Source organism: Lygodium microphyllum, chromosome 14, assembly GCF_053477565.2.
Source record: "Lygodium microphyllum isolate KBCC chromosome 14, Lygodium_microphyllum_v1.1.10, whole genome shotgun sequence".
Classification (NCBI taxonomy): Eukaryota; Viridiplantae; Streptophyta; class Polypodiopsida; order Schizaeales; family Lygodiaceae; genus Lygodium; species Lygodium microphyllum.
The window spans coordinates 129610350-129754528 of record NC_141148.1 but is presented as its reverse complement, the minus strand read 5'-3'; the positions used below and the strand labels follow the sequence as shown (position 1 = coordinate 129754528).

The window sequence follows — 144179 nt, the reverse complement described above, 5'->3', positions numbered from 1 at the left end:
ATACTCATTGACAGACATTTTCCCTTTCTTCAATGTATTCAACTCTTGCTTGAGTTGAATCTTTCGTGCCTTTGTATTTACTGAAAACATGTTCGCAAAAATTGTCCAAGCTGCATGTGAAGTTTCTACATTCCTGATATGTCCCGGCATAGTATTATCAATGACTACAGATAGCATCACCTTTTTGTCTTTTGCATTCCACTCCTTCCATGCCTTTAATTCATCTGTAGTCAGAGGGATACCTAGCTCTAGCTCCTTTTCTTCACCTGAAACAAACTCATAAAGGCCCTTTCCAATGAGGAAGTTTGTCACACGGAACTTCCATGAAGAGTAGTTGTTCTTGTTGAGCTTCTCAATAATGGGATTTCCACTATTCTCTGCCATTATCACAAAAAAGGATACAACACAGCAAGCTAGTCTTCTGCAGCCTTTCACAACAAGTGCACAACAATACACTAAGTAACCTTTTTCACTGATTGCTCAATAGTACATGTAATCTGCAACCTGTTTGCAGATAAACCTTATGTTTTTTTCCTGGCAAACACCTCAAAAATTATAGATTCAAAATCTATAATGTGTACAGTCAAAATCACAGTGTACCCTGAAACTGCTATCCACAACCTTGCGGCTCTAAAATGGGGCCTGAAACGGCCTCAGATGCCCAAAAAAACTGCGAAAAAATCCCTAAAGGGCATATCTATAGCATATATAGTGCTCTACTCGCATACCAAATCTCACAGGAATCTGAGATTTTCACTCTACCCTACTTCCGGTGCCTCCACATGCACTATCTAAGAAAAAGAGTGGAAGAATGGGAGAGCTTCTTACCCATTGCTTGCTTTCTCTGCTCAAACCTTGCTTCTTTTCCTTCACTTCAACCTTCAAAATCACCCTCTCTCAGTGGCGTGGCTCTCATACCATGTCAAGAATCATGTGGTGTGGAGGGACTTGCTTGAGTTACTATACCAAACACCCACTATATACACAAGAGGAAGCTCACTCAAGAACAAAAGAAGAGAGATGGAGGCCAAAACGTTTTCTTGATTATTTTTTTCTTCTTTTTCCACACACTGTACAATGTGCACAAATTATAGATAAGATATAACATAAAGGAAAGTGGCCTACTAAGTCAAACAACAATGCATAACAGACTACAATAATTGATTGGCGCTATATCTTTGCCAGCTCTAGGTAGGTGTAACAAGCCAAATATAATAAGTGATAAGTCAGTGGCTATGTGAGTATCATAATGACCAGCAACGTGCTAATGTAGACATGTGGACCCATCTAGCTAGGGGGTCCATCATCAATGTCCACATGTGTTGAGCTTGCCATCTCAACATTTAGTTTTAAGATTTTGCCCCTCCATGATCATGAGTTATGTGGCATGCAACATAGCTATGAATGACAAAGTAGTTATATGATGTGTGCACACATTGTCAAATCTATTTGGTTTAATCTTTTTGGCCTTGATGAAATGGAGTCACTTTGAGTTTTATAGCTACTTTACTGATTCACAAATGTTTTCATTTATTAAAGATAGTAGGTCATGATAGGATTTAGTGATTCAAAAACAAAAATGACAAGTTCCCATGGTAGATGGGACCATCTTTGATAAATGTCTATCTAGACTAACATCTATAACAAGTGAGAACACAATCCTTTACAAGTGAACCTATATCTCTATGCTTCTATAGGTCTATGATACAAAAAACTAAATCTTAGTGAAGGTTGCTAAATTTGTTGATTACAAATTGCTACAATTGTGGTTGATGATACAATCAAGCTACATTTAGAAATAGCACTCCAATACTCTATACACATTGCTCTCTTAAGACCTTTCCATTCCAAACGCATTGGTAAGGCATGAAACTTTTAGAGGAGTGATAGAAGCATGCCTAGGGGTGTGGTAGAGATTAATTTTTGTGGATGAGGGTTTGTAAACACTAAATTAGAACATCATGGACAAGCTTTACAAAAATATAAGGAATCATTAGGAGGGAATGTCCTATGAGGAAGAAGAGATGGATTTATTATACCTAACAATGTAAAACTATCTTGGCTTTTCACATTTTATCTAAACCTTAATCTTATTAGCATGGTCAAGAAACCTCTTCTTGGACTCCTAAATTTTTTCTCTTGAACTTACCCAAAGTTCCTTTGGGAGCATCCTACCTTGAAAACATCTATTGTATATAGAAATACAATGTTCAATCTTCTCAATCTCACTTTCCTCTCCATAGATGGATTTTTAGGGCATTTAGGGGCATAATATTCAAATTCCCTACACAAATGGCACGAATTAAAGGAGAATAGAAAAAAAGTATCTTTTCTCATGATCTCTAGCCCATTACTATTAATATACCTCAACCACATCCAAGGGATCAATTCTTCTACACTAGAGAATGCAACTCCTCTCCTCTACTCTAATACTACAAGGGATTATGCTCATTGATGGCCACATAAACACATTTCTTAAACTTTCAACAAAAACTTACAAGCTCAAGCACACACCAAGAAACTACACATAAAGTCACATGTATTTTGCAAAGAACAAACATGGTTTTAAACACACTTATAAACACATTCTATTCTAACACCCAAAGAAAAAAACTAAGGAGCACCTCCCTAGTTTTTTTTTTCCCATTTAGTTATTATTATCAACCACATCAAACTAGGTGTAACAAAAAAACTTAATATGAATCAAATGGTATGAAGTAAAGTTATTAAGCTATATACTCATAAAATCACATAGTGTTTGAAATCAAATTAGAATTCGCTTATGGAAGAGTTTGTATAAATTATACAAAGATAGAGTTACAATATGCATGGCAAGTTATATTTACCTTGCCTTGCAAAAAAGAGATATGATACCATAAAAATAATTAGGATGCATTCTTAATGTGCATGGCTTGCTAATGCACATGGGGTCCACTCCTCCCTAGGAAAAGTGCATGTACTGAAGGAGGATTAGGGTCTCCTCATCATGATAATATATGTATTGTATTAGGAGTGAGTGAAATGTTTTGCTCCATGTCCCTAGGCTCTATCCTTGTGACATATGCCTTTGTCTATCTAAATCCTTTCTCAAGATGATGTAATGCCCAAGATACTTAAAAATCCTTGCACTTAGTTTCACTACTCTAGGTTGTTCTGCTTTAAGTTGTGGAAAAGTGCCAACATGGGCCTTCATCATCATGAGCACATACTTAGGCCTCACTTTTCACCTATCACAAGCACCACAATGCCTCATTTCAGAATGTTACCTTTTCAAGAAATGCACCAAAATGCCTCATTTCATAATGTTACTTAGGCCCAATGTCAATCTACATTGTTCTTTATGCTTCCTGCTTTTAAGAAGAAGTGAGCATATCTTTTAAACGAGTCCAACCAACCATTTATATGACCCCTAATGAAATAAAAGTCTACAAGAAACTATAAATGTCTAAATAGACGACACTTGGAAACCAAATGATAAAGCTTTGTATAGATGCCTAAGGTAAGTGACATCCTCCCTTTCTTAGATGGCTCTCTAATAAGAGTGAAGGTACATGTGTTTCAAACCTAATGCACCCCATAATATGAACAACATGGAAATCTACAATGCCTCTCCTATAAAATGCAACCAATTTGTTCATGCATTGGGGGGTAGAGAAATGAACCACTTTTCCATTGGAAGGGACTAGGCCCTGGGCATGTGTCTTCATGGAAGGTGAACCATTCATGTGTATACACAAATCTTTGACATGTAACCTTTTAACTGCAAAGTACACTTTAAAATTTTTGCAAAGTTTTTGGGAGCCTTAATTTGTATTTAACCCTTTAGGAACCACATTTCCATTGTAAGGGACAATATGGAGTGGCCATGTATCTTCATTGAAGGCAGACCATTCATGTGTATGCACAAAAATTTGACCTTGATCCTTTGAATTGCAAAGTTGACTTTAAGGTTTTTGCGAAGCTTTTGGGAGGTTTGATTTGTATTTAACCATGTAGGCCCTAATTCTTCATGGCATCGTGCCATGTACAACAGTTATGAAATCTATCATGTTGTGCATACAAATTCATGCACTGCATTTCTCAATATATATTCTTAATGAATAACTAGCTCTATATGTCTCAGCATTTTGTATTATTAGATTTCATTTTCTATTATTGGATACTGGATTATACAATATTAGAAATTAATCATAACAATTTCATTTGAAATGTAAATTGAAAGATAGCTCTCCTCTCTCTCTCTCTCTCTCTCTCTCTCTCTCTCTCTCTCTCTCTCTCTCTCTCTCTCTCTCTCTCTCTCTCTCTCTCTCTCTCTCTCTCTCTCTCTCTCTCTCTCTCTCTCTCTCTCTCTCTCTCTCTCTCTCTCTCTCTCTCTCTCTCTCTCTCTCTCTCTCTCTCTCTCTCTCTCTCATATGAATGCTATGTGCATGTATTGCATGCATGTGTGTCCCATGAATGGCACCAACTTTGCATCCTTTCTCATTTCAACTTTGCATATTTTTTTGTTCTCAAAAATCAATAGTATTCTTCTTAGATGATGGCACTAGCTTTGCATTCTTTATCAAGGGGATGAATTCTACTATCGCATAGACTATACTTAAAATCAACAAGAGTTACTCGAAGACACAATGCTAGGGTTCATAATCAATACAAGCCTTTCATTTGGGTCTTCCTTCTTTATATTTTGTAATATGTATTTCTTGCTATGTGATCTCTTGAAAGAATGCAAATCGTAGAAGTTTCGATTGGTAAACATTGTAGTCAAGACTAGTGTATCTATCTTCCACAATGTAGGATTCTCCTTGGATGCTCGATGAACATCCATTTTCTTTCAAAATTGGTGCTTTCACTACACTTCCTTCAAACACATGAGTTGTCTTCCTATATTCGAATGCTTTTGTGTACTGCATAATCAATTTATAGATTTTTTTGAGAAATCCAATTGTTTACCTTCTTGATAGATATGAAGGTTCGAAACCCTAATGCCACCATAGAGATATCTAATAGTGATGCTCAAGAGGTTGTGATGTCCACTCTGCAAAGATATATCAATGTGAGGCAAGCCTATGGGAAGGGCCATTAAGAGAGCTTTGACTGCTATTCAAAAAAGGCATTGCTCACATGGTGAGTTGGATGGCATCCTCATGCATGAGCTTTAGTGTTTGCAACAACCAGTTGAGTAGTATTGTGCAAGCAATAGCAATATTGTAGCACATCTCTAATATATAGTGGAACAAGAAGTTTCTTGGAAGACTAGAATTGATGTTGCACTATAGGGCTTGCTACATAGCCTCAAACATATAGAAGGACACCAGTGAGATGTATGGTGAGATGTGGGGTGTGTTGTGGGGCAGACCTAAAGGGCCAATTGTGTGCCCCTTGGGTTACAAGTTGCTACTCGAATCATGGAAGCTTCAACTTGATAATTTTTTGGCTAAGGTTACCAAACCTCTGATCTTATCTGGGGCATTTGAATGCTATCATTGTAAGGATTGACAATGATGTGGTTACTGGGTGGCCACAAATATTGTGCCTAATGCCATTAATAATGCATGTCATGTTGTTGGGAGTACTAACATGGTTGTGTAATAAAGCATAAATGCCTTAGTCTAGGGTAGGCTAGGGTTAAGTATAAAAAGTGGAGATGTAACATGTGAAGGATATCTTTTTTGCCACTTTCAAGCAATACATGCTTTGAGGATCCTTCCTCCCACCAATTAAGAGGTGCATGCTCTTAGCCACCAAGATATGGGGTGCATACCATGTCCCACCTTGACATGAGGTGAGTATTCATGTTGCAACATCCATCCATGATTCTCAAACTTCTATGGCAATATTATTTCATGCCTACCTACCTTGGCTATGGCTTCCTTGCAAACATGGTGTATTTCTTGTATTTCTTTGCAAGCATGGTGTATTTCATGAATTTCTAGTTATTTGGTTTGCTGTGAGAACTAGCTATTTTACATTGGTATTAGAGCCTTGGTTTGATCCAAGGCAGGCTTTAATTCCATCATTTTTATGATTCTGATCTACTGGCTATGGGAAGGTCATTTTCATGGAAGATGTGGTTACTGGCATCATTTCTGTGTAACTAGAGTTGAAGCCACAGTTACATGGTTTGGTTTCTTCTTAACAGTGACTAATCAAGTTGTACTACTTCAAATTATGGTTTTTTTAGTGCTTCTTGACAGAGACATGGGGGCAAGATGGTGGTTCATAGCTATTTTTAGCAGATCATCATCAGATTTTTGGCTTATTTTAAAGGTCATTTGTTAAAATAAGTGCTATGGGAGACCAGAAGTAACTAAAGTTACCTCTACTTTTTGAAAGTAGGGTTCATCTTCTTCTTCATCATCTTTCTCAATCTTTTCTATGAGCTTCAATGGTAGATTTCCTTACATATCTCTTCTTTCTTTTACATCAATGACATGAATTCTTGTCAAAGCCTCACTCTACATGACACAAGGAGTATGTTCATAACCATTGTTGGAGGGCTAAATGCAAAATGTGATCAGCAAGATCAAATCAAAATGCACTGATTGTGAAGCTCTATGATATAAACATAGAAGGCTTTGGAGAAGGAAGGCCATCAGTTTTCTCCAAGATCTTGACGTCATTCTTACAAAGGGGCCAGATAGCGCAGATTCATCTAAAGCAGTCAATGAGATTTCATGTTTGAGGGCCTGGCTCGCATACTATGTTTAAATGAGAGAAGTTGAGATTGCTGCTTTTGCTATTGAACTGGTAGCTGTGAGGCAAGAGAAGGACACACACGAAGGGAAGAAGCTTCATGAGAAGGACACGCACGAAGGTTGTTTGTTTTGAGCACGCACTGGCAAGACAGCATTAAATATCTCCAAAGCAAGACCAGAGTGGTGTGCCTGCACTTGGGGTTTGATATTGTAGGACTGGAAAGACAGCATTAACTGTTTATTGCAGGATTGGCAAGGTAGCATTAACTATCTCCGAGGCAAGTCTAGAGTGGTGTGCTTGCACTTGGGGCTTGGAGAAGGAGGAACGGGGGTGCCATTGCATGCCCCTTCTTGGGAGGATGCTCCGCAAAGCTATCATGTACCAAAATAGGCTTCAAGATTCTCAGCCATGGTCATAAACTGAGGGTTTTTCATTACTTGTTACATTACATCGAAGTATTGTTGTGTGTCTAGCTAAGGGATACCACTTGAACTAGCATTTTGAACGCCTTCTTGCAACTATTTGGTCATATATTGTCTGTTCATCAGGTTCTTGGTGATGTACATGCTTTGTGGTTTCGACCTTTGCTCGATATTGTGGTCCTAAAATGTAGAAGTGTTGTAGCTAATGGGTGAGCTCATGCCACAACAACATACGAGTCTCGGGGGGTTCACTATATATATATTCTCTATTTAACGTGCGTTCATGGCCTATTTATAAATATCCTAACCAATGAATTTTTCTTGAATAAAACACAACCCTTTTCTATTCAATATGTAAGTAACCCCTTTATATGACACCCTTCTGTATGTAAAAAATGTATAAAAATGGTGTTTTAAAAACCCCTTATTTTGAACTCACGTTATATATACATATATTCATGAGCGACCCCCCCCCCCCCCCCCCCCCCCGAGATACGAGTGCACTACTAGATTGTATGAAAATAATCTGGCCTCTTAGACTATATAGTCAAGAAACTTCATTTGAATTTGTAATAAAATCACATGAGCCTTTTCTTGAAGCAGCTCGTCCTCAGTTGTGTTAGTGTAATGACTAGAAAACTGTAGTGGGTGAATAGAGACTCGAAAAATGGTTGGATCAGGTTGATATTCCCAAATTTCCTAGCAAAGGCTCAATTGAGTGGAAGCAATCTTAATTCATGAAACATCCTCAGTTTTGTGCAATGAATGTATACTACAATCTATTTCAGCCCTACACTTAGAAGGGTTTGTACTTTGGAATATGCACTGGTATTGATAGAACATACATGTTCATTCACATTATTATGGTCACCTACAAGCAGGATGTGCTTCAGTTTTGGATTTGCAAAGGTTATTTTCACTTACCATAGTAACCTACAACTCTTCCCTATTTTCTTGAGTGCTTTGGTATTAGGTATTGGCTCAAATTTGGATGAGAAGTACCAAAAACACTCAAAGAGGGAAAAACAGGGTATTGTCTATTGTAGACAGACCTAGAGAATCATTTCTATAATGGGGTGTAGTACAAAATAATGCAAACCAAGATTCCTAATTGAAAGTAGACATTGTGGGCTTCAAGTAAAGCTATCAAATACCTCATTCCGATCAGAATTTCTCAAGTTATGGTCAAAACAATGCAACTAGGTACTTGGGATAGGGTGCTATCTACTGTGGGTAGACATTACATATCCTTTTACAGAGAGGGGTATTTTTGCTTCTAAATTGAAACCAGTACTCTCATTTGAAGCTAGACATCATAGGCTTCAATTAGAGCTATCATTTTCTCCATTTGGACTTGTATTCATCAAGTTATGGCCAAAACGGTGTCTATGGATAGTGGGACAGCATGCATGCAGAGAACAATTTGGCAAGTGTGGCAAGTGATATTAGGGAAATGAAGATGGAAATTGACGAATTCATTACTCTCTTTGATGTATGGCTACCACCTACAGTAGTTCCCAATGTCTCAAGTCCTTCCACTTGTGATAACTATGGTCATCAACGTCATGATACTTCAATGAATGAGTATGTATCTAATGGAAACTCAGCATATGAACCATATGGCACTTCTCCCTCATAAGAGCAACATTTTGGCAGATGTCTTGAACAAAGTGGATGTTATACTTCATGTCATGATGAGAAAAATGGGTATCATTCAAACCATTTTGGTCAGCAACAACAAGATGATGCTTCTTACACAGATTTGATTGAGAATATCATGCATGTATTCCTTACCAAAGCAATGACTATCATGACTACTTTGAGCAAGGATATAATGCTTGTAAAGATTCTTTTGCTTATGATCAACATATACATACATTTGGATGGCAACATGATATATTTGATCAGTCTTCTCATCTTGATTATCATGTTTCTCCTTCAAGGTTTCATCCACATGACTTTGGACAGTATGCCTATAAAGATGCCTATGGTAATGTCTATGAGAATGTCAGCCATCATGATCAGCATGACATGGATGAATGTAGTAGTTATGATCATTTTTATGGATAGCATTATGCTAGTGAACATGGGCAGCATGTTGATTAGTACTTCTTTGATGATCAGTCATCTCATTGTCAAAATTATGATGACGATCATCTGTTTCCTAGACAACACCATTATGCTAGTAGAAATGAATGTGGTCATGACTATGGAAAGCCATTTTATCATTAGAAGTATGATAGTCATAGTGGCCAATGTGATGTTATTCGAGGAAAACTCTTAACCAATGATGATATTAGAGGACTACATGTACAAGGCTTATGATATAGGTGTGTTGAACCAATATCTTCTCATCATAAAGATATATGCAAGAAAAGAAATGCTAAAGCGTTGATGGTTATAGAGTTTCTGGATAACGGAGAGGAAGCTAAAGAGGCTGAAGAGGAAGTGAATTGTAAATACCAAGATGGAGAGTCTTACAAATCATTTGAAGTTGATCATGAGACCTATCAGCTTTCTAACCTACATCATGATAAAGACCAAGTGAATGCAATAATTGAAGAGGGACATGTAAAGGAGTTTCATGAATCCATACACTAATCTATGGACTCAAATGATATCTTCTCAATTGATGATCTTATATTTCCATTTGATCCCGAGGATTATGAGGATGCTTCCTTATTTCCATTTGACCCGGGAGGCAATGATGGGATCTATTTTTCTACAAAAGGAACTTATGGTTGTGATGACTATTTTGATGGATATCCATTTGACCCTGGAGGCATATGGGACTTCAGTGAATTCCATTGTTGGTGGGTTGTAAATAACACTTGCAATACTGATTCTCAACATATTCAATCATCCTTTCTAAGCCTTCATGATTCCTTCAAAATAGTGGGATTATTGCAATTACAAGAAAATGGTGGACAGCTTGCTGTGTGAATTTTCTGTCATGAATTACATGGTCCTTTTTGGCAACATGATTGAATTCTATGCGTTGGCCATGTTCCTTATGGTCTTTTCTATTCAACAAGACTTTATTTGTGCCATTTGGACTCTTCTACCATGAGTTATGGGCAACTCTTATTGGCTGCCATGTTTTATAGATTATAGCAATCCATAGTCCTCTCTTGGTTATTTTCATATTTTGAAGGACTTTTCTTTGTGGCATGAATACTTTTATTCCAGCATGGAGTCTTAGTTCAACATGATTCCATCTATTTCAATCTATTCTTGTACTCATCCTTGTAAATTGTCCCAATTCCAGCTTTGAGGACAAAGCTCTTTTAGGCCGAGATGGCTTGTAATAAAGCATAAATGCCTTAGTCTAGGGTAGGCTAGGGTTAAGTATAAAAGGTGGGGATGTAACATGTGAAGGATATCTATTTTTCCACTTTCAAGCAATACATGCTTTGAGGATCCTTCCTCTCCGACCAACTAAGAGGGTGCATGCTCTTAGCCACCAAGATATGGGGTGCATACCATGTCCCACCTTGACATGAGGTGAGTATTCATGTTGCAGCATCCATCCATGATTCTCAAACTTCTATGGCAATATTATTTCGTGGCTAGCTACCTTGGCTATGGATTCCTTGCAAACATGGTGTATTTCTTGTATTTCTTTGCAACCATGGTGTATTTCATGAATTTCTAGTTATTTGGTTTGCTGTGAGAACTAGCTATTTTACAGGTTGATAGACCTCCTAGATTTTGGTGATAGGTTTCGGTTTGCAATGTTTTCTTCAATCATGCTTTTGCTTCATGATTGTTTTCAGGAACAATTTTGCTCTTTCAATAGCCTATGCATGCAAGTCTAGATCCTCATGAGGCTCATGATCTTCCATCCTTCATTGCACCTATGTATGCAAGTCCAAATCCTCATGAAGCTCATAACCCACCCGATTTCCTTTGATGACGGAATCATCTTTAGTTTTTTAATTACCTACAACACATTTATTGGAACATATACAACCAGTTTGCTTAATTAGTCCGTTAAATCACATGTTCCTTCATGTAATTTATCTCACACACATGCATAAAATTCAAATAACCCTTGAGTAAAATAATTTTCTTTATTATATTGGATGCTTATTACAATTTCCATATTTTCAACCACCATCCGGAAGATATACAGAATTCCACGAGGGTATTCTACCCACTAAGATTATGCCCTTGTAACTAGTATTTAGGGTTCCAATATTCCATTCTGGGTCATGAAGGGGCTTGTCAGATTCTAGGAGTTATGCAGAATTTACGACCAGAGCCCCCCTGTCACCCATATCTCCTACCTCCCGAGACTATCGCTACAGATAAACCTTTTGCTACAAAGCCAGTCTAAGCCTCTTGAAGTGATAATTATGACCCCCTTGGAGTAGGGTCTCACAGCTAGCTTGGGGGTAGCCTAGCATCCCCTTTCCTTTTATCCTCTTTGTCAATGTTATTAATCAGAGATCTAGGTTCTAGCAAACACAAACAGTCCTTTTGAATGTATATCAAATGGTGCAATGACAATCACACCATCGTGCAGCTCACAGCTTCCATAGCCAAGGTAGACCTTATCCTAAGGTAACCTTACATTATAATGAGGATTCTCCTCCCCATAAAGAAGTGTTGAGTACATCTCTTACAACATGTTAAGAAAGACATGAATTTTTCATTTGCGGCTCACTTACCCAACATAAGCGAATTTCCTTTAGAAAAAATATTATGATAATAATTTAATGAGATGATTTACAAGACCCTTAAATAGACAATCACTTTTCATAACAAGGGTTGATCAACCTTAACCTTGTCGTGTTGACAATATATTGAGTTATTTTATTAATCTCAAGTGCGCATATAGTCTTTTACTCATTTGTGCAATATCCTCCTACAACTATTTGCATCATGATCTTATGAATTATAATCTTAATTAATCTAACTACAAATCATAGGTAGTAGCTAACTATTTATGTGTGTGTTAATACGCTCTCTAGATAAAATTGTGAATTCATGTAAGTGAAAAATATAGGAGCTAATATATTATGTAAAATTTTGATCAAAATCTTATTATTTTATGTGGCAAAATAATAACCTAGTAGTGAATATTCTAGTTTGGCAGCACGAAAACATTGGGAATTTTGTCTTTGCTCGCGCTTGCCATACCCAATGTTCCGTTTTGCCAGTGACAACTCTAGCAACCTCGGGCACTCCCGTACCTCTGGCAATACCCTTTCCTTGACCAGTTGCGGTGGTTCCCATGGTCTTTCCACCTCGTTGCTTTGGAGCCATCGTCTGCAAGTGGATTCAAGAGATGAAGAAGGAGGAATGAATTTGGGATGGGTGAGCGTAAGAGACAATGGCTTAGTCGAAGAACGAGACAAGGGGGATTAAGCTCTCTCTCTCTCTCTCTCTCTCTCTCTCTCTCTCTCTCTCTCTCTCTCTCTCTCTCTCTCTCTCTCTCTCTCTCTCTCTCTCTCTCTCTCTCTCTCTCTCTCTCTCTCTCTCTCTCTCTCTCTCTCTCTCTCTCTCTCTCCATCTTGCAGCCTCTTAGAGGGGTATCCTTCTACCTCCCTCTTATAGTCTCTTAGGGTCTCCTTATGCCTCTCAAAACTGCTCCCTGTGCCTCTTATTTATAGCTAAATTAGAGAAAAAGGGTTGTGGCTGAGAAGAAGAGCTCTTTATGGAGGGAATCTTGGCAAAATTAGTAATCTGAAACTTCTAAGATGCAATTTGATGCTCAAAACACAAATCTGATGTTTCCGTTGTCTCCGAGAGGGGGGAAAAACCCCAAGACACTTGCTCAAGAATCTTCTAAATCACTCCTCCTCCCTGTTCAGAGTGTTGTTTGCTGCCAATAAAACTGTGATCACGATGTGCACAATTTTTCCAATTATTCTTTTTTGCATTAAATCTCCAAAACTAGTTGAAAAAGCCACTTGCTTTTTTTACTATTCTAGAAGTTTCCATATCTTTTTAGGATATTTACAATAATATCCAAAATATCAAAAAATATGCTAGTCTTGTCTAAAAATCTAGTATTTTTGAACCATCCATACTATACATAGTGGCATTAATGACTAAAATGGCTCATAAATCTAGTTCACGTGGTAACTTCTGTGATGGAAGGCTAAGTCCTTGTCAATTCGAAAAAAATATCGAGTTATGATCCTTAGTTTTTTTTAATTTGTTATTTAGTTAGTTATTAACGTTAGTTCGTTTTTACTTTAGTTAGTCTTTAGTTAATAACCTTACTAACTTACTAATTAACTAACTAACTTTCAAACTAACCAACTAACTTTTAATTGCATGGAAGTATTGCAGGTTTGCCTTGAGGCATTAAAGGTGGGATATGTGGGAACTCTAGGGGTGCTAAATGGCATATTTGCACCACCATAACTGGCCCCAAACCGACCCTACTTTATTGTAGCTCTTTGATGTCCAAAATTGGAAAGTGTAGACCCTCTAGGCTACCCAAAAGATGGCTGAGGCAAGCCTCTTTGCTATCCATATTGTGACTGAGCTAAAGTATCCCTATGATACTTATAGGAGTATCTTTCAACCAATTCAATAGCCTTAAACAAATCGGAAGGTGAATACGTTGAAACATCAACTAATAACTGAGGATCCAAGCCATATACTTATGCAATTTTGCATCACCACTTATGGACTCAACATACATCGTGAGATTAAGAAACTGATTTGTGTAGTCCCGAACTGTCAAGCCACGCTACTCTAAGCTATACCACTACCAAGCAAGCTTCTCTTTCTCTATAGGAGACACAAAAACTTGAACCATAAGTGCTTTAAATGCATCCCAAGTATCAACTTGCTGATTTTCCCTTTTAATGTACTGCCACCACATATGTGCAAATCCTTCTAAGTGAATCGTAGCAAAGTGGATCTTTTGGTCATCATTTCTTGGCAAAATATCAAAGTAATCTTCAAGCTTTGAAATCCATTCTTCCAATTCAACTGGGGAAGAAGATTGGCGATTAAATTTGGAGAAGATAATATTATCTCTCAACTCTCATTCATGAGGAGTGGCTTGTCCAAACTGTCCCAATTGAAATTGATCATTTTGAGTGCTAAAAACGTTACTATTATGAGAGTGATTCCACCCAAAGACTGCTGAAACCTTACTGAAGGCATGGGGGTTGATGGAAGTTGAGAATTTCCTCGCGTGATGCATTCTCCAATGGATCCTCTTGCCTCTCAGAAGGTTCTCCAAGCTCAAAGTTACTATTGGGAATTCCCATTTTTCCTAAAATTCCCTAAGTATTTGCATTAACTGATGGTAAGATGGTTCTTTCAGCTTGTACATGTGACCGATCTTCTTGCCCTTTTCCCTTCAATTGAATCTCCAGCTTTAATGGGTCGGCATCTCTAATCAATTTGAGCCATGAAATTTTCTATTACTAGATATTTGCGAACACTTCTCTGTTGTTTTCACATTTTATTGCCCTTTTGAATTTCTTTCTTGCAATCAATGTGTTGCTATTGCAAATGTGGATTGATATTCAATTATGAGAGTAAAGAATGAAAATGACTCCACTCTTTCAAGGAGGGATTGCAAGATGTGTGTTTCAATGTTTGAGGAATAAGTATGTCATTTTTTCAAATGAATGTGTTACCATCTTCATTCCACTTGCCTTTGTAATTTTTAAAATATCCTAAAATCACATAGTCAATATAATATTTTCAGTTCACAAAGATGTGTGTTTCAATGTTTGAGGAATAAGTATGTCATTTTTTCAAATGAATGTGTTACCATCTTCATTCCACTTGCCTTTGTAATTTTTAAAATATCCTAAAATCACACAGTCAATATAATATCTTCAGTTCACAAAAAACTCATCCTTAAAATTTTATAAGTAATGTTTTCTCTATGTATATGTTTTATTATTTAATGCATGTGTTAACTTTAAAAAGTACTCTTTAGCATTCATGTATCTTCAATGAGATTTTTCTTGTAACTTTGCTCACTATGAGTTCAATGTTTTCATACATCTTTGTATGTTGAATATACTTTCTAAAATTTGACTTCTCTTGCTTTTTTATTCACTCCTTGTTGATGTGCTCAATATCTCACCTTTTTTTAATGGCTTCTTCCTCTCATATGTCTACCCCCATCTACACATATTATCTTGCATTGAAAACTCAACTATGTCTCCAAGCACAACACATTTTTCTATTGTCTCATCCCATTATATGCAAGAGCCTTACTCCTGTTATTCAGAGCCTATCAACTCTCCCATACTTGGATTTTGCTAGTCCATCCTTTATGGAGATACAATAACTGGACTTATGTTTGATGTTTTAATGTTTTCGCCCCATTGGAAGTATTCTTGATTAGAAAAGACATTCTTTGCACATATGCACTATGTTGGGAGCATCATGAATTCATAAATCTTTCATGCTTGGTTAGGGTGCATCGATCGCACCTTAGCATTATTCTTGTGTTGCATGCAGATTATGTACACGCTCCTTTTTCTAATTCAGGTAATTGGAACTACATTTACTTTTTTTTTTCTAATCTTTTTTATACTATATAAGTGAATAACGTGTTCATTTCAACACAATGTCACAAATGCTCCAATGCTCACAAACAATATCCCTATACGAAGGAGAAAACTATTTTGTATGGTTTTTTAGTTTTTAATATGATATTTCTTTCCTTCATTACTTTTTACACAGTGAGTTGTTGGGTGCAATGTGTACTTTGCAATGTAGTTGGAGTGGGTGCCATTAGCTTTTTACACATAGAAATCCCAAATAATGGAGCCCTCTCTCTCTCTCTCTCTCTCTCTCTCTCTCTCTCTCTCTCTCTCTCTCTCTCTCTCTCTCTCTCTCTCTCTCTCTCTCTCTCTCTCTCTCTCTCTCTCTCTCTCTCTCTCTCTCTCTCTCTCTCTCTCTCTCTCTCTCTCTCTCTCTCTCTCTCTCTCTCTCTCTCTCTCTCTCTCTCTCTCTCTCTCATTAAGTTATGTCTTAGTTCTCTCATTGAAGATGGCATCATGTGTAATTTTCTCCTTATACATGGACATAGCCCATGTCACACATCATGTGGATTTCTAAGCCTTGAGAGTAACTCTAATAAGAGCCTAATATTGTTGTGTAAAGGTAGAAATATTGTTGTTGCATGTGTAAAGAAGTCCTTACACTTAATGAGCACTCAAAGTATATGTGCTACTATTAGATTCACCTCAATCTACTTCATGATTTGTGGCTAATGACTCTTTGAAACATTCTAACTATCAAAAGTTATTGATTCATTGAAAAACATATCTTAAACAGAGGTGAAAAATATGAGAACTCATAAAATCTATATATAGCATTGTATATGGGATAACCCTATACTAAAACTTGTGTTTTATTAGAGCTTAGAGGATTCTACTTTCATTGTGATGTGCAATAATATGAAATAGAAATATACCTAATTAAAACTTCAATTAACTCATAAAATCCACATAAAGAACATCATATGTTATCATTCTCATGCTTTAATATGTAGGATGCTCTCATAGAGACATTTAAATGCTACACACACAAATATGTTATCATCTCTATTGCCCGATTCCTAATTCAACATTCTTCTATTATATTGTTGCTTTTGTCCCTTTAAGGATGAAGTACAATAGAAAAAATGGTGCTCCATGTTGGCTTGTTGATTTATGGATACCAACTTTTTGGGGTACTTACCCCCTCTATTCTTTCATGGAGCAATAGCATACACGACGAAAGTAGCACATCCACCCCTCTTCTAGCAAATATAACGGCTCTCTCTCATGGTGAAGCTACAAGCACGGCCTTGATGGTGGTGAGTCCAAACGAGATCTGCGCATTGTTGCCACCACCATTTTGATGGGACTAAGCCGGTATTGATGTGCGACGATTGAGCATGGCCCATCATTATGGCCAAGCCTAATACCACCATCACCACCAAAGTTTGGACATAGCATACTTATGCCAACATGCACTTTAACGCTATATTAGGGAATTTGGGAATTCTCATATAGTTTGGAAATTTTCAATATAGTTAATATTGGCCACATGATCAAATCTTGAAAGTGGAGTCTACCCTAATTACTATATAGGTTATCTTTCTAATTCTCACTTTGAAGCATGGGTTAAGATTTAGCCATATAGCCAAATCTTTACCCCTTATTTGAAAGTGGGACTTGGGAGATTTCCAAATTCTCTAATGTGGTGTTACTTTCTTCGAGGCCGCCTGTCCAAACCATCATTGGCCAACTAAGCCCCTTTTCCTACCTCGCATGAGCCATAGATGTTATTATTGCTATATGTAGAGGGTGACTGATTGTTAGGCATGTTTGACTACACTTTACCTAGGTTAGGTTGCTGCTCATGTTGGCAACTAGATACACCCTTTGTGCATGAAGCTACCTACCCTAATGCTCACGAATACTCCCCTATCCCCACCAACAAGGCCAATATCACACTCATGCTCGCCATTGATGTCATCATCATTAACATCGTTGTTGCCGATGTAGTATTTGCATTGCTCTACTGATAGCTCCTATTGGCCTACCACATCAATATCCTCTCTGTTGCCTTGTCCCTCCTTTGTGCATCCTTCACAGCCTCTTCTTCCACGTGGTAGCATACAAGATGAGATCTTGCAACTCCATGATGGACCAAAGGCTTGCAAAGACAATACGTCTACTCCTAGATCAACTTAAGCTTACGTGCGTGTGCGTGTGCGTGTGCGTGTGCATGTGCGTGTGCGCGTGCATGTGCGTGTGTGTGTGCATGCGTGTGTGTGTGTGTGTGTGGGGAGAGAGAGAGAGAGAGAGAGAGAGAGAGAGAGAGAGAGAGAGAGAGAGAAGTGGTGAAAAAGTGTATTTTTTCTTCTCACTTGGGTCTAGGAGCATTCTATGGCAGCCACATAGGATCAATGGTCAAGTTTGGGAGATTTCCCAATTATAAATTTAATGTATTAAAACAAAATCATAGACACATGCACATATATCAAGGGCTTATTCAGGTTAACATTGAATCAAGGTGCACAAAGAAGTTCAATGATTAGGTGAATCAACCCCATTAGCATATGATGTAAACATATATCCTTGTATTCCAATCAATCTTTCAAGAAGTTTATGATGGGTGTAAACAACCTTGTTTCAATTGGGATGGGATGTAAGGGCTTCATGATCCTTCTTCCTGCATCGACATCCCTTTGGCCTTCAATAAGAAAACAACAGCATTGGACATTTGGAAGGATATTAAAAGTTAAGATAGCTTTAGCTTTTTCTAAGTTAAGGTCATGGTATAGTGGTTTAGGTGTCGATTGAGTTTGGGGGGGTGCGTGAATTGGAACCCAAACCCTATGTCTTGCTTTATGAGGAGGCATATTATCAAATCTATTGAGGTCCAAGATAGCTTAGCTTTGTGAGAGGAAGTGGCATTCCCTTGGATATTTCCATTTGCTTGAATGTCACTAGCAGCAGCTCTAGGGGTACTTACGATATGTACAAAATATGGTCCATCCATTCTTGTGGACCCCAGCATTTCCTGCGCAATGTAGACCATTGTAGCATGCCACAACCCCCACTGCAAATGCTATGTCAAGATGAGCAACTATCATGGCATACATCAAACTACCCACCATGGATGCATAAGGGATCTTCGTCATCTCGGCCTTCTCCTCATCAGACTACGAACAATTGGCTTGACTAACCTTCATATGCAAAGGTAGAGGACATCCAATAAGCTTAACATCTTGTAGATGAAATTGCTCAAGGACTTTCTAAATGTACTCCTTTTGTGACAAGTAGAGGAGCCCCTAAAAGCGATCACATGTAATGTGTATCCCTAGAATATGTGAGGCCTATCCCATGTCCTTCATCCTCTTTTAAATGCCTCTTTCAAGATCCTAGTAAAGGCATTGATGGTTAAACTCAAGAATATATTGAATGAAGGGGTTCATAGAATGCAATTTGGCTGTCTTCTAATGCAATATTCATGGGGCCATTATCAACTTAGTTTTATCTTTAGATTATGCACTTTCCTTGAATAAGGAAATTGTAATGATTAGTTTAGATCTTGGTAAAGAATACGATATAGTGAGATGGGATTTCATCCTTCTGGTGTACTAAAAATGATGGGCTTTAGAGATACTTTTTGCAACATGATTCAAACACTCTTTGGGAATGCCACATCTCAAATTTGTACCAATGGTTATTTGAAAGGTTCATTTACCCTTTGTAGACCTATTCACCAAGACTATCTATTATCCCCACTACTATTTATAGTAATATCAAATCCTTTGCTTAGTAATTTGGATATACATGTGGCTAGTAAGAACATAATTGTAGAAGACAAATATATCTTGCAAGCTTGCTTTGAGGTTTGTGATCAATTTGCAAAGGTGTTGAGATCAAAGGTGAGCAAAGAAAAAATTGAGGTACTTAGATTGTCCAACTTTGATGATCTTGGTATATTGAAAAGTTTAGAGGTATTGGACTTGGCAAAATGATAAGATACGTAAGATGCCCTATTGGTTTGGGGTTAACCATGAGAAGGATAAATTCCAATCATACTCAATTTTTGTCTCTATGGCCCCTTTTGCCAAATCTGCTTGGCAAGAAATTGAAAAGAAGTTTAAAATCTTTCTATGACATAATTATATTAAACACTCTTGACACTTTGTTTCTTCGACCTGAGATTAGTCTTGAAAAGCATTAGGCGGCTTGGGGATTAGCCCTCTCTATGATAGGGCGATGAAGTTCAATTTCAAGTTCGAAAAAAGCTCAAATCCTCTTATCATCCACCCATGGGTGACTCTCCTTTATATTTGGATTCCAAGATCCCCCATTAAAAAGAAAGTTTTCATAGCTTGGATTGGTTCCAAAGATTTCTATTCTTGGATGAAAATATTAAAGTCAAGGACAATCCATTATTAATGCTTGGTATAGGGGACTCCCCATGTTAAATGGGACCCAATAGCTAGAGGAGATGTCTCCCTCAAGCTTTTGGTATGGTTTACTCCCTCTGCATCCTCTAATGAAATCCTTTATTTTTAGGCATAGCCCTAAAAAGACTCTCTCTCTTTAATCAAAGCATCATCAAATGGAGAGATCTATGGGATAATCGTTGGATGAAATGGCTTCCATTTAATGAAGTATAGGGCAACACTATCTTCCAAGGAACTTAATTGGTTCACTGATTACTCTTCAAAGATTAAGGAGGAGTGGCCCTCTTTTCCCACTATTAGAGTGAAGTTAGGATGGAACCAATTCTCTTTGCACGGTATTTGGCTTTCCTACCTTAAACTTTTGTCAATAGAGTAGATAGATGATTGGATCATAAAAGCACACTCATTAGCATAGACTAAGGTTCATCACACCCTTGAACTCGACAAGCTAAGGAGATTTATGATTAGTACTTGGACGGCAACACCCTTTGTGCACTTTAATCAGGTTCTTTGGGGAATTGTTATGGGGAAGTTTTCCATTAAGGATGTGATAAGCAAATAGAAACCAGTCTCAATACTTTGTGTCCATTGTGTAGAAGGTTTGGTGTTCCCTCATTTCAAGAGAATTTAGAAAAAAAAAATTAGGAATGGTTCACTAGAACTCAGCTTCATGATCATATTTCATGGAAAATTGCACATTGTACTTCTTGAATGTGGCATATCATCATAGCTTTGGTCATCACGAAGAATTGGGGATGGTATAAGAAGTTTGATTCATATGGGAAATCCGTGATTAATGCCATATCCTATTGATCCTTTTCTTAAGTTTTTTGCCTTGAAGTTCTAAGTCTAAGTATAAGAACCTAAGCTACAAGCTTGTTTGCTCTAAGTTGAGTAGTTCTATTAGAGCTTGATTTCCTTTTTGTAAGGTTTTATATATTTTCTAATACATTGAAGTTATGCATTTTTTTAAAAAATCATTCAAGGAATATATCATTCTTTATTTTTGTTTGTTCTATAATTTGATTGTGCAAATGCTACTATTATTCATGTCCCTCAACAGCCTCATGCTGCATAGCTTCAAAATCAGCTTGAAAGACATTCACTAATGTCTAAATATCAACCTCAACATAACTAGGGATGCCACTTATCAATCACCTTTAAACTCCATTATACATCACCCTTGTGGAACACATCAAAACCTTCCTTTTGATGCAGATTCGGTCCAAAGGTTGAGCCAGTTATATCTATCACCATTTGACTTGAACAAGGTACATGGTTGGATATGGTGAAAGGGATGGCAAACAAGTTGTGCCTCTTAATACGTGAAACACTTTTTTATTTGCATTAGTCCTTACTAATTTGTTACTTTGCCACCTTGTAAGTAACAAGTGCAACCTCCTCATATCTTCTTATGTACCATATTCATTCAAAGGATTTGTTTGTTAAGCTTGATATCTAAATGTTCTGACTTCAAGGGCCATCTTCTATATTCATTCTACTTCTACATTTCATAAGGGATTCTCAAAGCATGTATCTCCTCTCAGCTAGTTATATCTTGCATCCTACCCGTAAACTTCTCATTGCTTTTGCTTTGTCATATAACACGCACGCATGCATGCACATGCAACACACACACACACACACCCCTCTCAACTAGTTATATCTTGCATCCTACAGGTAAACTTCACATTGCTTTTGCTTTGTTATATAACATGCACGCATGCATGCACATGCAGCACACACACACCCCTCTTGACTTTGGTTTCTTTCTTGTACTCTATCTATCTTGATGTTAGCATTGAACCAATGCATATTTGACATATTGGGAATGTAATGGTGTCCTATTTGAACTTGTGATTCTAAATGTTTTGTATCTTTGGAAATGTATGCTGAGATACACTTTATCTTAACACACATGCGCGTGCTCACGTACACACATGTTCACCCTTTTTTGCTATATGGCCCATCTTGTTAGACTGTGTGAAGCTTCATCATTCATTTGAGGTTTCTTGCTCTTTATAAAAAGCACTTTGATGTATCTTTGGGTACAATTATGTTGCAGTATCTCTATAAGAAGTGTATAATGTATAGCCAATGTGGCTTGTTGGAATATATCTATAAGAAGTGTATAATGTATAGCCAATGTGGCTTGTTGGAATGAGCAATTTAATTTGGCAAAGGTTACATTTTGTTTCACTTCTTGGAAAAAATACATGCACACATACACATACACACAACACATTTACATGCATCTAGAAAAGGCTAAGGTTTCTTATGAGACCCAAACAAATAGTACAAGTGAGGTGTGGTTGTAGTATAGAGTAACAAAGTATCAAAAAAGCTCAAATGTATAGATATTATGAGATTCTAGAGATTGATATCTCAAATGACTATGAAAAACTAGATAAAGTTGTATAATTGTAAACATAAAACCTTCCCATGTCTCTAAGAAGATAACAAGTGATGATAAACATTCTAATACTTGGAAGAGATTGGAATAATGGCATCACAAGATGGGTCTAGTCTCTAGTATCCATCTAATGGGTCATGACAACGTCTACTCTTGTCTTGAGGGTGATGTATCTCAATCGACCCCTCCTATGGTGGGTGATATTGGCCTTTGTCTAGTAGAAGGGTGGTGGGGTTGCATCCTGGGAGGACTAGGACATCTCCCTTGGCATATAGTGCAATGGGTCACTCCTAGGTGACCTCCTAATGGTAGTGTATACAAACCTACAGGAGCAATCTCATGTGAGGCACATGGGAGGGTGCTACTATTGGTGCAAGCTCTAGAAAAAAAATTGGTACGACCTCTCCACAAGTGGTGCTTCCTTCTTGTTTCACAATAGGGTCTCCATATATCATTAGAGCTCTTATTGAAGTGGTCCCAAACATCTCTGATCTTCCATATCCATGATCGGGTGTAGAATTTGTAAGTCCTACTTGAAGAGGCATAGTTTCTCCCCTTGATCCCATAGTTTGTTTTGCATAGATACATGTGATTCTCCTTGAACTCATCTCCACTCCACAAAGTTGGCACATTCTATCTTTTAGGAATATGTCCTCAAATCTCCTTATCTCTATCCTCAGATTTTGTGATATTTACAAATATAAGGGGATGTCCTTATAGGTTTGTCAAATCCTATGAGTGTCTAACTATAGAATATCCATTCCCATGACCCTCTTGTTGAGCTTTGGAAGGCCAAGTGAGAGATGATGAAACCTAGAGTGTAATCAAAAGGTTTTGTAGCATCAACCCTCATCTCACATATGCTCATCTAGGCACACATTTAATATTTGCAATGATAATCTCATGGGGCATTGATGGCTTGCTATAGGTGATGCATGTTATCATAATGACCAATAGTCCCTCCATCGGCAACCATCCACTATAATGATAATCTCATGGGGCATTGATGGCTTGCTATAGGTGATGCATGTTATCATAATGACCAATAGTCCCTCCATCGGCAACCATCCTACCCCACTAATGGCTCTTTCCTATTTTGACAGAGGATTTTCCCCTAGATCTTTGCTTCATATAAAAGGGTTGGTGCAAGTAGGGTCTCAAATAAACATAACTTAGTGCATGGCTCCAATAACTACATGTTTGCACATTATTGTTCTAAGACATGTAGGTGCTACAAATCCATGTGTCAATAAGAGTAAATTGTGTCTCTCTAAAAGTAATGCCTAGATATATGGCATAAGACTAGATGATGAGCTCTCTACCAAGAGTAAATTGAGGTTATGATCTAGTCACACATGTCAGAATCCTACATTGCATTTGGACTCTATGAGTGCCATTCAGTTGGCACATAATCTAGTTTTTCATGTGAAGACCAAGCACATTGAGGTCTCTTATCACTCCATCAAAGAGGTGGTTTTTAGGACAAGTAGATAGATCTTGACTAACAAGAATCTTGAAAATTTACTTACTAAAAGTATCCTAGTGGAATGTTATGCATTCCTTAAGAAGGTGATGGGCATAGAATGAGATGGCATCTATTCCTCATATTGTTGTACTTCTATGTACACTTTATACTTTGTCATTTTTTTCTTGTTTTTTTCACACTTAGACAGATTCACCTTTAAGTGGGAGGTTATTGGGGATTAAAGGCTGCATGTGCCTAGCTCCTTATATTTGCTTGTACTTACTGCCTATCCACACCTGTACACTACATGTGATAGCTACCTATCACTCACTGTCACTTCATTCTTTATTCTTCACATGACAATAGAATAAAGGAAGGTAGATCACACATTGTGACAGTTGGAGTTCCCACATATCATATTGCTCTCTCTTGCTTGAACCTTCATAACTCTTCCTTGTCTCTTGCTTCTGCTTGTGCTGCCACTCTTGCTTCACCTTTCAAGCTACTCCAAATCATAAGAAGTGGGTTTCAATATGATGGTCAAGAAAGGTGCAAAAAGTTTCCTCAAACTCAATTTTCAAGAAAGAGTCAGGCCAAGCCACACTTTCTAAAATGCTTTGATGATATTGAATGGTTGTACTTTAGTTCTACAATGACACTCTTTGTGGATGATAGCATCAAAAATATGCACATCAACCTACCTAACTCCTTTATATATGCATCTACATTTAAGGAAAATCCCATGGATACTATTCTCTTGGAACATATGCTTCCCTATATCTGATAGAGTTACTAAGCTTTCAAGGGTGAGTCTAGGACTTTGTTAGAGAATACCCATTTGATCCTTTATAGCGATGGAGCTAGATTGAAATTTTATGTTTACAATAGATATGTTCATTTGCTTTATGTATTGCATTTCTTAAACTTACAAAACACTATGGATTCTATATATTATTGTATAGTATATTCATATAGTGTAATTTGAAATACATGTGTGTATCAAAATAAACACAAAATATTTTATTACTAAAGATAAGAGTGTAAATTGGTACATTCTTGTGAGGAATATTTGATGCATGTAATGAAGCAATACGTAGCTATAATTTTACAAATTCTGAAGCAATTGCGAGGGTCTATGGTAAAAAAAAAAGGCCAAAATGACCTATGAGACCATGAGTTACAATCATGTGTATGATGGTACAACTGTCTGGGAAAAATATCTATGTAGCACAAAGCAAAATAAGAAAGGAAACTGACTATAGCTATGTGTAAAACATAGAGCTCTATCTAGAAGCAATGAGCTCCAAATCTAGCTCTAGCCCGAGCAATAATCCCATGTATCCACCTATGAAGGTGTCGTCGGTGTCTGTGCTGAGGCCTAGGATATCTAGATCGGCTAAGCTGAATAGCTCGATCAATCAATACTCCTTGTCTGTGTGTGGACTGTGGCGGTGAGAGAGGATCTCGTGTGGGCTGTGGCTGTAACTGTATTGAAGTCTTATGAGTCTCCTTTGCAAAGAAGTCTATGAACTGCCTCTGTGAAGGGCCTCAATGTCCTGGGGCAACTGTACTCCTGAGGCGCATGTCACAAAGCCGTCCTATCTCAAGAAGAAGGAGGCCAAGGCATTGCTAATCGGTAAAATCCATGACTCTAGATAGTGGTCCAAATCCGTCTCTAAAGAGACAGTGGAAACGACCACGGACCTCATAATACGTTGGGCAGCAGCAAATATAATGCTCCTCTGTCTGTGGCTCTAATTGACATATCTGGCCTATGCGCTCCTCTAGTGGGATGGATATATATCTGGCAGTCTCAATCTCTGGTTGATGTGAGGAGGTGCGCAACTAGCCAATAGTACATCTGATCCCATGGGAAAGGTGGGTGTCCATGTATCTCGGGTGAACAATAAATCCATCATCTGTAGTATGAAGGAAATGCACATGGTAGAAAGCCATCTTTGTCCCTAGTTCCTGCCCTAGCATCAACCATGCCCGCCTGATATCCAACTGGGTAAGATCCATCCTGATGATCTTGCGGATATCTAACCTGCTCAAATCAAGAGATGGTGCATCAAGGGAGTACTGGAAGGGGGGTAACTTGTCCATGCTAAAGCCATGCAGCTCCAACGAGGCTGACATTTGTGCATACCAACATGAAGTATCACCCTCTCTAGCAAGCTGCCTAGAGGACTCAAGGCCAACCATGCATATCTGTGTCTGGGCAAGTTCCATAGGCTATGTATGTATGCAACCGATCGGGTTAGGGCCTCTACCACAATCGGTGTAGCTGCTAGCTTAGCTCTAATGATCTCATGTGGCATTGAGACCTTACATCTGATCATCCCGGATATTATGGACACTAGGGGTTTCTCGATCGACCTCCATTCATCATAAGTGTGCCCTGATTTGCTACAGTGGTCAAGACTAGGCCCCCATATCTGTACTCCATAAAGTAGTGTGGATGTGACCAGTGTATCAAAGAGCCATAGCTTGGTACGAAGTTCTTGGAATTGCACTTGTGAGCACATCCTCTCCAAACCACCTAGTGCTATGTATCCGCGAGTCAGTCTAGTGTCTACTGCCTCTCGCATAGAAAAGGTGGGCCCTGTGAATAAGACTCCTAGGTATGTATAAGAATCCACATACTCTAGCTCCTCAGATCCATATGTGAATTTAGGTGTTGATCTCTTGACCCACTGTGGTGTAGTATTAAATACCATCACCTTGATTTTACCAAGGTTCACTGAAAGCCCATTGTCCAAAGTATAGGAGTGTAGTGCATCCAAGTGTCTCTGTAGACCCTCTGGAGAGTCAACTATCAATACAATGTCATCTACATACAGTAGGAGAGGTATCCAAGTGCCAGCTAGTGGAGCTCCTATATCTCCTTCCTATGAAATGTAGTCAGCAATCCTATCAATGTATAGGCCAAATAATGTCGGAGAGAGATGACATCCCTGCTTCACCCCAATAGTGGACGAAATAGGTGTCGAAAGGCCCTTAGGTGTCTGAACTCTGGCCACAACTCTCTCATACAGTGCCAAAATACCCCAACTGAGCTCTTTCGGTACTCCCATTGTATGCAATCTATTTATCGGCCTGTCTCTCGGTACTGTGTCAACAAAGGCTTTGCGGAAGTCCACAAAGCAGTAGTAGGTCCATCGGCCATGGGCCCTTCCCTCCTCAATGATCACTCTGAGTGTCAGGATGTGATCCAATGTGGAGAAGCCTCTCCTAAAGCCAGCATGTCCTTGGGCTCTAAGACCTCACATCTCTCCCCACCTGCTTAACTCATGCTCAAGGATGGAAGCATATAACTTAGCCAATGTATGCCCAACCATGATAGTCTGATAGTTACTGGGTAGAGTAGGGTCCCCTGACTTGAGGATAGGCACAATAGTGTTCGTGCTCCAGCTTTCTGGTAGGCCTTCACACATGGCTCTGTTAAACATGTAAGTTAGGAATCCTACCACCAAATCTCTAGCATGGATCAAGTGCTCGGCTACTAATCCATCGTCACCTTGTGCCTTTCCTCTGCTAAGTCTGTTAATGGCCTCTCGGACCCTACTTTCTGTAAAGAAAGTGGTGGTCTGTGGACAAGGATCAAGTGGGTCAGGAAGAGGTGCCTAACCCTCCACAGTATAAAGACTAGCTTCATACTCCTCCCAGACAGTAGTGGACGTAATAGGTGTGGTCGGGCAATGCTCTCGAAAAAGCCTCCAAGCCTCTCTAGAGTCCTGGCTCAAGAATAACTGATATAGGTCTCGCTCCAGCTGGGCCAAGAATATTCTCTTCTTCCACCGTGTGAGCCATCTAAAGAGTATTTGTGCCTATTTGTGGGTAGTGGACCCCATTGCTATCTCTCTCTATAGCCGTGCTCTGGTCTCACGGCACGCATCATCATACCAGTTGTTCAGAGGTGTCACCCCAATGGAGGCTCTCTGTGTGGGTTGTGAGTGTGGGAAGGCTACACCTGCAATGATGTGTAGAGCCTCACTGAACTACTGAGTCAACTCCTGTAATGGAATGTCGGGGTCTGCATCATGTAACAATCTAAGGATCTCTGCCTCATCGGTATCCTCTGTCTCTCTGGAAAAGAGGTATCTCGGGTGCCGATGAGTTGCATGATGGGTCTGCGTGTCAGTGAATTGGAGGTCGATGGTGAATGATAGGTAGGCATGATCCATTGCAACTCCGAGAAGGCGTGGGGATATTGAGAAATCCTGGATGTGAGATATCAGCATCGGTGGGGCAAGAACATAGTCTATTATGCTGGCACCATGTCGGTGAGGATAACATGTGAAGGCGCTGGATAGAGGTATCTAGCTAGGCCATTAAGAATGGCCAACCTGTGTGTTGTGCCCATCTCCACAAGGTATCTCCCATATTCAGTGACATCCCCCATATCCTGAGATGTCCTCTCCAGTTGTAGCTCTGACACGTCCTGCTCCTGTAGCATCTCCTCAGATGCATCAAAGAAAGACACCTAATAGGAGGCTTTCCTAGCATTAAAGTCTCCTAGTAAGATAACCTCTCCCTCCTTCGAGAACTCCCAAATATCCTCATCCAAAGCCACATATGGGGATTGCTCCTTGGGTGGGGCGTATCGAGAGGTCGTAGGGGGAAAATAGCATATGGCAACATACAAAGTGCGTTCCTCACCACGCACTCTCATCCACATGTATCTGGCCTGCTCATCTCTACGGACTGCCAGGATCATCTGCTATAGCTCCTCCCTGAATAACAATGCTACTCCTCCCAACCCATGAATACTTTGGTTTGTCCGTGTCTCCTTCCTGCAAGCTGACTCCCGCCTATAGCCTGTCACCCATGGAAGTGTAGTATGTGGTCCCTGATGTGTCTCTAAGTAGAACACTATATCTTTCCCTCTGAATGTCTGCTCAAAAGCTCCCACATCCAATCGGAGGGCTCCGTTACAGTTCTAGACTGCCATTGCAAGGCTGGTCCCATAGGCCCCATAGGTCTCACACCGTCATTTATGGCATCTCTCCATGACTACCACTCTCCCTCCTCTATAGAAGGCGATTTTTCCCTCCTCCCTGGCTGCCTTAATTTTTGGCATGCACTCCCTCATGTGGGCTAGTTGGGTTAGTGTGAAATCATCACCCAAAAACACACTGGTCCCCTTCAATGTATGGCATTGAGCTAGGAAGTCTCTCCTAGCCTCCATGGTGGGGAAACGGAGAATGAGTGCATGCTCTTTTGAGCTCTCCCTTTTTATGCTTTTCTTGCCTACTCTCCAAGCGGAGACATGCATCTCTTTCTTAATATTCATTAACGTGTATAGCACCTTGGTGTCCTCATCCACTTTTTCATGCATCTTCAGCCCCATCACCCAAACATGGAGTGCTCCCATTTTCCTTTTTTATTCCTCCTCCAATGTGTCATTGATTATGGTTGTTGTAGGTGTGTGTGCTACTGTCGTCCTCTGTAACTTTGAGAGGAAAACCTCCTTGGACCAAAATTAGGACCAAACTCCCTAGGCTTTGGTCCAATGTCCTGTGTTGTCATTTTGGATTCTAGTAAGTTGAATCTTGCATTTTCAACTATCTGTCTTCGTTCGTGCATCTCTTTCAGAGAGCAAATATCCTCTGTATGGTTCTTCTGCAAACAATAGGAATAGAAGGCTCCAGGAATGGTTGGTTTTTGGGTACATTCAGTGGCTAAATGTCCCGCGCTTGATGGCACATTCCGCACCATGTATTAGAGCACATCACATCTCTCCCACCTCCCTCAATCAGGTCCGTTTCTGTTTCCCTATGTACACACGGGACGGAGGTGTTTCCCCTTCTTTGCAATTTGAATCCATTGCTCCGCCTCCTCTACTTGCTGTTGGGTTTTCTTGAGCATCTCTGCCCAAGAAATAGCCTCCTCTACTTGATGTTGGGTTTTCTTGAGCATCTCTGCCCAAGAAACAACCTCCTTCATCATCTCCTCCTCCTTTTTTTGGAGTTGTTGTACTTCCTCTTTGATGGGGTGAGCTCCTCAGTCATGCTAGGTTGAATTTCTCCTTCCTCTAGCTTGGGGCTGATCTGAATGTCAGTCAGTAGATGCCTAAGTGATTGAATCTCCCCATCTTGGGCTCTGTGTGTGTGTGTGTGTGTGTGTGTGTGTGTGTGTGTGTGTGTGTGTGTGTGTGTGTGTGTGTGTGTGTGTGTGTGTGTGTGTGTGTGTGTGTGTGTGTGTGTGTGTGTGTGTGTGTGTGTGTGTGTGTGTGTGTGTGTGTGTGTGTGTGTGTGTGTGTGTGTGTGTGTGTGTGTGTGTGTGTGTGTGTGTGTGTGTGTGTGTGTGTGTGTGTGTGTGTGTTGGTTGGAACCCTCATTATGAAAGAGTGAGATGGGAGGGGAGGGAATGTGAATGTATATCTGTATGTGATATCGCTTGTACTAGGGATGCATTGTCATTCCTTGCAATTAGGTTAATGCACATAGCTCATTCATGCACAACCATGCACCTCACAATAAGCACACAATTCATGAGACCACACATCACCACAACACGTACACACATAGACGTATTCTACCAAAGAAATTAGACAATCAAACAATTAAATAACACAAACCAAGGAGAATGAAATGAAACACATATAATTTGGAAGGGCAAGACAAACAAACAAAGGGAACTCATTTGGAAAATCAACTAAAAACTCCAAAATTGAAACTGAAGGATAACCAAAATTATGAAAAGATCGCTTTAAGCTAAAAGACCCACCACAAATTATATAGCTTGTTTGTGTACACTATGCAATAAGAATTTATAAAACTTTAAATAAAAAATTTGTTGATTTTTGGATATTCAAAACATTGTTCAAACAAGCTGCCAGAAATGGATAGGATAGAAAAACAACACAAACATAGAAAATTGAGCCAATAGGAGGAAGCCTAGAACTTGCAATTGTAGAGCAAGTGCATGTGCCTACGAAGTGGATGTAATATTCTGACTCCCACTATCAGTTGAGACCCAAATCCTAGACAATCGCTCAATATAGAAAATACACCTATCCATGACTTGATCAACCACAAAATTCAACTAGTCAACTGAGAGACTTCGACTATACTAAGCATAATGGAGAGAGTTGAAACTTCAGGTGAAGTCTGAAATGACTTCTAGGCCACCATCAATACCTTCAAGCAGGATATTGACTTTGACATCTCAACCATGACCCCTAAACCTATGGGACAAAAAGTTATGGACTTGTAGGGGCATGGGATAGACACTCTTAATCAATTATTGGACATCAAGAATGACACAAAACAACAACTTGCAATCATGCAAGTGAAAATCTGATCATGTGCAATTATGCATATTTGTCTGCATGATATGATACAAGAAGGCATGCATATAGCATAGACCCTCTTGATGGGAATGGGGAATATCCTAGGAAGCAAGGATCAAACTAAAGTCATGTTAGTGGATAAACAACTAGATAAGTACTATACTTGAGACAACCCTTAAAGATGTGTGGAATAGTTTAAACAAATTTGTGAGGTGAACAATTTTACAAGTGACACCAAGCAAGCATGAAGAAAGCCTCATTCACACTACTTAAGGATTTATTTATGAAATGTTTTGTAGAGTCCGGATAGAAGGATAATCTCATCATTCGATTAATGAATATTGAGCAGCAGGAGGATGAGAGCATGTGAGACTATATCTTGAAAGTAACGAGCCTATTCAAGTGTGCTGAGAGACCCATTACCAAGGTTGTAACCAAGGCTTTCATTATCTAAAATGAAAGAATATTTGAAACCAAAGCAGGTAACTCTGATCTCAACTACTCTAACATCAACAACTTGCTTGACAAAGCAATCCACATTGATGACCTTCATCCAGAGAAAACTTGAGATAAGAGAGCTATATGCACCTAGCTTGACCCCTCTTTGGCTAGCTTATGTGCACATGTTTTTTTAGCATTAGCATGATGTCAATACCTCACAACCACAAGTGAAACACATTAGTCACATGCACATGTGTTGGTGTGCACACATGTGTACCAATTATAATCTTATGTAGTTTGAATTTAAGCATTGTTGTGTTGCACCATTGCCACTAAATAAGAAAAGGATTCTGACTTTCACATGCAAGAATTCCTTGCAACCAACAACACATGCATGTGAATACTTTGGACAGAGACGGAGAAGAAGGGATAAGAAAAAAAAATATGTGAGAGGTAGAAGGAAAGTTTACTTTGAGACACTAAGGGAGCTTAGGAGAACACACATGTAACATATCCAAGCACACTCACATGAACACACATTATCACATTTTGGGAGGGTGGATAATGTGGAGTTTGAGCACATATACATATACATATGCATATGCATATGCATATACATATACATATACATATAAATATGCATATACATATGCATATACATATAAATATGCATATACATATACATACATACATACATACATACATACATACACACACACACACATATATATATATATATATATATATATATATATAGTGTGTGTGTGTGTGTGTGTGTATGTATGTATGTATGTATGTATGTATGTATGTATGTATGTATGTATGTATGTATACATCTTTGTGGTTATTTCTCCCAGATAGTACAGATTTTTCTCCACATGTGTTGCATCCTCAGGCTCACCTAAGTCCACCTCAACCCACTCATGTGCCCCCTACAAGGGCTTATCTCACCTCCATAGCTTCACCATCATTTATGGTCACATAGATTCTCACCAAGTGAAGAAGAAGAATTAAAAGAATATTCATCTATTTTGACCTTTAATGGAAATGCAATTCATTTGTTTGGTTCATATACAAGAAGCTCTTTGTGATCAAAGAAGCTTTGTTGAGAATCCTTGTGGGAAAGAAATGTCATTTCTTTGGTACAACTATATATGTTGGAAGCTCCTTATTGTCACTTAAGATTTGCGTATAATTCCCATTCTCAAAATGAATATATTTTGTCTATGTGTAGCACTATCATTAGAGCATGTGACTTGATCTTCACATAACTTCATTGTTTACATACATTCACAATGTTAGAACTTTTAGAAAATGCACATGGATAGAGAAGGACTTGTAAGCTATAAATTATTGAGTGTCAAGTTGTTCTAGAGAAGCATTATCCATCTTGATTCGTCTCCCCTTAATGTTAATGTTCTCTCCTTTCAAGAGTTGAGTCAATGTATTATATGCCCCCCTTCTTTGTAGTGTGGAAGTACCATTAGAATGATGCATTGTAGCGACAAGCTATATACATATCTCCATCTCTCAACATCTCTCAAATCTGGCAACATAGTTAAGATCATTCAAGTGGGTGCCGAGTTGTAATAGCAAACCATACATGCCTCTCTCTCTCTCTCTCTCTCTCTCTCTCTCATATTTATTTGCTCAAATGGATCAGTTATTTACTTCTTACCACATATTTTCTCAATAAAGGTTGTAGTTTACGTATTGGTCCTTTGCAAGGCCATCTCCCATCTTTTCAGTAGTGCGCATATACTACTTTGTTTGAACCTATTGGCACTCCAATGGCTATTAAGATACAACTTCTTGAGCTTCACAATCATACATTTGTATTCAAAGCTTATTGACAATGCATGCAATAGAGTGACACTAAAGGACACATCGTTTGAAGGTTTTACAAAAATGAAGATATAAAATTAATAATCTTGGCTCACAGTACAAGCTACATTCAATTTCTAAGAGTTTGTATCATAGCTTCAAGTAGCTAAATCCATACATTGTTTGTTATACATGGGTATTTTGGTTTTTTGCATCATAGCTTCAAGTAGCTAAATTCATACATTGTTTGTTATACATGGGTATTTTGGTTTTTTGTGAGCAAAGAGAAGCAACCCCACGCCAAGAGATGTATATTGTTCAATGGTGCAGCAAGCTTGAAAAGCGCCCATGAACCACCTCGAGAAATCTTCTTCAGGTCCCTACCTCTACCTCGAAATATCTTCTTCACAAGGGATCTTGCCCATGAAGTACATGAAAACACCACAAATTGCGAAGTCAAAGTAACGGTTGCGCACGCCCTTCATTGAGAGCGAAATTTGAGCTTTATTCGCACGCTTACCATCACCAAGGGCTTGCATGTTTGCTCCAGTGACACTCTGAATATCAGCAGCCATGGCTTTGAAGACGGCATTAGCATCGTATGGAGGCAGGCTCCATCAGAACATCATGATTAGCTTTGGGCAGCTTACCCCCATTAGGATTCTTGGCGACAGGATCAGGAGGCCTCTTCCCTTGCATGCAGCCGGGGAAGAAGGTACTCATCATCAGGTGATTGATAGCATTGGGGCCAAGGTCGGGCGAAATATAAAAAGCATATGTGCCAATGGGGTCATGGTGTAGCGATTTGGGTGTGAGTTGAGTCACAAACCTTGCACACCGCATCCTTAAAGGCATAGTAAAATATCTATTCGCCTCCTAATATAAAAGCAAATGTAGCCAATGCCACATCCCCAAAGGCCTAATAAAATATCTATTCACTTCCAATATAAAAGTAGATTCCCATGCATGTGTGCACACCGTGTGCCTGCACGTGTAGTAGACTTGGCATGCCAGATTGTAAGTAATAATCCAAGTAAATAATATGCTAGATTTCCGTGCATAGATTAATAGTCAATGCTCAAAGCTCATACCTACCCTTTAAGCATATCCTCACAATTTCCAAATTATACATAGCAACATGCAACTCACTATAATGTATGGTTCTCTATATTGTACATGTGTATATGGAGACATCACACACACAATACACATTGAGTATAACTATTGATGTATTATGCATATGTGCATGTGCACATAGTAAATATCCCTATATGTATTGTACATCTATATAATTCTACATGAATTTAGAGACATGTATCTTCTATGTGTGTGTGTGTGTGTGTCATATTTCTCATAGTGTAATCATTCTTGTATGTATTGTTTATTTATACATAAATACCTCCATATGTTCTCATAGTATTTATACAATTATTTTTAGTTATCATATAAATTTAAGTGTACAATAAAGATTGATCCTATGTAACTATGACTAAGTATACACATTTAAGGATGAACGATTAATTATATTATAGACATTCATAACTGCATATCATTATGATATAAATCTACATAATGATAATGATGATATATTATCATTGCAAACATTAATTGCACAATGATGTGGTGCATTAAATGTGCAAGTATTTAGGCTTAAGAGGTCATGTGACAAGGTTGCCTCCTACTTCTTGTTTTCTCTCTTAGTTATGCGCAGCGCATGGCTTATCACATGGTCAGAGTATGGCAATGCAAGTAGACTTGAGATATATGTGTGTCTCTCATACGAGCTTTTAATGTGAGAGAAGAAAAATGTCATGCTGGTAGGGGTAGTGTAGATCATCCCAAAAATGGCTCTTGAGAGTTCAACGGTACGAGCAAAGTAATGGCTCCTTCCTTTACACCCTCTCGACAATTGGATCAAGCTTTCATAGGTAGTTGATTTACAATGTTTCCATACTACTAAAAAAATATTGCTAGACAACCTGACACTTGCATAACCCTCATATTTAGTGGGAAACCCAAAATAAATGTCCAATGAGGTCGACTCATCTTTGTGGGCAAGAGAAGCTTAAGTCTTCCCTTGCGCTTTATTCACCATGTAGAAGTATATTTAATCTATTTGGGGCAAGGAATATAAAGGTGAGATTAGCATGGCACAAGGACCTAGCCATGGATCTTGATCAATTGTGAGGAAGTTGAATCAAATCACCCTCCAAAAGAAAGCCCTCAAGGCTACAGTTCTCTTTGATCCATAAAAGCAATGACTTTAGTTGGCCTAGCTCTTGAAATGGATGAGTGGGGGTGTTCGACGTGATTAATTTCTTAGACACTACAAGTTTTCAAATAATTGTGGGAAGTAGACTAACATTGTATCAATGCCAAGAGGAGTCGAAGTCTACCAAGGCTATAAACATTAGGCAAAGAAATGCATCACTTGCATAGTGCTCGAGCCACATGACCCTAGTGCAATGGTGGATATCACAGGTCAATGCTTGGTATACTCCTAAGCTTTGGAAGACTTCAAAGGTTATCGGGATCACTAGCGAGGGCACTCCTATCATCACAAATGAGCTCATGGCTATGGCAATTCCATGTCAACACAAACCTCTCCTACCGTTTGGCATTGTTGAGCTTTCGTACTTTCCTTTTGCTCCAATCCTACCACTAAGCCACGTAAGTGGTGAATTTGTTGTGTAATATCAACTCCTCGTTATTGCACCCTAAAGATGCTCAAACATGCAACCTCTTTGAGTGATTGCCCGCAATAAGTTTGTAATATAAGGTCTATATTTGAAAAGGCAACGATAATGTCAACAAGACAAAAGGACTTGCAAGCACAATTTTCTTCCAGCCAACCACCAACTGCATTTTTTTGTGGCTTTCACGCAGTGCAAAAACTCTAAGGAACTTATTTTGGTTGCATGTGGAATGAAATTCGGGAGTGGCTGAGCATGTTTGGTTACATGAACTTCACGGTACTAAACTCCTGCTACGTTAATTCGTTTCCAAACCAAGACAGTAGCCAATGAATTTTGTATAATGTTAATTGTAAGAGGTCAGCAAAATACTACATGGGCATGTCTGCTGAAGCAGCCAGTGCTCAATGAGACTTTGTTATTACTAAGACAGCACGAAACCATAGTCTCAATACATATAAGCCAAACCAACTGAAGCCCTTCAAGAGTCTCTAAACAACAGAATGTTTGATGCCAATTCAACTCCAACAATCGAGAGGAGAAAACAATAACTTGCTTAGTATTTATCAAAGGCACTCCCTGCCATAATAGAGTACTAATGCTCGGAACGTTTTCCACAAATAGTCACTTTCAGAGGAGTCTTGTGTAAAAGCAGTACAAAAGCATTAAATTACCTATAGATTTGTCCAAAACAAAATGGCACACATAAAACAATTGCGGTAATTGCTACAATGCCTTCTTCCAAAACAACCTTTAAAGATAGGCTCACTATACAGTGGAAATTTCGCTTTGGAAAATGCCACAAATGCTCTGAAACTTATCACTACCGAAATTAGCATCAGTGTTCTTGGTTTTGCTTGCAGGTATGCCCACTTGTACCATTATTCGAGTTCATCTTGCTGAGCGGAATGAGCACTCATGTCTTGCTGTCTTCAAATTAGCTGCCAGAGCCATTTCTCAATGCACTCAATGGTTTAGCATTTTCCTGTGTGCACCAGTGCAACTTTAAACAAGACTACAGAGCAACAATTTCAATAGAACTACGTTTGCATCCTGTAAATCCTCTTTGAGATTCTCCCATTGATGCATACCAGAGGGGCATATAGCAACACATGTATTTTAGGACAGTTTCTAGCTGGTAAATAGCAGCCCTTTTTGGTCACTCTTGTACGCTACATGAATAAGAATTAGCGGTACCACAGCACCACTCACCCAAATTCTTTTTTTTTCCTGCCTAAACTTTATCTGCTATTCTACTAAGCATAGACGAGTATCCTGACCAGATTAAGAAACAAACCTTATCTGCTATTCTACTAAGCATACACGAGTATCCAGAAACATCATATTTTGGAGGAATATCAATGTGTGCACAAACTTTGAGCAAAACCTCACCAATACAGCACAAGTGACAAATGTTAACTGGTATTGCTCAGTAAAGAGTAGAATCCTCCAGAAATACACCACCAAATTTGGAGGATCATCAATGTGTAATCATTGATCGAAGTCCTCTAATGCTATCACTTCTATTGCAATGATCGGATCCTTCAAAGAATGTGCAGTTGGGTTTTATCCATGACTCATGAGGCCGGAACAAAAATGTGCATCCAACTTGACTGATGGGAAAAGAAAGACAACCCTAGAATTCAAACAGGAATGACCGTAGAATTACAGAACTCAAATTTACAGGTCTCATATTCCAACTCAGGTTGAATGCATTATCAGCACCCATGGGAGAACAGAGGAAGAAAAGTCCTCAAATGAAAGATGAACACTCACAGCTGAAAGCTCAAGGATCCTTCATGTTGGTAAGCTTATGCATCAGCACACCCTATTTGTGACGGTGGGACCCAGAGACCGTAATTGAGTATTCCATTTATCAATTGCAGTATACTTCTTCGGACCCTTTGATCTGCATGAAATTTTGCTTTAGGTAACACTTAAGTTCTAATCAAGGAAATACCATATAAATATTTCAAAATCAAACCTCGAAATAATCACCACAATTTGTGACGATGAAGAAATGCATATGATAAAACAAAACAAAGAGCTTTACCTGTCTCCTAGTTCAAGAAGCTGATTGACCTGATCAATATGCCCCTGGACCCTATTATCCAGAATCAATGAAACCAATAATTGTTCCACATCATTCTCTGGAATATTCAACTCCTGGACACAGCAGAGGATTAATGAGCTGAAGGAAGAATGGCAACTGTAAACCATTGCATCTAGCCCCCCCTTAACTGTAAGCAGGACAAACAAACTACCAAACAACAGAAGCAATAACTGTGAGAAAGCTACTCTTGAATGTAGCACCATTAAACATCAATTTCTGGAAAGCTACTCCTGCGAAGAATGGCATCAGTAAACAATAGACTTATCATGAAAGTAGAAAGAGTATTTGGGAGGACAGAAAAGTATCCCAAATGCCTAATAAGCCAGTTTCCCACCCCTACCCCCCCCACCCCGAAACAAAAAAACCAAAAAAAAAAAAACAAAACAAAACAAAACTTACATAACTATCTGCTAGTTTTACCTTTGAGATGAAAGGAATTCGAATGCGTGTGTAAGGTTTGATTAGCCTTAAGAGGACTTGAGTTCTGATCTTCTTTAGCAAGTCCTCAATATAGTTGCGTATGAATGGATCATCCATGATTGTTTTTTTGTTGTTCTGAAAGCAAGGAAAAATAGAATCAAATCTGAAACACATACAAAAATGGTTATGCCCGATGCTCAAAAACAATTATGAATGGATCATCTATAATTGTTTTAGAATCAAATCTGAAACGCGTACAAAAATGGTTATGCCTGATGCTCAAAAACAATTATGAATGGATCATCCATAATTGTTTTTTATTGTTCTGAAAGCAAGGAAATTTAGAATCAAATCTGAAACACGTACAGAATTTGTTATGCCTGATGCTCAATAACTAAGCCAACACCCAACCATAAGTGATGCTCAGCTACAATGTAGAATCTAACTAATAATGAGTCCATGGGTAGCTCTGCTCATGCGCATTGAAATGCATTACCAGCTTCTAATGTCAACTCTTTCAAACAAACCTTTATTATCTTTTCAAACTCCAAGATTTCCTTTCGTTGGTAAGCTGCAACCAAATTAGTCATTGCCAATATCTCAGGATCATTTTTGTATCTGCAAGTCACCATGACAAGAAATAGACATTAGCCACTCAATTTTACTGTATGCCATTAAATGCTACAAAAAAAGCAATCAATTCTTTTATGGTGAAAGAAAAGTACAATCTCAAATTTCAATGCACTACTTCGAAAGTCAAAAGATGTTGACCTTTACACTTGATTTTCCAAAAACAAAAGTGGATAATTACATTCATTCACTTTATCATAGATATCTAGACTTGGTGTCATGACTCATATCACAGAATGTTCATAGCTCTTTTTCGCACCAAGGCTCAAAAAAATGAATCATAAGTACTCGTACAACTGGTCAACAGAAAGCGTAAATCCTATACATACGTTGTTAAAGCTGAAAATATTTGATTTGCTTTTTCTGGCATCTACCTTGAATCTAAAACCAAGATCAATTGGCACTCGCTATTATCAATAAAACCCTTAACACGTACATATAACCTTGTTTAGGCATAGAAATGGCTCATTTGTAAAAGTCTTTATTGATTATTGACAAAGTATTACTACATCCTGAGAACTTTGGTTTGGCACAAGCTCCACTACAAATGGGCCATTGTCGTCCTCATAGGCTAAATCTCAGTCACAAGTGATCCATTTTTGGATTTGAGTATTGGAGGGACAGTGGCTTCTTTCCGTCCCACATCCCATTCCATGTGACTATATAGTCACAAGTGACAGAGATTCCTCTTCATCCCCCGTTGCCCATCCCCGTCCCATTTTGCATCACTTGTGACTATGCTAAATCTGAATTCGCACAAACAAAAACAGGTGGGGCTGGTTGAAGGTCTGGAGGCACAGTAGTCTTGCCACAGGAAAGGGAGCCATTGCAAAATGGATAAAAGGTCACCAGGGAACAAGAGCACAATGACCTCTCAGAGACAATGTGCATCAAGCTTAGGTGGGAAATACTTGAGCAGAAAAAACAAGCCAACGTGAGGTTTTCCTCTTTTTGTAAATAAAATTCTGCACTCTTGAGTTCCCACTGTTGGTCAAAGAACTGCTGGTAGCCAAGCAGTAGGAGGTACTGCAAGACAACAGAAGGCAGAAGGTAATGTAAGCATGTGCTTGTGTTGCACTATTTTATTCAGCCATTTTGTATATTTTTTGTTAATAATATACTTCCACCACCTAAAAATTTCAAAACGCTGATTTAAAAATATCACATTGAGAAGTCACGCTGGGCCAAATTTTAGACTCTCTTCGATGCCATTGAACAGACAATCTGCACAACGTCCAAGTGCATTGGCATGGTTAGATATTGAAGGCTAGGATTGCATTACAATATATATTCTGTTGGCTACCATACCATAAAGAGAGTAATCCTTACCATTGTAAGGGATGCTCCAGCCCACATACATACATGCACGCATATGTACATAGATGTGTGTGCTCGCATGCCTACATGCATGCTTTGTGTGTGTGTGATTTTTAAATCAAATTGTGTGTGCACGAATACCTACATGCCCACAACACCAAATTGTTACTACAGCAAAAGTAGTTGTTATGAAAGGAGCCCTACAGCCCACATAAATGAGCTGCAAAAAGTAAAGCCTTTGCTTAAATCACAGCAGGGTAAAGCCAAAGAAGTCTCTGCCTAGCTGAAGAAGAAAAAGAAGAAGAAATCGCTACTGCGGGATAAAAAAACAAGGGAAATCACACTGCTTCCTACCTGTCCACCTGTCCCATCTTGCTCGACTGCTAGCACCACTGCCTATGTTGCCATTGCCTCCGCCTGAAGGAGGACAAGGAGAAGACCACTGGCTGCACATCAGTCAACCCTCTCAGCTGCGCAAGTTGCAGCAACAGATTGCCACTTCTTGTGCATCTTCTTCCCATTGACCACATCGTCACCACCAGTGCATCACGCTTTATGCCTGCAGTCCGTGACACGTGGCCGGTCCTGCCCAGCAATTCCCATGGGTTGACCTGGTAAAGGCAGAAACGTGCCTTCGTCACCTGCCCCCTGACACACCAGGTTATCACGTGTGCCAAGATAAGGTTTGAAATTATTAACTTTAATACATCTGAATTTAACCCTTAGCTGTTAGGGGCAGTTCACATGGTCGAAATCCTCAAAATTTATTCGTCAAATGTTGGGGCTTTTTACGTCCAAGCACTCAGACATCAAATAGGAGCTTCCATCAACATGTCAATGACCACCTGAGTGCTCGCCTTCAACATCAATCGAAAAAAGACCCACCAAGCATCCAGAGCTCAGTGGCATCATTGCAAGTGATTAACATTAATTGCAATGTCCTTGACATCCACATCGAGTTTGGGGGGGGGGGGGGGGGGGGGGGGGGTTATTATCCCGATAAATTTTTGTTTTTCAAAAGCCAAAAATAAATAAATACAATTAAAAATTAAAATATAAAAATGTGGTTGAAATTAGACACTGGCTATGCTCACGCATGTGCTAAGACCTTTCCATCACTTATTAAATAATTGGGGGGTCATTCACTTTATCATAGATATCATGGGTTCCGTCACCCATGACCCAAAGGGGGGTTTGTTAACTTTATTTATCCTTGTGTGAAGTTTGAGCACACATTATTGCGCGTAAAAGTGTGTGTTTAGGTGTGAACACCTTTTACACCACTTAGCATTAAATAAAGGTCAAAAGTGTAGGTGGGTACCTTAGTCTATATATTCAAGACCTATCACTTGTACTTTCATATGGGACTAGCCATCCTATTGAAGAGAGACACACCATGTACAAACCTTCATTTACTTCCCCTCCTTCCACTCCAATGTGTGATACACAAGTTTTTACTTACGTTTCTGTTCCTTATGTTTCTACTTCCATCCAAGATTTTGGTAGCATTCAAGAAGAATCTACTCTTCACTTCATTCATAACAATCACAAATACTTTTATGTGAGCACAAGAGGAGGTGCAAATAAGAAAAACTCAAATCTTCGTCTTTAAGTTTTGTTTCTGAAAGTCGGTCTAAAGTTGCTACATCATCATCATCTCCTTTTCAATTTGCATAAAAGAATGCATCTTCATTTACATCAATTCCTTTTAGCACCACAATTTTCAATCCACCCTTCTCTTCCATTGCATGTACATCTACTTTTAAACCCTTTTCCACATCTCCACTCACCATTCCACCTATCCAACCACACATCACATTGGGTGGATCTTCAAACAACATAAACACATCCTATCCCTTTAGGTCCTCTACTTTTTCACATCTAGGTGGTGGAGGTGCACGGTGGTGGAGATCTATCCCCCTAAACCAAGCCTCCATGGGGATCTATACACAAGGGTATCCCACACACACGTCTCAAGCCCCAACTACTCTCCCATCTCCCAAGCAGCCACACAATTTACCAACATGTCAATACCAAGTGGGCCAACATGTATGTTTCCAGCATCAAGACCACACACCAATCAATCACCTCCTTTGGAACACACATCTAGAGTCACCATGCCAAGCACTTCGATACCACATTTATATCTTATGCCGCCCATCTATACCCCAACTCATCCAACCATCCGTTACATATACATCAACCAAGCATGCATTTATAGATAAGACTCCTTTCAAAGGGCCTAACTCTACAACTTGGTCTAATTTGATGCACAATGTCTTGGATTCCCACGGCATGACAACTTATTTGAAACCAACCTTCCTTTCATGCAAGGATGGTAATAACCTAATTATAACTTAATTATAGCCAGCAATAATTAATGAAATAATGAAACACAAACATTTACCAATCAATCTTGGACATTGAACACCTCGTTGGCCCCAAAACTGGCACTCCTTCCGGTATTAAATACCTTTAATTACAATTGAATTCAAATACAATGGGATTCCTTCAATTCGCCTCGCAATCCAAAAGCCCCTTGATGTCAATAATGACCGGAAAGTCTTCAAACTGATTTGCCCCTTGATTTGCTCGAGCAATTGGCCTTCAGCTACTGCTTGGGAAATGAAATTTTTCCCAAATTCAGATGGTAGCTGGTCCCTCATTTGAATCTTACTGAGAATTAATTCTCAACCCCAAAAATTCAAGTCTTGAGACTTCAATCTCCTGACATGCTTTCCGAGGTTGCTGTCAAACCCTAATTTCTGCTGTAAGTTAGGGTTTACAGTAGAGAAATATACAATTTCTCAACCTCCAAGGATTAGAATGCTGAGATCTTCGGAGCAAGGCTGGGAAATGGCTGGAAAATAAGAGTGATCGCTGAATAGAGAGAAAATACACGTCTCCATTGCGACAAAATGGAACAAATCAGCTGCTGCCTTGTCTAGAGAGCCATGAAAGATGTCTCCATTGATGAAACACACCGAATATGATGTTTGTTTGGCTGAAACAACCCTCAAACTGCTGTCACCTACTGCTGTAGTCCCTTCAAGGCATGTCACCAGCTCCGAGAAGTTCTACTAGCTAGAAATGGCCTCTCAACTGTTGTAGCAACTATGGCAGTCTTCTCTCCATTTCTCTCAACTGCACCAAGCTCGAATAACCCTATCTCTCTCTCTCCCCCAACCTCAAAAACGTCTTTTCTGTTAGCCTGCCCTATTTTTTATATCAATCTATCATCTCTTGGTTGTGAGCTCCTACCAGAGTCTAGCAGGAGACAGAGGAGCTCTGTCAATTTGTTCAGCATTTCGGTTGTTATGTGTGGCCTTACTTTCCGGAGTCCAAGAGCGAGACGTACTCCCGATTCTGTAAGTGGAAGGAAGGTGTTCACAAAGACGTAAACTACTTCCAAAGTTCGTGGTGTTCGAGCTGATCATGGTGGTGAGTTTACTTCTCACCTCTTTTCTCACTTTTGCAGGATACGGCATTTGGATGGAGTATTCCCATCCAAACACACCATCGGAGAATGGTGTGGTGGAGCGTGCAAATTGGACCATGGTGGAGATGGCCCAAGACGTCTTCCTCATTCCCTTTGGGGTGAGGCTGTGGCTACTGCGATTCACATCCGCAACCGCTCTCCAACTTCTACATTACACAACATGACTCCCCGTGAGGCTTTCTTTGGGAAGAAGCCTTCCATGTCCCACTTTTGCATCTTCGAATGTGATGCCTATGTCCATGTGGACAAGAAGAAGAGGAAGACGAAGCTCGCGACTCGAAGACGAGGAGGAAGCTTATCTTCGTGGGCTATAGCACGACACGAAGAGATATCAACTCTATGACCCAATGACACTGAAGATTGAGGTGAGCAAGGATGTGATCTTCGATGAGGCTGCGGCTTTCGAGGATCCAATTGATGGTTCTCTTACAGGTGATACTTCGTCATTGGCTGACCCTCCCCCGCCTTCTATTTCTCTTCTTCCTTACAGGTTGCCTCTTAGCACCCCTCCTCCTTCTTCGGCTCTTCCCCCTCCTATCCCTCCTCCTCTACCCTCTACCCTGGCCTCCCTTTCACCTTTGATGGACGTGACTACTTCTTCGTCGAGTTCTTCCATCCCTTCAGCCTCCCCTCAAGAGTCTTCTAGGGGTCCTCAACTGTCAAAGGGAAAGCCTTCTTTCAATGCGGAGGATCTACCTTCCCTTGGTGAGGGAGACCCCCTTCCACAAACAGGTGCTTTGCAAGTTCCGCAGGCTACTCAATCTCCCTTGCAGCAGAAGGAGTCTCTTAGGATTCCTCAGTGGTATAGGCAACTTGTGTAGGATTCTAGTATTACTCATTTTCCTACTACTCCTTGGAGTCCACGTAGATCAACCCAATTACATGCCCAACAGGATAGTTCACTCTATGTGAACTATGCTCTTATGTCACAAATTCTTCAGGATTTTGAGCCTTCTACGGTCGCGGAGGCTCTTGCACAGGATGTTTGGAGACAAGCTATGCAGGATAAGCTCGAATCCATCGAGCAAAATCAAACTTGGGGGCTCATACTGCGTCCCAAGAAACAAAAGGTGATAGGTGTGAAGTGGGTCTTTAAGACCAAATACCTTACCGATGGTTCCTTGGACAAGCAAAAAACTCAACTTGTTGCCAAGAGTTTTGCATAGCAGGCAAGATTGGATTATTTTGAGACTTTGCTCCTACAACTCGGATGTCTACTATTCGAGTTATTATGGCTCTTGCAACCCACCACCGTTGGCCTGTCTATCAAATGGATGTCAAGTCAGCCTTCTTGAATGGCGTCCTTGAGGAGGAGATTTATGTTTCACAACCTCCCGATTTTGTTATGCAGGGAAATGAGGATCATGCCTATAGGTTGTGGAAGGCCCTTTACAGCCTGAAGCAGGCTCCTAGTGCTTGGTGCTAGAGGATTGACCGCTTCTCTGTGCAAAGTGGTTTCTATCACTCCGATCATGACCCCAACCTATACTTTCAAGGTTGAGGGTAGCCGCTATGTTTTGCTAATTTTATATGTTGATAATCTTAACATTACAGGGAGCGACACTCAAGAGATGGATCACACTCGCACAATTCTGCAACAAGAGTTTGACATGACAAATCTTCGAATCCTTCACTTCTTTCTTGGATTGGAGATCTATCAACTGACACAGGGCATTTTTATTTCGCAACACAGCTACATCTCCGAGCTTCTTTTGGAGTTTCTAGCCATGAACCCAAAGTGCAAGTTTGTGGCAGATGGAGTTCCCCTTACCGATCCCACCCATTACAGGTGCCTAGTTAGCTCTCTTATCTAGCTTATTCACACTCAACTGGATATTTCTTTTGCCGTGGCTTTGTTGTCTTCTTTCCTGAAGACTCCTATCCAGGATCACTAGAGGGGCATCCTTGCATGTTCTTCAATATTTGCACGGGACTCGATCCTACAACATCATGTATAAAGAGGGGGACACTCTCTCCGGATGGAGTGGTTCTCATTGGGCAAGTGATGTGGATTCACGACGATCCACTACATGCTATGATTTCTCGCTTGGATCGAGAGCTATCTCTTGGAGCAACAAGAAGCAGCCTACTGTGGCTCTTTCTTCTACAGAGGCCGAGTATCGTGCCTTTATTTTCGACCGTTATGGAGGCAATTTGGCTCCATCATATGTTGGTGTAGATTGGCTTTCCACAACCAGGACCTATGGAGCTACACGTGGACAACCACAGTGCCCTTGCTCTGGCCAAGAACCCAATGTTTCTTGCTCGCACGAAGCACATTGAGGTTCAATACCACTATGTTCGAGAGTGGATCGTGGATTTGGAGCTGGCAGTGGCTTACTGTCCCACAGAGGACCATGTAGCTAATCTCTTCACAAAGCCTTTGCCTTAGGCTTCTTTGCTTCATCACTTGAGTTTGTTAAGTCTTCAGACACTCCCAAGATCTGAGAGGGGGTATTAGCCTGCCCTATTTTGTATGTCGGTCTGTCATCTCCTGGTTGTGAGCTCCTGTCAAAGTCTAGCAAGAGAGAGAGGAGCTCTGTCAATTTGTTCAGCATTTATGTGTTTGTGCATTTCACTCTTGAGTGGTTGTTGGCCCATTTTAGGGCACATTTTTCCAATCGGCCCATTTTAGGGCAGTCGGCCAGTTTTTTGGCAAGCTGCCAGCTGGTCGGCCAGATTTAGGAGAAGAGGGCTATTTATGGCAGCCCTCTTGGTCACTCTCACTCATTCTTTTCTGCAGATTCAGCACACACTGCTCCCGTTCCTCCCAAACATTGGTGCTGCCACACATTTCAGCCTGATATGGTGCCCTTACTAATGCTTTGGGCTGCGCGCAGGGACTGATCTCTCTCTCTCTCTCTCTCTCTCTCTCTCTCTCTCTCTCTCTCTCTATGTTCACATTCCTTCTTCCGTCGCGCACTCTTACATTTTCCACTTGCATGGGCAAGTTTTGCAAAGTGGCAGCCTTCCAAACTCAATTTTTCAGCATTATCGCATTATTAAATTAATTCTCAGCTTGAAATTTTTTAAATTAATTTAATATTTATTTTAGTGCCTAAAAATTTAGTCCGACCTGCTAACAATTAAATTGGCTAGGCCAATTCATCTCCAAAGTGTTCCCAAGTCTTCTTTAGTCCCCCGGATTGGCATTAAATACCATTAAATGTCAAATTCCTAGTGTCAGCAAATTGAGACTTATGGCTAATAAAATGTCTTAGGCCAATTTCTCGCACCAAATACCACCTAGTATCTATGCAACCTTACTTAAGACAACTTTTGCCTTTGACATCCACCGATTCCCTCCTCGCACTTCAAATGTGTAACTCAAACTTAAACATTTGATTAAAAATTAATCCAATTGTTAAGTAAAACAAGTAAAATTTCACATCCTTGTGATAGCCCTCCCCCTTGAAATCCTTGCAATCGTCCCCGATTGCACTATCAAATGCATTGAAAGCAAAGTACTACACAAGAATTTCCACAAGGCATCATAGTAAAGACAACATTGACCACTACTACCAAACCATGCTACTGCCAAACACATCTTGAAAATTACCAGTGAGCATAACATAGCATAAGACTCACCAAGAATGTCAAAAGCATTACTAGAATATCATGGGATGTATCAATTGCTCAAAAGCTCAACTTACTTGGCAAAACCAAGCCATAGTATAGCATATCCAAGCAAAACCATGGCTGAAACATCAATGGCATCATAGCCCATGCTGTTGAACATACAATCAGCTGAATATCACTAAAAACTAATGACCATTTATCGCAAATCAATATAAGATAACAATCTATAATGATCAAGACCAATGAGCCAATGCTGATCATAACCGATACTACACCGCACATGAAGTCATGCATATATATAGTTCCATAGCTGCAAATAATAAGCCATATCATATGCATACCAAACCATACCATATGCATACCAAACATAGTGACTAGTGCACTAATAAATAGTGATCCCCTAGCAAACATATTGTCAGTTGCAGTACCTTGAATGTATGTTGAATACATCCGAAATCCACTACATCTAGAGCTATCCAACATTGCAGAGTGGAGGTGCTAGCTTCCTCACGAACATCAGATAATACTCTAGACCCTTGCTTTGCTAAACCTAATTGAGCCTGATCCAAAGTCGGCTCTAATTGGAAAGCATCAATGTAAAGCTACAACAACTGAGGATGGTCTGCCAAGTCATCCTCCTCCATCCATTAGGCATCCATTGGTGCACAGTTCTAAAACTTCACCCAATACCATCTAGAAACCTTAGCCCTGATCTTTTGATATTTGTGTGCCAATATCTACTGAGCTACCAATATCTCATCTAGCTCCTCAACCTTAAGGCTGAATTTCAGCAGATACATCCTCTGGCACATCGCCACAAAAAGACACCAGTAAGCTCACATGAAAAGCATTGTATATCTACTGGAGGCAATTTCAGCCTGTAAGAAACACCATTGATTCTCTCCAATACTTGGAGTGGCCCATAGTATCTCATACTCAACTTTGGGTACAATCTCTCTTTGCCCTTGATCTTTTTCAACCTTGCCTTATCAACACACAGCAATACATAATCGCCCTTTGCAAATTGCAAAGCACATCTATGACAATCAACTGCCCTCATCATAGTTCTTTGCCAGAACTATGGGAGTCAAATTGTCATAAATAGGTTACTGCAAAAAGGGTGCACTTCCTGCATTTCCATGATAACCAGTATTATCAGATGCATTTACATGACCAACACTAAACCCTTGTGCTCCAACCACCCCAGAGGGTGTAGATACAATTCTATAAGGCCCACTTTGTGCCCGAGGCATCATGCCTATGCTACCATACATGACATTTTACATTTCATCTAACATACCCGAATACATTAGGTGTTGAGAACCATGCATTGGCTACTACATACCATAGTGATTCCTGCCATACATTTCAATGTGGTCATTGACCAACCATTGCATGAAAAATGGTGCCATCACCAAAGTATCCTTGATGTCCCATGTTTGCATTTGCATATATACCTATTGTCCATATTCCCATGGATTGGCACTACCAAGTTGGCCATGCATTTGCACTTGTCCCATGGGTACCAATTGTTTGTGCTCATTAGCAACTTTGGGCTCTTCCAATAGAGGCTTAGGCAATTCCTTCTATTCTTCTCGCTGTCCCGAAGCTCTAGAAGGTGTCTTTTTCTCTTTGCCTTTGTTGTCCTTTGAGGCATTCAAGAATTGAGTAAACTAAGGATCCTTTGCCAATTCAGCACAAAGATTTGCTGCTGTCCTCATCCAATCTTTGAACCTAGCATCAAATTCTTCACCCTCTTGCTAGTCATCAATGTCTTGAGACATGGAAGTCCCTGCATTTTGTTAGATATGCTCAATGCCCCACCCTCGTAAGGTGCCACCAACGATCCATGGTGCTTTGCAAGGCCCCCACTATGAGAAGAAGCCATGTACAAGCACGAACACTGGTCAAGTCCTGACTTCTATGTCAAATGACGTCTATGTGACCGAATGGCAAAAAGGTAACCTTTGTGGATCTAGCCTTTGGGTTAGATAGAGTAGTTATGCTAGTAACAACTCGAGGCACAATGCATCGAGTTGTGGGGTGAGAGAGTTATCAAGAACCCCTATTTAGAGGCCAACAGCCCTCCTGATGGGGATCCGAGGGCAACGCCCCCAACCCAACGATAAAGGGACTATTCTCTAAAATATTCATTGGCCGACTAGGGAAGATTCATAATATGGTTGGACATGCTGAGACCAAACTACCTTCCCAAGCTATAAAAGAAAGACCCCTCTAAAGCCATCGTCAATCTATCTTTCACCCGGTCAAAGTTCTTCCAACTACCCTTAAGCTCTTCACCTATCATTTGTTTGGATTGCTATCTAAGGTTCACAGTGGAAGCGTACAGGTAGACAGAGCCATCTTTGTATCAGTTCGTTTGAAATTTAGTAATTTCTGTTCTTCTTATATTTGGTGTGTGTCCTCTACTCCTTGCTCAAATTCTGTCTGTTGTGCCATGTAATTTCTACACATTTGGGCCATTTCTCACAATTCCAGCTTGTTGTCCATGCTGAGAACCTTGTCCAAGATCATGCATTGCATTCCCCCTTCACCACATGAATGACCAAGCTTAGATGCATCATCACTACTTGATCTCGTATCACCATGTGAAGACATACTTGTTGTAATCAACGACTTAGCACAATTTCAACAATAATGCAAAGCTTTTAACTTGCAATCAGGTGCCTTGGGGCCACCAATTCAAAGGATTTGATGGCATCCCAACAATAGAACCATGAAACTAGCCTTCCTAGCATGGAGAGGTGGCAATAACCTAATTATAACTTAATTACAACAAGCAATAATTAATGAAACAATGAAACATAAACATTTACCAATCAATCTTAGACATTCGATACCTCGTTGGCCCCAAAACAGGTGTCCCTTCCGCTATTTCTTTATCTTTGCTTGCAATCGAATTTGAATACAATGGGATTCCTTCAATCCCCTTAGCAATCCAAAAGCCTTTCCTGCCAATAATAACCAGCAAGTCTTCAAATTGATTTGCCCCTCGATTTGCTCAGCCAATTGGCCTTCACCGACTCCTTGGGAAATGAAATTTGCCCTAAATTCGAATCTTGGCTGGTCCCTTACTTGAGTCTTGCTAAGAACTATTTCTCAGCCCTGAAATTCAAGTCTTGAGACTTCAATCTCCTAGCACACTTCCCAATGTTGCTAACAGGGCCTAATTTTTGTGTAACTTAGGGTTTACAGCAAAGAAAAATACAATTTATTAGCCTCCAAGCATCAGAATGCTAAGATCTTCGAAGCAAGGCTGGGAAATGGCCAGAGAAAGAGAGAGAATGCTGAATAAAGAGAAAATTCAGTCTTCAATCGTGAGAAAATAGAAGAATCAGCTGCTGCCCTCTTTAGACAGCCATGAAAGTTGTCTCCATTGGTGGAACACACCAAATATGACGTTTGTTTGGCTGAAACAGCCCTCAAACTACTATCACCTATTGTTATAGTCTCTTCAAGGCATGTCACCAGCTCCCAAAGGGTCTCTTGCTGGCTGGAAATGGCCTGTAAACTACTGTAGCAGCTATGGCAGCCTTCTCTCTCTCTCTCTAGCTTGCACTAAGCTAGAGAGACCCTCTCTCTCTCTCTCTCTCTCTCTCTCTCTCTCTCTCTCAACCTCAAAAACATCTTTCCCACTAGCATGGGCAAGTGGCAGCCTTCCAAACTCAATTTATCCAACATTATCTGCATCTGCATTATTAAATTAATTCTTCGGCTTTTCTTTTTTGAAAATTATTTTATAATTATTTTAGTGCCTAGAAAATTAGTCCGACCAGCCAACAATTAAATTGGCTAGGCCAATTCATCTCCCAATAGTTCCAAAGTCTTCTTTAGCCCCCAGATTGGCATTAAGTACCATTAAATGTCAAATCCCTAATGTCACCAACTGACACTTATGGATAGTAAAATGTCTTAGGCTGATTTCTGGCACCATACACCACCTTGTTTCTGTACAACATTACTCAAGATAACGTTTGCCTTTGACATCCACTGATTTCCTCGGGTCCTTGGCTCATAAATATGAAATACTCTCAGTTGCACTTCACATGTGTAACTCATACTTAAACATTTGATTAAAAATTAACCCAAATGTTAAGTAAAGCAAGCAAAATTTCACATCCTCATGACTGTTCAAGAGCAAGAACCCCAAATAACCCCTGTCGGTTCTCATATGATGTAGTTCACTCTTGGAAGAGCAAAAATGCCATAGCTATAGTCAAGTTGATGCAAGGTCTTATGCTCAAATTTCACTCTCAACTCCAACACTTTGACCTTGCATCTAAGCATCGGTCATATCTAGTCAACCGCTACATGGCTCACAATCATACCCAACGTATCAACCTTCACCATGAGCCCCAAGAGTTCAAAATCGTGTTTGCAAATTGTTGGTGCCCAGTTCTCTACTATTCTCTATTGTCCGCACCCCTTCCCAACATGTATCTCAGTTCGAGTTGTTGTCCATCAGCCAAGCACCTACATCTAGCCCTCCATCTACTCTTGGCAATCAATCTACATCTGCATTTTGCTATTGGCAGCAGTTTCCAATGACTGTCAATTATTTCTAGTGATCATCATCAGCCTAGCATCCTATAGACAGCTGCATTTACTGCTGATCAGACCCACACAGGCTACATTTGCAGTCCAACTACATTTCCAGTCCAACTACTCCACCAGCCATCCAAGAGCACTTCCTCAGCTGTGTTTTCAATTTCAGCAATCGTCTTCTTCCTAGCAAATCTTCTAGCTAGTGTCAAAGCCACTTAGAAGTCCTAAGCCTCCTACACCCTCTTTCCCGAAATGGACATAGGTAGCACAATAGGAGTCGTCAAGTGCAGCTGCTCAATCCCAATCTCTATCTCTATCTAAGCTTCCAAATGTCAAAGAGGTGGGACATGACACCACCCATAGCCCTTGGCCCAAGGATATGCCTATGCAATCTAATGTGACTAGATCAACTGAGGCTTGATCTGCACAAGTGAATGCTCAAAGGGCAAAAAAAGACACACCCACTTCCGACCTGCCTGAGGACTTGATACTGCAATCTACTAACAGTAGCCAATCCACTGAACTAGCCATTACTACTTCCAATCAGGAATCACAGCAGTCACAGCCTTTGGCCGTGACGATGCCCCTTGCGGAACATGTCCTTAGCCATTCACTGGTGGAAGAGGTGTTGCAACCAACATCCTTGATATCTCCAGCACTGCTAAAGCACCTAAAGCCTAGGATTGAGGAGAAACCTTTTGAAGGTGTGGCCAAGGAGATGGCGCATCTGACCAATCAACCTAGCAAGGCTGTTCAGCAATTTGCAACTAAGTCCCATGAGAGCACATCAGAGAAAGAGAGAGTGGACAATATTCAACCTGCTGCCTACACTTCCAACTGCTCCTAACATATTCAACCTGATCCAAACTCTCCACATCTGTGTTTGCTGCTGCTGATCACATCTAGCGGTTTTCTACTGCATTTTGGGATCTGTGCAAAGTACGACATACTCTTTACCCCAATCCTCAAAAGACACGAGAGTTCAAGATTTTGTATTCACTCTATATAGTATGTTTATTGCATTGAGTATCATATCTATTCATCATTCATGTTCTATGTTCCTTGTCTCTAAGTTACCCTAACCCTACTAAGTTTTGTTATTAGATTGTGCTTCATTATACAATAATGTTTGTATTCTGTGTTCAAGTATTCCTTAACAGCAACCTCTAAGGAGCTCACTTCCCTTCTTCGCATACATCATATATGAGAGAATACACATAGACCATACCATGAATTGGACTTTGTGTTGGAAATGGAGAGATAGAAAGAAAGAAAGAAAGAAAGGAAGTTATATTAACGTCTACGAAAGGCCAAGTTGGCCTATGAGACCAAAATGTTACATACAAAATGTCTGAGAGAGAGTGAGTGAGTGAGTGAGTGAACACAAGACAATGAGCAAGAGTTAGCAGCAGTTCCACACTCAATAGATCCAAGTGCTTGAATGATAGAATATAGGTCTTAAGTAAGTTAGATCTATCCCTAACTCAACTAGAGTTCATTTAACTCTAGAACTAACTCTAGAAGTGCTATCAACCCAACACACATTATCATATCTCATTAGTCACTGACACCTATTAAATACAAGGGACATACTAGCAAGGCCGGATTATCATGTCTTATGAGTTATTGACACCTATCACAAATTGAGGAGGGTTGGTGTCACTGATTAATGCCACATGACAGCAAGAAACACCATTAGGAGCAATAGATCCAAGTGCTTGAATGATAGAATATAGGGTCTTAAGTAAGTTAGACCTATCCCTAACTCAGCTAGAGTTCATTTAACTCTAGAACTAACTCTAGAAGTGCTATCAACCCAGCACACATTATCATATCTCATTAGTCACTGACACCTATTAAATACAAGGGACATACTAGCAAGGCCAGATTATCATGTCTTATGAGTTATTGACACCTATCACAAATTGAGGAGGGTTGGTGTCACTGATTAATGCCACATGACAGCAAGAAACACCATTAGGAGCTGTGATTCTTCGTGTATTAAACAACAGATATGCATGTGGTAGAGAAGCAAGAATGATTATGCACAAGAAAGAGTGTGTAAAGGCTAAATACTTCAGGAGCTTAGGCCAATTAATGTGTGTGAACAAGAACTAAAGCCAAGTGGATGATCTTGCAAGCATGCACCAAACTTACAAGGACTAATGAACTAACCATTTCAATGGGTTGTGCAAGGCTGGGTGCTAAATCGCCAACAATCTCTCCATCTTTTCTCTCTTCTATTGTCTCCCAAATCCTATTTCTCAGATCGGAGCAGCGAGCTTAATTCTTGGCCTATCATTGGTATCACAGCCTACAGGCAATCCAAGACAAAGAATCATCTATCAATAGCCATGACTGTATTTTCAGCAACCACAATTAGAAATCGTGCAGCCATGACTGCATCAAAGACAACCACGACTGCATACCCTGCTGGTACAACAGACACAACTGCATTTAATGCAGTAGCAGCACATCAGCATTCAGGACAGCAGCCAGCCTTGCAGCAATCAGCACTGAAGTGGAGCTCTCCAACAGCCATGCCATTCAGCAGATCTGCTGCCCATACAACTGCTAGATCACTCAGACTTCATCATATTACTGCTGCTGCTCCATTCTGAGTATGGAGCACTCTGACTACCACTCCTTCAGTCACCTTTGTCCCCTGACCTAGAGTCGGAGGTTCGAGGCCCACAAATTGTATCATCTTCATTCTCATACATTCATTAGCATAGAGCACTCTATTGTGTTCAATACAGTGTTCGCCATGTTGTCATACATTCCATATTTTCTTTGTTTGCCATACCATTTCTTTATAGCCTCAACAGTAATTTCCATTCCATCAATCTTCCACTTCTTCCTCGATTACACTTGAGCTTAGGTGGTCAATCCCATTCCAGTCCCAATCGTACATACTCTAACACATCTATGTCTAAAAGGGGCTCTCATAGTAACCTAAAACTTAAACCATTGAAATCACTGATTATTTACCCATTTTGCTAGAAAAAAAGAAATATGCCACAATACACCTAAAGATTCATGCTCTTGATGGCGCTGTTGTGAATCTCTTCTTTAATTTCGCCACTAGTGACAAAGAGATTCATGCCCTTCTAAAACACTTAAATATTTAACATAGCTACCTACAAATATCTATATGCCAAAAAGAGAATAACACCACCATCCACATACACACCAAGTTACAACCATAGCATATGTAGCAAGCAAGGGTTTGGCTTTGTTAGACAAAGCACCATCGATAAGCGTATGACCATCTTATGATTTGATAATACCATCAAGATAACCTCTTTTTTTTTTAAATTCTTAAAGAGACTTTTCCACAATGCTTAGTTCGCCTATCTGCTGAAATGCTACTCCTAAGTTTTCACTGCAAGATTGAAAACTAGAAATGTGACAGAGATGAAGATGTATGATTTCACTGATGCAACTTCAGAATTATCAAACATAGGCCTGAACTGCAAGATAACAGACAATGCACGTGAATGCTTGCTTAAATATGTACATATTCAGCATTTCCAAGCTGTCTATGTATTGGTGTCTGGCCAAAATATGCAACCTAAGACTGTAAAGCACCAGTTTAACCAGCTTCCAACATTCTCTCTTTGAAACTACTGCATGTTTGCACAAAATCTGGCTAAGACACATCTGTCTCTCTCCAGCTATCCTTGTTAAAATTGAGCCCTCTGACAAATGTGTTTGGATTCTCTTCAGCTATTGTTGTTAACAATGAGCCTGTGCAATCAATCAGTCTACAGCTTACAGACGACATTATCAGCCTTTTGTACTGCAGGTGTCAACCCTTGTATTTTTAGACCACATAATGACAGAAGTAGATGAGCAGATACACTGCTTTTATATGCTACTAATCAGCAACCAAGTCTAATAAGCTCTCTCTTAGATAGCTGACTGCTCCATGAAAATATGCAATTTGACCATGTGGGCTTGAGCTGAGTCCTAGTGTCTGTCAGCAGAACTTAGAGTTTCCAGGCTCCATCTATCACTAAGGGTTTTCTTCTGCTGGCCTTAGTCGGAATATTCTATGGTGGTAGACAGAAGTATATGCCAGGATTTTTCTGTTGGAGTCTACCGGGCAGGGGGGCAACAGAGATGTGAATAGATAGATAATGTACACAGACAGATTATACTGACGGCTCTAGAGAGGCCAAAATCACCTATGAGACACAACAGATACAATGCCATGATTCCACTACAAACATCACTAGGATTTAAAAGAGGAAAAATAACCTAAGCTAAAGCTAAAATGCTGAAAGTGATAGCCAGTCATAGGGCATATGTGCATAGATCTCATAAGGGAGCGAGAGGTAAGGGGAAAAAGGTGGGGATGGGGGTGGAGATGTGTGGGTGCATAGAGGGTAAGACTTACGGCTTCGCTTCTTGGCCATCAAAAGGATTAACTTGTGATTCCATCAACATATTTGCCAGCACCAAATACCTGCATCACCTGTCCAGATTAATATCACATTTTTGAATGCATCCTGCATAATACAAAGATACAACTATGATAAATTGCATACTTGAGGCACTGAATACGCCGATGTGTACCAGCTTCATCATAATTTTTAAAAGCATCAAAAAAATCAGTTGCAGCATCTGCCCACTGTCGTTCTGCCATGTGCATTTTACCTCCACACTCGTGTATGATCCCCATAATTCTTGGGTGGGGAATCGCAGACTTTATTGTCAGTGCTTGTTTATAAAGGTGCTGGGAAAATTTGAATAAAGAGAAGTCAGGAAACTAAATCAGAAAAAGAAAATCCGAGACAACTGCATATATCATAATACAAGTGTCAATTATTATCTCTTACCAGCCAGATTTCAAACAACACTCCACACACTAAAACCCAAACCATACAAATGCACATTGCTAGAACTTCATTCAGATCAATCTTGCAACCTCGAAGTTAAATATTTTTTAAAAACTTTGTCCACGCCATGTGGCCCTCAGTTTAATCACTGCAGTTTCTTGACCTTGGCTGCAAGCTTTCCTTGGTGACAGAAAAGTGCTCTCATCAAAGTGCAACCTATCAAGTGGAGCACATTAATATAAGCAATGCTTCGAATCCCAATTAAATCACATATGGCATAAGACATGTGTTTTAATCTCACATCTATGTGTGATACTATCTGCTGTTCTGAAATCACACACTCAAACATGAAAACAAGGGAAGACACAAGAAACACTAAGCATTGAGTTTTAAGGTTCTAAGTTTGAGTAAGTTCTGTACCCAAACTGAACTGCAAAACAGAGAGGTAATGCATTCTCGTAATGCTAAATTTGATGGGAGAGTGCACAATGGGAGTGCCAGATATAGGTGGAGCAATAGTGTTAAGAGTGAGAGAGAGAGTGAACGCAAAGATGAGTACCAAATTGAGATGGTACACAAAGAATAAAGGATGTACTTATATGTTATGGTACAAATAAGGGTGTGTTCACACCCCTATAACTTTACATGGATATGAAGGGACTTTACACCCAACAACCTCCCACTTAAAGGCCCAAAGTGGTACCTTTACACTAACGAACCCCCACTAATCGGATGCAATGCTCATGCTGAGCCTTCGCAAGACTCTTAGTGAGAACATCTGCAGGGTTATCTTGGGTTTTGATCTTAGTCAATGTGACAAGACCATCATCCAAGACCTATCGAGTAAAGTGGTACCGAACATCTATGGAACATGGCATTCTTAGCCAAACATACTGAACTTTGGCTATCACATCCAAGCACTAGAGTACATGAAGAAAGACCAAAATCCTTGACCAAACGGCAAAGTCAAATAGCTTCCTTATAAGCTTCTGTGGCAGAAATATGTTCAACCTCTGTAGTACTCAGTGCCACAATTTTCTACAACCTTGAACACCTAAGAGATAGCCCCACCAGCCAAAGTAAAGACATACCCACTGGTAGATTTCCTAGTGTCAAGATCTCCTGCCATGTCCGACTCACAGAATCCTTACAACTCTAGTGTACCCTTTCCATAGCATATACACTTCTCTTGTGTACCTTTTTAAGTATCTAAAAATGCATTTCACTGCTACCGATGTGGCTGGCTTGCCAAGGTTAGACATGAATCTGCTAACAACTTCCACTGCATGAGCAATGTCAAGGTGAGTCACAACCATAGCATACATTAAGGATCCACAACCTGATGCATAAGATATGCCCTTCATAGCACTAGCAACTGCATCATCCTTTGGGCAATCGACTTTGCTAAGCTTTATATGTGGCGGTAAAGGCACACCAAGAGGCTTAGCATCAGCCATATTAAACCTATTAAGTACTTTGCTAATCTACTTGTCTTGTGAGAGAAACAACAAGTGCTGCCCTCTATCTCTTTAATACGCATGCCCAAAATATGCTAAGCTGCCCCCAAATCTTTCATTGAGAATGCTGAACTTAGCTGCCTTTTAAGAGCACTCAAAGTACTCTTATACTTTCCTGCAATCAACATGTCATCCACATATAAGACCAACACAATTTTTGTACCATTGTGTAGAGGCTTGTTTCAGCCCATATAAGCTGCATTTCAACTTACAAACTAAATGCTCATTCCCTAGAATGGCAAAGCCTTCTAGCTATTTTATGTATAGCTCTTCATCCAGATCACCATGAAGAAAAGCAGCCTTCACATCCATCTGATCCAACTCTAAACCTAAGGATGCAGTGAGAGCAAACAAAACACGAAGTGTAGTTATCTTCATCACTAGTAAAAAGACCTCCTAGAAGTCTATGCCTTCCTTTTGTGTATAGCCCTTCACAACTAACCATGCCTTGTACTTCGCTTCCCATCAATACATTTTACTTCGTAAACCACTTATTAGGAGTAGCTTTCCTATCCTTGGGCAAAGGTACAAGCTCCCATGTGTTATTTGCATACAGAGACTTCATCTCTTCTTGCATAGCAAGCTCCCACTTTCTCTTGTTTTCACATGACAATGCCTCTCTAGATGTTAGAGGCTCACCCTCATCAGTCAACTTGTAATCCAAAGATGGTTGAAACCTCTGTGGCTACCTTCTGACACGTGTAGAACTTCTTACCCAATGATTTGTATTGTCAGGCAATGGGCCTACATCCTCAGGTACATGCACATCATTACCACGTTGCTGATTTTCAGCATTTTCTTGCTGATGCAACATGTTTTCAGCATGTTCTTCTTGTTGTTTGCTGTCCATTTTCTTCTCACTGTAGCCCAATGGGTTGCTGCTCATTTTCAACATCAAAAGGAATAGAATCTTCAGCTAATGGCTGCTGAATGGCTAGCTGTTCATGCTGAAATTTGACCTTCTTTTTGTCAAGGTCACCTTGTGTAGCATGTTTCAGCAGCTTTGCCTCATTAAATACTATGTCTCGTCTGCATACTATCTTCCTACCCTAAGGTAGCCAAACTCTATAAACCATCTCTCCCTCACCTTCATATCCCATGAAGATGCCCTTGATGGATTTCATGTCAAGTTTGGTCCTTTGTTCCATAAGTACATGCACAAACGCATCACAACCAAAGACATGCATATGGTCATATGAAGCAGGTTTGCCAAACCAAACCTCTTCAAGAATGCCATTTTCCAGTGCATGATTTGGAGAGCGATTGCATACATGAACTGCAATAGCCTATCCCCAAGGTGCGAGACATTAGTATGGATAGCATGCATCTGACTCTTTCACAAAGCGTGTAATTATATCTTTCAACCACACCATTTGATGCAAGATTGTAAGGGGCTATCATCTCTCTTTTAATGCCATCCATCTCGCATAACTTTTTGAACTCATTTAAAACATACTCACCCCCATTATCTGTTCTTATAGCTTTTAAGTTAAGTCATTTCTATGTGATAACAAAAGCATGAAACTTTTTAAAGACATCCAACACTTCCTTTTTGCTCTTTAGCACATACACCCATGACTTTCTACTAAAATCGTCAATAAAGGTAACAAAGTACCGTGCATCCCCATATGAATTAACAAGCATAGTGCACACATTAGAGTGTACTAAATCAAGAGCATTAGACTTCTTAACGACACCAAAGTAATAAGAAGACTTTACGTGTTTTTCATATATGCAATCATTACAAAACTAGAGACCAAAGCCTTTTACATCAAAGCGGAGAGAATTTGAAGGCCTTTTTGGCTCGTATGGCCAAGTCTTTTGTGCCAAAGTTCCATTTGTGAATAAACTTCAGCCACAGCCAAGAACTTGCCACGTAATGCTTTACAATGCAAATAATACAAAGTCCTTTTATTACTACCTTTAACAATAAGCAGAGCCCTTGTGGACATTCCAAGATCCACCACCAAAGATAGTAAAATACCCTCTTGCATCAAGCTGCCCAACTGATAATAGACTTTTCTTTATGCCACGTACATAATTGACATCCTATAAAATCAACTCTTGGCCATTTTCAAGAACCAAATGAATAATATCTACACCCTCTATCTCATATGCATAATTCTTGCCCAAGTAAACCTTCCCTAGACAACCTACAATGTATTCAAAAAATGACTCCAAAGAGGGGGTAACATGAAAAGAGGCAATGTTGTCCACTATCCATGATTGGGACAGCCCATCGTGAGCTGAAAGTAAGACATCAATTACCTCCTTTCTAGTGATGTGCATATCACCTGCTACCACCATAATGTCCACATCATTACATGAAGCTATACCAAGTATCTCTCCAATGTCAAATAGCTCTTCAATGACCACACTAGATGCAACATTTGCCTTTGCAACTTCTTTTGAGGCAAAGCTGTCATCATCTTTCTTGTCATCCTTCTTTTTCTTTTCCTGCTATTTCTTTCTTTCTTGCTCTTTCTTGTAATACCGGCACTCGAACTTTTCATGCCCTTTACGCCCACATTGATATCAAGTAACATCCTAATGTTTGCCCTTGCTTTCACTTTTACTTTTGCCTTTATTTGCTACACTACCCCTCTTTTCTGACTGACCTCTAAGATGATAGACTGAACCACTGCTTTCTCTATTGAACTTTCTTTTGATCTCCTCATTGAGGATAGAGCCCCTAACTCCATAAAAGGTTAAAGCAGTATTGTTGCTAAGTGAAACAACCAAAGCCTCCCAACTATCAAGTAAAGTCATTAGCAAGAAAATAGCCTTCAGTTTATCATTGAAGGGCTGCAAACTAGAGTCCTGCAATTGACCAAAATCCCTATGAAAGCACTCAAATGCTCGGATGCTCCATGTTCACAAGCTTCTGCATGAGATGCACTTGATTTACTAGAGTTGTATTTTCATAAGTATCCATTAACTTTTTCCATTTTTCATAGGCTATATCAAGACGCTTAATGTCTGTGAATACATTAGATATAGCCATTTTAATATATGCAATGGCCTTCTTGTTGAGTCTAGCCCAATCCTCATCTGCCATAGCTACAGGTTTAGTTTCCAAAAGAGCATCATCATAGTCGTTGAGAAACAAAATGCCTTGCATCCTATCCTTCCACAAATCAAAACCAGTGCCATCAAACCTTTTGATTTCAAGGAGAGATTTAGTGTCGCTACTAGAAGCATTAGTGGCCATTTGTCAACAATGCACCAAAGACCAATGCTGTAATTTATGACAGCAAACAACAGGCTGAATATTCAGCCAGTTTCAGCCCAAAATTTAAAGAAATGAGAGCAAGATTTAGTGTCACTATATTATTGACAGCCCAAATACAAGTACAGTAGTAGAAAGGATGAGTTTCAGCAATATAACTGAAATTTCAAAATACATCACATGCATACATCACTGCCAGGTGACTCCCACTTCAGCAATGTCACCAAAATTGCATCTGCAACAATCTCAGATCTACAAATGATCTCTAAGACTGCTACACCATGAATATTCAGCAATACATCAACTCAATAGGAGCTGCCTAACATGTATACTACATACATATGTGCTCGAATCAACTTTTCATACACAAAATACCCAAAAAATCTCTGCGATTTCTCCAAAATCTCACAAGAGATAAAAGATTCAATGTATATTGCTTACATCACCAAGTTTGCTTCAGCAATGTCCCCCCAAAATTTCACTGACCAATCTGCCCCAATTGCATTGATACGTGTTCCCGAGAGTACAAAACGAGCAAATTTAGTAAAAATTCAAAAAAATTTGCAAAAGCCCTAATTTCTCACTCGTTACGCACTCAACACGGCACAGAAAGGTAACACAATATGTGAGCTCAAGGTATACTCTTGTATTATTCAATCCAAAAAGCGGGACAACATAGATACATCCCAGGACTACACCCTCGTGACGCCGCACATAAGAGGGTTCACCACTGGGTATAGGGAATCACACATAGTGTGGAAACAAGGCACGGCTTTGAGTCACTACTACTCCCTATATAGGTGCTTCCGATGATAACGGCATGGTATTGTCTGAGTGCAGCAGTGCGGAAGCGTAAGACTCGACGATGCAACCTGCTGTTCACCTCGAAGTCCGCTGCGGTCTGCACGACCTCTTGTCTGAAATCTACGAACAGAGATGGAATCTACACGTATCTCCAGCCTAGAACCTACGTACAGAAGTGGCTGAAGACTGCTGAAAAGTCGGCTATAAATAGCCAAAAAACTGGGCGCCAAAATATGCAGGTCGGCTGCATTAAATGCAGCCGACTATCCTGAAGGAGGTCCGACTGCCACGTGGCAGTCTGACTGGGCAGTCCGACTGGCTGCCGACAGCCAGGATCTGATCGTTAACACCCCCTCTCAGAGCGTGGGCGGGGTAGAAGCCTGAGGGATCTCGCATGTCTCCGAAGTAGAGCTTAGGGAAGTGCCTTCGTAAACAAATCTGCAACATTGTCCTCCGTCTTGCAGTACTCCACAGCTATGGTCCCATCCAGAAGCTTCTCTCTGATGAAGTGGTATTGGATCTCTATGTGCTTCGTCCGGGCATGGAAAACAGGATTCCGTGCCAAGGCAATGCAACTCTCATTGTCGCATTGCAGCAAAGTAGGACGAGTCTGGGGGCAGCCAAGCTCCTCCAACAATCTCCAAAGCCACACAACCTCACAGGTGGTGGAAGACGCGGCCCGATACTCCGCCTCAGTAGACGAAAGGGCTACCGTGGGCTGCTTCTTGCTACTCCATGAGATAACACCTGCACCCAAGGTAAAACAGTAACCTGTTCTAGACCGCATATGGTCCACACCACCGGCCCAATCTGAGTTGCTCCAACCTTTTAGTACAAGATCTGAATCACCTGTGCCTGCTGGATAATGAATCCCTAAATCAGATGTCCCCCTCAAATACCGAAGTATCCTCTGGACAGCCTGCCAATGCACCGTCTGAGGTTCACTCATGAACCCCGCCAAGAGACCAACAACAAAACAAAGATCAACACGAGTGTTGAGAAGCCAAATCAATGATCCAATCAACTGACAATAGCGGGAAGCATCCGCCATGGGAGAAGCTGAATGTTCTAGTTCGGATCCATAGGAGTAGAAATGGTCCGACAATCCTCCATCGCAAAAGAAACCAAGAGCTCCTGTACATATCTCTGCTGAGAGATGAAAATCCCCCTCTGAGACTGATAAATCTCATGGCCCAAAAAGAAATGGAGTAGACCCAAATCCGTCATCTCGAATGTCTGATGTAAAGCTGCCTTCGTCTCGTTGACCTTCTGTGCATGATCACCTGTGACAATCAAATCATCAACATACAACACAAAAAGCACACAACCAGCCTCGGAAGTGTGTAGCTGCGGATCGGCCTTGGAATGCCGATATCCCAACTGTGACTGAAGGAATGAATCAATCTTCTCGTTCCATGCACGCGGAGCCTGCTTGAGGCCATACAAGGCCTTCTTCAACCTGTAGACTTTCCCATCTGAAGATCCAAAGCCAAGAGGCTGCTCTACATAGATCTCCTCCTTCAAATCACCATTGAGGAAGGCCGACTTCACATCCAACTGGTAGACAGGCCATCTCCTATGGCCAGCCAGGGCAAGAACAACTCGAATAGTCGCCATACGACCAGTGGGGGCAAAAGTGTCATGACAATCAATCCCTGGGCGCTGTGCAAAACCTTTAGCAACAAGGCGAGCCTTGTGCTTGTCCAAAGAACCATCGCTAAGGTACTTGGTCTTGAAGACCCATTTGACGCCAATCACCTTCTTATTCGGGGGGCGAGGCACGAGATACCAAGTGTCATTTCTCTCAATAGCCTCCAACTCGGCTTCCATAGCTTTCTTCCATGGTGCGGACTGTAAAGCCTCCTTCATGGAGGTGGGCTCTCGATCCTGCATAACACGGGTCATCAAACAATAGTTAGAGCAAACAAGCTCCGTAGGATGTGCCTGGTGCCGCCGTGGACCATCCTGCGGTCCCCACTCCTCAGGGACCCCCTCGATCCCTGAATCACGGAGTGTGTCATGGGCCCAATGAGGAGGAGGCCGGACCTCTCCTCGTCTCTCTCCATCAGCTGAAGACTCTGGGATATCCACCGGTGGTAACTCCTCGGGGGTGGCCGGTGGAACAGTAGACTATGTATCAGAAACAGAATTGGAATCAAAAGGCGCGGGCTCCAAAGGAACTGTCTCGGGAGCCCAACTCTCCCCTGGATCTCCTAGTACGGGATGCTCCTCACCCGCTACTATGGCCGGAACCTCCACGAACCGCACATCTCGACTGATATACACATCCCGCTTGACGGGATCATACAACCGATAGCCTTGGGACTGAGAGTTGTAGCCAACAAACACCTGTCTTTGGGAAGCTGCTTCAAATTTATCACGATGAGCCTTGGAAATGTGAACATAGGCATCACACCCAAAAACCCTAAAATAAGAAACATCGGGCTTAGTCCCAAAGTAAGCCTCAAAAGGTGTCATCCCATCAACGGCTGAAGTGGGGGATCGGTTAAGGATGTGAACTGCAGTAGCCACAGCCTCGGCCGACAAAAATTGAGGTGTCTGTCGATGCTCCATCATGGTGTGTGCCATCTCGATCACACTTCGGTTCTTCCGTTCAAGGATGCCATTTTCTTGAGGAGTGTTGATATTAGCAAACTCCTGGTGAATACCTTTATCTGCACAAAAACGAGTAAACTCATTAGAAACAAATTCACCACCCTTGTCAGATCGCAAGGTCTTCAATCTCCAGCCCGATCGGTTCTCCTCAAAGAGAAGCCAATCCTTGAAGTGGGAGAAAGCTTCTGACTTCAACGCCAAGAAGTAGGCCCATGTCATCCTGTTGTAGTCATCTACGATCAACATGAAGTACGAGCTTCCTCTCAAGGACTCATTCCTCATAGGGCCACAGAGACAAGCTCCATCGGCAAAGTAGACCGCCGCGAAGCTTTGTTGGGAATCACATCCCTATGTTGTTTCCCACGAATGCAGGAGACGCATGGCTGCTGGCTCACCACTATGTCCGGCAACCCTCGAACAAGCTGTCCACGTGACGCCCTCCGAAGATAATCATAGTTGAGGTGACCAAACCGAGCATGCCATAGCTCTGACTGTGTCTGAGAGGTAAGAAGAAGAGTAGGGAGGGCGGTAGAAGACGTCAGTTTGTAGATGCCGTTCTCCTCATATCCTGATGAGAGAACCTTCCTCGACCTACGATCAAGAACTCGCACCAAATCACTGTCAAACTCCACCAAAAGTCCAAGCGAACAAATCTTATGAACTGACAGTAGATGATACCCTAAACCTGGTACATGCAAGACCTCTGAGGTATGGGTACCACCACGTCCATCTGGAATAAGCTGTATCTCACCCCGTCTTGCAATAGATACCGAAGAGCTATCTCCAATGAGAATCTGCCCACGCGAAGGTCGCAACTGGGCAACACCAACTAATGAAGGAGTCATGTGCCGGGAGGCACCACTGTCAACGATCCACTCTCGAGCCTGGGGAGCTGTCATCGCAGCATCAGAAGCATTCAGTGTAGAGTCCTCAATGACAGCTAGATGAAGAAACGCAGCTGATGAGGGTGCAGCCACTGCTCCAAAATCCTTCGTGTCCTTCTTGTTGGTGTCCTTATCTTTGTCAAGGCAATCCTTCTTCCAATGGCCAGTCTTTCCACAAATATGGCATGTGGATTCTTTGTCCTTGTCCTTCTTTGACTTGTTGTCCTCCTTCTTCTTCTTTTGGTCCTTCCCCTTCTTCTGAGAGGCTTGACCTGTCAAGGCTTCCAACTAGAAGCATGATGTCCCTTCAATTGTTCCTCTTGGTCCAAGACCATAGGAACCAGCTCTTCCCACCGAAGAGTAGACTCACGTCCCGAAGCAATAAGGGCAGAGTACAAAGCACCGAATCGTGGCGGCAACTGGGACAAGAGTGTGATCGCCATGTCTTCGAAGGAAATCGGCTTCCCTGCATTCTAAACCTACATCTGAAGCTGTCTAAGCTTGTTGATGTGCTCCTGCAACGAAGAAGACTTGTTCACGGACAAGGTCCGCATCTGCACCTCCAAAGAAACCCGCTTCATAAGGGTCATCCGGTTATACATCTGATCAAGCTCCAGCCATATCTCCCGAGCCACCGTCAAGTGCTCGATGTGGGCTATTACGGCTGTAGTACAAGACAAAAAAAGAAAAGAACGAATCCGTGCATTCAGTTTGTCCCAGTGAGACTGTGCCTTGGCCAACTCCGCACGAGCATCGGAAGAGAGTTTGGATTCATCTCTCACCGAGGGTCGGTCGATCTCCTGTACAAGCTCCATCAAATCGTAGGACTCAAGGGTGGCCAACATCATCACGCGCCAGATACGGTAATTATCGCCATCGAGCTTTTGATCTGCGGGAAGAGCCGGTAAGACAAGCACCTTCCGGTCCATGATCGTCTGGAACTCCAAGTCAATCTCTGTAGACATCGTCACCTGTAATGTCTTCACAAACGCAAAAGCAGCCCCCTCTGACTATGAAAACGCAGCTTACTAGGGCTCTTTCTTCCACGTCCCGTACCTTCTTCACCCACCGGAGGCGATGAAAAAGCAAAACCTGCATTTGAAAGCTGAAAACTCAGCCTTCCTCCTCTTCAGACAGCAGCAAACAACAGCAAATCCACCAACTGTACTCCTTTCCCGCGCGCCCACGCTCGCTTCAGCCTTGTTCCGAGGCGCAGCCCTCCCGCTCGCCCTCGAACGTTGGAAACGCAGCCTTGTGTCGCGATGAAAACTCCTCTTCAGGTTGGTTCTTCACTCAACCAGCCCTTCTACACTGCTCTGATACCATGTCAGAGTGCAGCGGTGCGGAAGCGTAAGACTCGACGATGCAACCTGCTATTCACCTCGAAGTCCGCTGCGGTCTGCACGATCTCTTGTCTGAAATCTGCGAACAGAGACAGAATCTGCATGTATCTCCAGCCTGGAACCTGTGTACAGAAGTGGCTGAAGACTGCTGAAAAGTCGGCTATAAATAGCCAAAAAACTGGGCGCCAAAATATGCAGGTCGGCTGCATTAAATGCAGCCGACTATCCTGAAGGAGGTCGAACTGCCACGTGGCAATCCGACTGGCTGTCGACAGCTAGGATCTGATCGCTAACAGGTATAGCTAAAAGCGAAACAACATAGACACATCCCAAGACTACACCCTCGTGACGCCGCACATAAGAGGGTTCACCACTGGGTATAGGGAATCACACGTAGTGTGGAAACAAGGCAGGGCTTTGAGTCACTACTACTCCCTATATAGGTGCTTCCGATGATAACGGCATGGTATAGCTACAAAGCCCTTACACTCACCCCCGCTTACTGAATTGCTGTCCTCAGCAATCTAAGGGTAGCGCTTTTTATTTGACTTATCCGGGATCTTAACACAGTTTTTTCTATCAAGCTGGTCAGTGTCTGCCGGTCTATGTGACCGCGGGGTCTTAACACAGTCTATGCTATCAGACTGGTTAATGTCCGCCGCACTAGGACTTGGGGGTCTTAACACAACCTTTTCTAGCAAGCTGGTCAATGTCTGCCCTCGACTCAATTACATTTGAGGAGTGGAGGCGTATTTGGGTCTATGATTGAGAACCGCTTTGTTTGGTGGGAAAGGCTCAAGGGTCTTGAGAAGGAGTAGTGGGGTTCTCCTCGAGCCAAAGGGTGAAGGCGTCTTTGCCACGTTCACGAGCCTCCGCTTCTAAGATCCAAGTGGGCTCCTTGAGTGGATGCCCGCGCCGCTTGGTGAGGTATTCGGGGAATCCTCTTTGTTCCCGGTGTCGAAGGAATGCTTCTACTTCGAAGGGACCAGTGGAATGGAACATTGGTACGCGCCGTCCCCGTTGGTTGTCGGGATAAAACCTACACAAAAGTTGAGCATGAAAAGCATTATGAACACATATACTATCTGGCAGGTCGAGTTTGTAGGTGACTTCGTTCAGCACTTGAGTGATTCGGTAGGGTCCATAGTAGCCGTGATCGAACTTGGGAGTCATGTTCTTGGGAAGTGACATATTCTTTGAGCTGACTAGGACCATGTCTCCTTTGGTGAATAGTACGGCCTTCCTCTTTTTGTTGGCTTGCTCCGCCATAGTGATTTTACTTTATTCTAGGCTCTGCTTGGCCGCTGCATTTCCATCTCTCCATTTCTTCACGAACTCCTCTGTATCTTGATCTTCCGCTTTGGCCACTCCGGATGCTAAGGCCAGCGGGGTAATGACTTCTTTGCCTGTGGCTAATTCAAAGGGGGTGTACCCCGTTGCCGAGTGGATGGAGCTGTTGTAGTGGAACTCCAAGATATCAAGGTACAAGGCCCAATCTTTCTGGTCCACTCAGGCATAGCTTCGGAGATAGTCTTCAATGCCTTGGTTGACTCGTTCGGTCTGGCCATCTGTCTCAGGGTGGAAGGATGAGGAGAATCTCAATTGTGTTTCCAGGGTCTTGAAGAGTTCCTTCCACATATCGCTCAGCCTGCAGGAGAGAGAAAGACTAAAAACGCAGGCAGGACAGCTTGCAGGAGAGAGAAATACTAAAAACGTAGGCAGCAGGCGAAAGAAAGACCAAAAACACAGGCAGGACAGCCTGTAGAAGAGAAAGACTAAAAACGCAGGTAGCAGGAGAGAGAGACTAAAAACGCAAGTAGGACAGCCTATAGGAGAGAGAAAGACTAAAAACGTAGACAGCAAGAGATAGAAATACTAAAAACGCAGGCAGAACAACCTACAGGAGAGAGAAAGACTAAAAACGTAGGCAGCAAGACTATGATGACGTGGCAAGCTGTACAGCAGTAGGTCTGCACAGGAACAGCAGTCGCCTGGTTGGAATCAGCTCCAAACTGTGTGAAGAGGGCTGAAAATCAGGCGTCAACTGATGGAGACAGCAATGGACAGCTTCGGCTAAGATATCCTCCGCAAACGGGGTGTGGGCAGCAAGCTGAAACACCTGAAATCTGCAAAAACGAGATTTTGATGCAGTGGAAGAAGAAGAGAATTGGATGCCGAACCCGCCACCCGTCTTTGCTTTCACTAGAGTGGAGGATCTTCGCTGCTAGGTGAGCAGATCTAGCACTGATACCATATCAAAAGATGACATACCAGTGAGACAATAGGGTTGGCGAGGAGGAACACGGAGTGAACCCGGCAAACATGGAGAAGAGAAGAGAAGAGAGAAGAAACTCTAATGAATGGAATGATGAAGTTCCGAATCATGGAGTGAATGTGATATAAGGGAACAAGGGTGCCGTAGCATAAGGAAGATGATGAAGACAGCCACGAACCACAAACTGCAATGTCCTCCTGAAGGGGTGTGAGGGTAATGGAGAGACTGGAGAGAAGAGGTGACGGACTGAATGAATCAGCCGTGAGGAATGAATGAGAAAGTGGCCTGTAAATAGGCACAGTCAGTCTAGGATGGCACCCCTTTTTGGGGCTGCAAACCCTAAACGCAAAACGCAAAAACGCAAACTGCAGGTGAAGGGTGAAGGATTTCTCAACAGGGATCAGTCTTGACAAAGGATGGAGCAGCCATTGGAGCTTGCGTCTCAACCATGGCAACTTGTTCTCTCAGCCTTTGTGTCTCACCATTTTTTGTGAAGGAATGGCTGAAATCAAGCTATTTTAACAATGTACAGCAGCCATTGTTCAAAATTGGATGCATTTGGGGATTTTTTACTAAGAAATCAAGCCATGCACTCACAAATGGAATAGTGAGCAAAACTTGTAGATCTATTTGTCAAGGAAGCATAGGAAACAGTTGTAACGGACTGCATAACACAAGAGAAGAGAGAAAAGAGAAAAGACAAGCACTGCAAAGAAACGAACACCGCACCAAAACACAAGAAGAAAGGGATGCGCAAGAAATGGAATCCATATATCAAGACATGAGTCAGTACAAAAAGAACGTGAGTCGTTGGTTGTATGGACACTAGCACTAGCTCCCTCTCTCAACCAGTACTTGCTATGGAAGTATGCACATGAAAACTGAAGGGGGAGCATAAATCTGTAGGCATAAAATAATGCCAAATATGCATCACGTCCACCTGCTGATAAAATTATAATAATCAAGTAAACCGGAATAAAATGTCCAATACCTCATAATACCTAAAATACTCGAATGTGCCCAACCCACTAGGACATGCGCAAACTCACACATGAATTTACATATCCGCTAACACCCTCTCTCAAATCATAGGTGATTTGGTACAAATTACAATACAATATACAACGATAATGAGCCATCATAGTACATACAATAATGACCATCGGATAGGACCATGGATACCAACAATGGATGTGTAAGCCACTACCAAGGCGCCTTGGAGACAACCCAATGTTGATGTCGATCATACCAGCTTTTGAAAATAGAGAAGAATCATAGCAGCTCTCCATGTCTATCAACAATGCCGTTGAAGTAGCACATCTGACCAGCTTGTCACCAATGCCACAACGCATAAATGACCATAAATTCCCTGCCTTTGGCCAAATTGCCAAAGTGTTCGCTCATGTGAACTCAAACTAGAAGCCAAGCCCACTCTCTGTCAAGCAACTCATCATGAACCTGGATGTCAATCCCAACTCCAGGATTTCAAAACCTACCAGACTTCAATCGATGCATTAGGGAAACGTAAACATTGAAGACAAGCTGCAACACACACAGCCACCTAGAAAACAGGTTATTTTGGCTGCAAACAAGGTCGGCCAAGCTGTAGAGAGGTCACACCACTCGACGAAGTCCAATTAGCAGCAGAAAACGCAAAACACAAATCTGCAGCAGAATAAATCAGCACCAGCACACCTCAATCAAAAGTGGATGCAGCAATGGAAGCATAGGAAATTGTTGTAATAGATTGCGTAATACAAGGAAAAAGAGAAAAGAGAAAAGACAAGCACTACAAAGAAAGGAACATCGCACAAGAACTCAAGAAGAAAGAGATGCTTAGAAAATGGAATCCATATACCAAGCCATGAGAGTACAGAAACAACGTTAGTCACTAGCTACTAGCACTGGCTCCCTCTCTCCACCGGTACCTACTATGGATGTATGCCGATGAGCTGACTGAGGAAGAGGAAGCCTGAATATATAGTCATTAAATAATGCCAAATATGCATCAGGTCAACCAGCTGAATAAAATGATAACAATAGGGTCAGCCTACATAAAATGAACAATACCTCATACATGAGGCACAAGAAAAATACCTAAAGTACTCTAATGTTCCCAGCCCATTGGGACATGCACAAACTCACACATGAACTAACATGTATGCTAACACTGTTTGTAGCTTGTTAGAGCTACTTGGGAAAGTTTTGACTTGTGGAATGCCAAGATTGCAGAGCGCAATTATTGGTAGATGCATTTGAGCATAGCTGGACTGATTTGTATGCAATTGCTACAAGATATTGGGTTCAAATTGTTGTTGTCACTTGTAGCATTTGACAAGATTAAGTCTACAAATGTAGTGGATGCAAAATTGGTTTGAGTACAAGAATGACAATGCCAAGGTCATGAAGTTATGTTGTGACTCACAGGAAACTGAGAAAAGAATAAGAGAACTTGGCAAGTGGCATATATGCTAGTATCATCAAATATGAGTATCCAATTTGTGATTGGAAAGTGCCATTTTTCTCCCTTCCAAAAGGGAAGGAATTTCCAAATGATGAATGTAATGGGCTGGCTGTGGGATGAGTTGATCTAGCTACCACCATTTTTGACAGCCTACCACCATACTAGCTTAGGCACATGCTCCCTCTCCCTAGTTTGGCAATGCTAATAGTAATCAATTGATTCTACGGAACTTGTAAATGTTCACAAAGTGGACAAAGCCACATTAGGTCTTTGTGAAAAGCCACATTATGTCTTGAATGATATAAAACTATGCTTGCTTGATTACAACCAAAACACACCACAAGCACAACTCAAAAAAGAGTAAGAACATTTGGCAAGTGGAACATATACCAATACCATCAAATGCAAGTGCCCAATTTGTGATTGGAAAGTGTCATATTTCTCCCTTCCAAAAAGGAAGGAATTTCCAAAAGAGAAATGCAAAGGGCTGGCTGTTGGATGAGTCAACCATCTGTTGGGTATGGAGCTCGCATGTGTGACTAGCAAGCTATGGAGGATGGAACTCCATGGAGGGGGAAGAGAGAGAGCTCTTGCAAGTACACACAAACTGAAAGATAGATTGATAATGACAGATGAGATAAGTGAGATGAAAGTACAAGTGATAGGGCTTGAATACATAGGCTAGAATGTGTAGCTAACCCTTTGACCTTTATTTAATGCTAACTAGTGTAAAAGGTGTTCACACCTAAACATGCACTTTTACACACAATAATGTGTGTTCACACATGGGGATAAATAACTCTAACAAACCCCCCTTTGGGTCATGGGTGACTCAACCCGTGACACGAAACTTTTTTTCTTTTTTAAGGGAAGGTCTTACTTCAAAGAGGTTATGTCTAATCTTGTACACTGATTCTAAAAAAGGAGATACATAAATAAGAGAGATACAACACAACGTAGATCATGGCATGGTCTACCAGCAAGCTCAGGAACCCAATGTAAGATATGGTTCAGAGGCGTATGTACATGGCTTAGAGACTAATCAAAAGCCACCATGGCTCAAAGGCATTGGGCACATGACTAGAAGTCAAATGCATGGGTATAGCATTTAGGATCAACTCAGAGGTCATGCGCAAAGTGGTTAGAATCCCCCCTGAAATATAGCTCCTTTGTGAATCAAAAAGAAAGAAAAGAAAAAAGAAATACAACTCGTTTTGGATTAAAGTTTGAGCAGAGGACCCCACACAATTATTTAATAAGTGATGAAAATGTCTTAGCGCATGTGTTGGGATAAAGGCCCGGTTTTAATCCCCCCGTGTATAGTACACGCACATTGTACATGTAAATGCACCCTTTACGTGCCCTAAGTATAAATACATTTTATTCTTTGTGTACCATTACATTGTTGGCACACTCTTATCGATTTGTACTTTCACTCTGCTCATACTCTCTCCAGCCGTCACACTCACGCTCACTCCTACTCGACCTCCATCTCTCTCAACCGTGCCCCTCTTGGTCCAACAACTGGTATCAGAGCATCAGGTCCCGCACGCTTCCCAAGATCGGATCAACTAACGGCATGGGCTGCTTGACAAGTCTGGTCTAACCTGACGGGATTAGCTAACAAAAGTTGGGCGTAGCTGTCAGGTCAACATGAAGGACCAAGCAGGACCAAGATCAGGCGAGGTGCTGAGTGTCTGGCGAGCAGGCAGTAGTCGCAACGTGGAGCAAGCAACGCCAATAGGCAAACGTTGTAGGGAGTCCCGATGACCTGCAGGGTATTGAGATATCGAGCTCCACTTGTGATATGCCACGGTGACCGTTGTGCATTTATGTCACCGACTTGTTAGCTCAGATGCGGTTGGTACACCGCCCATGAATAATAGCTAGATGACAGCTATCCTTATCTACTCTAGTTCGTGGCTCAGTTAGTATGCCACCTTAGTTAGTTGAGTTTGGTTTGAGACCCATATATAGGGTTCTTCTATTTCTATGTACTAGTCTTCTTTTGGCTTACACAAAACTAAGAAGAGGAAAATTGTTTTCAACCTCCACCTTTGTGTGTATTCCCCCATTGTGCAAGCAAGAAAGCTACAAGTGAGAATCCTTCCTTCTCTCCCACAATATTGACATGGTATCAGAGCCTTGTTCGTGGTAAGGAGCTCAAGAAAGCAAACCAAGTTTGCGGTGTTCTGGTAAGAGGACCAGTGTTGCTTTCATTTTTCTGTTTTGGGAGCAAGTCTCTGCAGGTAGCACAGCCGGAAAGTGCAAGAGTGCATTGTCTCAGATTGAGACGCCCTTCGCGGTGTAGCAAGAGGGCAATATATGCTGCGGAAAGGGCTTTAGCCCTTGGTTGCTCTGTTTTTTTTATTTGAGGCTATTTCGGGGCCTGTTTTGGAGTCGAAAGTTTTTTGCACGCACTCAGGAAAAGGCCCTGTTTTATGCTGCGCGACCACTGTTCTGTAGGTCGGTGAAAAGTTACTGTAGAAATTGCATCGTATGCCTGTGCACAGAGACATTGGGAGTTACAGAATCATCCTTGTTGCCTGTTGATGCAAAATCGTCACTAGGAAGTGATTGTGTGGTCAAATACCACTTTCGTCAGTTTTGTAGATTTGTCCTTGTGAGGCTGAAGCTGCGTTCATTGCAGTGACAATTTATTGCAGTGTTCTGTAATGGCGTCTGATTCTCTTTCACAGAATGTCACTGAAAAGCTTGACAAGAACAACTTCCAAGCATGGAAGTTCAGAATGACGAATTTCCTTATGGGAAAAGGATATTGGGAATTCATTGCAGGAAATGAAGAAGAACCAGTTCTTCCTGATGTTCCCAATCAACAGCAAATGCAGGCATTTAAAGCATGGCATGAGAGAGCCAGGAAAGTTATGTACTGGCTATCTATCAACATTTCAAACTCTATGATTGTGCATATTCAAGATGCAAGTACGCCAAAGGAGGCATGGAATACTTTGTCAAAAATGTATAGCACAAATACGCAAGCCAGGAAAATGCAGCTCAAGCAAGAGTTGCACAATATGCAAAGAGAAAGTATGAGCATCAATGACTACCACATGAAGGTGAAGAAGATTGCAGATGCACTTCCTTCCATTGGGTCGCCAGTGGAAGATGATGATTTAGTTTCTGTGACCTTAAATGGTCTAGGAAAGGATTTTACACAGTTCCGAACATCCATTTCCGTCCGTGAAAGATTTCGTAATTTTGAGGAGTTGATTGCTCTTCTAATTTCTGAGGAGCACAAAAATGGTGGTGCATCTTCTTTAGGAGGAACTTCAAAAGAAGTTGTCTTCTACTCAAATGCTGGAAGAGGTAGAGGCAGTAGATAGAGGAGGCCGATCTGGAGGCCGTGGTAGAAATCAGAATATGCAGCAAACTCAAGAAAACCAGTCCTATGGAGGAGGACGTGGTGACTCTAGAGGCAAGGGGAGCCAAAAAGGTCGTGGTGGATGGCAAAGAGGCCAAAATGCAAACAGCAATATTGAATGCTACTACTGTGGTAAAATGGATCATATGGCTAAAGACTGCTATAAAAAGCAAAATGACATCATGAATGGAAAATTGCAACAAGGGAATTATGCATCTTCTAGTAGACAGGGTAATGACAGAAATGAGCATTTGTTTATGGTGCAGCACATGACCAATTCTGTGACAAGTGCAGAAGAAAGCAACGATGTGTGGTATGTTGACTCAGGTGCATCAAACCACATAATAGGTCATGCAGGATGCAAGGAAAATGGAAAAACCAAGATTTGTGGAGACTGGCAATGATACTGCACATCCTATTGTGCAGATTGGAAAATTTCCTTTGTCTATGCAGGATGGGAAAAAGAAATACATGTCGGATGTATTTCATGTCCCCAATATCACCAAGAATCTGGTTTCTGTTGGTCAAATGGTTGACCAGGGCTTGCAGGTCAGATTTAATTCTCATAGATGCTTTGTTGAGGATATGAAAAATAAAGGTCGCTTGATAGCAAAAGGAAAGAAGAAGGGCAGAATGTTTACGTTGAATGCAGACATGCCTGAATTGAGTGCAGCAATGTTTGCACATGGAACCGGTGTAGTTGCAGATATTGATATCTGGCATAAACGCATTGATCATGTTAATATACAGCGACTTAAATCAATGCAAGCCCAAAATATTATTGCAGGATTGCCTAAATTCAAGGTTGCAGAAATACATAAGGTATGTGAAGCCTATCAGTTTGGAAAACACGCAAGGAAACCATTTCCTAGACATGTTCAAGAGAGTAAGAAGCCATTGGAATTAATCCACTCTGATGTGTGGACTACTAAAACTGCATCTCTTGGAGGCTGTCATTATTTTATCACTTTTATTGATGACTATAGCAGAAAAGTTTGGGTATATTTTATGAAAAAGAAAAGTGAAATTTTTAGGCATTTCAAAACTCTTAAAGCTACGGTTGAAAAAGAAACAGGTCTGCAAATAAAATGCCTAAGGTCAGATGGAGGGGAGGAGTACCTCTCAAATGAGTTTGCAAGGTTCTTGCAAGAGCATGGCATAAAGCAGCAATATTCATGCAGTCATACCCCACAACAAAATGGAATTGCAGAAAGAAAAAACAGGCATATTGAAGAGGTATCTCGTGCCATGCTCAACGAAAAAGACTTGCCAGATTTTTACTGGGCTGAGGCAATTGCTACAGTAGTCTACATAATGAACAGGACTCCCGCTGCAGCAATACATGGCATGACTCCAGAGGAGAGGTATACTGATAGAAAACCAGATATTTCTCATTTGAAAATTTTTTGTTGCATTGCCTATGTTTATGTGCCAGATGAGTTGAGATCCAAGTTGGATCCAAAAGCTGAGAAGTGCATCTTTATTGGTTATTCTCTGCAGCAAAAAGGGTACAGATGCTATAACCCTTCTACTCGTAAGTTTACAGTGAGCAGAGATGTTTTTTATGAGATGAGTAGCTAGTATAAACCAGTAAATGTGATTGATAATGTAGATGCACAAAATGGTAATACTGCACAGAATTCACAGCAGCAGTCACAAGATATCAGTGGACACGAAGCGTCCTCTAGTAGTGGTTCACATTCTTTGCCATGGACAAGCAGATTGAGATCAGGAGAATCTTCTCAAAGCAATGCAGATAGTGGTATGCACGTATCACGAAAAGGAAAAGAGAAGGTAGATCAGCCCATGTTTGATATGAATACAGGTCACTCTTATGTAGATGGTGAATCCAGTGGCTCAGAACAGAGCATTAATGATGAGTTGGGTATTCCTTCTATTGTTATACCTGGAGTAAGGAAAACCAGAAATGTTTTGAGAGCACCTGGGAGTGAACCTACTTTGCACAGGTCTACCAGAGCTAGGTATCCTGTGGATAGGCTGAAATATGATAGATTTACAGCCATTCACTATGCATATATGGTCAAAGTGATACAGGAACCAGAACCCACTTCTTTTGAGCAAGCCATGGGAAAAGAAAAATGGGAGAAAGCCATGGATGAAGAAATGGATGCCTTGGAAGCAAATGCTACATGGGAATTTGTACTTTTGCCTAAAGATAAGAATGCAATTGGTTAAGTGGGTTTATAAGGTGAAACACAATGCAGATGGTTCTGTGAATAGATACAAGGCAAGATTAGTAGTCAAGGGGTATGCACAAATATATGACATTGATTATGAAGAAACATTCAGTCTGGTTGCAAGGATGGCAACCGTAAGAGCAGTCATTGCTATGGCTGCATCAAAGGGATGGTCTTTACATCAGATGGATGTAAAGAATGCCTTCTTGCATGGTGATTTGCAAGAAGAGGTCTATATGGAGCAGCCACCAGGTTATGTGCATGATGTTCATCCTGAGTTTGTTTGCAGATTGAAGAAAGCCTTGTATGGCTTGAAGCAAGCACCTAGAGCATGGTCTGACAAGATAGGACAGTATCTTGTCACTATTGGCTTTCAGATTTCCAAGGCAGATTTCTCACTTTATGTGAGAAAAACAGAGAAAGGTATTATGCTACTTGTCATTTATGTTGATGATTTGATTATGACAGGTAATAGTGATGAAGATATCCTTCATGTGAAAATGCTATTGAAGCAGAAGTTTGAGATGAAGGATTTGGGAGAGCTACGTTATTTCTTGGGAATTGAGGTGATTAGATCACCAAGTGGAATATGGCTCTTGCAGAGGCAGTATGGATCGGACATGCTGTCCAAATATGGGATGACAGGCTGTAAGCCTATTTCAGTTCCTTTGGAGCAGAATGTGAAGCAGAGCGCAAATGCAGGTGAGCTTCTGGAAGACCCTACTATGTACAGACGCATAGTAGGAAGTTTGATTTATATGACTATTACTAGGCCAGATTTGAGCTATGCTGTTGGATTGGTAAGTCAGTTTATACAGGCTCCAAGGAAACCGCATTTGGATGCGGCTAGACGCATACTCAGGTATGTGAAGTCCACATTGCAGTATGGACTATTTTATGAGACTGGGGTTCAGACACAGTTGCATGGATACACTGATGTTGATTGGACTGGTAGTATTTCTAATAGACAATCTACCAGTGGATATGTGTTCTCTTTTGGGAGTGCTGCAGTCACTTGCAGCAGCAAGAAATAGCCTACAGTTGCCTTGTCGAGCACAGAGGCTAAGTACGGCCTACAGATGGGTCAGTTGTCATTTATTGTGACAACATGAGTAGTATACACTTGGCAAATAACCCAGTCTATCATGCCAGAACAAAGCACATTAAGGTACATTATCACTATATGCGGGAGAGGGTTTTACTAGGTCTTATTGATCTAGTTTATGTCAGCACAGAGAATCAGATAGCTGACATATTTACGAAGGCATTGGGCGCAGAGAAGCTGCGTAAGTTCAGAGACCTGCTTGGTGTGCAGGAATTGGGATTGAGCTCGAGGGGGAGTGTTGAGATATCGAGCTCCATTTGTGATATGCCAGGGTGACCGTTGTGCATTTATGTCACCAACTTGTTAGCTCAGATGCAGTTGGTACACCGTCCATGAATAATAGCTAGATGACAGCTATCCTTATCTACTCTAGTTCGTGGCTCAATTAGTATGCCACCTTAGTTAGTTGATTTTGGTTTGAGACCCATATATAGGGTTCTTCTATTTCTATGTACTAGTTGGTGACCGTTGTGCATTTATGTCACCAACTTGTTAGCTCAGATGCGGTTGGTACACCGTCCATGAATAATAGCTAGATGACAACTATCCTTATCTACTCTAGTTCGTGGCTCAATTAGTATGCCACCTTAGTTAGTTGATTTTGGTTTGAGACCCATATATAGGGTTCTTCTATTTCTATGTACTAGTCTTCTTTTGGCTTACACAAACTAAGAAGAGGAAAACTGTTTTCAGCCTCCACCTTTGTGTGTATTCCCCCATTGTGCAAGCAAGAAAGCTACAAGTGAGACTCCTTCCTTCTCTCCCACAATCTTGACACAGGGCGCACGCGGGCACGACGACAGGAACAGCATGGGCTGAAGCGTGCTAGGCGACGACGAGCGACTGGCGAGCACGTGGACAACAGCCGGGAATGACGATTTGTGCAAGCGGACGAGGACTTCATCATGACGGGCAGGCACGCAACGATCAACCGTTAACGACCTCCCATCAATCTTCCAAAAGTTAAAAGTTTCTTTTAATTTTTCAATTACACTCTTTTTTTACGGGAGTTCACATGCCAGAAGCACAGATCACAGATCTGTAAGGATTTGAACCAGAAATTTGGGGTTTTTTTCAGATTTGACATAGCTCATGCCTATCAGTGACTATCGAGTCAAAAATTGCAGACATTGCAAGCGGTGACCCAAATCAATTTGGGGATTTTGCCAAATTAGTCAAAATTTTGCCCCTTTGAGCAAAATTTCCTGACATTGGACCCCAAAAACTTGGGGATTTTTATGTATTGGCAAAGCTTCACTCAGCTGGGTTAGATTGACTAACATTTATGCAATTTTGGACTTGAAATTTTGGAGATTTGCGCAGAATTTGGTAAATTTCTGCATCTTTTGCCCGTTTGTTGGCTAGTCCATGTACTAACAGCAAAATTTTACTTCTAGTTGAGAAAGAACAACTTGTGTTTTTGCAAATTAGTGCATTTACTTTTGTGTTCGTGATAAAATGACTGCAAATTCTTCCAGTTCAGACATCGAGAGTTTGATGGAGATCAAACGGTTTGATGGTCATGGCTTTGACCTTTGGAAAGACCGTATGCAGGGCATTTTGTTCCTAAAGGATTGTGAGGATGCTTTGCAGGAAGATTAACCCGCACTAATGTCTGATGCAGATTGGGCCAAAGTGAATAAAAAGGTTGTGGCTTACATAAAGATGGGTGTCACTGATGACATTTTGACAGACATTAAGAGTTTATATACAAGTTATGCAATATTGGAGAAGCTGAAAACTACTTATGAGATCACCACACCTGTTAATGAGGTGCATTTAAAGCCCAAGTTGGTGAATATGCGACTGGAGGAGTCAAAGCCTAAGCACTTGAGTGCATTTACAGGGATTCTAAATCAGCTCAAAGATGCAAATTTGGACTTTGATGATAAGTTGAGGGCGATCTTTTTTATCATGACACTGCCTGACTCTTGGAAGACCTTGGTGGTTTCACTTAGCAATAACCCCAATCTCGCATATGATGGGATGAGGGGTTCTATCTTGAATGAAGAAATTAGACATATGTCTAGTGGAGAAGGTAGCAACTCAGCTTATAATGTAAGAGGCAGGGCTGAAAAGAAAAATGCAAATGCAGGACACAGAAATAGGAGCAAGAGCAAAGGAAAGGATAAGAGTGACATTACTTGCTATCACTATGGTCCGAAGGGCCACAAGAAACCTGATTCGAGGTACTACAAGAAGGAACAAGAGAGAAAGAAGAATGCAGAAGATAAAAAGAAGAAGGAATAAAAGACATGCATCGCAGACAACCAAAGGCAAAGAGAAGGCCAATGTGGCCTTCAGCATGGTCATAGAAGAGCTTTTAGATATACAGAGGCTGATGTATTATGTGCACTTGATTATGATGCCTTTGTATGTCACATGCAGGATATGGAGATTACTAAGGCTGATGTGATTGATGCACTCTTGTCAGTTGATGATGGTGTCACTCAGACTTGGATTTTAGACTCTGGTGCCTCTTTCCATGTGACTCCTTGCTTGGAGAGTTTTAGTATGTTCAATGCATGCAATTATGCAATTATGCACAGTACACTTGTCTTTAGACAATGGTCAAGAGCTTGTGCTAAAAGATGTTAGATATGTGCCTGGCATTAAAAAGAGTTTACTATCTGTTGGTCAACTTGACTTGCATGGATACACCACATTGTTTGGTGGTGGTTTGTGGAAAGTGAAAAAGGGTTCCATGCTGATTGCAAAAGCCTTAAATGGCAAGTTTCTTGCAGTTGCTGAAATTTGCAGCCACTTGGAGTTATGGCATAAGAGATTAGGCCGTATGAGCCAAAAAGGACTTAATGTCCTTACCTCTCTGAAGAGGGTTGATGAAAAAGGCTCTAAACTTGACTTTTGTAATGAGTGTCACTTTGGAAAGCAAATAAAAATTTCCTTTTACTCTGGTGTCTCACGTAAGTCCAATGTCTTGGACTTAGTGCATTCTGGTGTATGTAGTATGCCCGTGAAATCGTTGGGTGGTGCTGCATATTTTGTCTCCTTTATTGATGACTATTCCAAGAAGATTTGGGTGTACATGCTGAAAAAGAAAAGTGAAGTGTTTGCTGTTTTTAAAACTTTTCATGCATTTGTGACCACTCAGACACGTAGAAAGCTGAAATGCTTGAGAAATGATAATGAGGGTGAGTTCACATCGATTGAATTCAAGTCCTTTTGTGACTTGCATGGTATTAAGAGGGAGCTTACAGCCCCTTACTGCCCTTCTTCAAATGGGGTGGCTGAAAGATATAACAAGACTTTATGTGAAAAAGTGCGGTGCATGCTGTCCACTACTAATCTCCCTCATGCATTTTGGGGAGAGGCACTCAAAACCACAGTTCACATTTGCAACTACTCTCCAAATAGGTCCTTAAATAATGGCATCCCTGAGGAGGTTTGGTTTGGCAAATCGGCCTCATATGACCATTTACGCATATTTGGCTGTGATGCTTTTGTGCATGTTAAGGATGAGCTGAGAAACAAACTTGACCCAAAATCCACCAAGGCATTTTCATGGGCTATGGTGATGAGGGTGAATTTGGCTACACATTGTGGTTAGCTCAGTCCAAGAAAATTATTCGCAGCCATAATGTTGTGTTCAATGAGGCAAATTTGTTGAAAGCCACTTTAGCCCCTAATGAAGATCTGAAAAAGGTGAAGTTTCAGAGTTTGCAACCACCTATTACTTCAAAAAATGAGCCTCATGGTGCTGTACCACAGGCTGAAATTGACGATCAGCCGATTATTTTTTATCCAGATGATGATGGACAACGAATAGAAGCACAAGGAGGTCATGGATAACAAGATAGACTTGTTGATTATGAAAATGCAGGTGCCGGAAATGAAAATGAAGGTGCTGTACAACATGAACAGCATGCTGAAAATGGTTTACAGCAGCCAATAAATGCTAAAAATAATATACCTCCAGATGTAAACACAATTCTTGAAAATGTTGATCATTGGGTACGCAAGCCTACACGTGTAAGAAGGCAACCACATAGGTATGACCCCTCCTTGCATTATGTGATGCTTACAGATAAGGGTGAGCATCTTACATACAAAGAGGCCAAGTCATGTGAGTTCAACAATAAGTGGAAGCTAGCTATGTAGAAAGAGATTAAATCTCTATATGCAAATGATACTTGGGATCTTGTGTCATTGCCCAAGGGAAGGAAGCCACTTCCAAACAAATGGGTGTACAAAGTCAAGACAGTTGATGGGAAACCCAAGTACAAGGCAAGGCTAGTTGCCAAAGGGTATGCACAAAAGGAAGGGATTGACTTTCAAGAGGTCTTCTCACTTGTTGTGAAGATGACCACTTTACGTGTGCTTTTTGCTCTTACTATTGCTTTGGATTTAGAGCTATATCAAATGGATGTAAAAACAGCTTTCTTACATGGTGACATTGATGAGGAAATCTACATGAAACAGCCCGAGGGCTTTGTAAATCCTGGAAAAGAGCAGATGGTGTGTAAGCTAAAACACGGCCTGTATGGGCTGAAGCAAGCACCATGACAATGGTACAAAAAGTTTGACACTTTTATGTTGATCGTAGATGACTATAGCACGATGACTTGGGCCTATTTCTTGACTTTGAAGTCGGAGGCTTTCTCTCACTTCAAGGATTGGCTTCTCTTTGAGGAGAACCGTTCTCGACGACGACTAAAGACCTTGAGTTCAAACAAGGGAGGTGAATTTATGTCTAATGAGTTTGCTCGTTTTTGTGCAGATAGAGGCATTCACCAGGAGTTTGCTAACACCAATACTTCCCAAGAGAATGGCATTTTGGAGCAGAAGAACCGAAGTGTGATCGAGATGGCGCGCACCATGATGGAGCACCGACAGACACCTCAATTTCTATGGGCTGAGGCAGTGGCTACCGCAGTTCACATCCTCAATCAATCTCCCACTTCGGCCGTTGACAGGATGACACCTTTTGAGGCTTACTTCAAGACTAAGCCTTATGTCTCTTATTTTAGAATCTTTGGGTGTGACGCTTATATGCACATTCTGAAGACGCAGTGTGATAAGTTCGAGGCGGCTTCCTGACGACAGGTTTTTGTTGGCTATAGCTCCCAGTCCCAAGGTTATTGTTTGTTTAATCCCGTCAAGCGGGATGTCTACACGGGCCAAGATGCGCAGTTCTTGGAAGTTCCGGCCACAGAGGGGGGTGAGGAGTATCCCGTCCTTGGAGATCCAGGGGAGAGTTGGGCTCCCGAGACAATTCCTTTGGAGCCAGAGCCTCTTGATGGAGATTCTTCTTCTGATTCAGAGTCTTCTCTTCCACTGGCAACCCCCGACGAGCTTCCACCGGTGGATGTACCCGAGTCTTCAGCAGATGGAGAGCAACGAGGAGAGGTTCATCCTCCTCCTCGTTGGGCCCGTGACACACTCCGAGATTCAGGGATCAAGGGGGTCCCTGAGGAGTGGAAACCGCAAGATGGACCGCGGAGGTCACGGAGGACCCAGGCACATTCTTCGGAGCTTGTTTACTCCAACTATTGTTTGTTGACCCGTGTTATGCAAGATCGTGAGCCCACTTCAGTAAAGGAGGCTTTGCAGTCTAATCATTGGGGCGGAAGGCCATGGAAGCCGAGTTGAAGGCTATTGAGAGGAATGGCACTTGGTCTCTTGTGCCTCATCCCTCTCACAAAAAGGTGATTGGTGTCAAGTGGGTCTTCAAGACCAAGTACCTTAGCGATGGTTCTTTGGACAAGCACAAGGCTCGCCTTGTTGCTAAAGATTTTGCTCAGCGCCCAGGCATTGATTTCCATGATACTTTTGCCCCCATTGCTCGTATGGCGACTATTCGAGTTGTTCTTGCCTTGGCTAGCCATAAGAGATGGCCTATCTATCAGCTGGATGTGAAGTCGGCCTTTCTGAATGGTGACTTGCAAGAGGAGATCTATGTTGAGCAGCCTCCTGGCTTTGGATCCTCAGATGGAAAAGTTTACAGGTTGAAGAAGGCCTTGTATGGCCTCAAGCAGGCTCCGCGTGCATGGAACAAGAAGATTGACTCGTTTCTTCAATCGAAGCTGGGATATCGGTGCTCCAAGGCTGATCTGCAGCTTTATGTGCACACTTCCGAGGTTGGTCGTATGTTGTTTGTGTTATATATTGATGATTTGATTCTGACAGGGGATCATGCACAGAAGGTCCGAGAGACCAAGACAGCTTTACATCAAGCATTCGAGATGATGGATTTGGAGCTTCTTCATTTCTTCTTGGGTCACGAGATTTATCAATCTCAGAGGGGGCTTTTCATCTCTCAGCAACGGTACATTCAAGAGCTCTTGGTGACTTTTGAGATGGAGACTTGTCGGCCCATTACTACTCCTATGGATCCAAATTGGAAGGCCACTTCACACTTAGATTCTCCTGTGATGGATGCGTCACGCTACTGTCAGTTGATTGGATCCTTAACTTGGCTTCTCAACACTCGTATTGATCTTTGTTTTGTTGTGGGTCTTTTGGCAAGGTTCATGACTGAACCCAAACAAGTGCATTGGCAAGCTGCCCTGAGGATTCTTCGGTATTTGAGGGGGACTTCTGACTTAGGGCTTTCTTATCCCGCAGGTACAGATGCTTCTCATCTCGTTCTTGTAGGTTGGAGTGACTCGGATTGGGCTGGCGATATGGACCACTGACGGTCTACTACAGGCTATTGTTTTACCTTGGATACAGGTGCTATCTCTTGGAGTACCAAGAAGCAGCCCATGGTAGCCCTTTCTTCTACTGAGGCAGAGTATCGGGCTGCGTCTTCCACCACATGTGAGGTTGTGTGGCTTCGGAGATTGTTGGAGGAGCTTGGATGCCCCCAGACTCATCCTACTCTTCTGCGATGTGACAACAAGAGTTGCATTGCCTTGGTGCGAAATCCTGTATTCCATGCCCGAACGAAGCACATTGAGATCTGGTATCACTTCATTTGGGAGAAGCTTCTGGATGGGACCATTGATGTGAAGTACTGCAAGACAGAGGATAATCTTGCAGATTTGTTCACGAAGGCGCTTCCCCACGCTCTTCTTCGGCAACATTCCTTATCCCTCAATCTTCTGCCCTATCTAGGATCTAAGAGGGGGTGTTAGAGAGCCATTCCTTGTACAGCCGTGGGCAGAGCAGTACGGCCAGAGTGCAATCGCAGAGGATGCCACGTCAGCAGGTCGGACAGGGTGCCACGTGGCACAATTTGCAGCAGTCGGACAGATTTATGTCAGTCGGCTGCATTTAATGCAACCGACCTGGTCTTTTTTTGACCTTTTCTTTTCCGCTTTATATAGCAATCCCTCAGCACATTGTGATCATATATTCTGATCTTGAGATCTGTTGGCTGAGACAGACTGTGCTCGGGCTGACAGAGATCGAGGTCATCAAGTCGGAGACATACGCAGATATTTCCTCTGCCCCCTTCTGTATTTCTGCACTCTTATACAGCATACTACACCGCAGATTTTCTGTGTTTACGCTGTCTCCTTTTCTTTCTCTCTCTTCTCTCTGTGTTCACTCTCTCTCAATCTTTGTCCTATGCTTCCGCATCGCTGCACTTTGACATCCCCCTCCTATGAAGGATCAAAGGCAATGGGATTCGAAGGATGCTTCGGCACTTTCTTTAATAGCATTGTCAATGAAAAGGGCTATATTCCACACATTCAGTCTTGCAAGACCTCAAAATCAGCATGGGACATACTTGAGCGTATACTTGTCGCCTGCAATGAGGCCAAGATCTCCTATCTTTGCAAAGAGTTTGTAAATGTAAACATGGATGAGGGTGATAGACACCAATCTCACCCATGAGCCCCATCTTATCCTCTCTGATACCCAAATGGACTACCATATCAAGAGAGATGAAATTTGATCATGCCCCTAGATCAAGAAAAATCAATGCATGCTAATCTCTGATTTTGCTCCATGTCATACAAAGTTCAGTGTATCATCATTGGGTTCATCTGGCACTACATCAAACACTAAACCAGCACTGATTTTGCCTTTCTTTCCCTTATTATCATCCTTTTCAACTTGCTGATTATTAGGACAGCTACGTGCCATGTGCCCTTCCTGTTCACAAATAAAGCATTTATTTGCAATCATCAACTCCTTACATCGTGCATCATTTTTCCCGCTCTTTCTCTGCGATCTGTTCCTCTTTCCAACCCTATTTCCATATCTGCCCTGATTTTCAGCTTTATTTTCTGATTTACCCTTTTTCTTAGAGTTGGCCTCAGTGACATGTGACTTGGCATCACTATCTTGGAATCCTGCATCCTTTCCACACAGCAGTGTGTCAGCTGCAGTAGCAGTTTCTATAAGCTAAGACATGCTGGAAACAATGGACTTACTACAAAAAATCCTGAATACACTTTGGCAAACCACAAATATACTTCTCCACCTGCTCATGGAGGGGTACTGTGCAATAAGAAGTAACTAGCAGCAATGCATCCCAAAACTTCTTATTATACTAATCCAAGTTCTTGCAATCTTCGGAATTCAACTAATTCCAAGCTATCATAATGTCTACCTCAAAGGTACCTATCAACCAATTTGAAGCAAACATTTGCTTGAACTAGATCCAAGTGGTAGGTGACTTCCCTTAAATAAGAAGTGTAGACCACCACTGCAATGCATGTCCCTTCAAAAATGTGGCTACCTTTCGTATCTTCAAAAAAGTTGCCTCCAGAGTAGGCTGTATCAAACTGCTGAATAAAAACGAGTGCTTTCAGCCTCTCTTGTACACCACTAAAAGGCTCAAACTTCACACTTTTGCCACCTTCATCATAGTCCTTTGGCAGACCTATGGAAGTCAAGTTATCATAAAAAGGTTGCTGCAAAAAGGGTGCACATGCTATATTTACATGATAACCAGCACTATCACATGCTCCTACATGACAGCACCAAATCCTTGTGCTTCAACAATCCCTATGGGTGCAGATACATATCCATATGGCCCGCTTTGTGCCCCAAGCATCATGCCTATGCTGCCATACATGGGATTAGGCATTTCACTTGCATTACCCGGATACATTCGGTGTTGTGAGCCATGCATTGGCTACTGCATACCATAGGGATTTGAGCCATACATTCCCGTATGCGGTGCCTGTCCAACCATAGCATGAAAATTTCAAAAGTGAAGCAACAATGAAAGCGTAAGCATATGCTGTAATAAACTGCTGAAACACAAGACAAAAGAGAAAGGGAAAGAAAGAACACAATACAGATGAGAACTCAGATGTATGCTCGGGAAATGGAATCCATATATCAAACACGAGATTGTCGCATACAACAGTGAGTCACTAGCTGCGTGGGCACCGGCACCGGCTCCTCTCTACACGGGACCTCCAGGTGGAGAACTGAACTAATTGAGGAGCAGCCCAGAATATATATAGGCATGAATAATGCCATAAAATATATCAGGTCTGCTGGCCGACTGGCGACAATGAATGCCACAATATCATAAAATGCTACACAATAAAAATGGTATAGCTATCAAGTTATCATAAAAAGGGTGTTGCAAAAAGGGTACACTTGCTATATTTACATGATAACCAGTACTATCAAATGCTCCTACATGACAGCACCAAATCCTTGTGCTTCAACAATCCCTATGGGTGCAAATACATATACATATGGCCCTCTTTGTGCCCCAAGCATCATGCCTATGCTGCTATACATGGGATTAGGCATTCCACTTGCATTACTCAAACACATTCGGTGTTGTGAGCCGTGCATTGGCTACTGTGAAGGAAACTGCTAGGGTTTGCACTGAGGACACAGAGTGTACGACCACGACAAAAACACAAAGAGACAAACACAGACGCAGAGGGCAAAACTCAAACTCAAAACTCAAAACTCAAACACAAACAAAAGAAGGGAGAGAGAGAGAACACAACTCTAAAGTGAATGAATGCTGTAAATAAATGTAAGAGTGTACAGTGTGCTCAAGGGCAGAGCAATGTCGAAGTGTGACATCCACCGAAGACGGATCCCAAGTCTATGACCACCAGTCGGAGTGTAAGAGTGCTGAATAGTGAATGGCAGCAGGCTGGTCACCAAAACGCAACAGTCTAGAGGCTGGAAACTAGTAAATGCAATAGTATACCACCGATCGGAGGCTGGAAACTGTGCACAGTCTGCTATAAACAACAGGCTGAAACAGTGTCTAAGAGTGTCAGGGCTTGCAATGCTGAAAACGCAGGAATAAAGGCCTCGTGCCTTTTAAATGTGCTCCGGTGTGAACACACCCTTAGCACTTGTACTTACACATATATATCTATCTAAAAACCTAAAGGTACACACTCGTCATTGTACCAAAAAACGAGCTCACTCCTACTCTGCTCTCTCTCACTTCTCTCTGTCTCTCACTGCACGCAGCGAAAGTCTCTCTCGATCTCTGTGCCTAACCGGTCCCTACAAACTGGTATCAAAGCGGAAGGTGCTGCAGACGATCGTCAGGCTGAGGCAGAAGACCAACGTAGTGACGAAACAGCTCAAAGGCGAGCAGGAGACTCACAGGTGTGAGCTGCAGGCATCGTGTTGCCAATCACAGCTAACGGGCGACTCCAGCGAGACGGGCTGCGACCTAACGTGCAGGCAATGGGCAGCGGCAGACGGCAGCCAGTCGCAGCAAGACCAGATGATTGCTGGAGACTAGGCGACAGGCTGGAGGACAAGCGACAAGGGAGTTGCTGACGACGCGACGACTACAGTACTGCACGGCAACCACACGACGGACTTGAGGCGCGCTGAACGACAGGTCAGGTCCAGTGCGTGGCGACGACCTGCACAGCAGGTCTGTTGACCCGCCGTTCAACATTTTTTTTTTTTAATTTGTTGAAAATCCTCTTCCTCTAACCAAGGTTCGCATCCGCAAGCACAAATCTCAAATCTATGCAAAATTGAGCCAGAAATTTGGGGTTTTTCCCAAATTTGGGGATTGTGATGCAAGACAAGCAAATTTATCTCGAAATTTGCAAGAATTTGATATTTTGTCCTCGACATTTGGGGCTTTTCATGTACATGCGCAAATTGGGCTGAAATTTACCCAATTTCTCGACATTGATGCACATTGGACCCCATGCAATTTGGGGCTTTTGCAGTTTGGGCAAAATCTATGCAACATTTGGGCATTTTATGCACATGCAGGTTGAATTCCGCGCAATTTGGACATCAACACTTGCTAAAATTTGGGGGTTTTGCTGAAATTGCTCTATTTTGGCAAAACTGGCCTGTCCTATGCATGGCAAAGGAAATGCAGATGTGTGTTTGATGCTTTGAGCACAAAATTTTGGGGCTTTTGACCGTTCGTGTCAAATTTTATGCCCGTGGGTACATGTACAACAGAAATTGCAGCTGAAATTTTGGGATTCCTCATGTAATGTGATGCATATGCCCTTGGAACAGCTGTAATCAGTTGGATAATGCTGTAGCACATGGTTTGGTGCTTCTGAATATTTAATTACAAATCTGAAATATGTGCTTCTGCGAGGTCATTTATTGCTGATTGGTACTTGTTTGTAACTTGGTCACTTAGGTGACACTTTTGGGCCTGCATTTGCTGTTTTTTGGTCACATTTGGCCTCAAAATCATGGCTGGTAGCAATGACAGCAATAATCTGATGCACATAAAGAAGCTTGAAGGTGCACATAACTTTGCAGTTGGCAAAAGCAGTGCTACAATATCCTGTTGCAAAAGAAGCAGGCAAAGCTGATCAAAACCAAAAGGACAAAGCCCGCGGACATGGAACAGGATGATTGGGATGAGTTAAATGAGCTTGCATGCTCAACCGTAGAGCTATCGATTTCTGATGCCTTGCTCTTCAACATTGAAGGTTTGGATTCTACATATGCTATATGGACTAGACTGGAAGAACTGTATGCATAAAAGAGTGCTGCAAGCAAAGTGTATTGGCTGAAAAAGCTTATGGATTTGCGTATGAAAGAGGGTACAGCAATGTCTACTCACTTGAGTGAGTTTAACTCAATTTTCAGCCAGCTGGTTGCCTTGAAGTTCATGATTAATGAGGAATTTAAGGCTACTTTCTTGCTTTGCACTCTACCAGAGAGTTGAGATACATTCAAGACTGCTATGAGCAATTCTAATGTAATTCTTTTGTATGCTGATGTAGAGAGTGCTCTACTTATGGAAGAGATGAGTCGATAAAACAATGCATCCAATAAGTCTTCCAGTGCTTTGCATACTAGGGGCAGATCACAGCAAAAGGGCAAATATGATGGCAAGGGACGCAGTGAATCACGTGGCAAAGATGTTGAATGCCATCATTGTGGCAAGAAGGGTCACTTTAAACGTGACTACTACAAATGGAAGAAAGAGAAAGGAAAAGGCAAGAAGACAGATGATAGCAAGGAAGAGAAGAAGGACAGTCAGCCTAAGAAGAGCAGTGTAAAAATTGAAGAGGCGAATGTAGTCACTCATGACAGTGACAGTGGGAGTGACGTACTCTTTGTCTCTTCACACTTTGGTGCACATGCTTTACTTGCAAATACAGATGATGACATGCATACCTGGATTCTCGATTCAAGTGTTTCCTTTCATGTCACCCCTCATCGTGAGTGGTTCTCCGCCTATACAAGGGGTCGACATGGTGTTGTCCATCTTAGGGACAACTATGCATATGAGATTGCAAGTATTGGCAATGTGCAGTTACAGTTTCAGCATGGCTCTGTCTTTACACTTCAGCATGTACGGCTTGTACCTCAGCTCAAGAAGAGCTTGATTAGCACAAGGCAGCTAGATGATGACGGTTTTCATACCACCTTTGGTGATGGAAAATGGAAGATCTATAAGGGATCAAGTGTGATTGCCAAAGGTTGCAAGAGTGATACTTTGTATCCACTTCATGTATCTAGTGTGCGTGACCATGTTGTTGCCGTGACCAAGCAGCCAAGCATTTCTTTGTGGCATGGTCGGTTGGGACACATGAGTCAAACAGGAATGAAAGTGCTTTCTCGTTTGGGTTACTTGCCTTGTCTTCGTTATGCTGATTTTGAGCATTGTGATCATTGCATTTATGGCAAACATGCACAGACATCTCACAAAAAGTCTCTTTCTTTGAAATCTTCTCCTCTAGAGTTAGTACATTCGGATGTATGTCAAATGCCAGGATTATCTTTAGGGGGAAATAAATATTTTGTCACCTTTGTCGATGATGCTACACGGAAAGTATAGGTTTACCCTATTCATAGCAAGGATGAAGTGCTTGATAAGTTTAAAAATTTCTTGGCATTGGCTGAAAATCAAACAGATAAGACACTTAAATGTCTTCGCTCTGACAATGGTGGAAAATATGTGTCCAAGGCCTTTCACGCATTTTGTGACAGCAAAGGGATAAAGAGGGAGCTCACTGTCCCTCATAATCCACCCCAAAATGAAGTTGCAGAGCGTATGAATCGGACCATACAGGATAAGGTCCGTACGATGCTGTCTCATGCTGCATTACCCCATGGTTTTTGGGCAAAGGCTGTTATGACAGCCGTTCACTAAATTAATCAGTCACCAAATAGGTCTTTGGGGGGGAGGGGGGGAAGGGAGTTCCCCAAGAAGCGTGGTCGGGCAAGCCACCTTCATATGCTCATCTGAAAGTGTTTGGCTACGAGACCTTTGTACACATTCGTAAAGAAAAACGCAGCAAACTTGAGCCAAAGTCCTGTAAATGCATTTTCCTAGGATATGGTGACGAGGGTGAAATGGGGTATAGATTGTGGGATCCCGAGAAAAGAAAAGTAGTACGCAACAATGACGTTATCTTCCAGGAAGATCGCATGCACAAACAGCCTGAAAAGATTGAGGAGGTCCATAGGGTTGTATTCTGGGAGGAAATACCTTTTGGATAGCAAAATGTGCCCATTGTACAGCAGCAAATACCTGCTGTAAATGAACCTGTAAATGCAGAAAATGGTGTTGGAAATGTTCAGCCAGCTATTGCCCATGAAAATGAGCCATTACATGTGCAGGAACAACCAGGACAGCAAGCTATTAATGCTGATTTGCAGGCTGAAATGCCAGGACAGCATGCTAAAAATGGAAATTTGCAAGAACCAGCAAACAATGACCATTGGGTTAGGAGATCGTCTAGGGCTACTAGACAACCTGACAGGTTTATTCTTGGTGCAATTAATGTGGCTGATTATGTCATGTTGACAGACTGTGGTGAACCGTCTTGCTTCAAGGAAGCAATGGACAGACAGGATAGCAAGAAATGGTATAAAGCCATGCTGTCAGAGATGGAATCTCTTGAAAAAAATGGCACTTGGGACTTGGTGCAGTTGCCTAAAGGGCAGAAAACCCTTCCATGCAAATGGGTTTACAAGATGAAGATCACTTCTGGTTCCTCACCAAAGTACAAAGCAAGATTGGTTGCAAAGGGGTACAAGCAAGAGCATGGAATTGCCTTTGATGAGATTTTCTCTCCTGTAGTCAAGATGACTACATTGAGAACCATTTTGGCCTTGGTTGCAGTTGAGGATATGGAGCTCATACAAATGGATGTAAAGACTGCATTTTTACATGGTGATCTGCATGAAGACATATATATGCAGCAACCTCAAGGGTTTGTTGAACAAGGGAAGGAAAAAATTATATGTAAACTCAAAAGGAGTTTGTATGGGATGAAACAAGCACCAAGAGAATGACATCATAAGTTTGATACATTCATGCAATCCCAGGGCTTTCATAGAAGTCGAGTGGATCACTGCTTGTACACCAAGAAGGCAGCAGATGGCAGCCTGATTATCTGGGTTTTGTATGTTGATGACATGCTGATTGTTGGCAAGGATACTCATGCCTTGGATTCATTGAAGCAAAGTCTTCATGGCAGCTTTGACATGAAGGATCTTGGTGATGCAAATCACATTCTTGGCATGTGAATACTCAGAGATAGATCGAAAGGCTTACTCTATCTATCTTAGCAGGAGTATATCTCCAAAGTTTTGCAACATTTCAATATGGAGGGAGGGAAAACAATTGGGGTTCCATTGCCTCCATATGTGAAACTTAGTGCAGAGGACAACCCTACATCTAATGATGAGAAGGCTGAAATGGCCAAGATACCATATGCTTCAGCTGTTGGTAGTTTAATGTATGCTATGGTTGCTACACGTCCTGACATTGCCTTTGCAGTGGGAGTGGTTAGCAAATACATGGTAACCCCTGGCAAGAAGCATTGGGATGCAGTGAAAGGTATTATGAGATACCTCAAAGGCACAAAGGAGTTGTGCATCTCCTTTGGAAAGCAGAAGGCATCTATTGTTGGCTTTACGAATGCAAAATATCCTGGTCTTGCGGACTGCAGGAAGTCTGGGTATGTGTTTACTTTCACAGGAGGAGCAATCTCTTGGATCTCCAAGCTACAAAAGTGTGTTGCATTGTCTACTACAGAGGCACAGTATGTAGCTGCCACTGAGGCATGCAATAAGGCTTTATGGCTTTCACGTCTGGTGGGAGAGCTTGGCATCACAGAGTTACCTATTCTCCATTGTAATAGTCAGAGTGCTATCATGCTAGCACGGAATCCTATCTTTATTGCAAAGACAAAGCACATACAGGTGAAGTACCACTTCATTAGAGATGTACTTGACAGCAAAAGCATTGAGCTTGTCAAAGTGTATACAAATGATAACCCTGCAGACCTCACGAAGGGTCTTCCAACAGAGCGGTTTGCTCATTGCCGACAAATGATGCGAGTTCAATAGATATATGTATTTCAGCTTTGTACATACCTAGACTTAGCTAATTCTTTTCTCATCTTAAAGCACATTGCCTTTAGCTGGGAGATTGTTGGGAATAAAGGCCTCGTGTCTTTTAAATGTGCTCGAATGTGAACACACCCTTAGCACTTGTACTTACACATATATATCTATCTAAAAACCTAAAGGTACACACTCGTCATTGTACCAAAAAACGAGCTCACTCTACTCTCTGCTCTCTCTCACTGCGCGCAGCGACAATCTCTCTCGATCTTCATGCCTAACCGGTCCAAACATCACCAGCAATTAAGAGCTGTCGCCTACAGCAATGGACAGGCTGAAGATAATGTGGCTACAGTCGATGATGGTGGCTGGACAGCAGATGGAGGCGAGCTGCACGCTGGAAACTGGGAGCCAACAGCAGCAAAGGGTATGTGGACTGGTGTAACCTGCAAACAAGGATAATGGCTGAATGGGGGCAGCCTGTCTATTTATAGATGTGGAAGGGCACCCCAAAAATTAGGATTCCCACTAAACTCTCTCGAACCACTCCCCGTTTTAGGGTTTTACTCTAAAAGAGCATTTTTAGTGTATTTTGGGGCTGTTTAAGAGGCTAATCAACAAGTAATGCATATTTTAGCTCAACACCCCCTCTTAAGCCCAAAACTAAGCTAAAAGGTTAGGCCAGCCATTGTGATGTTTATATATCCCAAGGCATTCCACCCCAAAGCAGCCAAGGCATCGGACAAAGGGTGCACGTCGACTGCCCAATGGTCTACCAAGACTACAGAGACGATGGTTATAGTACCAAGGGAATCCAAGTAGTCACCCCAAAGAGGACAGGGCATCGGACAAAGGGTGCATGTTGGCTACCCACTGGCCTACCAAGCCCTACAAAGGCGAATGGAACTACATGAAATGTTTATTTTTTTAAATAAGTGAAGTAAATTTGATGGGATACGGCCGATTGAGTAAAAGTGACCCAGAAGAAGGGAGTAGGAAGGGTACACCCAACACATCACAAAACCGTACAAGCTAACCCATCCACTCAGGGTGTCAACGGCGAGGAAAAATAGGTGATGAGGTATCCATGTGATAAAGAAGGATGGTGGTGTGGTAACAACAACCGTCGGTGGAAACAGCTTAGAATCTGCGCAAGTGGTGCTTTGCACAATGAGATGCAAAATATGCTACATGCTGAAGGATGCTCATGTAGCAGATGCCACTTAGATAGTGTCCCTCGTGGGAAAATTGTTCACTTGCCCAAGCGCCCTAGTACAAGGATGATGTAATCATACAATGCAAAGGATAAGGTACAACAAGGGGAAGAAGCCGATGTTGAAGACAAAGTGCTGAAGCCTGTAGAATACCAAGAAGGGTAGAAACCCCCTCTCAACCTGGATGTAGATGCCAAAGAAGAAAGAGGAGCCTGATGTCGATCTTCATATGGTGCCGAGAACCATAAGGAATGAAAGAAGATGAAGTGGATGAAGCACCCAGCTAGAAGAGCAAGGTAGAAATCACTGCCATGATAGCATCGAGAGAGATGATGCATGATCCGCCTCGGGAGAGAAAATCACCATGCTGAAAGAAGAGCAAGCACTCCTGGGATGATGAAACCATGAAAAGAACAGTGCGTATCCCCGCATCTCTAGCCCAGGGAGGACCAAAGCAATTTGCAAGTTAGCCCTACACTGAATGACAAAACTCTGCAAAAGAGATAAGAATCTGCAAACACAGAAGTTAGTGATGAGATGCTCCAAAGCAAAACAGAACAAAAAAAAAAAATCTAACTCAAAATAAATGCAATGAATGTGTATGTGTGTGAGGAAATGCAACGGAAGACAAAAAATATAAAAACCAAGAATAATGAATCCTATGGGCCCGACTCTTAAGAGTGCGAAAAATGAATGCTAGACTGACCTAGGGTATCCAAAAGGACTTAGAGGCATGCGAGTCAAAGAAGGTGGCTACCATCATGTATGTCCAGCAGCAAAGCTTTGCCAAGGGAACGCCGGACGAGATGGAGAGGAAGGTGAGATGGATGCATGAAGTGCAACGGGATCGGAACCTACAAACCAATCAGCCAATCCCTCAGGGATAGTGAAAGAGATAGGCCGCTAAGGCTGTACTCGAGCCACATGTCCAACAGCAACAACAACGGGTGCTGAAGGAGCAAATGAAGCAAGAGCAGAGAGCGTAGCCCTACTAGACTGTGCAGTCGCAGCACTCCTCGTCCACATGGCCTGCTCTCTGGCAATGTGTGCAAAACCGGTTTTTCTTAGGGAGTTACTACCAAATAGGTCTAGATTCTTTGGTTCCATCTGAGGAAGAGAAGTCACCCTTTGATTGGCTTGCCTTCGCATCTAGCGAGTTCTAGCCACTAGTGGTTGTCTCTCCCAAAGAAGAGACAACCAACCCCCTCTGCTCTGAATAAGGCTGTGATGAGGATTTTTTGTGGACTTGATCATACAGCCTCGCGTAACACAAGAACTCACACTCAAACTCGTAGAAGGTTGGCATTCTAGGTTGGGAGATGATGTGTTGAATGAAATTGAAGTACTTGTAGGGCAACTTATTTAAGAAGAATGTAACCTAATCGTCATCTGACTTTGGAGAGCCAGTAGTGGCGAACTGGGCAAGTAACCGCCTCTATTCAACCAATTTGACTTTCAGATCATTCCCTTCCTTAATAGAGAACTCTTGAAGCTCAAAGTCAAGATTGATGCACCAAGTATGATCACGAGCCGCATAGCGGTCGAGAAGGTGACTCCAACGCTCTGACGCAAGCGGGAAGTGCTGCAACTGAGAGTGAAACTCGGGAAGCAATCCTTGCATCAGCTCAACATTGGCTATGGCATTGCAGGCTCTCCATTGACGGATGTAATCAGGGTGAGCTAGTTGAGGGTCCGGCATAGACTCTAGACCAATTACGAGGTCCCAAAGACCCTAAGACTCAAGCACTTGTTGCATGAAATTAGACCAAGTGGTGAAATTTGACCCGTTAAACCGTGTCTTATCCGTGAAGGCATTCTTGGCCGTTGCAACAGGAGTGGTAGTACTTGGAGATGGATAGTGTAAAAAAGTGTAGTGTAGGTAGGATGGGGGAGTGGAGTACACTTGGGAATGGGCCCCAGAGGGCCCACCAAACATGAGTGCAGTGTGCAAGGTGGATCCATAGGTAGGGATGGGTTGACTAGGCATGGGCACGGTAGCCACATGAGAAATCCAAGGAGATGGGACAGGAATACGGTGAGCAGAAGATGGGAATCCCTGCGTAGGTGTAACCCAAGGAAAGTGTGAAGACGCACCATAAGCTGAGGATGGAAACCCCTGCGTATGAGTGGTCATGGGAGATGCAAAGCTAGGGATAGTGAGGGGGATGCCCATCACAATCGTCCCAAGAGTTATGGGCGTGCTCATGTGCTGAAAAGTGAGAGGCATTGTGTTAAAGGGTGTCATTCCCCCTAACGAAGTACCATGGTACAAAGAGGTGGAGAATGGGTTGGAGAAGGAAAAGGTGCTAAGAGCGGAGATGGAAGATTCAACCCCTAGGGTGATATAGATGTGGAGTGTAATCCAAGGTTTTGAAAAGATGATGAGAGGTGTGATATAGAAGAGGATGGGATGGGAGGGAAATGAGAACTATGTGTGATATGCTCAAATGAATTAGAAGCTGTAGATGTACCTGAATTTCATCTAATTCATGAGCCCCCTCTATTGAAGTTCACATACACAAAGCCATCCGGATCTTGTACCTCAAAAGAAGAAACAAGCGAGGGTTTTGATTCATGCAAAACAAAAGAATTGTACAAACTTGACATTGGACCTGGCTAAGATGATGAAGATGGATCGCCATACGTTCCGAATGCCGTATGTCCTCCATGATCGGAGAGGTGGCTAGCCTCACCAACCGGTCCAAATGTGGTAGCAAAACTGGTAGGAGGGGTGTAAACATCGCCATACTTGTTGCGATAGTACTCCTCAAAGTCCTTTGTCATGTTAGTGAAATCTGGTGAAGGTGGAGTTTCATCCTCCTCACCGAGTCCATAATGCCGTCTCAGGGCCTCCAATGATAGAGAAGCTTGATAAGACATCATAGGAACTGGAGAAGAAGGTGTCTAGGACATTGTGATTCGGTTACAAATTGTATTGTGTGCCTCGCAAAAAGACTAGCTCTCCATAATATCCATAGGATACTCTTTACAAGAGCACTAGCTCTGATACCATGTGAAGGAAACTGCTAGGTTTTGCACCGAGGACATACAGAGTGTACGACCACAACAAAAACACAAAGAGACAGACACAGACACAGAGGGCAAAACTCAAACCCTAAACGCAAAACTCAAAACTCAAACACAAAAACTCAAACACAAACAGAAGAAGGGAGAGAGAAAACACAACTCTGAAGTGAATGAATGTTGTAAATGAATGTAAGAGTGTACAAAGTGCTCAAGGGCACAGCAATGTCGGAGTGTGACGTCCACCGAAGACGGATCCCATGTCTGTGACCACCAATCGGAGTGTAAGAGTGCTAAATAGTGAATGGCAACAGGTTGGTCACCAAAATGAAACAGTCTGGAGGCTAGAAACTGGTAAATGCAGCAGTGTACCACCGATTGAAGGCTGGAAACTATGCACAGTCTGCTGTAAACAACAAGCTGAAACAGTGTTTGAGAGTGTCAGGGCCTGCAATGCTGAAAAAGCAAGCTGGCTGACCTTGGAGATGATGGATAGCAGGCTGAACAGCAGTCTCGGACAGTCTGGAGCACTCGCCAGCATCTGAGAGCTGTCGCCTACAGCAATGGACAGGCTGAAGATAATGTGGCTAGACAGCAGATGGAGGCGGGCTGCAGGCTGGAAACTGGGCGCCAATAGCAGCAGAGGGTGTGCGGGTTGGTGTAACCTACAAACAAGGATAATGGCTGAATGGGGGCAGCCTGTCTATTTATAGATGTGGAAGGGCGCCCCAAAATTAGGGTTTCCACTAAACTCTCTCGAACCGCTCCCTGTTTTAGGGTTTCCACTGAACTCTCTCAAACCGCTCCCCATTTTAGGGTTTTACTCTAAAATAGCACTTTTAGTGTGTTTTGGGGCTGTTTAAGAGGCTAATCAGTAATGCATATTTTAGTCAACAGCTAGTGCATACCATAGGGATTTCAGCCATACATTCCCGTATGCGCTGCCTGTCCAACCATAGCATGAAAATGTCAGAAGTGGAGCAGCAATGGAAGCGTAAGCATATCCTGTAATAAACTGCTGGAACACAAGACAAAAGAGAAAGGGAAAGAAAGAACACAATACAGATGAGAACTCAGATGTATGCTCAGGAAATGGAATCCATATATCAAACACGAGATTGTCGCATACAACAGTGAGTCACTGGCTGTGTGGGCACCGGTACCGACACCGACTTCTCTCTCCACCAGACCTCCAAGTGGAGAACTGAACTAACTGAGGAGCCCAAAATATATTTAGGCATGAATAATGCCATAAAATATGTCAGGTCTACTAGCCGACTGGCAACAATAAATGCCACAATAGCATAAAATACTACACAATAAAAATGCCTAAAATAACTATATAAAGTGCCTAGCCATAATACATACTCAAACTCACACATGAGCTGACATACTCTACTAACACCCTCTCTTAGATCATGGGTGATCTGATACAATACAAAGATACAATGAGAATGAATCAGCAACCATACAACATAGAACCACCAAGTAGAACCATGGATAAACAAGCAATGGATGATCAAGCCACCACCAAAGTGCCTCGAAGAGAACCTGATATCAATATTGATCATACCAGCTCCTGAAGATAGAGAAGATCATAGCAGCTCTCAATGTTTGTCAACAATGCCACTGATATAGCACACGTGACCATCCTATCACCAATGCCGCAACGCATAAATGACCATGAATTCCCCTCCTTTGGCCAAACTGCCCCAGTGTCCCCTCATGTGAGCTCCAAAGAAAACCACCCGCTCTCTATCAAAGAACCAACCCATCATGAACTTGGATGTCAATCCCAGCTCTAAGATTTGAACCTGCCAAACTTCGGTCAATGCGTCAAGGATGTCTCTCTCTGGATCCTGTGCAATTGTATAGATATATAGATGAAGCACAGCTGCCTCATCTCACCACCCTCTCATACTCCCTCTCTGGCATTGAAGAGTCATGAGGGATGACCTCATCACTACCACTAGAAAGCAACTGAGGAAGGGGCTACCAAGCCCTTTCCACGATCCGAAGAAGAGGATCCCTTCCGTACCATTGACTTCGCCTTGGCTGGAGGATTTGAGTCGAAATCTGAAGCAAATGATGACTCGTCAGAGGAGTCCGCATCCCGCTTCGTCTTTTGCTCCTTTTTCTTCCTGAAAGCCGCTAACTCTTTGCAGTCCTTCCATAAGTGGCCCTTCTTGCCACAGTGGTAACACTAGGCCTTCGACTTCTTCATCTTTGAATCCTTCTCTGAAGCTGCAAGAGCCTCACCTGAACCTCCATAATGTGACGGAAGCCACCCCTATAGTCACAAAGTTGCCTCATGCTTAAGCAACATTGAGGACATATGAAGAAAACTGACAGGAGTCGTAGATGTCTATGTCCGTAAAGCATTTGCCACTCCATCAAACTCATGAGGAAGCTTGTAGAGTACTGTACCAACAAGATGTGCCTCTGATAAAGCAAATTGCATAGTGCTAAGCTAGTCCTGGATTTGGGTAACTTGAAGCATGAATGATTGGATCGTATCTTTGGTTTCAAACTTCAGTTGCTGGAGCTGATCATAGAGAGTAACGGCCCTCATGGTGGAAGGAGCCTCGTACATCAACTACAACTTCAACTATACATCTAAAACTGTCCTGCAGGAGGTGACCACCGGTAGGACTTCTTATACACCGAAGGCCGAGTAAGCATGAGCATCATCCCAATCCCATGTAAGCATTGCTTCCTCATGGTTGTCTTTATCAAAATCAGCTGGAACAGGAGAAAGCCGTTGAGGACGTGCAATAAGTCCGCCAACCATTTACCATAACCGCTTCTAGATAAACCAAGCATTCATCACCACACTCCACATGTAATAATCAGGTCCAAGTAGCTTGTCATCAGTGGATGTGCATGGAGGAGCCATTTGTAAAGGATTTAGAAGAGAACTAGAAAAAATAAGGTATTTGGAGAGGGAACATAGCCAAAACACGAGCCCAGACTGCCAAAAAACAAGAGTTCACATATAGTATAACCCAAAATCTGACCAAAAGAATACAAAAGCTGCTGCAAAAATCAATAAATCAGTCAAAAACTGCCCAAAACAGCAAAAACGGCCTGAAGGTACAGTCGCCCAACCAAGAAGGAGTCAGGAACACCAAAATGCACGCTGAGTACTGCCACAAATAGGCTGAAAAACTATCGCAGCACCCTGAAAACTGAAAATGCAGGTAGCAAAGGGGCTTTAGACAGCAAGCGATGGAAAACCTGCAAAAAACACAAGTAAAACAAGTCCCTTGCATGGAGCAGCAGTCACCTGATCAGCAAGGGTGAGAACAGTCCTGAAATCAGTAAGAAAACACAACAGGAGCACAAATCCTGAAATCTGATACCAAATTAGAAGTGGAGCAGCAATGGAAGCATAAGCATATGCTGTAATAAACTACTGAAACACAAGACAAAAGAGAAAGGGAAAGAAAGAACACAATACAAATGAGACTCAGATGTAGGCTCGGGAAATGGAATCCATATATCAAACACGAGATTGTCGCATACAACAGTGAGTCACTAGCTGCGTAGGCACTAGCACCGGCTCCTCTCTCCATGAGACCTCGACATGGTGAACTGAACTAACTGAGAAGGAGGAGCCCAAAATATATATAGGCATGAATAATGCCATAAAATATGTCAGATCTGCTAGCCGACTGGCAACAATAAATGCCACAATAGCATAAAATGCTACACAATAACCAACCCTCCTTCTGTGGATGGGTGGTAATTCCCTAATTACAACTTAGTTACAGTAGCGGCATTTATTACAAAACTGAGAAATGTAAATTAACTCACAATCTTGGACAATGGACACCTTGTTGGACCCTAAATTGACATATTTCTTTTTTTAACAAATGACTAACAAGTCTTCAATCTGATTTGCCCCTTGATTCATGCAATCAATTGGCCTTCACCCACTTTGATGGAGATGGAAAATGCTCCAAATTCATTGATTTGCTGGTCCCTCCACTTGAATTCAACTGAAAACAGCTTCAGCTCGACTAATCCTAGTCTTGAAGCTTCCAATTTCTGGCATGCTTCCTGAGGCTGCTGCTAAACCCTAATTTCTACTGCATATTAGGGTTTATAGCAAAGAAATCTGAAATCTCTTAGCCTCTGGTGATCTCAATGCTGTAACCTTCGGTGCAAGGCTATAGAAAGGCTGGGAGAGACAAGAGAATGCTGAGGGGAGAGAAAATTCACACTTTCTTCGTAAAGAACTAAAGAAAATCAGTCATTTACTATTGCTGCCCTATCTCAACAACCTATAGATGCTGTCGCTTGCAATTTGGGGGTCCCCAAGAGCTGTCGCCTACAGCCAACCTACTCTTTTCTACTAGAAAATGGAGGAAAAACGGTCCCAATCAACTCCAACAGCTCCCCATGATTCACAACAGCAAAATCGTCATGTTTTTTCTCTTCTTCAACCTCCCACCAGCCTTCATGGGCAAGTTTGCCAAATGGCGGCCTTCCCAAATGGTTTTTTCAGCATTATCCATATATTTAATTTTCAATTTTTAAATACTAAAAATTAACCTAATAATTATTTCAATACCCAAAAAAATAATCTCACTGACCAATAATTAAATTGGCCTTAACTTCCATTCTTGAGTGTCTCTGCGCCATCTTTGACCATCAGATTGGCATTAGGTACCATTAAACGCCACTTCTCTAGTGTCACCACAACTAACACTTATGGCCAATGAATGACCTAGGCCAACAACTCGCACCAGTTACCACCAAGTACCTGTGTAGCATAACTTATAGCAACTTTTGCTTTTGGCATCCCCTGATTTCCTAGAGTCTTGGGCTCGTAAATCTACTCAAACCCCAATTACACCTCACATGTACAACATGTATTTAACCATGTGATTAAAAATTAATCCACATGTTAAGTGAGGTTTTAAAAATGCGTGTCCTCATGACAACTCTAGTGCCGAAATTGTACTCAACTAAGCATTACAACAAGAATGTCTTCAGATAGTGAAATGGAATCAAGCAGGGATGATGCCTCTCGATTTGAAAATTCACAAAGTAATGGGAAAAATGCAATGCCCGATCTTGGACAAATAGTGCAACATGAACAGCAAACTAATAATATTGGTTTAGACCAAATTGTGGGTCCTTCTAGACCTTTAAAAGATTATGATCAAAAATACATGTCCTCATGGCGGCCAAATACCTCGAAAATGTTGTCACCTGATCAACAATGCTATTGCCAACCCCTGGAAGGTGACTCCTTGCTGTCCCCTCTTTGCTGAGGCTCCCAGATACCTATCTTCTGCAACAAATTGCTATTCTCTGATCAAAAAATGGACTAGAACGTTTTCTCAGTTTGCATGGCACTTTTGCCAAGTAGCAATCTTCTAAACCCATTTTTCAGCATTATCCAACTATTTAATTAATTTTCAAAATTAAATAATCCTAAAAATTGATTTCAGCCCTTTTGACCCTACTCAAAATTAAATGTGCCCATCCATAATTAAATTGACCAAGCCATTTGCAACCTAGAGTAGTCCCCGATCTCTGTTGACCCTTAAGACTGGCATTAATTAATTAATTAATGCTAGTCCCTAGTATCACTACCAACACTTATTAGCCAAATAACTGTCCTAGGGTCAAAACTGACACCAGCTAACCCCCACAACCCAACTGGCACAACTTATCACAACTTTTGCCTTTGATGACAAACCACTATATTCTCACAGTCCTTGATCTATTACCATGAAATAATTGCCATGTGCATCACATATGCTAAACCACCTTGCACATTTAATTAATAACTTAATCAAATGTTATTAGCAAGATTAAAGTATCTCAAAATATAAGTCCTCGTGACATGATTACTTACTGAAATTGTGGTTTGATTAAGTGTTTTTACAAGTTAAGTTAGTCACTACCCTTCCCAAGTGTGAAGGTTTCACCATCCCTACTACAAGTGGTTCTACCTACCACCTCGCCTTGGAGAATCTCTTTAAGTCTCTATACCCCTTCATCTACCGCCTATGTTGCACACCTTGGAAACAATAGTGTTTCTGTAACCGGCCTGTTCACTGGGAAGGGCGATAGTGTACAACCAAAATAAATAAATGCTTTCACCCAATTTAACAGTCGCCCACTTTACCTGAACTTAAAGACACAGAATCAAGAAGACATACAGGAAGCTAGAATGCTCCTGTTGCAACACATACACCCTGTTGGCCCCTAAGTTAGGCGCCCCTTGCGGTATTTCTTTATTTTTAAAAAGAGAAAGTACAATGGGCTGTCTTTCACCTATTCTGGGTGAAATTTGACAGCATAACAGTAGAATTACTGACCCAAATCAAGTTGACCAGGAGGGGAAACTCTGCCCAAGTTTGAATCTTCTGGTTGGAGTGCAGAATTGCCCATTTCAGCCTGCTGTATTTACTGGTTCAGACCTGTTCTGAAACCTGTTTACAACTCATACTGTTCCCTGTACTATTCAGCCCACTGTAATTACTGGTTCAGACCTGTTCTGACACCTATTCTCAGCTCATATTGTTCCCTGCACTGTCCTACATCATCTGGCCAAGTGCCCCTTGATTCTGACATCAATTGGGCTCTGAAATAACCTCTGAACAGTCTAGAATCAGAACTGATTTAATGCTGTTTCAGACACTTGCTTGGTGAGGTTACCACCCTCACCTGTTCCTGCTTGTGGGCAGCAAACAACTGCTCCTGTTCCTAAAGAAAAGAGGCTCTTGCCTCATGCAAAAACTGTTAGCCTGCTCTATTATCATTCTCAGTCTGTCATCTCCTGGTTGTGAGCTCCTGTCGGAGTCTGACAAGAGACAGAGGAGCTATGTCAACTTGGTAGCTGCTGTTTTTGTCTGCATTCAGCTTCCGGGAGTCACACAGCCCACACTGGGCCTTTTGGTGTGCAGTCGGCCCAGATTTCTGGGCAGGTCGGCCAGATTTGGCAGGTCGGCCAGATCTGGCCAAGTCGGCCAAATTTGGCAGGTCGGCCAGTTTTCTGGCCTGGGGCTATATATAGCAGCCCCCCAGTCATTTCCAGCATTGTCTTCTATAGGTTCAGCACACTCTCCGTCCTCTCCCACTCCGGCATTGATGCTGCCATTGCTTTCAGTCTGTTCCGGTGCCCTCACTGACGCTCCGGGCTGCGTGCAGGGACTGATCAGTCCATTTCAGTGTTCAGCATTCATCTCAGTCAGTGCAGACTTTCTTCCTTCATTCCCTGCTTTCTCTCTCCCCTCCTCTGTGTTCGTGTTCTTCTTCCGTTGCGCACTCTCACATGGTATCATCGCCTGACTGAGAGCACGGAGGACATAACCAAGTGGAGAGATACCTCACTTCTGCTGCTGTCATCCCATCTTCAACTGCCCAGGCGGCCCCTGTAGGAGGCCCTTCTTCCTGCGTTTGCTGTAGACGCCTTCTTCCGAGGCTGCCACGTCAACCAGCGACCCTTTTTTCCCTGCGTTTTCCATCAGGCTGTCCCTCCTTCTGCTGGGCGACACATCATCAGGCTGCGTTTTGCAGATCTGATGGTCGCTACCACTCTTGGCGGCACATTTCCTACTGGCGACTCATTTCCTGGTTGCGTCTTGGTGCTGGCGGCTTCTTTTCTGGTGATCTTCATCAGTTAGCTTTGCGTTTTGCAGATCCAGGTGTTTGTAGGCTATCACAGCCTGCGTCTTGGTGGTTGGTGACCATACTGCTGGTCATACTTCGGCTTCGGCACAATTTTCTTTGGTTTTTTGGTATTTTGCAGATTGGAAGATGTCTTACCAGTTTTCAGGCTTTGACGACTCAGAGGATGAGCTCCTTTCTCATCATTCCTCTGAGCGGAGGCGGGATTATCAGGAGTTTCGACGTCGGAAGGAGCCTCCTCGCACTCGTCCCTCTTCAGTCCATGCATCTCAGAGGGTTCCATCTACCGTGAAGGTATCTTCCGTGAAGACTGCTTCAGATGTGCGGATGCCTTCCTTGATTCCCTCCATTCAGGTGCCGATTCTCCCTTCCTTTCCGAAGGAAGATAAGTTGGATGGTTCCAACTACTCCCTCTGGTCGTGCAAGGTGGCATGCATCCTCGATACATTCGACCTTTGGGAGCTTGTTTCTTCGCCCATCGACCGTTCCCCGGTGGATTCGTCCGATGGCACCTCTATGGACCGTGCAGCCTTGTGGGATAGGCTCAACTCTTGAGCCTGTTCCTTTCTTTTCATGAGTCTACATGATTCCGTTCTTGTACATGTTCACAGGTTACAAACCGCGGCGGAAGTGTGGAAGAAGCTTGCGTCTTTGTATCAGCACAAGACGTTTGCCCACAAGATTTCCTTGGAGAAGAAGTTGCGGATGCTCAATCTTGATGATTCTTCTTCCATGAAGGAGCACATCACGAAGATGGAGGACATGCGAGGCGAGTTAGCTTCTCTTGGTCGTATGATATCGCCTGAGGATATGGCGATGATTCTGTTGACTCAGCTGCCATCACCTCGTTATGATGTCTTCTATACCAGCCTCATCACCTCGAGGACCCGTGAGACACTCCTATGGGAGGAACTTTCCCCGCTTGTCTTGGAGCATGACGATCGACTCAAAGAGGTGGGAGCCAGTGGCTCCACCAAGGCTTTTACGGCAAGAACAGGTGGCGGCAAGAAGAAGAAACAAAAGAAGGAGAAGGTGTTAGAGATCATAGCCTGACTGGAGGGCAGGCAGCTGCACAGTCGGACTGCCACGTGGCAGTCCGACTGTCTGCAGCCCAGTCGGCTGCATTTAATGCAGCCGACTTATTCAGGCTGCGCCCTATTTTCTGTCGCCCCAGTTCGTGGCAGTTTTCGACTATTTATAGTCGACGTTTCCAGCAGTCTGGCCACTCTTCTCTGTCGCAGATTACAGACCGGTGCCGTGCAGATTTCTGTCTCTGTTCACAGATTTCAGACAGCAGACAGTGCAGACTGCAGCAGACTTCGAGGTGGACAGCAGGTCGCATCGTCGAGGTGGAGACACGCAGTCCAGCGCACTGCGCCCGTGTATATCTTTGTATTCAGCATTCTTTATACAGCAGATCTTCATTGTCCACTGTCTCTTTCTCTCCCTTCTCTCTCTGCGTTCTCTCTCTCTCAGTCCTACGCTTCCGCACCGCTGCACTCTGACATGGTATCAGAGCAGTGTTTGAGGGCTGACTGAGCGCAGAATCAACCTGAAGAGGAGTTTCCATCGCGACACAAATTTGCGTTTTTTGCGTTTAAGGGCAGACAAGAGGGCTGTGCCTTGGAACAAGGCTGAAACGAGTGTGGGCGCACAGGAAAGGAGTACAGGTGGTGGATTTGCTGCTGTTTACTGCTGTTTGACGCGGAGAAAGTTTGAGTTTTCAACCTAAAAGTGCGGGTTTTTCTTTTTCATCGCCTCCGGCGGGTGAAGAAGCTTCGGGACGCGGAAGAGCCTTAGCAGGCTGAGTTTACCCAGTAAGAGGGGGCTGCTTGTGCGTTTGAGAAGGCATTGCAGGTGAAGATGTCTACAGAGATGGACTTGGAGTTCCAGGCGATTATGGACCGGAAGGTGCCTGTCCTACCGGCTCTTCCTACAGATCAGAAGCTCGACGGCGACAACTACCGCATTTGGCGCGTTATGATGTTGGCCATCCTTGAGTCCTATGATTTGGCGGAGTTGGTACAGGAGGATATTGACCGGCCTTCGGTAAGAGATGAGTCCAAACTCTCTTCCGATGCTCGTGCGGAGTTGGCCAGGGCCCAGTCTCATTGGGACAAACTGAATGCCAGGATTCGATCCTTTCTCTTTCTATCATGCACTACAGCCGTGATCGCTCACATCGAGCACTTGACGGTGGCTCGTGAGATATGGCTGGAGCTTGATCAAATGTACAATCGGATGACCCTGATGAAGAGGGTTTCTTTGGAGGTACAGATGCGGACCTTGTCCGTCAATAAGTCTTCTTCGCTAAGGGAACACATTAACAAGCTAAGGCAGCTACAGATGCAGGTTCAGAATGCGGGGAAGCCGATTTCCTCCGAAGACATGGCGATCACACTATTGTCCCAGTTGCCGCCACGATTCGGTACATTTTACTCTGCCCTTATTGCTTCGGGGCGAGAGTCTACTCTTCGTTGGGAAGAGTTGGTTCCTATGGTCTTGGACCAAGAGGAACAGTTAAAGGGACAGAATGCTTCCAAGACGGAGGCGTTGACAGGTCAAGCCTCTCAGAAGAAGGGGAAGGACCAAAAGAAGAAGAAGGGGGATAACAAGTCCAAGAAGGACAAGGAGAAGGACAAGGACAAAGACTCCACATGTCATATTTGTGGAAAGACTGGCCATTGGAAGAAGGATTGCCCTGACAAAGACACGAAGGATACCAAGAAGAAGGATACCAAGGATTCTGGAGCGGTGGCTGCACCCTCATCAGCTGCATTTCTACATCTAGTTGTCATTGAGGACGCTTCACCGAATGCTTCTGATGCTGCGATGACGGCTCCCCAAGCTCGAGAGTGGATTGTTGATAGTGGTGCCTCACGGCACATGACTCCTTCATCAGATGGTGTTGCCCAGCTGCGACCTTCGCCTGGGCAGGTTCTCATTGGCGACAGCTCTTCAGTTTCAGTTGCAGGTCGGGGTAAGATGCAGCTTATTCCGGATGGACGAGGTGGCACACATACCTCAGAGGTTTTGCATGTACCAGGATTAGGGTACCATCTCCTTTCAGTCCATAAGATTTGCTCCCTTGGTCTTTTGGTGGAGTTTGATAGTTCTACAGTGCGAGTCCTTGATCGTGTATCGAGGAAGGTTCTATCATCTGGATATGAGGAGAACGGCATTTACAAACTGAAGTCTTCCACTGCCCTCTCTACTCTTCTTCTTACCTCACAGTCACAGTCTGAGTTATGGCATGCTCGGTTTGGTCACCTGAACTATGACTATCTTCGGAAGGCGTCACGTGGACAGCTTGTTCGAGGGTTGCCGGATATAGTGGTGAGCCAGCAGCCATGTATCTCCTGCATACGGGGGAAGCAGCATAGGGATGCCATTCCCCACATAGCTTCGCGGCGGTCTACTTCACCGATGGAGCTAGTATCTACGGATCTATGTGGCCCTATGAGGAATGAGTCCCTGCGTGGGAGCTCGTACTTCATGCTAATCGTGGATGACTACAACAGGATGACATGGACCTATTTTTTGGCACTAAAGTCAGAAGCTTTCTCGCACTTCAAGGATTGGCTTCTCTTTGAGGAGAATCGATCAGGCCGGAAGTTGAAGACCTTGCGATCCGACAAGGGAGGTGAATTTGTGTCTAATGAATTTGCTCGGTTTTGTGCAGATAGAGGAATTCACCAGGAGTTTGCCAATACCAATACTCCTCAAGAAAATGGTATTCTAGAACGGAAGAACCGCAGTGTGATCGAAATGGCGCGCACCATGATGGAGCACCGACAGACCCCTCAGGTTCTGTGGGCCGAGGCTGTGGCTACTGCAATCCACATTCTTAATCGATCCCCTACTTCAGCCGTGGAAGGGATGACTCCATTTGAGGCTTATTTTGGGACGAAGCCAGATGTTTCTTACTTTCGAGTCTTTGGGTGTGATGCCTATGTTCACATTCCCAAGGCTCACCGTGATAAATTTGAAGCGGCTTCCCGAAAACAGGTATTTGTTGGCTATAGCTCCCAGTCCCAAGGCTACCGACTGTATGATCCCGTCAAGGGGGATGTGTACACTAGCCGTGATGTGCGGTTAGTGGAGGTTCCGGCTTCTTCAACGGGTGAGGAGCATCCCGTTCTTGGAGATCCAGGGGAGAGTTGGGCTCCTTCGACAGTTCCACTGGAACCCGTGCCTTTTGATTATGATTTTGTTTCTGACCCAGAGTCTACTGTTCCACCGGACACCTCTGAGGAGTTACCACCGGTGGATATTCCAGAGTCTTCTGCTGATGGAGAACGACGAGGGGAGGTTCGGCCTCCTCCTCGCTGGGCCCGTGACACACTCCGTGATTCAGGGATCGAGGGGGTTCCTGAGGAGTGGGGACCGCAGGATGGTCCGCGGCGGACACGGAGGCACCAGGCGCATTCTTCGGAGCTTGTTTGCTCCAACTATTGTTTGATGTCCCGTGTTATGCAGGATCGAGAGCCCACCTCCGTGAAGGAGGCTTTACAGTCCGCCCCATGGAAGAAAGCTATGGAAGCTGAGTTGGAGGCTATTGAGAGGAATGGCACTTGGTCACTTGTGCCACGCCCCCCGAAGAAGAAGGTGATTGGAGTCAAGTGGGTCTTCAAGACCAAATATCTCAGTGATGGTACTTTGGATAAGCACAAGGCTCGCCTTGTTGCTAAGGGTTTTGCCCAGCGCCCAGGGATTGACTGTCATGACACCTTTGCCCCCACAGCTCGTATGGCAACCATTAGAGCTGTTCTTGCTTTGGCTGGCCATAGGAGATGGCATGTTTATCAGTTGGATGTGAAGTCGGCCTTCCTGAATGGTGATTTGAAGGAGGAGATCTACGTTGAGCAGCCTCCTGGCATTGGTTCTTCAGATGGGAAAGTCTACAGGTTGAAGAAGGCCCTGTATGGCCTCAAGCAGGCCCCGCGAGCTTGGAACGAGAAGATTGATTCGTTCCTCCAGTCTCAGTTGGGATATCGACGGTCCAAGGCCGATCCGCAGCTGTATGTTCACACTTCCGAGGATGGTTGTGTGTTGTTTGTATTATATGTTGATGATTTGATTGTCACAGGTGATGATGCACAGCAGGTCCAGGAAACAAAGTCAGCTTTACATCGGACGTTCGAGATGACGGATTTGGGGCTACTCCATTTCTTTTTAGGCCATGAGATTTATCAGTCTCAGAGGGGGATCTTTCTCTCCCAACAGAGATATGTACAGGAGCTCTTGGTGTCTTTTGAGATGGAAGATTGTCGGGCCCTCTCTACTCCTATGGATCCGAACTGGAAGGCCACTTCCCATTCAGCTTCTCCTTTGGCGGATGCGTCCCGCTATCGACAGTTGATAGGGTCCTTGATTTGGCTTCTCAACACGAGGGTTGATCTACGTTTTGCTGTTGGGCTCTTGGCAGGGTTCATGAGTGAACCTAAGACGGTGCATTGGCAGGCTGCTCAGCGGATACTTCGGTATCTGAGGGGGACGTCTGATTTGGGGATTCATTACCCCGCAGGGACAGATGGGTCAGATCTTGTACTTGCCGGTTGGAGCGACTCCGATTGGGCCGGTGACGTGGACCACAGACGGTCTACAACAGGTTACTGCTTTACTTTGGGTGCAGGTGTTATTTCATGGAGTAGCAAGAAGCAGCCCACGGTAGCCCTTTCGTCTACTGAGGCGGAGTATCGGGCCGCGTCTTCCACCACATGCGAGGTTGTGTGGCTTCGGAGATTGTTGGAGGAGCTTGGGTGTCCCCAGACTCGTCCTACATTGCTGCGATGTGACAATGAGAGTTGCATTGCCTTGGCGAGGAACCCTATTTTTCATGCCCGGACGAAGCACATTGAGATTCAGTACCACTTCATCCGAGAAAAGCTTTTGGATGAGACCATCACTGTGGAGTATTGCAAGACGGAGGACAATCTTGCGGATTTGTTTACGAAGGCGCTTCCTCAGGCTCTACTTCGGCAACATTCCAGATCCCTCAGGCTTCTGCCCTGTCCAGGCTCTGAGAGGGGGTGTTAGAGATCATAGCCTGACTGGAGGGCAGGCAGCTGCACAGTCGGACTGTGCAGTCAGACTGCCACGTGGCAGTCCGACTGTCTGCAGCCCAGTCGGCTGCATTTAATGCAGCCGACTTATTCAGGCTGCGCCCTATTTTCTGTCGCCCCAGTTCGTGGCAGTTTTCGACTATTTATAGTCGACGTTTCCAGCAGTCTGGCCACTCTTCTCTGTCGCAGATTACAGACCGGTGCCGTGCAGATTTCTGTCTCTGTTCACAGATTTCAGACAGCAGACACTGCAGACTGCAGCAGACTTCGAGGTGGACAGCAGGTCGCATCGTCGAGCTGGAGACACGCAGTCCAGCGCACTGCGCCCGTGTATATCTTTGTATTCAGCATTCTTTATACAGCAGATCTTCATTGTCCACTGTCTCTTTCTCTCCCTTCTCTCTCTGCGTTCTCTCTCTCGCAGTCCTACGCTTCCGCACCGCTGCACTCTGACAGAAGGCCAAGGACAAGAAGGAGGAGGACAAGAAGGATGCGAAGGAGAAGAAGCCCAAATGTCCCCACTGTGGGAAGGGCACTCATCCCGAGGAGAAGTGTTGGCAGAAGTATCCCCATTTGAAGCCCAAGGAGAAGGACTCGAAGGCGGCCCCAGCCACGACAGAGTCTGCATTTGTGCATGTCTTTGTTGAGGAGGATACAGCCCTAGCTTCTACCACTCGGGAGAAGCCTTGGCTCGTAGACAGTGGAGCATCTTCACATATGACCTTCCGACAGGATTGGCTTCAGGATCTTCGTTCCGAGGGGGTACTGTCACCATTGGTGACAATTCTACAGTTCTTGTTCGAGGCGTGGGGACTCTACCTATGTTTTCTGACAGGCGGTCTTCCTCCGCCAAAGTTCTCTATGTCCCTGATTTGGGTTTTAACCTATTGTCTGTGCATGGCCTTACTCAGCTAGGTACCGGAGTCATTTTTACTCAGGATGCAGTCACAGTGGAGGATGCTTCTACAGGTGATGCTCTTTGGACGGGTACACAGGAGGGTGGGCTTTATACGCTCACAGCCTTGGCTGCGAGGACTTCCCATGAGCTTGGGCTGCTTTGGCATGCTCGGTATGGTCATTTGAACCTCGATTCTCTTCGGCGGGCTTCTCGGAGGAAGATGGTGGAGGGACTTCCAGATTTCCCTCCTCTTCACACTTTGTGCCCTAGCTGCTTGAGGGGCAAGCAGCATAGGCAGCCTCACCCTCAGGTTGCTTCTAGGAGGGCTACTTCTCCGCTTGAGTTGGTTCACACCGACCTTTGCGGACCAATGGGCACGGCCTCCCTTGGGAAGGCCAGGTACTTGATGCTGATTGTGGACGACTTTAGTCGTTATGTGTGGCCTTATTTCATGGAGTTCAAGAGCGAGGCGTACTCCCGTTTCTGTGAGTGGCAGGTGTTTGTGGAGACCCAAACAACTTCCAAAGTTCGTGGCGTGCGAGCTGATCACGGTGGCGAGTTCACTTCTCACCTTTTCTCTCAGTTTTGCAGGGATCATGGTATTCGGGTGGAGTATTCCCATCCGAACACACCATCCGAGAATGGTGTGGTGGAGCGTGCGAATCGGACCATGGTGGAGATGGCCCGATCTATGCTGGAGCATAGGAGTCTTCCTCATTTCCTTTGGGGTGAGGCGGTGGCTATAGCGGTGCATATTCGCAACTGCTCTCCGACTTCGGCTTTACAGGACATGGCTCCTTATGAGGCTTTCTTTGGGAAGAAGCCTTCCGTGTCCCATTTTCGCATCTTTGGGTGCGATGCTTTTGTCCATGTGGACAAGAAGAAGAGGAAGACGAAGTTCGACTCTAAGTCGAGAAAGCTTATCTTCGTGGGTTATAGCACGACCACGAAGGGATATCGGCTTTACGACCCGACGACACGGAAGGTTGAGGTGAGCAGGGATGTGATCTTTGATGAGGCTTCGGCCTCTGAGGATCCGATTGATGGTTCTATTACAGGTGCTTCTTCGACATCGACGGACCTTCCCCCACCTTCTCTTCCTTCCAAGATACCCCTTAGCACCCCACCCATTCCTCCTCCTCTGGCTTCTGTTACCCCTTTGGTGGATGTGCCTCCATCTTCTACGAGTTCTTCCACCTCTTCCACCTCCCCTCCGGAGTCTTCTCGGGATACACAGCCTTTTTCAGGTGCGGAGGATCTATCTTCATTTGATGAGGGGGAGTCCCTCTCCGGTATGGGTGCTTTGTAGGTTCTGGAGACTACAAGGTCTCCCTCGCAACAGGAGGAGTCTCTTAGGATTCCCTTGTGGTATCGCCGGCTCATGCAGGATTCAGGTGTTACACACTTTCCTGCTTCTTCTACAGGTCCACGTCGATCAGCCCGATTACAGGCCCAGCGGGATAGTTCACTGTGTGTGAACTATGCTCTTATGTCTCAGATTCTTTAGGATTCCAAGCCTTCTACTGTGGAGGAGGCTCTTGCACAGGATATTTGGAGACAGGCTATGCAGGCCGAGCTCGATTCTATCGAGCGAAACCATACTTGGAAGCTTGTACCGCGTCCCGAGAGACGGAAGGTGATAGGTGTAAAATGGGTCTTTAAGACCAAGTATCTTGCAGATGGCTCCTTGGACAAGCATAAGGCTAGGCTTGTTGCCAAGGGTTTTGCACAGCGCGCAGGATTGGACTACTTCAAGACTTTTGCTCCTACAGCTAGGATGTCCACCATTCGAGTTCTTTAGGCTCTTGCCGCTCACCACCGTTGGCCTGTTTATCAGATGGACGTCAAGTCCGCTTTTCTGAATGGCGTCCTTGAGGAGGAGATTTATGTTACGCAGCCTCCTAGTTTTCTTGTGCAGGGAAGGAGGATCATGTCTACAGACTGCGGAAGGCTCTTTATGGCCTGAAGCAGGCTCCTCGTGCTTGGTACCAGAGGATTGACCGCTTCTTTCTACAGAGTGGCTTTGCGCGCTCCGCTCATGATCCCAACCTCTATTTACGGGGTGTGGGTTCTCTTTCTATTTTCCTTATTTTGTATGTCGATGATCTTATCATTACAGGAAGCGACACTCAGCAGGTGGAGCATACTCGGTCCATTCTTCAGCAGGAGTTTGATATGACGGATCTAGGGATCCTTCACTTCTTTCTAGGACTGGAGATCTATCAGATGGCACAGGGCATCTTTATCTCGCAGCACAGGTACATCTCCGAGCTTCTTTCGGAGTTTGGTATGGTCGCGTGTCGGCCTATTTCTTGCCCCATGGACCCTGAGTCCAAGCTTTTGGCAGATGGAGTTCCCCTTACAGATGCCACTCGTTACAGGTGCCTTGTCGGCTCTCTCATCTGGCTGCTTCACACTCGGCCAGATATCTCTTTTGTGGTGGCTTTGTTGTCTTCTTTTATGAAGACTCCTACACACGATCACTGGCAGGCAGCCTTGCGTGTTCTTCGCTATTTGCAGGGGACTCGATCCTTCGGGATCATGTATGGAGATGGGATTACCCTTTCTGGATGGAGATGGGATTACCCTTTCTGGATGGAGTGATTCTGATTGGGCAGGTGATGTGGATTCGAGACGATCCACTACAGGTTATGCTTTCACCCTTGGATCCGGTGCTGTCTCTTGGAGCAGCAAGAAGCAGCCTACTGTGGAGCTTTCTTCTACAGAGGCTGAGTATCGGGCCCTATGTTCGACCGCTATGGAGGCCGTTTGGCTCCGTCGCTTACTGGCGGAGATTGGCTTTTCCCAGACCGGACCTACGGAGCTGCGCGTGGACAACCAGAGTGCTCTTGCTCTGGCAAAGAACCCGGTGTTTCATGCTCGCACGAAGCACATTGAGGTTCAGTATCACTATGTTCGAGAGCGGATCGTGGCTTCGGAGCTGGTGGTGGTATATTGTCCCACGGCGGCTAATGTGGCTGATCTCTTCACGAAGCCTTTGTCTCAGGCTTCTTTGCTTCCTCACATGCGGTTCTTAGGTCTTCAGACCCTCCCAGGATCTGAGAGGGGGTGTTAGCCTGCTCTATTATCATTCTCAGTCTGTCATCTCCTGGTTGTGAGCTCCTGTCAGAGTCTGACAGGAGACAGAGGAGCTCTGTCAGCTTGGTAGCTGCTGTTTTTGTCTGCATTCAGCTTCCGGGAGTCACACAGCCCACACTGGGCCTTTTGGTGTGCAGTCGGCCCAGATTTCTGGGCAGGTCGGCCAGATCTGGCCAAGTCGGCCAAATTTGGCAGGTCGGCCAGTTTTCTGACCTGGGGCTATATATAGCAGCCCCCCAGTCATTTCCAGCATTGTCTTCTGCAGGTTCAGCACACTCTCCGTCCTCTCCCACTCCAGCATTGGTGCTGCCATTGCTTTCAGTCTGTTCTGGTGCCCTCACTGACGCTCCGGGCTGCGTGCAGGGACTGATCAGTCCATTTCAGTGTATTCAGCATTCATCTCAGTCAGTGCAGACTTTCTTCCTTTATTCCCTGCTTTCTCTCTCCCCTCCTCTGTGTTCGTGTTCTTCTTCCGTTGCGCACTCTCACAAAAACAGCATATTCCACACAGCTGTACCTAAATTAGAAGAAAGGCCCTTGATTCTGCAGCATAACCTTACTGTCAGGGAGAGAGAGAGAGAGTAGGAAGCAAGCTCAAGCCTCTGTGCACCATAGATAAGGTAGACCAGCTCTCAAGAGCTCTCCATCTGCAGCAATCCATCTCCCTTTCACAAAAATGAGCCCCCCATGCATTGAAACTCGTTTTTGTGCTGCCCTCTCTCTCTCTTTTGGGAATTTATGCCCCAATTGTGACACATGGCATACATGTAACAATTTTCCTGTTTAAACCTTTCGGTCTAAAATTCTCCATCCTCGGTTCAAAATTTGACCTCAGCACAGACCAAAGGATTAATCCTCGTACAAAAACGAAGATAATGATGCGAACAGATTTTGGGGTCCAAAAATAGTAGCTCCCTAAATTTTAGGAGTTGCTTCCATTACATCCCCACTAGTCTTCTAACCATCTTTGCAGCTATGGCTACATCCAAATCTGTAATGTAGCTCAACTGAAACTAAATTTTCACTGATGACCCCACATGGACTAATCTCTCAGAGATTTGACCATCTTCACTTTGAACTAGTCTCTTCCAGGCTAGTTCTTCAACACACTTGTCCATATACACTTTCACAAATCTCTTCCAGGCTTGTCAATCTACAGTGCCATCAGTCTCTTCCAGACTTATACTTGACCTTAACTGTCCAGTCTTGATTCACTAGACATTCCTGTTTGTTTCACATACTGGCCATGCAACTCAAGCGTTTAGATTTCAAGAGGGATCCTTCCAAAAAGAAAAACCAAATAAAATATGTAATAAAGAAATCAACAAAAAGGTAATAGTTGTCACAGTCTTGTGACAGTTTCTCACTCGTCATCGCTTGCATCAGCCTACCACATCAGAATTCTACGCTTTCAATGCCGGTGCTATTGACAATTGTGCAACACCTCTTGGATTGCCACATTTTAAATGAGTTAACCTTCTTTTTTAGACAAATTGTCCCTAATCAATACATTGTTGTATTTAGTCAATCCAACCCTAGAACAAGCATACTAGTTTATATGTCAAATGTGCATATGTCAAGTGTTTCTATGTCAAGACTCAAGAACTACTTGGGTTTTGCACATATTTAATTGAGCCACAAGCTCCACTACTTGTATAAGTCTCATCAATTCCTTCCTATTTCAATCTTGCAAAACACAATGCACACAAAAATCCAACCATGCCTCACAAGAATGCACAATGCAATTGAAAATTTTCCCTTCAACTTCTTGATTGTCATTCACACCGAACATATATCTGTATCCATGCTATTGAAGAGCAGATCGACAAGTCATCCAATGAGTGAATTTTGGTAATCCATCCATAGCAACATCTATTGAGTTATGCCTGTTTAGGTAATCCATCCATTGTTCATCCAAATAAGCAATCCATTATTCATCCAAAGAATGTTGGAGTACTAATCAACAATTGCCAATGAGTTGATGAGTTTCTTGTCCAAAATGTGACCCATTCATAACCCATCCAATGAGTTTTTGGGTTGCTTCATCCCATCAAGTTACATCAGAAAAGCAATGCGTGCACACTGCACTATTAAAGCAACCCTCATGATCATACAATGCAAGGCTGGCTATGAATCAAGTCCACTTGCAACCAAAGAGAGCATAAGATGTTAGAATTCTCTGATCAAATGGCTACCTCATACCTTATCCACTTTGTTCCCACAATTCATACTTGCCCTAAACCTTTGACAAGGGGTCTGTACGCCTGATCAACCCCTATTCGCAACAACAATAAGCAAGTGGTGAATATCCGCAAGACAATCCCTCTTAAATTGTCTGAAACAACATCAATGTCCCTCTTCAACTCTGCATTCTTTCGTCATTTAGAGGCCCTTATGCAAGATTTCACTTTGGGGTACAGCACTAGGTAAAATGATATCAGTAGTCCTCCAACACTGCAGCAACCTGATTCTGGGCATTTGGCACTTTTCTCCATCAGTGGTGAAGTGCCTTCCAAGTTGTTCCAATGTCAATACTAAAAACCAAAAATTTGGGTCTTCTGACATTTTGAGTCCATGACAGGAAAAATTGGTAACTTGGAGCTTCCTCCCAAACAGTACCAAACAGCAGTAAGCACTTCTGCTGCCAGAAATGACAGCTGCGTGCTCCTCCAACAGCAGACAAAATGGAAAATGCAGACCTAGGCCCAAAATGCAAGCTCTAGTACCAACTCAAACACACACCCTTCACTCACACAAGACACTAGCAAGAAAACACAATAGTAGACACAGGAGCAAAGAGAAGAGTGGTCCAACTGATGCCAATGCTGCCTAGATTGCTTGCAACTCACTCTGCAGACACATTTCCACCTGCCAATAGAAGTCCTACAGCAAAATAAAAGCCCTAAAGTTTAAGATAGTTTGGCCTTATATTTTTGAACTAAGCTCTCAAGAAGCATTTGCAACTTGAACTGAGCTGCCATTGGGACCAGATCATGCATAATCCTTCTTGCATTCAAAGACCAAATAGAGATGGTCAGTGTGGCAATAATAACATTTATCAATATGCCACTAATTACTTACTGAGATCATCGGGATGTCCATACTTCATCACAACTTGTTCATAAACGACACTAGGAAAAACCAGTGATAAAAAAGGCCATAATAAGAAACCTTCAACTTCTTGTTGTTTTTTGTCTCTGTGTACATCTGTATCTCAATTGCATACACTTCTAGAAGCTGTGTGCCTTTCTTCTGATCATCAGAGCCATCTTCCCTTTGACAAGACTTATGCAGGTCTTTTAAAATCTGGCAAAAACAAAAATGAGGTCTTTAAACTTTTTAGCACCTCAAGTTGAACCATCTTCTGACTTTCATGACTGACTGTAACTATTTGAGAGATTAACCAACCTTGTTCATGCGACCATACTCCTTCATATCAAACCATAGTTTGCATAATTTTAAGTTTGTCTTGAACCATAATCTCTGTAGTGGAATGCACGTGTGATAAAAGTCATTGAAAAGGACCCCAGGAAAAGTATTATCAAACTTCAAAAAGGGGCTGACAAGGTTGACAAAACTCACTTCATTTTTTGCATCCTCAAGCGCTTTCAACGTAGTCTGGTAAAAGTCCTGGAGTAATTCCATGTTTTGACTAGCACTTCCAGATACAAAATCCAGAATATTATTTATGCATTTTTCACTATAATTTCGAGTCACTGCTGCCTTAATATATGTTAGCATCTCCCTGTAAGCCTCCATCATTTGCTTATAGTTGCCCAACCGATAGTGCAGTTTAACAGTTTGCTTCAAAGCCTTGAACCCCCTGTCAACACAGATTTCTAGTTGACATATATTTCCTGAAAAACTTTAGAACGAGTAGACAAGCAATACAACACACCATTCTCCCTTCTCCCCTTCCATTTTCACCACCTCTGTAAACCCCAACAAGGCACCTTCTGGATCCGTCTCAACCAAGCCTGCAACAACATAAAGTACAGTTAAGAACTGCCTCTGTGCTTGATTTGATCATGATCATTAAAAATGTCAATGAAAGTCAAAATCGCATCCCAAAGAGCCAGCAATAAACCCAGGTGACTTGACATGTGAAATTGTTGCAGTAAGCATCCATTTTCAATGGTTCAGGCAGAAGCACTTGGACACACTTGCCAGCTGAATACGTTACACAATGCAAGGATGCAATGCAAATCACAGGATGTCACATGTAGTTTCTAAGTAAACGACCATGTACATGGCACATTGGTAGTGGCATGTAAATACCATTCTACCATGCATATACCGTTGAGTAAAACTGTGCAAACCTTTTGAATTGTAATACTGATTTTCAATGTCCACATCCTGCTCTTCTGGCTCTTCTTCGGAGTATTCAAAACCATAATCTTCCATGTCTGCATCTACCACATGAAAAGAACAAGTTTAAAAAACCTTCAAGGTCCAGAAAGATCATTCCATGCTAAAACGTCCAAATGGATAAACCCCCAGCTCATGCAATGCATCATGTATCTTCAGGATCACGAATTAAGCTGCAAGAAACACACTGAAATTATGGAGTCTCTGAACTGCCGATAGAAGTAGATTATTGATCTTTCAAGCGACAATGCCTGAACAACTTAGAACTCTGCAATCTTGATCGCAAGGACTTGATACAGTACATTATTTAACAAAGGACTTCGCTGCAGGTTCACCTTATGAACTCTAGAAGGCATACTGAAATGCGGCCAAAATTTGTGACTCGAAAAAACATCATGCTCATCTGAAACACCAGCTGCGAGATCCTTTTTTTGCTGGTAAGTGCAGAACTATCCCAAAAGATCCAAAAGTACGTCCTCGGATATCCAATGGGACGGCATAAATCCCCAGCGACTTACACATAGAGAAACTGTTCGGTTTCTAATCAATTCTCCTTCCAGTCGTATGAAGTCGCATTGCATTAGAATGAGGTTAGGGTTTCAAGGACGCCTCAATCAGCGGTATCAGAAATAATGTTGGCGATTGGGGCAAATGAATGGGGCAAAACGGAAAACATGAGAGGAAAGTCGAGAGATGGCAAACCTGAGCCCATGGCCTTTGATCGGCTATAGATGCGGACGACGACAGAGCAGGAAAAATTCGGGCCGATCAAGCTCCTCCGATAATTTAACTCGCAGGCAGCCACAGACACGCACAGAGAGAGAGAGAGAGAGAGGAAGAGAGAGAGAGAGGAAGGGCGGAGAGAGGGAGGGGAAGCACAAGAAGTAGCTTTAGGCTTTGTATCATCGAAGTATTAATTGCCTTTGGTGATCGTTTTCGAGAGAGAGACACAAATGTGCCCCAAAAATGGATGTCCATATGGCAACTATATATATAGGTTGTATATCTCTTATATGTTCCTAGTTGGCTTGGTAAATGACGTGTCTCGCATAGCTTTGCATCATTGTGAAGCTAGCAATGTTGTTAGTGGTTGTCAAATGATGTGTCTCGCCTAGCTTTGCATCATTGTGAAGCTCGCAAGGTTGGATCTTGCTTGTTTCATGTTTTTGCAAGTGAAGAGATGAAGCAATGCCTGGTTCGGCCTTTACTTACAAAAAAGGACAAACACTATGCTCTGTATGCAACAAACACCATGCTCTATGCATAATTCTATGCTAAACCCAACAAATCGGAAGAGGCAAATAACGTAATTGAATTGAGATCGTTTAAAGCCAAATAAGTGCCACAACGGAAAAGTAAGACTAAGTAAAGCCCAATAAAAGCAACATAACAAAAGTATAATCCAACAATGGATGTCTAAAAAAACCTTATTTTTCATGCATGAGCTCAATCACTCAACATGGGTATAAAACATGCTTTAGCATTAGGCAAGGATGAGTTAAGAAACCAAAGCAAAGCTATGATATGTCCCCCTCATTGTCCCTTGGTAGGTCCTTCAATTGAACTCTTGGTTCCATAAGCAATACTGTCCAATCTCCTTCTAAAAATGGTGCACTTGGTTGGTCATGAAAGTTTTAACATTATCTCGTTGGGAAAACATCAAGTGGGTCAACCTTAATTAAGTGTTTAACACCCATCCAAGACAATCACCTAGTAACCAATCAAGGATAAGAGTAACCAACACTTTGATTGCTTCAAGGAGACTATGGAATAGGAGGGAACTATGTGTCAACCCCTCTATTGTAGCATAGCCACATTCCATTTTCTTGAAACATTGTTTTCTCAGTTTCTACCTAATGAAGTCAATCATGATACATTAACTCTTTCTATTAGCTTCTTTGGAAAGCTACCCCAAGTTCACTTTGTCTATTTGATTCAATCGTCTTGAGTAGATTTTCCCACTTTCAACATATTTACCCAAGTAGTCTTGAGTCATCTACTAAAATTATGCTACCATGCTATGTAACAAATAAAACAACTTCATTTTGTTAGCTGCTACATAAGGTTTATCGTATTTCCTTAGCATACAAGTATCGATCAAAAACCATTGTTTTTATTGAAGTAATAAGATTATTTCACTCCCCTAAGATGGTAAAATCATCCATGCTTAGAAGGCTACAAGGTTAGGCCACAAAGTGGTTGCACTCTCATCCTAAGTTATAGGGATATTTATTGTTGATAGCCATGCTAAGCTTTCCTCCACCTCAAGGGACATCTTGCACTATGGTGACACTAGTCACTTAGTCCTTTGTCTTAAATGTACTCAAGCAATCTCTTATTCTCTCAAACCACACAACATGATATGACTCATCCCATAAGATGCTCAAGGCAGATTGATTTCAAGTGGCCAATTATATTGTCTTGTATTATTTTCTCCTTGTGTGACTATCATAAGAATGGTCTTGAGGGTCAATTTCACGTGTCACCACAATCACAATCAAAAGTAGTCATATTGCAATCAATGTTTTTAAACAAGATTGTCTTAGCCTTTTCTCAATTGAGAGGAACATAACAACAATATAGTTTAGATGCACTACTTGTCATATTTTCCTTGTTTTTTCTTTTATCATCAATAGACCATGCTATGTTTGTATCATCAATAGACCGTGTTATAGCTTGCCATATTTATTTTCCTTACTTTTTCTTTTATCATCAATAGATCATGCTATATTTGTATAATAAGAAATGTTATTTTAAATTATGATTGACAATACTCCAAGCTATTTTCAGTCTAATTGCAACTATTTTTCGTGCTATTTATAGTGGTTTTTTTCCTATTTTAATTATTTTTATTGATGTTTATATTAGCTCTTCCCTATTTATACGGCTATAATTGCAATACTCCTTTCATAATAATGTTTAGACTAGATTCTTTATTTGATTTTCAAGATTGATTTCTATTTAACAATAATTATAAATTCAAGAACCTTTTTTGCATTGCTAGCTTCCATTCGGTTATCCAATACTATCACAATCACTTTAGATTCAAGTTTGGCTTTTGGTATGTCCTTGTCTACCACGAGCTCCTTTTGGAGGTCATCTTTTTGTTGGGGAGCCATTGCAATCTTCATGCTCTTTATACTTAATTTTTGGTCACCACTTTAAAGCTCGAAAATTCCTTCAACAATTGGCAAAGAATACTTGGATTTCACATTCCATACTCCACTGCTCAAATCTAAGAGTTTTTACCAATAATGACCTTCAAAACACTCTCTACAAATATTGTGAGAGAATGGGGGCTTGTTTCATAAGAAGGGAAATATGATAAGTGATAATAAGGTTCAGAGACAAGCTTACTAGCTTACAGGTATGGGCTAGAAGGACAAGGATGTTGGTGGCAAGCTATAAAAAGGAGATGATGAGGAAGCCATTGGTGATGAAGATGAAGTAGGAGAGAGCGAGAATCAATTGGTCTTACTCACTTTACTTTATATTTGCTATTAGAGTATGGTGCCACAAGAAGGAGATGACGATCAAGAGGAAAGGAAGAGGATGTTTAGATAGTGAAGGGATGAGGGAGAGCATAATTCAATTTGGTCGAAAAAATAAGGAGCTTTTTGCAATTTTAGGAAGGTCTCCATTTATCACATGCTTATCTCTTACTTGCAAGTCTTTAAAAGCATTGAAATTGGTGCTTATCCTATGAGTTTTTACTTCCTTGCTTTGATTTTCTATGGTTTCATTCCATTGCTTCAAGATGTTATGATGAGCTATTAGGGTTTGACTAGAGTATGATTATAATGCCATAAAATTCAAGTTCTCAAGCTAATTGCGATTCTGCAATCAATTGTTCTTAATTCTCGAGTTTTGATCCTCTTAAATAAGTCTCAAGTTTACAATCTTTAGGCTTTCTGTTTAAATTTATCGAATGGTTATAAAAAATCTTATTTACCTTTTTATTGGAATCCAATAGATCAACATTCCTCTTTTGAATCTAAATTAATAATTCATAACAAATACATTCTATCCTTCCTTCATTTAGAAAATTTTGAGACGCCCTCATCTTGACAAAAGTTAGGGCTACTGTTTCACAAAGGTGGCTTCCTCTATCCATATGGCATTTTTTTCTATATAGTCTTTCCATTTTACAAGGTGTTTGCAAAGAATGCACGACCTAAGAGGCTTCTCTAATGTATCTAATGTCTTGTTTAGTTGTATGCCAATAACTTATTGGGCTTGTGCTATAGGTTGTTCATCATCTAATACATGATTAGGGTTGAGGATATAAGATTTTAATAGATGGATGTGACATCATTATGGATCTTACAATATTGAGCTAGCCCAAGTCTTTAAGCTTGCTTACTAAGAGGTTTGATTAGCTTATATGGTCGATAATATATTTGACTAAGTTTCTTGTATTTTCCCAATGATAAGGAACTCTTTTTTAATGTTGCAGTTGTGAATACTCTCTTGATATTTTGAGCGCCCAAGTAAATTATCCATCTATCTTGCATTACCTTTGCATCTTAGCACAAAGCCTTGACTTGCTCATCCAACCCTTCTAGCATGGCTTTTGAGGCTTCTACCTTGAGAGCCGAATTTAAGAAGTTTAAGGATGGCAAGAATTCTTGGCCATACAAGGTTTGGTATGATGTCGTCTCAATGCTTTGTTGGTAGGCAACATTATAAAAAACTCTATTAAAGATGGATATACAACATGCATTCTTGGCTCATGTCCATAGTGTGCTCTTCAAATGTCTTTACTCAATTCACTCTTTCACTCTATTCATATGTTTTGGGATGATAAGCATTTTCTAACATCAATTGGATTTAGCTAATTGTTCCCTAATCCTTTGATATTTCCATTTGTTTCTAATAATCTACCCAATTAGGATATTCTAAAAGGTTATCTTTCTTGGTACACTGAACATGGGCTTTGTTAGCTTTAACCAATCCATACCCAATATAATGGTAGACCATGCAAGCTCATCCATCTCATCTCATACATCTCGATCCATGTTCTCGAGCCTTTCTCCTTTGCATTTTATAGGCTCAACCTACTTCTTTTGTACCAGTAAGTTGTACATTTGTTCTTTCCAATATGAGAAGTTTGTGCTATCCAATTTCTCAATATTAAAAAATGCATTTTTTTAAAAGTAGAAGACAAAGTAGGTTGCCAAAATATCTAGCTCATTGTATGCAAGTGTGAATAGAGCTTCAAGTGAACCATTTTTAATCTGCACCGCTTCAAGTCTTGCTAGTGTGAATGATGAAAATTTGATTTAATTTGGGACCTTTGTTAAAAGGCTTAATGCTTGTCTAAGCCTTATGAATTGAAAGAGGAGGGAGGGGGGGATTTGCTACAAGCAGTGCAAAAGATGCAAAACGTTTAGGATGTTTAAAACTCATTTGATCTGGTTTAATGCATACTTTGGTCCTAGTTGATGAGATTTGAGGCACTAATGTTGACATATATGGCGCACATGATGTCAATCTATATCTACTAGCTTGTACGTGATAAGGCAAAGTAATGTATATGATAAATAAGTGGGACATGTAGCACTATGCTACCCGCACTATGAGTTGTAGTGTGTATGTGTGGTGCCCGTATATAAGGTACATTTAGCTATTTTCATTTATGGAGCGAGAACACACCAAAATAATAAAAGAGAGCAAAGCGCAAGAAGCTCCCTTCCACTATATCTTGTTTGTTGCGTATGAGTGCATGATATTTGTACTACATTCTTGACATGGTATCAGAGCCAATCCATTATGGGTTGAGTGGGTGTCTGGCTTTCTCACTTGTAGGAAATCTATGCTCAAAGCGATTGAGTAGATGTGAAGTCAAAGAACCCAACCATTGAGAGCAACTAGTAATCCATAGCCAAGAAGATTCCTTGGAGGGCATAAAGTAGCACTTGCATTCATAAAGAATGAGAAATAGGACATATAGCATACTTAGAGTGAAGAAGGGAAGATACTACAGTCCACCATTGGAGCTCAAGAGAACTAAAACAAGACTTTGGAGTTCATTTTTGGGATTTTTGGATCAATTTTAAGGCTTTTGAAGCATCATAGTGGAGTCATGGTCAACATTGGGGCAAACAGACAAACTCATGTGGGTATGCTAGACTACTAGATAGTCTTACAGTATTTCTGCCATAGCTTTTGATAGAAAAATCAAAATGAGGAAAGAAAATTTGATCCAGGAAGTGAATATTATAGAGATTGTTTTTAAATGAAAGCGTGCTAAAATAGGCATGTCCAAGATTTGGGAAGGCAAGAGTAACAAGCTCTTAGCCACATAAACCTTGCTGATGTCACTTCCATTGAGAAAATGGCTAGCATAGCCATAAGTCGAACCCTTGCATGTCATGGCGTTAGATGCCTTATCCAAAAGTGACATACCTGATGAGAAAAACGATCCCTTACAGCCTTGCACCACGAAGTAAGCCACAAATAGTAATGATAAGTAGAGCCTTTCTAGTAGGATACTTATAGCCCTTTATTGCAGTTGCACAATCCACCCATAAGACAACACAAAACATAGGCATACATAGCATAAGTATGATGGAAAAAAGAAAGTCTAACAGTGATAGGCAAAGAACCTCATGAGTTGTGAGGCTCATGAGCATCATGAGAATTAGTGATATAATACTCCTGTGCATGCTACTCACAGTGTGATACAAAAGGTAGAATATTAAAATCATGAATCCTATCATATATAAGCTCCCTTGTCTTAAACTTTTTACTGATATCATGCACAACTTCAGTAATATCAGCCTTCGCAACATCATAATTTGAGGATTGAATTTCAGCATTGTCATGCTTCTTAACACTTTGCAACTTCGTAACCATACCCAAAAGTCTATCATACTCAACCTGCATTCTTTCAAGCTTCTCCTTGAGAACATCCTTCTCATGAATCAATGCTTCCAAGTTTTCAAAAACAAATGACTATTGTACAATTGCATATGGCCAATATATAACTTGAGACATTCTCCCTATAATGACAATCCACTGATTATACATAACTTTGACTATCATCATGGTAACAATAGTATATATGAACACCGATCTATCAAGATTTACATCCAAATCTTACAACATTTGAATCCTTGCATCAATATCTTGACTTTGTTGCATGGTATTAATGGTTACTTACTCTAAACAACCACTTTGTCGCATCAGGTCACCCATTTCCTATATCAGGTTCTGTAACTTGTAATGGTAAACCTGCTACCTGCAGGGGTGAAGTTGCTCTCTGCAATGGTGAACTTGCCACTTGTAGTGGTAACCTTATTTTCTATTGGAATAACCTTGTTTCTTGCTAATGGTAACCGTATTTCTTACTACGGTCTTGTGGTCTCCCACAATAGGATTGTAATTGCCTTCATCATGATTGTAGTTTCCTGTAATAGGAATGGCATTTATTTTGCCCATTCAAGAAAAAGAAATACTATTGTTAGCATTAAAATATCACCAATATAAGTGCAATGAAATAATGTCAATTTTTAAAAACTATTTATCCCACAAAATTGGCAAATGACCATACTATCCATAGAATTCCACACTACTGCTGCTTTAGGCAAGCATTGCAACAATGACTTGCATAAAATTGATTCTAACTACTTGTTGAACCTATGAATCCTTTTATGGTTCATCATAATCAACTGGAATTAGTATTTGAAGCCTAAATCCATTTATTGAAAGTTTAAGAATGTCTCCTTATGTAATGGTTAGAATGAAAGTGTCTGTAAACTGTTGTGACACGTAATGAGGCATAGTTCTATAGTATAACTGTTTCGATGAAATATGCTAGGGCTGAGAACTCATCATATACAATGACATCCATAATATATAATAGAGTGAATATATAAAACCATAACAGAATAAGTAGATTACCACTCCAAGATACACAACAATCACTTAGGATCTACATCATAACCTCCCATGACTTCAATTTGCATCAAATCATTTAAATAATCTTTTTGAGCATCAATCCAAACTAACACATCATGTATTTGTTGATTATCAGACTCCTTAGATTGTTTATCTTCAAATTTATTTTGTAATTGCTATATTTTAAGCTTGTTGTAGCACTTCTTGCTCTTGTAAGGGTTGTAGGAATATAGACTGTTGTTGTAAGAATAGTAGGACTAATGGTTGTTACTGCAAAAATTCAGAGTCTTGCTATAGGAATTGTTGAAGTATAGGTTCTTGTAGATCTTCTTGGAGAATTTTAGGTTCTTGTAGTCCATTCTGTAATCCTCTCAATGCATTCAAATTGCCTGAATACTCTTGATTTGCTAAAATCTCTTGAAAACTTAAAAATTCACTTTACAAGTAAAAGAATGGAGCACTTGTTGATACAAAAAATTGTAACATACTCTTGCTATAGGCATCTACCTCTCATACGCAATCAATACTTTCATACTCAAAAACCAATCAACATGAATAACATCAAACATTCCTACTGTGACATGAACTACATAGATATCCATTATAGTTACTTGCATACTTTGCATTTTGCAATTCTTCATATTCAACCAACTCCTACAAAGGAAATGTAGTGCCAATCTTGCAATCTTTCTCTTCCTGCGAAGGAACTACAGTGCTAATCTTGCAATCTCTCAATTCCTATAGTGGAACACTAACTGATTCTTCAGATTGAGCAATCCAATGACTTGAAATATTATCTTACATGTTAGAAACATGGGTATCATGAATAAATACATCCAAAGATGGTACATTTTGCACTACAAGTAGTGGCTTCTTGCAAAGTTCCTTCACTAAAATCCAACTTAGTAGTTGCATTTTCTTCCTTGGCATCAATAAGAGAACTAAGAAAATCATCCACAATGATATCCTCATTACAAAAATCATAATCCTCAAATTTATCATCCATAAAGCATAATCTTATTGAATACATAATTGATCTTCGTGATCACCAATCTAATCATCTTCATTATTCATAACTTTTGGCTTGTTATTTTCTTGATTAAAGCTGACTAGAGATTGATTATGGAAGTTCAAAATATGGAAAATACCTTGAAATTATTGATGCAAGGTGTGTGATGATCCACTCTTCCACTGGCAAGTTGCTCTGTTGGGTTTGGGGCACTTAAGGATTCTTGGCTTCTTTGGCTCTCGTCCTCTCTTGCTCCCTTTACCCCAATCTTTGGCAAGACCACAGGTAAATAGCACCAATAATCATCATCTTGAACTTGAATCAGAATCTGAATCCAAAACATCTTCATATCTTTCCTTGAGCTTGTCAATAGCTGCAACAATCTCTCAATATGCTTAACTCTTAAACAAGACCCAACTTTCTTGCTTTCATGACATCTTTCCTTTCTTCAATGTATTCAACTCTTGCTTGAGTTGAATCTTTTGTGCCTTTGTATTTATACGGAAAAGGTTTGTTGGGTTTTAGTGTATGTATGTTGTTCCTATGCATTGAAACAGGCTAAGAAAATCATTCTTAGTTATATCATCTTGCTTCATGTAATATATCACTGCTTTAGGCAATCATCACTACTTTAGGTTGTGACAAAAAAAATTCAGATTTTTGGCATCAAACAAAGGTGTTTTTGGTTAAGCGCTCTGAAATTAGAGATACAAGAGAGTAGCAATGATAAAATTGCATCATCTTGCTGTATGAAATGTACAATTGCTTCATACAGGAAATTCAAAATTTTACCATCAAACAAGGTTTTTTTTGCTAGTGTTTGAAACCAAAGATACAGAGAAGCAATGATAGGGTATACACATAGAAAACCCTTTGAAATCCATACAACAAATTTTTTTTTCATCCATAAAATAAAGTTGTTTTTCATAGGGCTTGGAACCAGAGGTTTAGGATGAGAATGGCAGTATCAACAAAGTGTTTTAGCCCCAAATCTATGCAGAATGCATAATAGGACTAAATTGCCTCATATAGGAATAGACTATACTGCTTCAAGCAGTGTAGAAAATACATAATGCTATATCAAGAAATCTACTAGAAACTAAGATACAATGACATACAAACATAGAAATACACTCTACAATATTAATAATGACAAATCAGAGTGTATGCTAGAAATAGATTAGAAATATAGAGAAAACCATGGCACCAACTATAAGATCTCATGTAATATCAAGAAAATCCATCATACAATAGGTCATAATCATCAGCAATGAGCAAAAAACATGAGACACCCATAATACCTCTTCAAGTCATGCCTAAAAGCTATGTACATAATTACACTTCATGAGGCATTTTAAGTCTACTTCATACAAGAAATAGTAAAGACTAAGGTTCTAAACCATGCTAAGGGCAAAGATAATGTGTCGAGCCAATGGCTAATAGAATCCATGCATTTGGATTCTATTGGACACCTGCGATGTTTATTGTCTATAATAGACTTTCAACTATGCAATATTATTATTTGGTAATGCATACTATGGATGCTCAGTAGAAGTGAGCATTTCTATTTACCATTCTACAATAATGGATGCTTATGCTATTGATGTACTATCTGACATAGAAGCATACATATAGTGATTTTAATTGGTTTGTTGGGGTTACTTTATTGAAATTTAGTCCAGAATCATGTCTTTGGAAAACATGAATGTAAGTGTGATCATATAGGTAAGATGCCTGGTAAGAATAATTTCTTGCATGGAAGTTTCACATGAGGAATTATGTCATTCGTAAGGACTTGTGGGATGGATTAGATGGCATACAGGCTAGGCTAATAGTAGAAGTTGATCCGATAGTGAAAGAATGGGTGAAAAAAACTCATCAAGCCATTCACTACATGTCTAGCACCATTGATGATAGCATATTTGACCACATATATGATAAAACTACTACAAAAGATGTATGGGATGCAATAACAAAATTGTTTGAGATGACAATTAAGGCTCAAAAGCTGCAACTTGAACAGGAATTGCATGACATTGAGACAAAAACAAGCAATATTTAGGATTATGTCTTGAAGATTTGAAGCATTATGGAGCAAGTTGGTAGTATTTGAGTCACTATTGATGATGATGATGTGGTTGCAATATGCATGCATGGTCTAGGCAAGGACTATTAATAGTCCATTACTAGCATCTTAGTGAGAGAGAATATCCCAACCTTTAATGATCTCATTCCCTTATTGATCAGTGAGGAAACTAGATTGATCAAGGAAGGTATCATTGTAGACACAAGTGATATCTCTAATGGCAAGAGAGTAGAGCGTACATTAGTTTATAGGTGGCCATGGTAAAAGCCGTGATGGTAATCAAAAGACCGAGGTCAAGACCAAGGCTGTGGTGGCTATCAAGGACAACAAAATCACTCCCAAAATTATCAAAATAGAGATGGATATGCAAGAGGATAGGGGACCAATAGAGGTCATGGTGGAGGCTAGGCACAAGGAAGGAAACCTAGGTCTTGCAACTATTACGGCATTGCAAGACACTATTCATATGACTCTAGGAAGAAGCAAGTTGATATATGCTTAGGTAAGATTCCCCAAAGTAATTATGCTTTAGAAGATCATGCGCATGGGGGTGGTCTATTGGCGATATAACATGTTCTTAGTGCAATGCATAAGGAAGATGAGGTGGGATGTGGACTTTGGTGTGTCCAACCACATGACTTCACATGTTGAGGGGTTTGATACTATGAAGCCAATAGTGCAGATGTCTTATGTTTACATAGGGGATGACAAAAAGATTTAGATTTTATATATTGGAAAAGTGCACGATTCAAAGTGATAGTGGTACAAAACAAACTCTTGATGAGGTTATCTATGGACCTAGTATCATAAAGAATATTGTGTTAATTGATCAAATGATAGAGAGAGATCTAGAAGTGCAATTTAACAAGCATGGATATCTAGTCTTGGATATGAAGAACAACATGCATATCGTTGCCCATGGCAAGAAGGTTGGTCAAGCTAAGTGCAAGTATGGCCAAAGAGAAGAGGAATAACATACCGATGCTCACTACTAAAATTCTAGACATTGAGACATGGCATAAGTGGATAGGCTACATGAGTTTTCAACAATTGGTTGGTTTTCCAAAGCTTGGAGTTGTTATGGGTGTTACCATTGTTCAAGGCTACAAGCCCTTCATGCATTTGTAGTGCTTGCTAATTTGCCAAGCAAGCATGTAAGCTTTCTAGAAAGACTTGGGTGTATTTCCCACGGGAAAAGTTTGAAGTGTTTGAGAAGTTCATGCTTTTTCATAGCATGCTTCATCATGAGATTGATAAGTATATGATTACCATCCATTTAGATGGAGGGGGAGAAGATACATCCAAGGAGTTTATACAATACTTAAACTCTCATGGCATACAAAGATAGGTTTCATGCGCTTATACACCGTTGCAAAATGGTGTGGTTTTCTACAGTAAGTCGTGACTAAATTTGAAGGTCTTAAAGATGGCTTGAAGAAATAATGGCGGATTCAAGGTTAGTTTGGTGGTTTGTGGTCAATTTGGGGCCATTTTGAAGGTTCTTAGACTTAACTGAAGTCTAAATAGGGTTAAGAAGAGTTAAACCGCGGTTACTTTTGAAGCAGTCTTCTCTTTCCTCTTTCCACGCTTCTTTGTGAAAGCTTCCATGGAGTTATTTTCTCATATCTCTCTGCCATTGCCATATCTCTTCATGCAACCTACAAGGGATGATTCCTAATGTCTTGGGCAACCTATTGACTACCCTTGTGCTTGACCTTTAGCAAAATATTGACCATGTGATGTAGGAGAAGGGCTTGGACAGTTTGTGCTGATTTTTCAGCCTCCTTTTTTCCTAGAAAACAACATTCTTCTCCATCATTGAAGCTTCTCCTTCATTTGATTGATCAATGGCAGCACTAACAAGAAGTACTTGCCTTCTCCTACTTGATCTTACACTCTCCTTCAACCTTGAAGCTCTCTTCATAACCCTAGCAATGGCTAAAAATGGACGGCATGAAGATTTTAGAGATTTCTTGGAGTTTTGAATCAATCTTGGTGCCTTTTGGCTTCAAGAAGTGAAAAGAAAGCATCTATAACCGACATTGGGTATACATTGAAAAGCAAGATTGAAGCATTTTCCACACCTCAAATTGGGGCAAAACAAGGCAGCCATCAATCTTCATCAATTTTTTCTTTCTTGAGGCTTCAATTCATGGGGCTTTTATTGTCTACAACCCTGGGAAGCTTTGATTGAACCTATTCTATCAAGAATGGGCTTACATTGAAGCATTCCTTCAAGATTGAAGGCATTTTCAACTTCTTGAACATAGGAATGCTTGAAAATTCTTGGAATTCTTGATTCTATGAAGAATTTGCATTCTTCAAGGCTCAAAGGGTATTCTCCAACAAATCATTGTAAACTTCTATTCAATCATTGGATTCTCCTGATGCATTGGAGCAATCGTAATGATTTGGAGCTAAAATTACATGGGAGCAATCATCATGGGATAAATTCTTATTGAAGCCGGTCTTATGATCTTCAATCTTGATCTATTGATGAATATTGATTGATTGGGGTTCAAATACTACTCTTTATCAACATTAAGAGGTAATTCTATTACTTTTAGGTGAATCTCTCTTTTCATCCAATTATTGAACCAGTCCTACCGTTGATAAAGAGAGATTGAGTGTAATAGATCCTCTCAAATCCCCATTGAAGGGCATGTAGAATTCAACCTAGGTCTGATTGTGATTGCTTTATAAATTCTCTTTCCTACCCATTCAAATATTGATGCCAAATTGATTGCATTAATTCTATGCACTACCTACTTAACTTGGATTTTGTTGGATGATTGAACATTGATGCTACAGGACTAAAATAATGATGAAAATGGTAAGTGGGGATATTGTAAAAGTAGTGAGTCGTTGCAAAAGGATAAGCCCTATTTATAGCCCTTTCAATTTGGTCATTTCCCAAATACCCACTTGCATTTCATTGAAGAATTTAAAGGCTTTTTGAGTCAATGCATAGCATCCTTGTTTGATTAGCCATTGTACTTGCCCCATGTGGATACCTTTGATCCTCAAATCCTTGTTGCTGTTGTATATAGACTTCTTCAATCAATTCTCCATTCAAGAATGCATTTTTCACATCCATTTGATGCATCTTCCATGTATTGGCTATAGCCAATACAACCATTGTGTGAATGGTAGCCATCTTAGCCATTGGGCTAAAAGTTTGCTTATAATCAATGCCATACTACTGAGCATAGCTTTTGGCCACAAATGTAGCCTTTTACCTACTCACATTAACATCATAGTTATGCTTTATCTTATATGCCCATTTGCATTCAATAACATTTTTGTCATCGGGCAAGTAAAAAAGAGACCATGTACCTTGCTACTCTAAAGCATACATCACCTCATCCATGGGCTGTATTCATTGAGGGTTCTCCACTGCATCCTCAAATTTCTCAAGCTCTTTTTCTTCCAAGACATTCGTTGTGTATGCATGATCTATAGCTACAAATCCATCATATATCAACCTTTGTATTGGGTATCTCACACACGTAGAGCAACATGGTAAACTAGCTTTTGTCCACCTCTCTATAGACCCATTTGCTGCTCAAAATCTAATGTCCCAAATGTCATTGATTGACCATTAACATCGTTAACATATGACTAGATGTTAGAACCCCCTTGAGCATGGGATTTCAAACTATTTGGCATTGACTTATAGCTTCTAAGCTCATAAGAATGGAGCTAATTTACTAATGTAATATTAGTAGCATAGTGTGCATTTCTTACCATTCTAGAGCCACTTACATGTGCTTTGAGTCACCCTAATCATGGACTACCTATCTCTACTCTGGTAACACCACTACATGAAGTACTTGTAGCCCTTGAATATACATATCCTTGCACTTGATTGCCATCCATATCAATGAATGTATCATGAGTAGTCATGACTAGAGTGTACCAACTAAACTCATCAAAGACTACATCACAACTACTATGAAGCTCACAAGTGACTAGATTGTAACATGTGTAGCCTTTTTTGCTTCTCCTATATATCCAACAAAAATACATCTCTCTACCTCAGGATAGATCTTTTTCCTCTTCTCATCAAGAATGTGAACATAGCAAATGTGTCCAAAAACTTTAAAATGAGACACATCTAGCTTATACCCTATGTAATATATATATAACCCAGCCCCCACTTGAGATCACAAGTACTCCCTATTCTTCTAACAAGCAAGCCCTTAGTTGACCCTTTGCTTTATAAACAAGGTACCCTTTTGCTTGAACAATCCCTGTGCTTACATACATGTTAGCCATGGCTTGCTACACTATGTTTGCCCTTAGCATGGTTAGAACCTTAGTCATAGTAGTTCTGTGTGTGAAGCAATCTTTAGATGCCTCATGAAGTGTAGTTACGTAGGTAGTTTTTAGATCTGACTTGAAGAGGCATCTATGGTCTATTCCATTTTTTATAATTCTTGATACTCACAACCTGTTGTATAATGGATATTCATGATGATATATGAGATCTAATAGTTGGTGCCATGATTCTCTATGTTTCTATCTATTTTCAACATATTCTGCGATCTATATTTTTTTAATTTGTTGATTATTAGTGCTATAGTATATATTTCCATGTCTCTACGTCATTATTTTCTAAGTTTTCTATGAGTTACTTGATGTGGTATTAGGTATTTTCTGCGCTACCTACGACAATGAAATGTATTTTTGTATGAGGCATTGTAGTCTTATTATACATTCCACATAGATTAGGGGTCGTAACACTTTGGCGATCGTGCCATTATCATCCTTAACCTCTGGTGTGAAGCTTTATGAAAATTGATTTTGTTTTATGGATGAAAAACAAATTTGATGTATGGACTTCAATGGGTTTTCTATGTATATGTTAAAAACACGAATCTAGAGCATGGCACGAGTTATGGAGGATGAAAGATGAAGTCAAGACTCATGTTAACATAGACAAAGAGAGACCAACTATTGCATAAGTGAATTAGGTTTTAAGATAGATTAGCTTGGACTCATAAAGACAATCTTGTGTAATGAACTGACATTGACAAGGCACTAACTGAAAGTATAAAGCATCATGATATTGTATTCATTCCATTGTCAAGTACAATGCTTTATAAAAGTTGAGTTGTTTCACTGTCCTCACTGTGCATATGGGATTCATGTCATCTCTTCTTGGAGCATACATCATTTGTCATTTCTCAACACCCCCCTCAAATGATGAGTTCCTACACTTGCTGGCTCCCCCCCCCCCCCCCCCCCCCCCCAATGATGACATGGCCCAAGAGACTAGCTCATGGGTAGCCTAGTCAAGTTAAAGCTTGAAACTTTACATCTTTGGCAGGAGTTTTTACAAAGCAAATCCACTAAAAAAACATATGAAAGATGCAATGAAAATTCTTTTAGAATAATCTGTCAGAGTTGTTGATGGTAGCGAAAGCATCTTCTTCATTCATGAATTGGTTCTGGTGGTGATCATTCTGCATATGTTGTGCTCTTTTCTTGTGAAAACATTCACTGGCTATATGGCCAGTCTTACCACAATAATGACGTGCCATCCGATTTGTTGTCGATGTTGAATCCTTGACCTCTTCCTTTGGGTCCAACAACTCCTTTGGCGTATAAGAGATTTTCCCTAGATGATGGAATACCATCTTTTGAATTCTTGTTCTTCTATTTGTTCTCTTCATCAAGAAGAGAGTACTCAATATCCTTAAGTGAGAGGCTAGGAACATTACTTAATGTTGAAACAAGGTTTTCATATGATTCATGATTAACACTGGCAAGTAGCACTGCTATTGCCTCATCCTCATCAATGTTCTTTTTAAGAGTTGCAAGTTGAGTTTTAAGGCTTTTGAACTTATTGATGTGTATAGTCATAGATGAACTATCTTTAACATCCAACTTATAAAACTGCACAAGTAATTTTACCTTTGAGTTCTTTACTTGTGTACCAAAGATCCTGTCAAGTTCTTCCCATGCCTTCTTTGCATCCTTGATACCAAAGATGTGGTGTAATACATCATCTGATAGACCCTAGGCAATAATTCCTAGAGCTTTGTTGTTCATCTTCTTCCATGCCTTTGTTTTAGGCTGGTCTTCTGCAGCATCTTCCTCTTTAGCATCTTCTTTCTTGTCATCTGCAACATCTTCCTCAAAGAGATCCTAGAGGTCTTTCCTCATGATATGGTACATGGTTTTCTCCTTCCAGGCATGGAAGCCTTCACCATTGAACTTTGCTATCTGCCCCAATTCAGCCATCTTAGAAGGAGGTCTTACCACGAGGACATTCGGGCAGTGTTTGTCCTTTTACAATGAGATTGAGACTTACAAAGACTTGGATCAAAATTTCAAATCATTACAGACTGGGAATAGGATTTGAACCAGCTGAAATGAAATCATAAGATGAGTTACTCTTGATTAAGCTAAAGCCCTGGGTGCCAGGAAGCACTAGTTGAGTATCAATAGATACTATGTCCTGAATATCTTGATATTTGGCTCAATGTTGCTAAGTAATCTTTGAACTTCCTTGGGCACTTCCAAATCTGCAATAGGCTTTAGAGATAATGTCAGAGTGATCAAAGTCACTATTGATGATGGCAGTGAGAAAAGACAAGGCTGCCAAGCTTTTTAAGTTTTTGGCTATGGCGTCCACTATTTAGGGTTTCAGATAGCCCTAATTTTTTTGTTGCCGCAGGAGATAGGCGTAGCCAATCGGGCAAAGAATTGGATGGAGAATAGCCTATAGTATAGGCTTTGAATCCCCATATAGGCAGGATGAATCGCAGTCTCCACAGGTAATGCAGAAGGTAATGCAGATCATACGACCATCACAAGGTGCAACAGAGACAACGAGGTCGAATTTTCGTAATGCTGGGCTCTACGGTGAACAATGTCACACTTTGATGTGATAGGGAGTTGCGCTGGGAGTAGAGGAAGAGTTTCCCAAAAGACACTACTAGCAAAAATCACTTGTATGATGAGATCTAAGCACTCAATTAAAGGTAGGTGCAGTCTGGCTATGGCTGCTGGCTATGGCTGCCAAGCAGGGCGTGAGAAGAAAGAGTAGGAGATGGGGCTCTAGACTTAACTAAGCTCAAACTGAGCTAGATAAGAGTGAAACAAAGCTGGAGGATTAGTGCCATGCCTAATTAAGCTCTGATACCATGTTAAAAACACAGATCTAGAGCATGGCAGGGGTTATGGAGGATGAAAGATGAAGTCAAGAATCATGTTAACATAGACAAAGAGAGACCAACTGTTACACACGTGAATTAGGTTCCAAGATAATCTATCTTGGACTCATAAAGACAATCTTGTGTAATAAACTGACACTAACAAGGTACTAACTGAAAGTACAAAGCATCATGATATTGTATTCATTCCATTTTCAAGTACAATGCTTTATAGAAGTTGAGTTGTTCCACTCTCCTCACTATGCATGTGGGATTCATGTCATCTCTTCCCAGAGCATACATCATTTGTCATTTCTCAACACTGTATACCCTACCATTGCTTCCCTGTTTCTCTAAGTTAAAACACAAACAAAATGACAATGTTTGATGGCAAAATTTCAAATTTTCTGTATGAAGCAGTGATACATTTCCTACATTATATACTACCCGAAAAGGATGATGCAATTCATAAGGTTGATTTGGCCTTTCTACTTGTATGATGGACAATTACTTTGTTATTTGATCTAGCAACAAGTCTCAGGAATTGAAGAAACCATTCATTAAGCAACAATAATAGTAGTTTTAGAAGATTGCTGGAGGAGAAGCATAAAGATTTTCAATCTTGGATGAAAATAGAGACAGGTTGTTTACAGAGAACTTTCAAAATATAAGAATTATTATAGGAATACCCTCTCTATAACAAAATCTGGCTAAATCTACTAAGAAAGAGGGAGCACTATCTTTTGCCTACTATAGGAAGCCTATGCAAGATTAACGAGAGAGCATTCATGTTTCATTTTTAGTTCTAAAGTATAAAATTTCAATCTAATTAATTACTATGGGTAAATTAAAGGAGAAGAAAAAGTGGTGCAAAGTTTATTTTGAGTCTACATATACTTTAAAGAATTGTTCTTATTTCACGGGTCTTGTGAAGAAGGAAAATCCTACAAGTATTTCTACATGTTTAATTTATACAATGAGTTTGATGGTAATTGCAAGAGGTTTTCGTTAGCAGCAGTAGCAGCAACAAAGAAGGGTTCAAGTTCGAAGATGGATAAAGCATGGGAGAAGTTGTATTCTTTTAAGGATATTCTTCATGATGCTTATGAATGGCATGATTACCATGAAGGCAAGACAACTAGGTTTTGTTTAAGAGTTAAGCATATTGGGAGATTGCTTACAATGGTTGAAAACCTCAAGGAAAGATATGAATATGTTTTGGATTCAAATTTTGATTCACGTTTAAGTGATGATATAATGATTAGTGCTATTTACCCAATATGGTCTTGCCAAAGAGTGAGGTATAGGGAGCGCAAGATAATAAGAGTCAAGGAAGCCAATAATCCTTAAGTTACCCAAACTCAACATAGCAACTTGCCAATGGAAGAGTGGATCATCACATACTTTACATCAATAATCTCAAGGTATTTTCCATATTTTGGTATTTTGCAAACTGCAATAATCAATCTCTAATCACCTTTAATTGAGAAGAAAACAAGCTAGAAGTTCTATCAATGAAGATGATCGAATAAGAGATCAAGATGATCGAATAAGTGATCAAGATGATTGGCTATGTATTCAAGAAGATGATGCTATTATGGATGATAAGTTTGAATACTATGATTTTTGCAATGAGGATGTCATTGTGGCTTATTTTCTTGGTTCTCTTATTGATATTAAGGAAGATAATGCGGCTATTAAGTTGGATTCAAATGAAGAAACTTTGCAATAACTTTAAAAAGTGTCACTACTCGTAGTGCAAAATGCACCATATTTGGATGTATTTGCTCAGGATACCAATGTTTCTAGCATGCAATATAATATTTTAGGTCATTGCATTACTCAATTTGAAGAATGAGTTAGTGTTCCGCTACAAGAATTACGAGATTGCAAGATTAGCATTGTAATCCCTTTGCAAGAAGAGAAAGCATTACTACAACATGAGGTTTGTCATTGTTTTGAAGTCATTAATGCTCTTGAGGAAGTTGTTCTACAGAAGGATAATGAAATTGCTAATTTGCATACACAGTTGGTATTTTCTCATGCTTCAAGTCAAGATGCTATTCTTGAAGATCTCTATGCATTGAATGATTAAGTTGTTGATGTTTCAATTTGGACTGATATTTTTGAATGAGGACTCTAATCAATCTATCACTGAAGTTGAAGCAAATGGAAGTATGCAAGTAACTACAATGGATATCTATGCAATTCATATTATAGCAGGAATGGTTGATGTTATTCATGTTGATTGGTTGTTGAGGATGAAATTGCCAATTGTGTATGAGGTAGATGCATGTAGCAAGAGTATGCTACAATTTTCTATATCAAGAAGTACTCCATTCTTTTACTTGCAAAATGATTTTTCAAGTTTTCAAGAGATTTCAATAAATCAATACTATTTAGGCTTGTTGAAAATGTTAAGAGGATTACAGAATGGACTACAAGAACCTAAATTTCAACAATTCTTGCAAAAGTAACTTGACTTCTTGTAGCAACAATGTGGGAGCTTTCGCTCAACCGCCAAGACCCATGGATCGCTTATTGCTTCAAGCGTTCCAAGCGAGCTCTATCGGCTACCTCTCACATAGCCGATGCGCCCTCTCTCCTACGAGTGTAGTGAGCTTACCTTGATGCCGATATGAGTTGCCTCCTCTCTTGCACACTCCGGTAGCTCCACGATCTTAGATGCTCAAGCCTCCTCCATCTCCAAGCTCCATCCGCCATAGCCGCATGCAAGAGAAGAGAAGAGAAGAGAAGAGAAGAAGAGAGGAGAAGATGGAGAGCTTCACCCCCTTGATCCCTCACTCCCACACACTCCCTCCCTCACACTCGCAATCACTCCCTCTCTCAAGAGCACACACAAGCAAGGAGAGGAGAAGAAGAGAAGAGCTCTTGTTGGGCACACACCAAAGAATGAGCTTCCATTCACTTTTTGAACTTTATATATACAAACCCTAAAACCCCATGGGTGCCCATCCTTTTTTACATGACCGGCCATTGTGGCAAGGTCCCTTTTTCTAAATCCCTCTTTTTGCTTCACGCCCTAGGCCTATATTCGACTATTCTTTTACAGGTGGCATAGGAGGGAGACTGGCGCTCTTTTACAAGAGTTTTTGGAGTTTTTGAGGCACCTTTTATTTAAAACTATACTTTTGGCCCCGGCTTAGCTTTGGAGACTGCCTGCGTGTCCTTGCTCCTTTTCCATCTTCTTTCTACTTTTTCATTCGTCCTTCCGCCTTCTCGGCTTGGGGTTAACATTACCCCCTTCGAGACGGGTGCTAGTCTCATGGTACTTTTGTCGACTGTTGGTGTTTTAAGAGGCAGTTGGTAGAGCAGTCATGTGAGGGCAGGGTAACGTGTAGACTTGGGTGCTCGTGGAAGCATGGTAGTAAGGTTGGTTGGAGAAGTAACAGATAGCTAGTGGTTGAAGGGGGCCTCCTAAGTCGGTGGTTGGGCGCGTTGGTGGTGCTTGGAAGGATAGGGGGTGGTGCTCCACCTAAGGAGGGGGTGTCTATCATAGTGTGTAGTGCAGTGTGCTCGTGCCGATGGAATGGGGAGTTGGGTTTAACTACAGGGCAGCCAGGGTGATATCCCACACGTGGGGGCCCCATTCGTGCCAGAGGTGCAATGCAAGTGGCTTAGGGTGACAGGTCTAACCATAGGTGGGTGGCCTCCCTAGGTATGTCCTGCCCTTGATGGGCCCTAAGCATGAAGTGGGGGAGCAAAAAGGGCTAGGGTGTTAGGAGCGGAGTCGGCCGACCAAAGCCATCGGGCACGCCTAACTTGAGGACCCCTAGGTGCGGTGATTGTGCTTTATGTGGTGCTGAGTGCTTGTGGAAGTGAGTTATTTTGGTTATTCCATGCGTAAGGATCCACTTGCGCGTTGTTCAATCTTTTTTTTTTGGTATTACACTAGGAGAATGACAGCCTGTACCTAATCTTCCTTATCTGATTTAGGTGGAGAAGGGGGTCGGATGGACTTGCTCAAAAATTGATGGCTTTGCATGTACCCTTCGAGAACGACATCCTGTACCTAATCTTCCTTGTCTGATTGAGGCGGAGAAGGGGGTCGGATGGACTTGCTCAAAAATTGATGGCTTTGCATGTACCCTTCGAGGTTCATGCGGACGTGGAGGGAGGTGGTGGAGAGGAAGGGATGGTTGCACCTAGTAAACTGGTTGTCGTTTATATCTTCTAGGAGAGCTAGGAAAAAGGAGGGAAGAAGGCTAGCTCTCATCATTAGGCGCGCCATGGCGCAGCTATCAATAGTATTGGGGTCAAAAAAGAGGGGAGGCAAGCCACACTCTTGTGGGGTCAGGTCCTGCTTGAGTAATAGCTTAAGTAGCCTAAGGTAATTACAGGTAGTTATAAAGGCAGGATCGGGACAGGAGGAGAAGTCTGCGAGAAAGCGCGTCATGGAATCATTTAGGCTTCCTAAGTAAAAAATGAGGGCATGCTGGAAGGAGGTAGCATTGGAGTTTTAGATGATGGGGAAATCATACCGCCCATGGAGGGTGGCAACAAAATCCACACCTACCTACGAGGATACGCCATGAATGTGAGGTCGTTCCTCTCATAGGGTAGGGTATTGCAAAACGCCATCCAGGTGAGCATGCTAATATCACACACTCGCCTTCTCCAAAGAGGTTGGCAGTTGTAGCCCTGTACAATATGTGGTATTTTGAACACCTTGTCTTGCCAAAACTCTGCTTCCTCCGTGCCCCATAGAGTGGGGGTTTTCTCTCTTTTTTCCAGTCATTTTTGGCCCAGTCGGCCACCAATCGCGATCATCTCCTCCATTACCTTAATTTAGGATGCACTTGCACCTGGTTGTATCCTGAGAAGCCGTCCAGAAAACTGTAGGCCTCCTTGCCTGCCACTCTTTCAAGCATGTGCTCGATGTATAGCAATGGATAATTATCCCTTTTGGTAGCAGCGTTCACCTTTTTATAATTGACGCAAATTCTAAATTTTCCATTTTTTTTCATCACAATGACTATGGATGATACCCAATCCATGTGCTCAATTTCGTAAATGAATCCTG

At 41.7% G+C, this 144179-nt stretch overlaps 1 protein-coding gene and 1 pseudogene across 5 annotated transcripts; both read right to left on the bottom strand.

Moving 5' to 3' along the window:
- Positions 1-27910: 27910 nt before the first annotated feature.
- LOC148026107 (uncharacterized) lies at positions 27911-28590 on the bottom strand (annotated as a pseudogene).
- Positions 28591-36717: 8127 nt separating this feature from the next.
- FUS12 (proteasome family protein) lies at positions 36718-121895 on the bottom strand. 5 transcript variants are annotated; one of them, XM_087693359.1, is made up of 13 exons: positions 121678-121895; positions 120927-121019; positions 120506-120584; positions 120190-120430; positions 120016-120090; positions 119779-119913; positions 56842-57029; positions 56691-56759; positions 39225-39315; positions 38698-38832; positions 38218-38330; positions 37941-38073; positions 36718-37149 (listed from the first exon to the last, which is right to left on the bottom strand). In XM_087693359.1, the coding sequence occupies exons 1-12, from the start codon at positions 121685-121687 to the stop codon at positions 37983-37985; spliced, it is 1320 nt and encodes a 439-aa protein (XP_087549485.1). In that variant the 5' UTR covers positions 121688-121895; the 3' UTR covers positions 36718-37149; positions 37941-37982. The 5 variants fall into 5 exon arrangements, with proteins under 5 accessions (XP_087549485.1, XP_087549487.1, XP_087549486.1 ...); XM_087693361.1 differs by having other exon boundaries at positions 36718-37105; XM_087693360.1 differs by lacking the exon at positions 36718-37149 and adding an exon at positions 37224-37800.
- Positions 121896-144179: the final 22284 nt, after the last annotated feature.

Coding starts and splice junctions, on each gene's coding strand:
- FUS12 (XM_087693359.1), bottom strand. Junction 120,585..120,926: donor TCAGTATTACAATTCAAAAG/GTTTGCACAGTT, acceptor ATGTTGTTGCAG/GCTTGGTTGAGACGGATCCA. Junction 120,431..120,505: donor GAAGGGGAGAAGGGAGAATG/GTGTGTTGTATT, acceptor CTGTGTTGACAG/GGGGTTCAAGGCTTTGAAGC.